Raw genomic sequence first — 144179 nt, 5'->3', positions numbered from 1 at the left:
TTTGTTGAGCGCCATCGCTGGTGGGATTTACAGTGCTCTCTGGCAGTAGAAGCCATCTTGGAAAACACACACACACACACACACACAGAGAGAGATTAAAGAGGACAGTGCTTGTGAACATGCAGAAATATTTAATTGAAAATTCTTGCAAGAATTTGAACCCACAAAGTAATACAATTTTTCAGTTAAAGGGTGGTGGTGGATGAATTGGGGTAATACATGGATTGATAGGAGACAAGTTGTAGAAGTTGTGGTAAGTGTTTGAGGAATGGATTGGTGCAATAAGAAAAGTGGTTATCCTGGCATGCTCCAGCTCAAACCTAGATGGATTTGCAATACCAGACCCATTTTAGTGCCCCACGTAATAATGTCCTTGTCCTCAGTCTCTTCTGCGGTTAGTTGGACAAGGTAACCTCTGTGCAAATTGCCATTATTAAATCTTCAAAAACTTGCCAATTGAGACAGTCTATGTAAGTTGTCCCAGATATTGGCAACTTGAATACAGTCACTTTTTGAGGAGTTGCAGATCCCTCATATATACAAACAAACCAAAGAAAAAATCTAAGTAAGAAGGGAACCAAGAAGTCTCTTTTAGAAAAATTACAGCTGATATAGCAATTATATAATTTGTGTATGTGCATGTTTAGAAATTCTTTATAACCCTGCTGAATGGGTCTTCTGAGCTGTTCTGGTCTTTTACGTAGCTATGTAATTAAGACATACTCTATACATAGGAAAATATTTACAAAATTTCAGAAAAAAAAACACATCCCTATACTGCTTATGCTCAGAACAGTTCCAAGAACTACTCGCTTGTGGTTTTCAGTATCACCCAAACCACACATGAGAACTCAGTAATTCAAGCGACAGACAGGCAGAGGAGCCATTATAATTATAGAAGGAACCTGGCAATGCCTGCTATTCAATAGTCCCTTTTTTTGGTTTCTCATCATTTTCTCAAAAGTTAATGCTTGAGATTAAAATGTTCATGTTTAGCTTCCCAGTCTTAGTGTATTAGGGTGCAATATAAAAAACCGTACAAGAAAGTTTGAATGTCATAATTTCCTTCAATTTGCAAGTTACCGAAGAAGCAGCATTTCACGCTCATTTCTCTCCCATGAGATCCAATATGTATGCTTTACTTTTCCATTTTTCAAAGTATTTAGGAAATATGAAGCATGGGTCACATATGGCCCCTTGCATGAATGTCTTTAGAGTTTCTGGAGCTACAAGGTGTTTAACTTTATGGATTAACTTGCGGCAATAAAGGAAATCTCTGCTTTTTGCTCTGTTGAATGCTTGCCATTCAGAACTAGATTCATATAAGAGTTTAATTGATTCATTTTTCATGTGCTACAATTCCATTGTGCATTTTCATCAATTTTCCTATGCTTTGGGCTTTTGAAAACATCTTTCTACCCAGTATCTACAGTATTAATCAGTTTAGACATTTGCCACCATGATTGATAGAGGGATGCAGACAGAGGGAGAAGGAGAAAGAGCATATCAATCTGGTTTGGATGGAGTTTTAGTATATGCAATTAAGACCATGTCTACATGAGAAAAAATACAGACATACCCTGAAGCCAAAGGTCCTTCCTCACAGGGCAAACTATGACGGGGCTGTGCACTAAGTCAAATCAGGGGATACCCCCAAATTTGCAGGCAACTCCAGAGTACCCCCAGGCTTTGCAGCTCTTAGACCCAGTACAGCTGTATTGGGTCTATTTTTGCCCAATCTGTTGTTCCATGCACCAGTACCATTACCCTTTCCCTGCATTTATAAGTTACCTTCAAACCCACCATCCCCATATTAGCTCTTCATGTCCCAGACATTTACAGAGAGACTGGAGAATAGGATAGAAGGAGGAAAGGGAAATTCTCCCCCAAATTGGCATAAGGCAGTGATTCTCAACCTATGGGTCCCCAGGTATTTTGACCTACAACTCCCAGAAATCCCATCCAGTTTACTAGCTGTTAGGATTTCTGGGAGTTGAAGGCCAAAACATTTGGGGACCCATAGGTTGAGAACCACCAATCTACGGGATCTTCTATGGATGGAAATATTTTGTTGGTGGCAGAAGTCAAATCCTGGATCCAGTAATCTCCCAAACTGTGTCCCGGGGGGGGGGGGGGGGAGGAGGAAAATAGAAATTTGAGACATCATTTTATAAGGTGCTTATGAACAACAACACCCCCTCTTGTTCATGCTCAGCATCTGCTACACATCTGCTAGTGGAATCATATCTTCATGGACAAGTTACCAATTCTTTAGAAGAATCACTCCAGATTTGGCAATCTCTCAAATTGTTCTTAACGTCATTCCATTCTCCTGCTCAAACTCGTTCCCACTTCCTGTGCCATTGAAATGATCTTCTTCCTAAAATATTCTGCAGCTGTATTTGAAGAAGAGGAAAATAAAGAAGATAAACCAATGTTTGTTTCAGTTATTTTGGTGTCACTGTGATCCTTGATGTTAAATCAGCATTCATTTTAATTAGGCTGCCTTAGGCTTGCAACACTTGTCTGGATTACATGGGACAGATGAAACAAGAGTGGAGGGAAGGAGTCATTTTGCTCACCAAGCAGATTTTTTTTCAGATTCTTAACACTTTAATTATTTTTCAGAAGTGTTTACTGGAGGGAAAAAATAAAATAATCACAGATGGTAAATTAGTAGAAGAATGTTTCTAAAAATAGTATGTGGAAGTGGTTACAAATGAACTCTTGATTATTCAGTGCACAGACAAGAGGCTAAATATGAAAATTGGCATTCCCTCCTCACATCTAATTCTGTAACTTCCTTTTCAGTTTATGATCAGGAATCTGTAGGCAACTGACAAAACTGGAAATGGAACCACCTCCCACAGTAGTATGTATTTTTTCCACATTCATTCTGGTGGATTTAAGGCTGTTTTCTATAACATGAAATCTCATTTACAATGTCACTTTGCATTGATGAGAATCGTTCTTTAATGTGTTCTATATCTGCTGTGCTTAGCATTACTGAATTCGTTGTAGTTTGTTCTTATTCAGCATCATCAATCATTTATATGTATTTTGTACTTTATGGCTACACACACACACACACACACACACACACACACAGCCTGTGCGATGAGTGAAAAAGTATTTCAGAACTCATTCCAAAATTGGGGAGAGGGTATTGTTTTTGAGGGTGTTTCCAAAATTATTGACCTAATTTTTTTGTAACTAGAAGTAAGCAATGAAATTTTTGTTACTTTTTCATTAAGTAATTGAGCAAGTGGGGAAACTTCAAGGACTCATTTCTCCCTAATTTTTGAGCGATTATGATGAAACTTGCTGTAATTATATCACACATTTTTCACTGTTTGCCCATCGAGTTTCAGAGCATTACACTTATTCACTAATTTTTGGGGAATTATTGAATTTTTTTAACAAATAACACCAGAAGCTACACACATACACAATCCTCTGTATGTAGAGATTATTCCAAGCTTTCAAAGTCCATTAGTGATAAATACCCATTTTTTCCAGTCTGGATAATAAGGTGCACTCCCTCAGAGTTGTGCACAACAACAAACCTTTAATTTTGAACCCCATCAATCTCAACTATTCTCTCCTCCTCTCCACCTTAGTCTGTCATGTCAGGAGGAAGTCTCAGCTAATGAGAGGACGGACCTTAGGAGACATGTCTCCTGACCAATCAGTGGAGGGAGTGGGAGGTTTGAATAGCTGCCAAACTTTATAAAATGTGCTATACTTTTCTGTTTGAGTTATCAGTTCTTTTGGTGATTGAACTGTTCTGTCATCCAGCAGAGTCTCGCTTATCCAACCTTCACTCATCCAACATTCTGTATTATCCAATGCAGTCTGCCTCCTGCCTGGATCCACAGCTGTTTCAATAAATTGTGATGTTATGATGCTAAATTTGTAAATGCAGTAATTACTACATTACATTACCATGTATTGAACTGCTTTTTCTGTTGATTTCTGGTAAAACTTGATGTTTTGGTGCTTAATTTATAAAATCATAATGTAATTTGATGTTTAATAGGCTTTTCCTCACTCCTAAGCCACCTTCTCCCCTCATCTATCTGTCTGTATGTCTATCTGTCTGTCTATCTTTTGGTCAGGCAAGATATCAGGACAGAATAAATTTTATAATCCAAGGAAAAAGAGTTGAGAACTCCCTCTTACCCCCCATTCCACATACAGAAGCTGTCAGCACTGTCAGTGGAACCTCCTTTAAGCAGTCTACCATGCTCTTGAGGGAGGCTGTGTTTACACAGGTCACTCCGGGGCAATCTGGAAAATTATGCTCTGGATTGGCCCCAGATTAGCCATGATGGTGGCCACATGAAAATATCCAAAAGATCCTTAGACTTTATTCATCTCTGTTCTATTTTCATTCGGACATGTACATAGGCCAGTAGGACTAGATTCATAGACCTCTTCCCATTGCATTGCATAATCTAGTCCTATTTTCCCCACTATTCACACATTGACAAAATACCAGAAAGAGACTTAAATATGTTTCTTTGAAGGGGATTTCCAAATAATATTTTTCTACAGCTTCTAGAGTAGATAAATTGTTCGGTGTTCATTGAACATCTTTCCATTGTTTTGCAGAAGATGAAAATTCTACTCATATCTCCAAGTCAAGCCAAACTGATGTGCTTCTTTTATAATTGACAGAAATAAGCTATTGAACACCTTATGCTAGTTGAGTATAATTTTCCCCGTTTGTTTTCCTCCTTTAGGGATATGGAGTATTAAAGGAAAGGCAGAGCCATCAAAGAAAGGAAATTATTTTAACAATAACAAGCCTTGATTAAATTCTAGTCAAATACACTAATAAAATCATTATGTTCAATTAGAAACTGTCAGACAGTGGTGGTTTTAGTGGGAAACCGATAATTTATTCCTCTATTCAATTGTTCATTAAAAATTCACTGAGATAAGAAGAACAGCATACAGAAACAGCAACATTAATGGATGATTTACAGCAGGCGTAAAATTTCTCTGTGCAGGAAAAGAACAATAGGAAAAAATAAAATACAACATTAATATTACATGGACTTCTTATATATATATATATATATATATATATATATATATATATATATATAATGCTGTAAGCCTGGAATGACATCAGGTTGGAGGAGATTACTGGTCAAAACATTTTCTTTTTATAGTTGATGCCCTGTCTAATCCCAATGAGATCCAAGCCAACATTATAATTTAATGCCCTTATCCATAGGAGTAAATTAGTTTAACCATTTTGGCATTTACAGTTTTGAACTTTTGGTAATATGTGCCCCTTCTCTCATTTCACCCTATTACTTTGAAAAACATCACACATGTGCACCTGCATTTTGTTTGCATTTCTCTTAATGTATGTGTCTTTGTGCATGATCTTTTCTAATTTTATGTATTTTTATTCTACATTGTTTCATATATATTGGAGAACTAAATCACCATACTAACAAGTGTATGACAACGGAAAAGCATTTGTATTCTTCTTCATATATTGCTTGGAGGCAGTGACAGTCTGGATGAGGACAAACAGACTGAAATTGAATCTAGACAAGACAGAGGTACTGCTGGTCAGGTGGAAGGCAAAGCAGGTTATAGAGTTACAGCCTGTGTTGGATGGAGTTGCACTCCCTCTGAAGGCACAGGTTCACAGCTTGTGAGTGATCCTGGATTCATCGTTGAGCCTGGAGTCCCAGGTTTCAGTGGTGGCCAGGGGAGCTTTTGTACAATTAAGACATGGGTGCCAGTTGCACCAGTACCTTGGGAATTCAGACTTGGCCACAGTGGTCCATGCTCTTGTTACATCTCTCATACATTACTGCAACATGCTCTACATGGGGTTGCCTTTGAAGACAGCTTCAACTAAGCCAACGGGTGGCAGCCAAATTTCTAACTGGAGTTGTGTACAGAGAGCACACAACTTCACTGTTGTGTCAGCCCCACCGGTTGCCAATATGCTACCAAGCCCAAGTGCTGGTCTTGGCCTATAAAGACCTAAATGGTTCTTGTCCAACATATCTGTCCAAACGCACCCTCTCCTATGAGCCTATTAGAACTTTATGATAATCTGTGGAGGCCCTGCTCTCGGTCTCACCGTTTTTGCAAGCGTGATTGGTGGGAATGATAGACAGGGTTTTTTCAGTGGTGGCTCCTCAGCTGTGGAACTCCCCAGTGGCATCAAGCAGGTCCCATCCCTTCTGGTTTTCGGGGGGGGGGGGGGAGGAGCTAAAGACCTGGCTTTGCACACAAGCATTCAAAGAATAAGTTACTACGGATTTCAACACATTCTGAATTAAAGAATATGAGCAAGGATTTTGGATGAATTGAACTATGTACTTTATATGTTTTAAATTTGTATACTATATTATGTGTTTTATTGTTTGACAGTTAATTATTTTAATTGTGGGGATACGTTTTACTGTTTATTATTAATTTTTACTGGCATTTAATTGTTGCTGGAGCTGTAAACCATCTTGAGTCCCCTACAAGGTGAAAAAGATAGTTATAAAAATGAAGTAAGTAAATTAATTAATTAATTAATTAATTGTGTAAGGATGTACACATCAGGTCACTATGCACTGAAACACAAATTAATCCCTCTCCCTTTTTTTGCAGGCTTACTTATCAACCAATGCTCATAGACATCTGCAGCAAATGAATGTCATGTACTTTTGGTGACCACAGTCAACAAATATGGCTGTATTGCGTAAGAGAGAGAGCCACCATTTTAAATATGACAAAAAGTCCCATTGCAGCTCTAGTCTATCAAGTGCCAGCATGCAAGTGTGCTGGGGTGGGGTTGGGGATCGCTGAAATTGTCATCCAAGGATTAATTTGTCTTTGCTCTGACACAACTAGAGTCCTGAAATAATGCTCCCCTTACCCTGGGATAATCATTTCTCTCATCTCTTTGTCAATCTGCAGATTCTATTAAGAAAGTATGGCATTCACAGTAAGATGCTATGATGACCACTAGCTTAGATTGCAAGTGATTGGGTGTTAGACAAAGAAGTTAGACTAGTTTTAGAACAAAGTCAAACTGTCTCCTGAATTCTGGGGGAAAATGTTAAGCTCATTTTCAAGTGAAAGCTAAGGCAAGTTATGGGAGGTCCTATATCTTGAATTAAAATGAATGGGAAATATAGCAAAAGGGGCATAAGTCAGTGGTAGAGTGTGCATACTTTGAAAAGATTTCTGAGAAAATGCATGGCTTTACTTACTGAGCCAGGGTCGTTGTGGAGCACGGCATCCGCCGCCGCCATCTTGGCCTCAGGGGGCTTCTTCTTCCCAGAAGCCCCCTCGGTGGTGGGAAAATTTCCTGCCACCTTGGCTGGCCTGCCAATCAGGAGCAGGCCCTGCCCCATCTATGGAGTGGCCGAGGCCAGCCTTTCCTTCCACCTGGGCAGCCTACTTAAGGCTTCCTTGGGCTCAGGCAGTTGTCTGCTTCATCTGATCCATCCAATCCACCCTGCATGTTGGTTATGTTTTTCTGTTCCTGTTAGTTTGTTCTGGTTAGCTGGTTTTGTGTGTAAAGTGGTATCTTTCAGCAGCAGGCTGCCCAATCCCGATCCAGGGCCCATGCATGGCTGCCAACCCTTGTTCCTGTAATAAATAAACAAGTTGTGGCCATTTTTTTATCCCAACTTTGTGTGAGCATCTTCTTTGGTTGGCTGGTGGGAGGTGTATCGCCCATGCACATGCAAAGACTATATTTGAAACTCTGGAGAGCTCTAGCCAATCTGTGTATGTAATACTGATCTAGATTGACCAGTGGTCTGATAGAATATCAAGCAGTTTCTTTTGACATGGCTCCCCATTTCCATAATGGAAGATGCACATATTCTGAGGACACCTTATAAAGATGACAGTTTTTAAGCCATGAGAGAAAACAGGGTGAATCATTTAGCAACATTAAATAAAGTATTTTTGTTTAATGTCTAGGAGCTGTTCTTTTCCTTTCAACAAGCCAAAAAACATAAACTCGTGTTATATAGAACATTAAGTCATTTATCCAAGAGTAGCATGAGAAATTATGATTCCCTGGTGGATTCTTAGTAGTGTTACTAGAGTTCTAATAACTTGAACTGATAAGTAAGTTTACTGAAAGGTTTTCTTATAAAGCTAGGAAATAGCTCCTTTCAATATAAATAATCAGGGCTGGAAGGAGAAAAACTGTTGGAGAAATCTATGAAGCAGCTGACTTTTAAGAGAGAAATGCTGTAGAATTCCCTCTTCATTCTGGTAGCTGCCAGATGTATGTGACAGCAGTAACATTATGGAACTAGTGCAACACATCTGGGGGGCAAGAGGCTGAGGAAGGGTAGAATAGAAACTAGAGTGGTACTCTCCAGATGTGTTATACTACAACTCCAGTCATCCACAGTTATTGTGGCCCAACAGAAACTGAAACTTAACACATCTGGAAGTCATCATAGGACATCAGCTAATGCAGTGGTTCTCAGCCTGTGGGTCCCCAGATGTTTTGGCCTTCAACTCTCAGAAATCCTAACAGCTAGTAAACTGGCTGGGGTTTCTGGGAGTTGTAGGCCAAAACACCTAGGGACCCACAGGTTGAGAACCACTGGGCTAAAGGCGGTGTTAGTAACTCTGCTAATCAACAAAGGAGTCTATTGCTTGAATTCCCCTTGATGGATTGTCACCTTGTCATGGTGAAGGGGCTTGCGTGTTCCAATGAACTTGTGGGTGCAACCACTGGAGTCATACATTACCAGGAGGGGCCGCAGGGGAGGTTCCAGACCAAGCATAATCCAAAGACCCAAAGACATCAATGATGGAGCAGGCAGAAGATAACATAGTACATGTTACAATGGCTGTGAAGGCGGAAGAAGGCTGCAACAGATTGAGAAGCCACCGTCGTCATGTTAACCATACCACTGGATGGGACCTCACTCTGTGAAGACTGTGTGTTGATCAGTTGTGCTCTGACCTCCACACATTAAAAAAACTCACGCACAGGCGTCTACTAATTGAATATTAATGATGGGATGCCTTCCTAAAGCTATGTTGTTATATGTTTTGGAAACACCTTGGAGTACTATCATTATGAATGGAGAAAGAGGCATATAGTATACTTTCTTATAAAAAGCCAAATAAAAAGCACTTGTGAATAATGGCTGCACTCAAAAAGATTTGTTCAATAAAAATATCAAGGCACAAGGCCTTTTATTTCAAAATATTTAAATCAGAACGTATTTTACATCAAGTGCATAGTGCCCTTTCTCTAAATATTGAATCACAGAAATTCATGTACCGGGAGATGAACAGGAGTTAGCTGTCTCTTCAGATTCTTTAGATTCATCCACAAAGACTAATAAGGGCTCTTGAAATGTACTTCAATAGAATAGAATCTCTTTCTTTCCCTCTCTCTACCTCTCCCCTGAAATGTATAAAATACTCTATATTTTATGACAACTACAAAATATCAATATTTGTGTGTCAAAAAAATACTTCAGTACAACAGGAATCCTTTCATGGCACATTTTCAGGTGCAAATATCTACCCTTTTGATTCAGTTCCACCAGATTCTGGCCAAGAGGAGATCCTCACACTACCCTGAACAGTTTCACTAGAAGTGCCACTTGATTCTCTTTCCCCTCAGAGATGGATTTGTTGGCACTTTCGGGAACTGCACACTTCACGGAGCACTTTGAATTGACAAAGCTCTGTGGTTGTAATTGAACTTTGTGAAGCATGTTTTATTGGCTGGGCTTTATCTCTCCGGCTGGAAGGAAAGTTTATTTTTATTCCGTTTAAAGTGTGTTGTGTACTGTTATGTGTTTGAAAATGTCTATCAGTTCATTTGAGTGGATGCCAACAGTTGTCAGAATCATGCGTAGTTGGCAGTGTGAGTACCAACTGAGGGACTGGTGGGCAGAATATATGGAGCCACCTAGCAGCAACCTAGAATGATTAGAGTTTTAATGGACTAGCCAGCTAATTGGCCTGATTGATTGGGAACCACATCCATTGACTGGTATGGTGTGTTATTATTATTGTTTTATTTCATTATTGTCTTGTGATAAAAACAGCATATTGGATTATACTGGTCACTCTGGAACTGTTACCCCAGTGGTTGTGAAAGAGCCAGCTGAAGAACTGGGTAGCAGTGAGAGGGCTATCCAGAACCATCTAGTTGTCTATAAGGTATTTATTTATTTATTTATTTAAAAGTTTTATATACCGACCTTCTCACCTCTCTTGAGGGACTCAGACCGGTTTCCAACCATAATATCACATACAGTCAATAAAACATCATAATTCATATTACAATAAAACATTAAAACAGCAATTAGTACCCTGGTTGGAGTAGGGTGCTGCTGGACTAGCTAACTAATCATCCTGGTCTATTGGGAATACACCTATTGACTGTGTGTTAAGTGTTGTTGTATTAACGTCTTATAATCTCTTTTTTTTTTTTTTGTCGAAGGCTTTCATGGTCAGAATCACTGAGTTGCGGTGAGTTTTTTTGGGCTGTATGGCTATGTTCCAGTAGCATTCTCTCCTGATGTTTCACCTGCATTTGTGGCAAGGTTTGTTCAGAGGTCTGTTGGAAATGAGGCAAGTGGACTGTATATATATGTATATCTGTGGAATGTCCAGCGTGGGAGAAAGAACCCTTGTCTGTTTGAAGCAAGTCTGAATGTTGTAATTAGCAGGCTTGATTAGCATTGAAAAGTCAATCAGTGAACATATTTGCAGTGAACATAGAGGTAGCCTGGTTGTTGTGCCTGGAGGCATCCTTTGTTTGGAAGGTGTTAACTGGCATTTGAGTGTTTGCTGTCTGGAATTCCACTGTTTTTGATTGGTACAGGTTCTTAATCTGGGGATGGAGGAATGTCAACCAGTTCTGGATGGGGTTACAGTCCCCCTGAAAGACTGTGTTCACAGCTTGGGAGTGCTCTTGGATCCATTTCTCCAAATGTCAGCCCAGGTAGATGTGTCTGTCAGGAGTGCTTATTATAGGCGTTGGCTGATGTGCCAGCTGCATCCCTTCTTGGATTTGGAGGACCTGAAGATGGTAGTGCATGCATCTCAAGGTTGGACTTCTGCAATGTACTTTACATTGGGCTACCTTTGTATCAAGTTTAGAAACTCCAGTTCACAAACTTTATTTATATCCTGCCCTATCTACCCATAGGGACTCAGGGTGGTTTACAACAAGTTGTGGAAAACATTCAATGCCATATGGTAAAAGAGGGAACACCACTCAATTCTTGATAATGCTTATGAATTTTGTTTGCATGCTTTTAGAAATGCAACTTTGACTGAGGTGCCTCTAAAATGTAGAATCAATGCAGTTTGACACCACTTTAACTGCCATGGCTAAATACTGTGGAACAGGGATTTGTATTGTGGCAGTGATGGTTGCAGACTTTATAAAAACTACATGATTCCATCGCATTGAGCATGGGAGTTAATGTGAGGTCAAACTACATTAATTATGCACCCTTAGTGACAGTGCACCCTTAGTGACAGTGATGCACTCTTAGGGACAGTGTCCAGTAGTGGGGAGCTGAGTTCACAAATGCCCATTGGAAGCCACAGGAGACCTTTGCCTACTATGTATACATGAACAGTGAAGCCTTTGGAATAGTTTTCTTCTGAATGAAAGAGCTCTGCATGAGCAATGAAGCTCTCATGCCATAAGACACATTATATTGTTGTGTTAATATTTGTTCTCTTGTAAATGTCTACACTATCCAATCCAGTCACCAATAGCTTAGCCATGGGTAGTGTTTCAAGCCCTGATTGTTGTAGTCCAACCTTTGATCATGCCTGTGCCTGATCTCACTGGGGATCCTGTGCCTGCTAGACAGCTTGATGGCATTAGGGATTCTGGGTCTGCAAGCCAGCAGGAGAGCCAAGGGATTTTTAAGCCCTGAAACTTAGTGGTCTCTGTCTGAGGGAAACATTTCAGAAAGGCAGTTCACTTGGGAAGCAAGGTCAGAAACAAACCTGAACTCAGAAGATGAAAATGAAAGCCAGGTGGACAGACTGATGAGCAGTTAGATAGGAGATTTATGTTATGTCAACACAGGGCTTCTCGGGAGAGTTTACAAAGGTCAAGACACCTATAGGCCAAGAAGTCCTTATCAGTTTCCCAGGGGAGAAGGCATGGTTTTCTGTCTATATTAGCGAGACCAGCAGGTTTTCTTGCCAGTCTAGGCAATGTTGGTGTTTGAGTATAGAACTTCTGTCAAGTCAAAGGATTTCTCATTCATGGTCCAGGTTTCCTTTTGTTCATCTTTCATGCTTCCAAGTTTTTGAAGACTGTTTCTGAATCTCATGTTTTGGATTTATTCTGCTTTTGTATTTCTGTTTTTTTTTTTTGATGCTACTCATGTATTTTGAATTCTGTGGATTATCCTTGATATTTGGACTTTGTTTTTTATATACTATTTTGCTGAATTCCTTTTCATATATATTCTTCAATAAACTGCTTTGCTATTTTTACATTAGACAGAAGTGTGTGTTAAGTACTTAGGTTATTCCCAGCCCTGAAGTGCAACACTGACCTTATACCCCTCAGCTTTTTCATGTGAAGAAGAATTCTGCTGTCATCTGTATAACTCATTGCTGCCAGATAAAGTCATATTTGATTCAAGATTGAGATATCAAACAAGTAGCAGCTTTAAAACACCCGGATGATAAACAGCACATTCTGTTAGAACCGCATGATCACACACCATATAAAGCTTTTGTTTTCTGCCTCATGTCAGGTTTTATGCACCTAACATAGCTCAGCTAGTGTTCCTATCCCAAGTACAGTAGCAATATTAGATTATGGAAATGCTATTTATCACCATGAACTGAAACCACAGGTGCAAGAGACTGGAAATTCTCTTATGATAGATCATGCTGGCTTATACTGCACTGACATTCTCCTCGATGTATCTCTCCTGGATGTGTGATAGTTTGGATGATTAAACACTGAGAATATACATAAATTGCATCTGCATCAAGATCTATTTAAATGCATGAAGAGGAATTCACTCATTTATTGCTGCACAACTTGGCTGTTGGAAGAACAAGGATAATTATTCATGGAGGTCAAACACACACACATTTCTCAAGGACTATAAAAGAGTTTGGAAGACAACATCAATTTTCACATGGACCAGAAACCAGAAAAGATCATTTGAGTCCTAGCTAATACAAATGAAGATAGCCCAATTAACTTCATTGCTTTGCCCATTTCCTTCTAATCCCCATATATTCTTTAAATACTGTGTATTGTGCTTAATTTATGCTGTCAGAACCTCAACTGTCATGCTGGAAAAACTGTAGATTATGGTAACAGGGTGGCATTTGATGAATGGGTGAGATAGGGCACATGTGTCAAAGTCAAGACCCGGGACCTGAATCCAGTCCGGCACATCATTGTACATGGCCCACAAGGTCTGGACTCCCTGGGCTAGCATTGCCCCTCTTCCAAGACCTGTGGTGTCTCAGTTATTATGCCATATGGTAAGGAGTAGTTACATTTATACACTTACAATAACAAATGTGGTCCTCAGTGAACATTAGTATGACACCTCTGAGAAAGGGTAAAGTAACGTGCTTCAGACAATGTCAAAAGCAAAAAGGGTTGGGCAAAGTGTGGCCCTATGATAACATATGGCCCTTAACACCACTTAGTCAACCTTTTACTGAAAAAAAGGAAGGATGAATGGGTGTTCTTGGAAACTTCCAGGTCTCAGGATGGCCATACAGTTCCTACTCCTCTGTAGACTATTACGTGAAAATAGGGAGGGGGGCATGTTAATTAAAATGTGTGTTTTATCCTAGACGAACAAGATGTGGAAGACACAAATATAATTTCAACAGTTCAGGATTCAATAGAGTACATATACTTTCTTGGTGCTGTGCACATTTGAGTCATTTCTGACTTATGGTGCCTGTAAGGTAAACCTGTCTCAGGGTTTTCTTGGTAAGATTTGTTTTGAGAAGATTTGTTTTTTGCTTTCCTCTGAGGTTTAGAAGGGGTTTGCTTCTGTTTTCCTCTGAGAGTGTGATTTGCCTAAGGTCTCCCAGTGGATTTCCATGCCTGAATGAGGATCCGAACAGTGGCCTCCAGAACCTTGACCTCTTGATACACTTTTTATCCATTCTGATTTTAGTCAGAATGTATTTGTTCTATTAGTTAGGAACTATGTAACTTTCTTTAAAAATCTTGTTAAAAATGGTTCACTTTTCATAGGCTGGTTGAACACTGCTATATAATCCAGATTATCTGATTATATGGCAGCGTAGATTCATATAATCCAATTCCAATCTGTTAATGTGGATTATCTGCTTTGATAATATGGATTTTATGGCTGTTTAGGGCCCCTTCCACACAGCTGTATAAAATCCACATTGAACTGGAAATACAGCAGTTTGGACTCACATAATCCAGTTCAAAGCAGATATTGTGGATTATCTGCTTTGATCTTCTAGGTTATATGGCTGTGTGGAAGGCCCCTAGAAAGGACCTTAGTCCACATTAGCTAAGGTGAGGCCTCTTCCACACTGCCCTATATCTCAGGATCCGATCCCAGATTATCTGCTTATTCCAGATTATCTGGCAGTGGAGACTCATATAATCCAGTTTAAAGCAGATAACCTGGGATCAGATCCTGGTATGTAGGGCAGTGTAGGGGGCAGAAGCTGAGTTCAATGAACAATTTAGCTGCCTTCCAGTTCATATAGGCATTATTTTAAATAAAAATGCTATACACACACAAACAGGTTCTAGGATGGTTTGTAGACTGCTTCTAGGAAATTTTAATGAATCTTTCAATGTGTTTTCATCTCTGTATTGTTTTAATTATTTTTATTAGTCCATTGTTTCAGCAGCTCTTTGTGGACTGGGAAATGATATGGAAATACTACAAACAGGTTAATAAATGAATAAATAGATAAATAGATAAAGATTGTTTCCGTTAAGAGATAGTAACTGACCCAAGATCACATGCTGAGCTTCATAACTGGTGGGGATATTTTTCCCCAGGATATTTCTGCCTCAAAGAGTTGGAAGGGCCTCAAAAACAAAATCATCCACTCCTCTGCTGAATTATAAAAGAAAAGCAATTGTTACAGTATTCCTTAGCTTTCCCTATCAACAACTGCTTTTAAAGAAAGACTCCAATGAACCACCTTTTGAGGCAGTCTGTTCCACAGTTGAACAGCTCGTACTATTAGGAAGTTCTCTGCCAGTGTTCAAACCTTGTCTGTTCCTGACAGCTTCTGTACATGGTGTGCTTAACATCCACTGACCCTTACATCCAGTACAATTAATAGCACATAGTGCTGATTTTTCCCTCTTGTCTAACTTCTTTGGTACATATGTCTAGAAGAATCCAAACATATTTACAAAACCCACGGAAATCTAGTTTGAAAGAAATAACTTGTTTTAGTTCATGCAAAAAGAAAATAAATGGTGACTCATTAATGACCGTAAGATTTTTTTTATTTTTCAAGAAAAGTGTTTTGGAATGCTAAAACATTGGTCTCTTGGGATATTTTCTTGCATTGGAAACTGTGAGTTACATAGCAGAGGTGGCTGGCATATTTTTTAACCATTTTAAGGAAAAGATCATGCTGTTCTTTGCTCTCATAACTGAAGTCTATTCTCCTCCAGGGACTGGGGATCTCCTTGCAATTTTCATGTGACAGTTAAAGGCCTTGTTCCTGGAAAACAGGAGGCTAGAGCCAGCATGTGTCTCATAATATTACAAGGGAAAAAAAAACCTAAACTAAAACCATGACATAGATCACCAAGATGTGAAAATTTTGTGTGTTCTATAGCAAGATCTGTTCTGTTCTATAGCAAGAACTGTCTGATTCTGAGCCAACAGAGATTAAATGAACTCAATAGCATGGTATACTTTAAGAAAGAGTATGTTTTTGCACACATGAATAGTGTCATTTTTAAGCTACAACAAATTTATATTGGGATGATATCTGTAAAAGGATTCAAGTCAGGTTGCCCTGTCCAGCCTACATATCATCCTCCTTCCCTTCCCTTCCCTTCCCTTCCCTTCCCTTCCCTTCCCTTCCCTTCCCTTCCCTTCCCTTCCCTTCCCTTCCCTTCCTCGTCCTTCTCCAATACTAGTGGCTTACAAAAACTAAAATGAAAACAGATTAGGACAGCAATACCTGGTGTTTCCCATGCCAAAAGGCAGTAAATCCACTCCAGGTTTTAATCAGGGTTTTGAAAGAGCTGTCCAAGGTGATGAATCTTAAGGGCAGAAGATAAAAAGCAGTCAAACAATCTTCTGTCTGTACAGTACTACCTGCCATCTGCTCCATAACCCCTATCTTTTTAGCAGCCCCAGACAGCTGCCTCTTGGTGGTCTTTGGTGTTTTCTTTTTGATGCAGTGAATTGATGTGGCAGCCCTGACAAAACCAGGACTACATTAAGAAAGAAAGGTATTGTATCCTCCCACCATATTTCCACTGTCTTTTTTTTTAGCAAAAACCCATCTACTGTAAAAAAAATATTAAAAACCTATTTACACTAAACACATTTTTTTTTGTTAATACTATGAATATGGATATGGAGATATGTCAGTATCATTTTTGGCAGGATTTCTTGCCATCACACCAGCATCCTGTTCTGTTCAATGGAGAGGCTGAAAAACTTAATCTCAATCAGATCTCTATCTGCCTCTCTCTGTAATATCATCTATCTGTCTCTTTGCAACCCTACCTAGGGCCTTACTGTTATTAACACCACAGTCTAAAAGGCTGCAGATGCCAAGGACAACCAGTTGCAAAATGATGCCGAAAGGCTAGAGCATGTTACAAAACAGAAGTACATGGAGGCAGGATTTGCCATTAGTTTCTGGCAGCTACTGGTACATTTTTATATTGATATCTAATTTTTCTTTATTTTCTAGCTTATTTCCCAGAGTGTTACATATTGCATAGATATGCACTGATTTCAAGGAGTGCCTCAAAGAGAAGTCATGACACTAAGATATTAAAACCACCATATTCAAAGACGGTATGATTCTAAACCATTTGGCTGCATGATAGTCTTTAGATCGGTGGTTCTCAACTTTCCTAATGCTGCAACCCCTTAATATAGTTCCTCATGTTGTGATGACCCCAACCAAAAATTATTTTCTTTGCTACTCCATAACTATAATTGTTCTACTGTTATGAATCATAATGTCAATATCTGATATGCAGGATGTATTTTAATTCACTGGACCCCATTTGGCACAAATACCCGATACACCCAAATTTGAATACTGGTGGGGTTAAAGAGGGGATTGATTTTGACATTTGGGAGTTGTAGTTGCTGGGATTTATAGTTCACCTACGATCAAAGAGCATTCTGAACTCCACCAGGGATAGTATTGAACCAGACTTGGCACACAGAATTCCCATGACCAACAGAAAATACTGGAAGGGTTTGGTGGGCATTGACCTTCACTTTTGGAGTTGTAGTTCACTTACATCCAATCAACAAGCATTCTGCACTCCACCAATGATGGAATTGAAGCTAACTTGGCACACAGAACTCCCATGACCAAGAGAAAATACTGGAAGGGTTTGGGGGGCATTGACTTTGAGTTTTGAGGTTGTAGTTCACCTATATCCAGAGAGCACCGTGGACTCAAATAATGTTGGATCTGGACCAAACTTGGCATGAATACTCAATATGCCCAAATGTGTATGCTGGTGGAGTTTGGGGAAAATAGATCTTGACATTTGGAAGTTGTAGTTGCTGGGATTTATAGTTCACCTGCAATCAAAGAGCATTCTGAACCCCACCAATGATAGAATTGGGACAAACTTCCAACACAGAACCCCTATGAACAACAGTAAATACTATGTTTTCTGATGGTCTTTGGAGACCCCTCTGACAATCCCTCGTGACCCCCCCCCCCCCCCCCGGGCCCCAACCCACAGGTTGAGAAAGGCTGGTTTAGATAAATGTTGTGCTTCTTTTTTCTTTCTTCTCTTCTTGGCTTCTCAGAGTATAGATATCTTCATTTTGTCCTGAATAGCATGTATGGTGAGACATCTGGAGTGGCAAATGCATTGACCATCCAAATGTTTTGGAATGCAACTCTCATTATATTCTATAATTGACTGTCTTGACTACAGGTATTTGATGTCCAAAGGTTCCCAATTCTGTTTTAACATGAATCAAATTCTTCTTGGGAATTGACTGTGAAATTGCAAAGGAAAGCTTAAAATATTGACATGGGAAAATGATCAGACCTTGTTAATTATTACATGAAGAGGAGTTTGGCTTCATATCCTTTCTTTTTTTCTCCTTTAAGGCTAATGTCACCCAGATGGTCGTGTGGGCATCTGGTACTGAAAGAGATTGAAGGAGGCGTCTTGTAATGAGAACAGCTTGGGAAGGGCTGAATCCTGGCTTATGGTAACTGCAGTACAAATGCTTCGTTTGTGCAAGTCTCTCACATTTCACTTTTGGCCTCCCCTTCTGCTTTTTTTTTCACACCACAGCAAAAAAAAAAATTGGCTGTGTAAAAATGGCATCCTCCTCCTTCTCTGCAATGTGTCTTTCCTCCCTCCTACACTTAGTGCTGTGAAGAGGCAGAGTCCAGGAGGGATTATGATGATTCAGAAAGAGTGGAGGCTCCTCAGGGTAGACATCAACTAGATTGCTTTGAATCAGAAGCAGCGCCTTGTTTTCCTGTCTCCCATGGCTTGTAAATTGGCTGTGAGGAGGCCCCTGTGTGTCAGCTTTGCCTACTCACACTCCAAAATGCTGCCAGCATGCTGTGAACGCAAAGGAGAAAACAGTCGTGCAGCAAACTGCCTTGACCAGAGGGCTTCGTCTATTGTCAGTATCCGCTGTGGTGTGGTTATACACAACAGCTAGATCTGTTGTTACTTTTGTCCTTAAGGTCTCCCAGAGCCAGATTCAGATTCATACATGTGAATGCTCAAAATTATGGCTCGTTAAAGAGACCCTGTAGCATGCCTTTAGGAAGAGTCGTGCATGTCTGGACAAGTACTATTGTAACAGAATGAGACTTTTAGTTATTTTTATTACAATTGTTTAGAGGCCCCTCATAGATTGTGGCCTTAAACCTTAGCACTTAAGGGCTCATGTACACTGACTCCTCAATCTACTGCAGCCCCAAAGGCAGCCACACACTTCAACCTCAATATGCACGAGCCAAAGAGAGGAGTCCAGGGGATCTAAAGGGTCCAATACTGCTTTGGTTTTTATGGACTGTCACCTTACCATCCCTCTCACCGGTGCTGCTGCAAGATTGCCACAGATCTTCATTTTTTCCTCATGTCAGGAGCGACTTGAGAAACTGCAAGTCGCTTCTGTTGTGAGAGAATTGGCCATCTGCAAGGACATTGCTCAGGGGATGCCCGGATGTTTTGATGTTTTACCATCCTTGTGGGAGGCCTCTCTCATGTCCCCACATGGGGAGCTGGAGCTGATAGAGGAAGCTCATCCATGCTCTCCCTGGATTCGAACCTTCAACCTGTGGGTCTTCAATCCTGCTGGCACAAGGGTTTGATCCACTGAGCCACCGGGGGCTCCACAGAGCTTCATGAGAGTCCCTGACCGCCATGGGTGCCATATGCTGACATCAGCAAAGACATCCATGTATCCAGGGAGATGTAGGGAGGGTTTATTTTGTGATAAGGACCAGAAGGTTTTGGATATCATGGGAACAGTCAGGAGTTACTATATGGTTGCTATTAAGCCTCCAGTTTGTGTGTAAATCTGTCATGAGGCATCTCCTCATGGAACGTGGAGGAAGTTCATCAAAACCATTCCAAAAGTACACAACTTAGGGAGCTATGGGAAGGAACACCCCATTAACTCTTTTAAAAGATGATCTTTCTTTCCTTGACTGTCATCACGCATCAGCCATTCTGTCCAGTAGAATAAAAGCAGAAAGATGGGGGATTCTTTCATGTCTGCAGAGAGGATATCATTCCAGGAGGCTATTGCAAAAATTATTAAGGAACTGTAGGAATTGGTGCCCAAAATGAGTAGTTTTTTTTAATCTTTTGTGCCTGTTTTCTTTATGTTGTGTTTTTTATGTTGTAAAGCATCCAGCTTTCCGTCTCACTCAAGCTCATAAAGTTAATTTTAAAAGATAACTTGTTATATATGCAATGGTCAAAGTTTTTGTTGTTGCTGTGTTACATTTTTGGATATTAAAGCCTGTTTAAGCTAGAATGTCCAGCTCTGCACAATTACAAGTTTCACTTTTACAGATTTGATTATTAGCAGATAATTGATTAATATCTTCTTTCTCGGAATTGCTCATCCTCCAGCATGATTCCATGGTCAACATCCTGCATAGGGTTATACTGTGGGAGCTAGAGATTTCTAGATAATACACTTCTATGGACATTTGTAGGTCCTCCAGTGTGATTCTATAGTCGTTCTCAGCAAAAGTTGACCACAGAATTCTGCTGGAAGACCTAGAGATTCCAAGAAAACTATTATTTTGATTGTTTGGGTCCATAGGTGACTGTAAAGAACTATTTCTTGATCTGCTTGTTCTTTCGTAGTGAGGACATTGATTTCCAGATCATCACTTCAATGCTTTCCACTCAATGCTGGTGGTCTTTGCTTCTTTGGTTCTACACTGACAGGAAAAGTGGGCTCTATCCAGCATCCCAGATGCCAGATTGAGCTCACTTGGTGGTTCAAAAGAAGACTCCCTGAGGGTCCATCCAGACAGGGTCCAAAATGTAAGAGTACTCATGCTTTTACCTGAGGCATCCAAACAAGTAAAAGAGGTATAATTCGTGACAAAGCAGAAATCCTGCTTTGTCATGAGTTATTTAGATACTTAATTAGACCCGGGTCTTCCTGAAAGACCCGGGTCTAATGGAGTATGGGCTCTATGGGGCCAGTCTGCACAGTCCAATTCATTTATTTCGGCCCTGTGGGCCCGGAGAGGTGAAGAGGTAAACCACCTCTTCCCCAAATCCCCCCTAAAACCTTTAAAATAAAATAAAAACTTACCAGACCATCATAATGCCTCTCTGGAAGCTCTTGGAACATACCATTGTTGTGATAGGAGATAGGGAGAAATTAGTCAACTCCCCCCCCCCCCCCACCTGCTTCCTGGTGCAACATTGGTATGTGCCAGGAGCCTCCAGAGAGGCATAATTGTGGCCTGGTAAGTTTTTATTTTATTTTAAAGGCTTTTGTGCTGCAATGGGGACAACACTTGGGAAAGCCATTTGTTTTCCCAAGGTGTGGAAACTTAAGCCCACTCCAAAGCAGGTGTAATATATGTCTGGAAGTGCCCTAAGACACTTTAATACTATAACTTTATTCTTGTATACTACCATCATCTCCCCAAAGGGACTTGGGGCAGCTCACACACGGCACAAAAGTGCCTAAAAATAGGGCATAAAATAAATACAATATAAAATTCCATTAGATAAAACAAATAGGCAAATAAAACAACAAGTAAGACTTAATTAAAATAGCACTCATCTGGAGGTAAGCTTCTCAAAGCATGGCCAGGCTGCAAACAATGGGCAAAGAAATGTTGTAAGTGCAAACAGTAAGGAGTATTCATTGCCTAGTACTACCAAAGTGGCTCTGTCTGACCACCAAACAAGCTCAATCAAAGGTCTGGGGTTCAACCCAGCCTGCTTTTCAAATCAGTGTAGAACCTTCCTAAAACTAATAGTCGGCCTTTTACATTTGCTGGGGCTAAGGGTGTCTGAGGTTGATCGTAAACTCAAGCTGAAAGACCTAGAGATTCCTGGAGAAGTGTTCTGTCAGGTTTAAAATAAAAAGCAGTATTTTCTTTACACCTTTTCCTATTTGGTGGTGGCTCTGCACTCCTCACCCCTGTGAATATGGAGGACTGACTGTCATTCCTTTTAAAATTCAATAATTTCAGCACCAATAAGTCTACTCTTTGGAGGCAGTTGCCAATTTCTTGTCATGTAGACAGAGCACTTTCTGTGAACTGTTTCATCAATATACTCCATTTGACTTTTCTGATAATCCAGTGGATCATTGGTTGGACCTATCTGCCTTGATTCTTGACTTGGAAGAGTGTGCAAGACCACGTAGGCATAATATCACTACACTGATTGATATATACACAATGAGGCTTTTAATGCATTTGGACATTAAACAGCTGTATATGCCATAAATGTTACTCTTTTGCAGGCAGAAACTGAGGATATTGTTGTTGACTGTAGGGGTTGGTTTTTAAAGTGCATTTAAAGGTACTCATTTTTTTTACTTTAATCCACACTGTATTATTTAATTGTAATAATAATAATAATAATAATAATAATAATAATAATCTTTATTTGTACCCCACTCCATCTCCCCGATGGAGACTCGGTGCGGCTTACATGAGGCCAAGCCCAAAACAAAAATTACATGAAATAAAACAAAACCAAAAATGCAAATAATAAACAATAATAACGCAATTACATAAAACAAAGGACAACAGAGCAATATAAAATTACAATACACACAATAAACACAATCACAGTAACATGGGCGGGCTACATGTAATGGATAAAAGAAAACTGGGTAGAAACAGATTAAAAAGTTTTACTTTTTGTATTGTACTTATTAAACTATAATCTGTGTGTGAGATTGTTAGCCACCTTGAATCCCCATGAGGAGAAAGGTGGGGTAAAAATAAACTAAAGAATAAATAATAATGGTCTGTTTTTAATCACTTTTTGCTTTTACAAATGATTGATTTTGATTTTATCCTGTTTGTTAATATTTTTAAAATGAAGTGGTAACTTATCTTTCCTTCATAGAGTTGTGGACATTTCCAAACAACACGTATCAGAAAGGTTCAAGCACAATGACTTTTTTCCTGATTAGTTCATTTACTTGGCACTTTACTCAAAGCTGCTTACTCTGATTTTTAAAAAAGGTAAAACCCATTTCATCTTAATGGCACAGTTTAAAACATTTGGAATGCTCATTGATCACTTTTGCACCAAGCTGAGCAGATATTTATGCCTCTGTGCTTTAGTTTTGCCTCAATTTCCCTGTAATAAATCATGGTATCACTTTCTAATTCCATGCATCCTTTGTTTCCATTACACAGTCAGCTTCCTTTTCTGAGCTTCCTCTGTTATTTCACTAACAGCCAACATTTAGAAAAGACCATTCTATAGTGTGTGTGGGGTTTATGTGCATGTGTGAATGGCTAATTTCTATAGCCCTTTTCAGTTGTTTCGTGTCAACTCTGTCCCTTGTCCCTATGTAGACTCGACCTCATTTCCCCTCCGCAGCTGCTGATAGCATTGGAGCACAAACACAACGGATTAGTTGTGATATGGGCAGCCAGATGCAAATTCTTTCACATGTGAGGTTGAGCTGTGCATATGCTCCTCTGCTATTTCAGGCTGCCTCTGAATCAGCACTGGTATATTATGATCCACCCACACAAGTTTTTTGGTAAGTTTCTTCAAGTTGGCTGGTTTAAGACAAGACACACATTTCCAATTTTCATAGATAGAATACTGGTTTTTCACTGCTTAGGGCTCAGTAATAGCAAATGGCAGGACAAGTTCTTTTGTTGCTTTAGCTAAAACAGTGGTTCCCAACCTTTTTTCAAAACCAGGGACCACTTGACCAGGGACCACTTTGAGCAGGGACCACTCAACAACATGAGCACCAAAAGGGTTACGAATCAGTTTTTGGTCAACTTTAGATTCAGTTTGGTTATTCCGAAAATTGCATAAGATAAACCACATCAGCTCTAGTTACTGATACACAACAGATGCCATCCAGTAGTCACCATCTGTTCACCCATAGAAAACCATATTTAATAAGCTTTGGCACTACAAGAGGGTTTCGTGAGACCAGTTGCTCTTGTTGCAATAGTGTAATAATGGTGAGGCCATGGACCATATTTTAGTTCTTACAGACCACTTGTGGTCCATGGACCACAGGTTGGGAATCACTGAGCTAAAGCAATAGATGTATCTTGCTTCAAAATCCCATCAGTGGCAGCATGAAGGGAATTATAACAACTTAGCCATTACTTCACTTAGAAATATACTGTCTGGTGTAGTTCCTTCAGTTTGTTAAATAATATGGCTGAGTCTAACAAGTGATATTGCAAGTGGAAAGATCAGACAATAGGTGAAGGAGTGCCTCTCTTCATTTATTTCTCCATAAATAGGTTCCTTCATATATCCTGCATGTCAAAGGTGCTTCTCCATAAGCTGGTTCCTTCACATATTCTGCATGTCAAAGGGAAGAGAAAGCAAGATAATTTCAGAAACAAGGGTCCATTTTGTTCAGCCACACCTAGATTGTGGAATGACCTGCTGGAAGAGTCAACGGAATTCACTGTCTGAATTTAAGACAGGAATAAAGACCTGTGTCTTCTAGTGAACCTATCCAGATGAATTTTAAATTTTGAATAATGGATAGATAGTTTTACCATGCATTGATATTTTGGCTGGTTTATGTGTTTTTAATTGATGATTAATGTTGTGCTTTAATGTGTGTTCCCTGCCTTGATCAATGGAGAGAAACTGGTAAGAAGAGAGGATGATGATGAGGAAGAGGAGGATGAGGAGGATGAGGATGATTTCTCCAGGACAGACTGTCTACAGTAGGCATAGGGAAACTTTGGAAGTTGCTGGGATGTATAGTTCCCCTGCCATCAAAGAACACCCTGAAATCCAACAAAAATGCAATTGAACCAGACATGGCCTACATGACCAACAGAAAATACTGGAGAGGTTTGGGGAAAATAGACCTTGGCATTTGGGAGTTGCTGGGATGTTAAATTAACTCATATGATGAGGCAAATTAACTCGTATGATGAGGTTGTAAGTTTTCAGAGATGCTAGAGTAGTCTATCAGAGTCTCTTGGTTTTATTTTATTTCTATCCTGCTTCTGAAAATTTCAGATAACAGTAATGGAGGAATGTTAATTTATTCCAGAGTTTAAACAATTAAATGTTTAAAGTGTAAATAATAATAATAGACTTTATTTGTATCCCGACTCCTCTCCAAAAGGTCTTGGGGCAGCTTACAACAAAATTAAATCACAACACATACATAAGCAAAAGTGAAAAGGGTTATCATTATAGACAAATAGAGAGAGATTACATTCCACCAGAACTATGTAGGAACTCAGTCTGACTCTTAAAGGAATCGCTTTTTCTGTTGCCCACTCATTGTTCTTACAATCTGGGCAAAATGTAGCTTAAGTCATCCTTATTCCAGGAAAGGTCCCCAACCAAATACCAGCTAGAATGTAAAAAGTGAAAAAAGACTGAGATATTAAGAATTCAGATCTGAATTGTTTGTGAGAGAATCTGTTTACCTGTATGAATTACTTCAAAAGACTCCTTTGTTAAAAGAGAGCAAACACTTAGAATAGCCTGTTCTGTCACTGAATGATGTTGTTTTGAATGCAGAGAAAAATGTCAACATGTAACAGTACATTTGCATCCTTTAATAGTACAGTTTAGAATTAGACCATTTCATTCTGAGCAAGTTTTGAAACCATCCATGCTCAGATGAATAGCTGCTTCAGCCCACTTCCACTTTCAAAACTATGGCTGTTTTGTTTCTGTATTGGTAGTGGAGACATGCATTTAACACCATTTTACTGAAGTGCTAAATGAAGCACAACTTGTAAGGAGGAGCCAGCACAATAAGTTTATTTTTCATGCTGCTGTGAGTGCTTTATGAAAATTTAAACAGGCAGTGTCAGAGGGTTGTAATTTTTTTACTTTCTTTATTTACAGCTCCCAAGATGATTTTGTTTAAAAGATGTGTAGACACAGCAAATCACTGCCAGCAACTCATAATCTCAGCAAGCTGTAAAACAAGGTTTTAAAATTCATGGAAGCCCATTGACTAGACCTTGTTTCACTTTGTAACAGATGTGCACATAGACTCAAATAACAAACAATCATCACTTCTACATTAAATACAACCAGAACTTATTCAAGAGATTACCAAAAGCTCTGAGATAAAATCAATGTGTATGCCATGATGTCCACAAATTAACAAATAATTTTCAAAAAATGACCCAGTTATGGGCAATATAGTCTCTTAAATAAAAAGACCTCAAGATTTGGGTGAAGTGCTATCTTGAAATACTGACAAAACTTGAGTTACTGGACACTTCTGAAACTCCTCCCAAGGCAAGAAGTTCCATAAGTGAGATCATTCTTGCTTCTCCAGAGCATCTCTCATATGAGGTGGAATCCCTCCGAAGATCTACAAAACAAGGACTCCAACAAGTAACTACAGGGCATGGACAAATGGTTAAAGTGGTGTTGATAAAACATTGCCTCAACATGGGGGAAGAATGTAGGAATTTGGTATAGACCTTGACACCTCCTTTGTGATGAATGTTGGGATTCTGGAATAACCTCTTTAGGTCCTGAAACCTGTGGGGTTGCAAAGGAGGTTGCCCTTGGAGCTAACCTATATAGTTTCTCTCTCTTATGGAAGAACGTGCCCCCAATAAATGACTGTCTGGATTAAGCAACCCATAGCTTTGGTTTGCCCTTGGAGTCAAGCGTTCCACCCAATGGATAGTCTGAAAAAGTGATTGCAAGTAGGGTCAAATATACTTGCATCAGGTTGCTTCTCCTATTGCTCACCCCCAGGAACAACTCATTTAAATAGATTGTGGGTTAAATAAATGTCCCCTTTTAACCCAGTTTTCTATGTCTGGTCTCATTATTCAGGCTTGATCATAAACTAGTCAGAAACAATAAAAGACAATTATTTACTTTTCATACAGTATTCAAACACATTCATTTTTGTGCAAAATTGGTATTGTTTACACAGTATAGATGACTTTTTTGAGGAAAAATACACATTTCTGGACATACATTTTTTGTACAAAAATTGTGAGCCTTGCACAGACACGATGATTTTCATTTACTCTCATGTGGATTCCTGCACAGAATAATTCCCACAAATACTTCAGAATGTGTGACGACTGGGGTGGGGGTGGGTGGTGATTAGTGGTAGGGAGGCACAGAAATAATTGTGTTCTCCTCAAATGAGGAGAGTACTATGTAAATTCCTATAAATGGTGTATTTTAATATTGAGATAAATGTTTTTAATGTTTATATATGCGTACATGAATTCTTGTCCTGGCATTGAATATTTGCTGTATATATGCTGTTCTCCACCCTGAGTCCCCTTTGGGGTGAGAAGGGCGGGATATAAATGTTTTAAATAAAATAAATAAATAATAATAAATTATTCGGCTCTCATGTGAGGACCTAATAGTCAAAGCTTATATTCATACAAGAGATTCCAAGTTCAATTCATGCTATCTCCAAATAGGACTGGGAAAGATTGATGCCCCAAAAATGGGAGAACAGCTGCCAGTTAGTACAACTAATAATGTCTTAAACATAACAATGTTTGCTAATCTGACTATAATGCCGACTCATGTGTTGTTATGATGGACAAATGAGTATATAAAAGATCTCCATGTGTATAGGGTAGCACTACTTGATGTTATATTTAGTAGCTGTTTGCGGAGCTTGTGAGCTAGATTTCTGTCATGGTTAAAAAAGTAAGAAAAAGACAGTTGCCAGACTGCTGATATATTTCAGAATTTTTAAAACTTCATTCCTTAATCTTTCAAGTCAAACACACTGGCATCAAAATAACATAGAGGCCTAGTCCACCATGTGCTTAAAGTATGAAAAATTGTGTTGTCGAAAGCTTTCATTGCTGGAATCACTGGGTTGCTGTGAGTTTTTCAGGATGTATGGTCATGTTCCAATCTCATTCTCTCCTGATGTTTAGTCTGTATCTATGGCAAGCATCCAGAGGTTTGTTCAGAGATCTGTTGGAAATGAGGCAAGTGTGGTGTGTGTGCATGTGTATATATATGTATGTGTATATATATATATGTATATGTATATATATATGGAATGTCCAGGGTGTGAGAAAGAACTCCTTATCTGTTTGAAGCATGTGTGAAGTTCTGGATGTTGAACATCCATTTCCTGTTCTTATACAGGTTTCTTGATCCTTTCTATAGTATATTAAATGGCTGGAAAGCTTGGCATGCTGACAGGGAACCACAAAGTCCAGCTCTACCCGCTCTGGTTCCAACCTTACAGGTAAATAAATATAACATTGGTCAGGAAAATGTGTTTCATTTTCCAGTAGTATTTTTTTTCACCCCTGACATTTGTTTTTTTTTTTTCCTATACACAAATGTTCACCTTTCATTGATGGATTCTGTGTAATGTATCACAGGTTTCATGTTCACTCTATCTTCTGTGAGTAAATAGAAGACTGGTCTTTGTGACTGTTTCTATAAATAAACAGCTCCAGTTTCTCTAAGGGTTTGTGATGTCAACATATCCCTTTTCATTGAATTGGGCCTTGTATACTTACAGCTTACCTTTGGAAACATGTTACAAAAACAGTCTTTAAAATATGGCTGTATATAGAAAAGAGTATGAAATGAAATGAAAGTTTTCAAGAAAAGATCTAGATGTTGATGTCAGTATATTCTCACAATAGAGACTTCTGGAAATATTTTCTTCTGTATATAATTTTGATCAGACCTGTGACTAGATAAATTTCCACCATGCCAGTCTAGGTATAGGGCTTGTCATGTATTAAGAGGTTATTGAAGTTTGCCATGCTTGGGTTTCTTTGTTACTTTATATATTTGGATATCCAGATGGCATTTCTATTGTCCCAGACTCTTTTCTGACAATTATCAACATGTTGTTCCAACTCTCAAATAGGTTTATTTTTCATTTTGAAATACTGTATTTTCTGGTCTATAAGGTGACTTTTTAACCCTGGAAAATCCTCACAGAAATCAGGGGTCATCTTATATTCTGGGTATAAAAGTTGGGATATACACAAGTCTTCCAGGTGGCTCCTCCTCCTCTCTGTCACCCAGTGGCTCCCAGCCTTGCGTCGCCTCCTCCTCCTCCGCCGCCGCCGCACTGACAGCTTAGGCAGGCATAGAGTGGAGGAGTCCCTTGGGGAGGCTGAAGCCAGTAGCGGGAGTCTGGGGAGTCAAGCAGTGCCGGAGGGGCACAGCAGGAGCAGCTACATTATATGAATTCTTACTGACCATATAATTCAGTTTTACACTGCATTGTCTAGCAGTGCTGATGGCACCAGGGTTACATCTCTGAAACTTTCCCAAAGGAAGTGACAATATGCCCTCATAATGCACTTTAATATTAGGATGGATTGCGTTCCCTCGTTTCTCTCTGAAAAATCCTATCCCAGTTACATTTTACCTGTTCACATCAGCATATTCTCAATTTTAATCTATTACATTTGACCCGGCCATTTTTAATATGTCATTATTGATTGTTGTTTTTGTTATGTGATTTATATGATTTATATTTTATTGATTGTTTGTTACTGTTGTGTTATTGATGTTTATTTGATGTACTTCGGGCTTGGCCTCATGTAAGCTGCACCGAGTCCCTTGGGGACAAATAAAGTTTATTATTAAGTTTATTATTATCCCCTCTTTGGCAAGCCACTCTTCTCAATGCTGGGTCGCACAAGCCCTCTGCCTTTCCGCACCCAGCCCCTTTAAGGAAAACTCTGGCAGATTTGGAGGCCGATTTCATGTGCCCTCCATCCACCCATCTTTTCTCCGCCAGGCTTTGGAAGATGGGAGTTTTTGGTGAGATGGGGAGACTGTATGTAGGAGAGGAGTGAGGGCTGCTCCCTCAGGCTTCCCTTGGCACCTGCATTGACCAAAGACATGCTGCTGAGGTAACCTTGCCTCCGCATCACCCATGAATAAAGGAAGGAAAGAAGAACCTGCATCCCCCCCCCCTCTCTTTGGGCCCAGAGCAGTGGGCTGTGAGGGGCCTCTTCTACCTGAGAATGATTACAGCTCCCCAGAGGCCTCATCCAGCAAGGCTTCTGGTAGGAGGATTGGTGCAAAACAGAGAAGGAAAATTCTGTAGATTTCATGCCATTTGGCACCACTTTCTGAGTCGTGGTTCAGTGCTATCCAGTCCTGGTAGATGTAGATCTAAAGAAAGTGCAGGGGCTGGCAAGAGGGGTAGCCTTATATGCCAAGTATATCCTAAACCCTATATTTTAATTGAAAAATTGGGAGACGCCTTATACGCCCAGTTGTCTTCCATGCCGGAAAATACGATATATCAAAGTAAAATAGCAGCTGTCTATTCTTTTCTGTCTCACCCCTCCCCTCCCCATCTTTCTGGGGTTTATAGTTTCATAGTGCAAAAGTGCTATTTCACTGATGACATAGTGTGTCAGCAAAATGACACTGCTCTACTATAACACTATCAATCTCTGCTTTCTTTTATAAAAACATTGAGAATAAATTTGTCCTTCACAACACAGGAAAAGATCAGCAACCCAACTTTTAAAAATAGCTTTTGAAAAACCCTACTGCAGATCCAAGAAACAGCTATAACCAGCCACCAAAAATAATGAAAAATGTGGACACAGAGGTGATGATAGCCAGAAAAGTCCAGGAAGCTACATTTCAAGTATTCACACTTCTCTAGACCATTCTGGAAGAGCCTTTGACTTTGTCTATTGGATCGTTTTGCTGAATTCTTACTGAAATAATTATCTTAGGATAATTCTTCTTGGGTTCAGCTTCAGCCCTCTGGAACTCGCTCTCTGAAGAACTAAGAGCAGTTCCATCTTTGCTCAGATTTAAGAAGGGGGTCAAGATTTCCTTATTTAACAAGGTCTTTAACTGAGCCATGGGAGGAGTTGGGTATTTTATGATCAGGATGGAGGAGGTTATACAGAAGAGTTCTCTTCTGTTTATGGTTTAACTGAAATGTGGGATTTTATTGATTGTTGTTTTACCATGTTTTTATCCATTTTGTTCCTCTGATTGAAGGATTTTAATATTTGTATTCTGTTTGTAAGCTGCCTTGGGTCCATGTTGTGGGGAAAGGCAGCATAGAACTATCCTAGATAGATAGATAGATAGATAGATAGATAGATAGATAGATAGATAGATAGACAGACAGTAGCGGTAAATTTAAACATTAAAAAAAACCTCAACCATTTAAAGCTATTTTTTCTCTAGTGTGATGAGGCCCTGGATCCATATCCAGGCAGAAATGTATAGCCCAACTAAAACAATGTTTCTTGGTGTCTTGGTTTTTATACCTGTTCCTAGGGTTATTTGAGGCATTGAGTCAGAAAATTCCATTGGGCAGACTGCACCGGCTCTAGTTTCGTAGATATGGTTATCATGATTTTATATGTGTAAGCAAATGAAGACTGGTATAGGGCATATAATCTGTATTTCAAAAACAAGGTACCATTTCTGGAATCAAGAGGACAAATATACATGGAAACATGTCTAACAGTTGAGGGACCAAAATGTGTGTTGGCCAGTGTTATGTAACTTGCTGGTTGGGCCTTGTCTCCTTCAACAAGCTCTTCTCCCTGTTTCAATGTAAAGTCAAATACTGGGGACGACCATACAAAAAAAAATCCTTTGCCCAGATTGTGAGGCAAAAGTCAATTCTTTTTAAAGACCTTCAAGGGCCAAAGAACTGGCTGGGATGTGACTCATCACATATGCTGTATGTCAGAATAGCAGCCAATATAAAATCTGTCCAATGAACATAACTTAGCTTTGATTCAATTGCTCCATGGTACATAATTACTTTTCCTCCCTCCCTCTCTGTACATACGATACATTGCTAATTTTCCTCTGGCAAATGAAATATGAGCTGTGGAGAACATTCAGTTTTTGTTGTAAGGAAATCTGTTGTAGAAATGGCAAGTGCCTGCATCTCTGTACATTATCTAACTTAACAGAATTTTGGTTTTCTTTTTCAGAATTTAATTTTGGTAGGGTATATTTTTTCTTCACAAAGACAGATACTAAGAAGGCAGTTCCTAATGAGAATAAACACTGCCAAGAAGAGAAAGAGAGAGGGAGTATAATTAAGGTTGCATATTGAATGTACATATCAAAATAAATGAACAATAACACAAACATTAAAAAAATATGCTGTCTGTTTCTCCCTGAGGAAATATTGTCTCCTTGCCTTTCTTTGGATGGTGCCTCACACAATAATTACATTAGTGAGTATCTGGTGGGCCCAGAAGGCTCTTATTTTAAAGACAATCTGTATTACTTCCTGTGGTGAATGCCGATAACAAGACTTCATTCCTGCTTGCATTGTTTAGCCTAATTAAATAAGTCTAGACTCAGAGAAAAGTCAGCTGAAGAATGCAAGTGACACAAGCTTGAATCGGAACAGCCTGACTTCTTATAATATGGTGCTCTGATGTCTCAGTTTTCCTAGGCTCCCATTAATTCCTGCTTTCTTTTCAAGTCACACTGCCATAGGGAGAAAATGTCATTTATAACTGTCAGACCACTGTTCTTTCATCAATTTAGAGCTGCTAAAACAGCTGGGACTGTTCACATTGAAGAACAAAAATGTATTGTCTGAACTGGCCCCATTGTTTTTTTTGGGGGGGGGGGGGGTTAGTTACCAATGTGATGTAGAAGCTGTGGTAGGAAACTATGAAAAAGCACTTGAATATGTAGATGATCCAGTGGATGTGATATAAAACGTAAAAAAGTTATTTTTATAAATCAACCCATAGGCATGGCAGAGGTATGTTGCCTAAACATGGATCACATCGGTATGTAGATGCTTCTGAAAGATGGGTTATCTGTCAACAATAATAACATATCTAACCAGAGTTGATTTTCCAGATAGATATAACAGTGTCTCAGAGAACTCAAAACTGTATGTTTTCTGGTCATATTATTTCTATTATATTATATTATAGTATAATGGGCCGGTAACTTACAAACAAACTGTAGGTCCATCAACCTTCATTGCTGACTTCCTGTATAGGATTTTGGGACACTGTTTTACAGTGATTCCAGTTCAGCCTGAAAGAACAAACTGAAAAGGTCACTGAGGGATATCTACTGTGTTGCCTGGCCACTGGTCTGTACACTCTGGGCTTAGTTTCAAAGTTTCAAAGCACAATTCAAAGTGATGGCTTTAGCCTATAAATGGTTCCGGCCCAGCTTATCTGTCCAAACGTATCTCTCCTTATGAGCCATCTAGGAATTTAAGATTTAAGAATTTAAGATCGTCTGGGGAGGCCCTGCTCTCGGTCCCACCTCCTTCGCAGGTGCATCTGGCAGGGATGAGAGACAGGGCCTTCTCAGTGGTGCCCCCTCAACTGTGGAATGCCCTCCCTATTAGATTGGCCCCTCCCTCTCTCGTCGAGCAAGGTTTTGCAAATGCAGCGTAATAGGTAAATATAGAACTACAGAATGGCTTAGATGATGCAACTGGAAAATGAGTTTAGTAAGAAGACACTGATTATTTATGTTTTTAATTGTTGTTTTTTTGTATGAATTTATATTATATGCTAAATGTTTTTAAACTGTATTTTATGTCTGCAGGGATATCAAATTGCTGCCAACTGTAAGCCGCCTTGAGTCGCCTTTGGGCTGAGAAAGGCAGGATATAAATACCGCAAATAAATAAATAAATAAATAAATAAATAAATAGTTTTGTCCACCTTGCTGTTTAACAAATACATGAAATTGGTGGGAGAGGTTGCTTGCAGTTTGGGGTTTGGGAGAGAGCAGTATGTTGATCACACACACCTCTTTCTCATTCCTTTCCATATAATTCCAAGAAAGCCATTTTGGTGCTAACTTTGTCATATCCTACGCAGAGATGACCTAATCAGATGAAGAAAAGGAAGTCAGTGGAGGCAGGCAGTTCTGTCATGGTCCATTCCAGGTAGGACCTGAAGATCATACCATTCTCATAAGTAGAGATTGCCAAGAATTTGCAGAGGTGCTTCATTCTGTGATTATAAATTAAAATATCAGTTGCAAATGGTCAGGAAACACCTTATACTACTAAGGAGGGTTTAGCTATGTTGACTTACTGCTGCCTAATGCCTATAACTTAGATCAGCCTAGGTCATTCCCTTGCTGAGGACAAGCAACCCCAAACACTTTCTTGCAATCCTGTCTGATGTCTGTGGCTTTGCGAATCTCAGTATATTGCAGAGTAATCTGTTTGGCAGCTCCTCAGCTTTGGACTCTGCTTTTCCCCTTAAGACCTCAAACTGCTGAAATACTCCTTTTGCTACGAAATCTCCATGTGTGTTCTAGGACTGGTCTAATTTCTTCCCTGGTCTAATTCACTTCTGTGGACTATAGGTGCATTCACTGCGCATTTGCAAACTTAAAAAAAAACACAAAACTGTTGTCTGCTGTCAATAATAGATTGAATGAGTGTGAACAAATTGAAGCTTAATTGAGACAAGGAAGAGGTGCTCCTAGTTAGTCAAGAGGCTGATCAGGGAAGAGGGATGCATTCTGTTTTAGATCAGGTCACATTCTGTGGAAATCGTATGTTTGTAGCTAGAGGGGGTCCAAGTTTCAGTTATGACCATGAATGTATTTGTGAGGAAAAGCTAGCATAGCGGCTGTGGTTATTCCTAGAGACATTACATCTGGTTACAGTGACATGAAGCTTGATTGCATTCCGTTTAAGTTATAAGAATACTCTCTGGCTGTGGCCAGACAGTCAAGTGAATAGCAATGCAGGGAAGCTCCTTCTATGGACGCTTTTAAAGAGAGGCTGGATGGCCATCTATTGGGGGTGCTTTGAATGCAATTGTCCTGCTTCTTGGCAGGGGGTTGGACTGGATGGCCCATGAGGTCTCTTCCAACTCTATGATTCTATGTTTCTAAGTGGGACAGGTTATAGAGAAAACATAACTTTCGTGTTGCAACAGCTCATAGTGGGCTTTCTTTTAGTCCTATCAACATCACAAACATATTTGGTTATTTCATGACACTCAGGATATAGATCAGGAGTATTGTGGTTACCATGGCAGTATTAAAACAGATCAAGGCTTATCCTTCCATTAGAGATTATGACAGATTTAAAGCACTACTCTGCAGTGCTTCCCCCTTAGATAACTTCCTTTCTTTTTCAAATATTCCTGCATTTTTCATCTGCTTTATGGGTATGATCAAACTTCTCTTTCCTCCCTCCGGCTCTTGTTTTGTGTCTCACATTATGTACAAGTCTCCTGAGAGCTTTAAGAGCTGGTCAAACTTCCTCGACAAAATGCAGTAGTAACCTTGAAAATAGGTTTGTGAGACCTGGCAAATGGCTTATTCTAGTTTTATCTAATACTCCAATCCACTTCCTCTCTCCAGTGACTTGAGGGGGGGGGGGTTGATGGGAAGAGGGAGGTTATTATTACAAAAGCATAAATTGGCATGGATTCTTTCAGGCTTAGATGAGAGAATCGTCTCAAGTTTCTTGAGCACCGGACTGATATTTTGTCTACTTTGATCACCATTCTAGACAGACGGCATGTGCTTTTAATGTTTCAAGGACTTGGCTAGAATCCAGAAGACCTGAGGTAAAATCTTCCAGTTCCTTTCAGTTGTGTATCTAAGTAAAAGCTTTACCTTAGATCACCTGATATGTGTGTGTGCAAAAGATGATAGATAGATGACATCTTTCCCCACTCTGGAAACAAAAACCTTAAAAATAAAAAGCAGAGTATTTTAAGATCCTGCATTCCAGTCTGGCTCAAAAACATGTTGATAGGAAAATGCCATAGTGGAAATGAACCCTGTGAACTCCCAAAGAAAAACAATAGCATTGGACAATGTTGACTAGTTTCCTGCTCATGCCTTTAAATCCCACTAGAGCCAGTGAGGGCAAACAACTTTTTTATAAAACAAACACAGAAGTCTGGGCTTTTCCTGTTTTTTCCATAATGAGGTCACTTTGCGAATGAGCGGGATATAGCTCAGGTGTTTGTTTTTTGTCATCTGCTGCAGCTGTTATGCGGAAAAAGGAAGAAAATTCTTTCCTGTTATTTGAGTTTTATAACATGTCAGAAGGAAAGGGAGGGGGGAAAAATACATGAAACGTCCACATTAGTGAAAACAATTTCCTTTCGTTATAGGCACGAGTCTCAAAACAACAAAATAGAATGCAGGATGTTGAGCAAATGTTAAAAGTAGGCAGCCATGAATTAGAAATGGTTTGGTTACACACCTGACAATGGGTAGGATAGGAAAAGCTCAAAACCATTCAATAATGGCCAGTTTATGGATTATATGGTGAGAGCGGTTTTTTTGTTTTGTGCATCAGGAGTGACATGAAAAACTCAAGTCACTTCTGTTGTAAGAGAATTGGCCATCTGCAAGGACATTGCCCTTGTTGTTTTGATGTTCTGATGTTCTGATGTTTTGCCATCCTTGTGGAGGCTTTTCTCATGTCCCTGCATGGGGAGCTGGAGTTGACAGAGTGAGCTCATCTGCGCTCTCCCCAGATTCGATCGTCCGATCTGTCAGTCTTCAGTCCTGCTGGCACCCATTGTACTACCAGAGGCCCCGATGGGAGTGGTAAATTTTATTCAAAGGAAAAAGATTGATATTGGGTGAAGACTGATACCAATCTTCCCAACACTTTTCTTGGGAGGTGAAGAAGAATCAATAAACAGAAGTATGACTTTGTGTGGTTGTGCTTTCTCACCTCCTCTGGAGTTCATAAACTGTTAACTCAGACATAACAGGTCTGTATTCAATATGCATCTCCATACCAAACAGTGTTAAACATTTGCATTTGACTTCTAAATTAACTAAGAATAGCATTAACACCTCCAATTAGGCTCCATTCTAAAACTTTCTCAGCAGTTCTCCTTTGACATGCAAAATTCCCATTCATATCCTTGCATATATTTATGCACACTAAGCTCTCAGATGCATAACCTACTTTTTATTCTCCTAGCGGTCTGCTCATGATGCAAAGTCAGTCTTTTCATTCACAATCCTCCATTTCCTATGCTTCTTGAGCCAGGTCAGCTTTTCTCTCTACCCCCCCCCCTCCCCACACCGTTTTTTGGATTTTGTGACTACTGGTAGCTTTATTCCTTCTTCATATGCTGTCATGTCCGAATCTCTCTCTATTTGAAAACTCCAGGATTCCTTGAACCAACTGAACAGTGCCATCTTTTTGAGTGTGTGTTATTCAGTTTAGGGATCCAGGTTACAAAAAAATGACAATTTAAAAATGTATAATCTATATATTTAAAAGAATGCATTATTGGAAGTGCTACTGGTTGAAGGGGCACTTAAATTGTTTCTATAAATGATATTTTTAGTTTAGAATTTTAAACAAACACCATGACAAAAATCAAACTCCAACGTAACAGATATAGCAGGTGAGCATGCACAGCAAGAAAATGGAGCAGAGATAACAACAGTGCCTCATGGCATTAAATCAATTTTCAGGAAAAAAAGAAGTATCTCTATCTATGTGCATATCTTCACTGAGTCTTTATCCCAAAGGAGTGGGGGGTCAAATCAACTCCATGCTGGCTGCATGATTCATGGAACTGATTTGGGTTAATATGGGCCAAGTCCACTTATTGTGCTCTTGTTGTAGTGATGGCCACTGGACATGACATGGTGAGTGTCCATCACTTGTCACCTGTAATGACATTGGCTGGGATGCAAAAGTGATCAGAGAAGAGAAGAGAGAAAGGAGGTGGTGATTCCTCATCGCCCCCCTCACCCATCACCCCAGCATCCTGGCTAATGTTATTCCAGGTGATGACTGACGGACACTAGCCATGTCACACATGGTGGCTGCCTCTACAATAAGAACAAAGGGGAACTGTGAGAGTGGCCGTCTGTCAGTGCTTAAGCAGGTTCAGCACCACTGGATGATCAGGATTCCTTCCCACCTCTGCAACAGCTCAAGAACTGGCAGTCAAAATTGTTCTGTGGCTGATCTAGGGTTTAAACTTGGGATCTACCCCAGGATAAAGCATCAGTGTAGAACTGCCCTGGGAGATGTACACATTATATAGGCAGAAAAAAAACAACTGACTTGTATTCATTGTCCCAATGTCACAATTTATACCAGATATCACTCCTGAACATCCAGGATTGACTTCCTCAAAGGGCGCTTTACTAAACAGAAGGAGTTTTCCTAGGAAAGTTTACTCTGACTTTCCTAGGAGGCTAAACCTGAATTAAAAACAATTGGGTCCTGACACACTTTAGGTTTGCCTGCACTTAAGTAGCTTCAATCATATTAAGGAAGATTAGAAAAGCTTTCCACTTGAAGTGTGGTTTCCATTCACCATAAACAATGCACACAGGATACAAAAACAACACACTGTTAAATCTTGGTAGATACAGTTGTGTTTTACACAATTTCTTTGATAGTGGCCCCATCGAGACTATTTATTTCTTTAAAAAAATCAATCCATTTCATCTAAGTTATTTCCAGAGTTTATAAGAAATATTATTTGTGACTATAAATAGGCAGTATGTCTGTTTACAGTATAGCTGCAATAAAAGAGAAGTATAGATTTCCCGCTATTTCAAAACAGTATGTTGGCATCAACCTACTTCTCATTCTCAGCTGGGAATTTTTATGTACTGATAATTTGCTAGCTTCTTTAAAGTGAAGAAACTACCAAAAAGGTAAATATTTAATATAAAGGACAAAATTTTCCCAGCTAATGCTGAAGTTCGCACGGGGATTCTGGGAGATGTAGGCTAAATCTATTATTCTTCCAAGTTTTGTTATGACACATGAAAAATAACCAAACCATGCTAAAGAATGTGTTATAGTTATACATTCCCCAATTTGAATGCCAAGGTAAGCAATCCTTTTCTTTTTTTAGAGATTATTCGATAACATACAACATATTGATGAATCAATCATCTGCTTGTTACCCTAATGATTCACTGTAATGCAAGGCCAGCTTTAAAGTGTTAATTTTTCTGGTGTCAGCGAGCTAGTGTACCACCTGCCCTGCTCCGCTTTGCCTCCTTGGGAGGTTGCCAACACCGTATTAAGCTTTAATGCTGTAGCCTACTTTTGTCAAGAAAGACTTGGCATCCCAATTTCATCCTCAAATGACAGCTTGTCAACAATACTTAATTACTGCTGTCATTAGGAAAGAAGATTAAAGATACACATTCTATTCAGAATGTCTATTGTTCCTTTTAGGGCCCCAAGGAGCATACTGAAGTATGTGATGAATAAAATGTTATAATACATAACTGTAAGGGGGGGAATCAAAGACAGTTACTTTTTCTGAAATTTAAAACACAACTGTGGGGGGGGGGGGGGGACTGTGCAGGGTTTCCTGTGAGTTTCTTTTTAGATTTGGCTCCACAAAAAAACTTGAAATGTCTATATTGTCTGCAATTTAAATTGCAGATATTTTCTTAATAATGACTGCTACAAAAAGAATAAGATTTTTTTCCAAATGGAACAAGCTATCATTTTGCCTCCCTTTTCAGACATTCCAAGAGTTGTGGTGCAGTTCTCTCAGCTCAAGAGTACATATATTTGGGAAATGTGTACAAAAATAAATATGACTTTTCATTTTTTGAAGAATATCATGCAATGATGGTGAAGCAAGATAATTAAATGGGCATATGTCTAAATACATGTGAACTGACATGCAGCCTGAAAACAGACCAATCCATCCATCCCTGACTGTGCTATAAAACCTTATGATCCCAGTTAGTGTTTGAATTAAATTAAATTCTACCCTGTTGAAAAGATGGGGCTAATCAAAATAACTGGAGGTTTTAGATCAATATATTGTTACCCATGCCAAGATCTCAAGACATACTTTCTATCAAACAAAATATGTACATAAAAGAAGCTGGAATAATAAATACATTTATTATTCATTGCGCTGGAAGGGATGGATTATGTGATTTAAATTACATTTCTCATTTAGTCACATTTTGCCCATCAAATTATTTTTGGAGTGGATCTTCCGCATCTTTATGTGATGAATTGTACTTCAACTGCTATATTCACTGATGCATCTTATGCCTCTGACATATGAATAAGATGAGGAGTATGGACATAGAGTAGTATGAAAACAGGTCACTTCCTTTTCTCTGAGAATGCTACGAACTCTAAATTATCCATGAGAATTCAAAATTGTAACTATATTTCATGCCATGCCAAATTTTGAGATAGTTATATATTGTTTCAAAATTTTCAGCCAAATGTCACCCCACCCCCACCCCACCCCCGTATAGCAAGGTTAGGAATCTTATAGTCTCCTTTTTCTGGACTGCACCTTGCAAGCATTCCTCACTATTAAATATGCTGATGGCATCTGCTGAGAAATGTTAAGACTGTATGATTTGCACATCAGCTGTGGAATAACTCTCCCCGTATGTTCTGTTTTGCCTTTCAAAGGTTGTCAGTACAGTTCTTTTGAAATTTTTCCTCAAAGTGGGCCTTCCAGATATTGTTTGACTTACTACCTGCTATCAGCACCTGTCCAACCAAATGAGGGCAGCAATATCTGGAAGCCACAGATTAGCAAACTTTCCAAGGATGATCTTTGCATTTAGTTTTAGAGCAAGAATGGATAGATAGATTATTACAAATCACACATCTTTTGTTCCAGGAGGCTTTACCTTGACACTGGGGATGTTATTATTTGCTAATTTTGTCCTAAAAAGAATTAATAAATAGTTATTGCAATTTTCTTCCCACTATAAGAAAGTCTCTGAATATTGCATAGTTTTTGAAATGAATTTGTAATTTAAGATTTATTTTATGCAAAATTCACATGGGGCATTATTGCCCAGAAACTAGTATTTATGGTATAGAAAACAGATTTTTATGTGGAGAACATGATATTTCTGTGCAACAAATACTATTTTCTGTGCCAAAAAAGGTTATTAGAAACTTATACAAAAGTTGTATATTGCTTCTCACATCAAACCCAGCACTTTCTGCATGGCAAATAATATTTCTCACATATATTTTGACTGTCATTCTGTTAGGAAATTACAATGCTGTAAGCTAGGCTTTAGGACAGTGATTTTTCTCTGTGTCGTATTTACTGATCTGGATTTGGATATTTGAAATATTTCTGTTTTAAGTTGAATGTATTTTCAATGTCTTTTATATTTTAAAGGGTAATTGTGATACTGTTTTAAAGCATATCTTTGATTACATGACAAGTTTCTTGGTAGAAGCACTTTCTCTGGAAAAGTAGAATATCACTACATAAATGAAGGATGAGTTTCTGCTGGATTGAAAAGCACTACAGTTTTGTGGTTATCTCAAAGGCACATAGTTTTATTGTGGCACAATTTTTCTTGATCCCACTTTGTCTGATGTCAGCTTCAGTAGGAATGCTTGCGGAGCTTGGTAAAGTTAATTTGTTTGTATACTAGCATCCAGAATATCTTAGCCAGCATTGGCCATGCCGGCTGGGGAATTCTTGGATTGATCAGCCAAAAAGTATCATAAAAGCACAGAAGAAGAAAAGGAGGGCAATATTAAAACAGCAGACCCAGAAGTCTATAAAATTCAATGGATGGTACTGATATATTTTGGTGCATTTTCTCATTCTATGCTTAAAGGTGGAGAGAGGTTAGCTACTAACATACTTGATGGTGTTCTGTGCCTTTAAACATGTGAAGTTATCATCTTGTTAGATTGTCTGGCCCGAAAAACCAGCTGGCTAGCACATACTGTTGTCACAGCTGGGATGCATGCTGATCTCTTGGAGAAGCACCTGGCATCCTTTTCCCCATCTTTTTCCTCAAGCTGAGACTGCTCTTCCAAGGCCATCAGCTCCTAAGGAAGACCATATGCTTGGTTGCAAACACTCTATTAGTAACACCAGGCAATTTCAACCATTTGCCCTGACTGGGAGCTCCGCTAGGAAAGAAATCCTTTGCATCCTGTATATAAATGGAACACAGAGAACTTACTTGAGCTCAAGCAAAGGGGTTTGTAACAAAGAACTGCAGAATATTGTCGTCTGTGTCATCATCGTCATCACCAACAACATCATCAATGTAAATTGGTGCTGATGCTGTTGTTATTTGTTTAAATGCACTGAATGATAATGGAAATCACCCACCACTTTTGAAGAATACTGTATACTCTTGTATGGCATGATTGGTCATTGTAACCTCTTCCCACTATAAAAGACTATGACTGCATCTACACTGTAGAATTAATGCAGTCACATCAATGCTATGGTATCATGGGATTTGGTAATTTCCTGAGGCATCCTCACTATTTATCAGAGAAAGCTAAAGGCATTGTAAAATGACAACACCCATGATGCATAACAGAACCATGTTATGCATCATGGGTGTTGTCATTTTACAATGCATTTAGTTATGATTAGGATATCAGAAAATCAGAAAGGTAACAATGGTGCTACAGAAATCCAACTCTCTTTGTATTTACAGAAAAGTGAAGAAATCAGGGAAGGAGGAATAGCTCTCCAGAAAAGAACATTACAGGATAGATAGCAATTGACACCCTCTCACAGTTTGGAAACAGTGCCTGGGTAGGTGCACTCCATGGGATCTCACCTAACATTATACACAGAGGTCTTGGAGGGGAGGGTACTTTCATCAGCCAGAACCTGACTGGCAACAGTCACCCAGAGGACCTATTCTTCAGCCACCCAAAGAGTGTGGAATGACCTGCCAGAAGAGCTCTGCCAGCTAAGTGAGCTGTCAGAATTTAAAACACAACTGAAGTTGTATCTCTTCCAGCAGGCCTAACCAGCAATTTTTAACTAGGTATTTTAAAATCACATTTTATATTTATTGTGTTTTAACTTTTGTTCCTTTTATGGAAGTATTTTAACAATGTTGTGCATCACTTCAGTAGAGGCACAAAAGAAGAAGTGGGTAACAAATTAAAAATATCACAATTATATTCTTTTTGGACAGCAGACCAATTTGATCCAGCACACTTGTTCCTTCAAATATGACGTACAATGGGAGGTGCATATCAGCAAACCAGGCCACAGCATTCACATTTCTTGGCTTGGGTATCCAATAACCAAGAGTTCTACATGCAAACTCCGAAGATCAAAAAGAAACAGCTGAGTCCATGAGATTTCATAAGGAAGAAGACTGTTATTAGCTATCTTAAGACAAAAAGAAAGGCCAAAGATTAAACCATTCTCTTTTACTAACCTATTCTTATATTTCAGGGTAGAAGACTTTGGCATATTGATGCCTCCTTTTTCAAGGAATGGAAGACTATGGTGACCTAATAGCTCATATTCCTGCATGTTTGTTTGGAGGTAAGCCCCACTGAATTCAAAGAAACGTATTTCCAAGTAGCCATGTAGAAGGCAGGAACATAAGCAGCTTAACACCACCATGGGGGGTTGGTCTGTTGCACTTTATGTCTTTTACTTTGTCTCAGCTAGTAGGTTTTGTTAATATGCTTTGTTTTATGATCCTTTATCTGATGCTAAAGAGATTCTGAACAATTGTACCTGGTTAATGCAGACCCTTAAAAAACAATAAATATTTACTACTGAATACACAGACTGCCTGGGTAAAATAAACATTAATGAGCTGTAAGCCCATTACTCTCTCAGTAGTATGGCAAGAGAATGTTATGCATTTTCTGCGACTAAACAAATCATGTAATGAATTGTTCATAAGGCAACAGATGTTCATACACATATAATATTAAAGGTAGACTTATGTTGGGACAAACGTACAGCAAAAAAACAAAACAAAGTTTTTAAAAAACTCAATAAGGATTGATTAAAATATATTTTATTGAATTAAAACACAACATGAACGAATCAACTACAAAATATAAAAACCAAACACAAAAAATATATTGCTTATGTCAGAGTATTAGTGGGAAAGGCACTTTATAAATAAGAGAAGCATTTCTGATAACTGTAGTAAGACTCTGAGGGTATATCTGCACTTAACAGATATGTCCGTGTTCTACCATTTAACCCTCTTGGCTCTATTCTACAGTGTCTTGGAATTTATATTTTGATAAATTACATTGCTGTATAGTTGCTGTAGTGCCTTCTTTTGAAGAGTTTACGAGCACAGAATTCTGAACTTCACCTAACCTGAAATTCCAGAATTTTATAAGTCTGGAGTCATGAGAGCAGACAGATTGAATGAAATATTACTGATTTTTTCCTGCTTTCCCCCATTTTATATTGGGGAAGCAACTGGAAAAAGTTCCTGATCATACCGGGAACAGTCAGAAAATATTTTAGGAGAAACTAAATGTGGGTTGATTTCCAAATTCAAATAGAAAAGAAGAGTAATAAAAGTCTGGGTCTTTCAGTGATAGAAAAGAGAAAGAACAGGGAAGCCAGGAAAGGGCAGTTTACAGAGCTTGGAAAAGTTACTTTTGGATTATAGCTCCCACAATTTCCTAGCAAGACAGGTGAAGTAGTTGTGGATTCTGGAAACTACACTCCAAAAACAGCCTTGGATAGGATATCTTTGCCCAGTCCCAGTACAATACTGATCCTATATCCAATTTACCGGAGACTGAATATAGGATTGCAGCAGTACTATATGAGTTGAACACTCTTTAAGTTAGAACACACAGCATTTCAAAATAAAGCATTTACAAATGGTGAAAATTACTCTCCATCACACCAGAGCGCAACTCCCCAGGCTTAGAAAACTATGTGCATTTGTGATGGAATGTTGTAACACTGCTGGAAATAACTTTCAGTTTCCTGTTGCAGTTGCTTGCATGGATGGAAAGGAAAACTGCTTTTCCATTTAAAATGCTGCATGCCTCATCAGCTGTAGGAGTGGCTGGTGCTAAAATTCAAGAGCTCTAAGACATTTCTTACTGTGTCTTCCATCTAAAGCAAAAGTAAGAGTAACTATAAGGATCTCTCTATTCAGAAATCCTGCAATACATAACAATAAGAATGGACAGAACAATATTAGTACAGGTATACTATCTTCCTTTCAGATATCGTATTTTGTAGTCACATAATATGTATTCAGAGATAGAAAAAGATGTGCTTAATCAAGGGAATATCATACTGGATTGAGATCAAAGTATAAACCTGTTAGAAAATGTATATACACTGAAGAATTAATGTTGACACCACTTTAACTGACATGGCTCAATGCTATAAAATCTTAAAAGTTGTAGTTTGATGAATGACCAGCATTCTTTGGCAGAGAAGACTAATAGCCTTGTTAAACAAAAACTCCCATGGTTCCATAGCACTGGGTCACGTCAGCTAAAGTGGTATCAAATTATTTCCATGGTGTAGATGCCCCCTAGGTGAGCATCTGTTGAGAAATGAATGCAGTGACAAACAATGGAAAAGGTAAGGGTGACTGTCTGGCAGGGCAGTTAGGTGAACCCCTGGGCTCCGCTCGTGTCACTACTGTGTTTTGGGAGCAGAGCAGAATCTGGGACCATTTCAAAGCAGCCACGCTTCCCACTAGTCCTGAATTTAGGTCTCCCTGTAGACGGTAGGCTTGTGCAATCTCGGAAACTGCTATCCGCTTTGATGTTCCAAATTTCACGGGGTCCCAATCCATTTTTCAGGAGCCTCCCAATTTTGGGAGGACAGAAATCTGTTTTCAATCTGGGAAGTCAAAATATTTGTCTTCTATCTGGTCCATTGGTGGCAATGGGGGGGGGGGGGGACTTCCCAGGCTTCCCTTCCTGTCATTTTAGGCATCATTTGTCATATCCTTCATCAAAGCCTGGATTTAAAGCATAAGAATTAAGATACCACTCTTTCTATGTTCTTTTCCCTTCTGTCTGTAGAAAAAACCTGGGTTTAAAGAAAGGCCTTAAGAAACCTCACTTCCTGGCATCCTTTTCCTTCTGTCTGCAGAAGAGACCTGGGTTTAATATAGAGCGTAAGAACCTCGCTTCCTGGGATCCTTTCCCTTCTGTCTTTAGAGGAGACCTGGGTTTAAAGAAGGTCTTAAGAAACCTTTTTTTTCCTGGAATCCTTTTCCTTCTAGTGGCTGACTCCCTCCCAGCACTCAACGTGCAACCAAAAGAAACCGAGAACAGCTGGTGTTCAACAACTACTGTTCTGTTGCATGCGGTAAAAAAATGGTGACGGAGTCCATGCCATTACCGGCTTCTGAATCAGCCAAACAAGCCAAAGGCAAACATCCAAAACAAATCTGTGCACAAGCCTTAGGCTCCTCCCACACAGCTGTATAAAACCAGATTAAACCGGATTATATGGCAGTGTAGACTTAGATAATCCAGTTCAAAGCGGATATTGTGGATTATCTGCCTTAGTATTTTGGATTATATGGCTGTGTATAAGGGCCTTTAGTTTTATTCAGTAAAAACACACAAAGTGAACGTATTTACAGCTACAGAAGATTCCATGGTCACTTGGCATCTCTTAGTTTGCCCGTCTCACTTCACATATTCTGCATATTCTCTTACTATACAAGAGGGAAGTAGATATGATGTTGCCCTATATCCAGTAGTAGCATGCAAAAAATTGTAAAAAGATGTCCAGAGCTTTTATGGTGGGGCCTTGGTATCTGCTGTGATTTGGTTCCAGAGCACTCATGTATACCAAAATTCATGGGTGCTCAAGCATATCATATACATTGGCATACAAAATAGTGTCCCTTACATAAAATGGCAAACATTCTAGAATGTTTATTTCTAAATACAGTGTGTTCAAGCCATGGAAGGTCGAATACATGGATGCGTAATCCATGGATGTAGAGGACTGACAATATTTTGAGAACACAAGACTAGGGGTTCAGATAATGCACAGTTATTTTTCCACTATAGACAGCATTGTGTTAAACAAATCAAAGCAGAAGACTGATTTATAGCTTTAACACCATAATTTCCTGAGAGGAAAGCTAAGTTTATATTACCAATGTAACCTCATTTTAATGGGATATGTTTCCCTTTTGTCTCATAGCAGTGTTGTGCTGTGTAAAACTCTTTCCATAATCCCGTTGGTAGATGACTACAATGGCTAAAACAACATTCTCACTGCAATTGTTTCTAGTTCAAGGAACCTAAAATCTGCAAAATGTTGACAATTTCTATTGTGAATCACTGAATCAAGATGTAATACTTTAGGAATTATCAGAGCCAATACCATGCCAGGTCAGAGTGTATGAGACTTTCTTTTGTTAACATTAGAAACTGTTTGGAAACTTTCTGTACTTTGCAGCAAATGATGCTTTTATAGTGAAATTGTTTTTGTCACTCATAATTTTAAACAGATCAACTAAATGTTTCTTATTTGAACAATGCAGCTGAAGGCTAACAGATATTGAGACAAAACATTGATAGGTGTATATTGTTTTAATCCTTCAGATAGAAAAGGGGAAAATCCAAACTTTTAGCAGAGTTATTGCTTAAATCCCACTTACATTGATGGAAATTAATGATACACCCCCATAGTGCTTGGCAGAAGTATTCATTTTTTGATATTTGGTTGTCTTGAAATTTATTTATTTGTTTGTTTCATTTGTACCCCTGCCGGGGGACTCAAGATGGCTTACAACTCCAGCAACATTTAATGCCATTTAACATAATTATTTGAACAATTTGAACCTAAAATTGATTTAATAGACATTGCTACTGCATAATATACACAATGCACTCAAAATATGTGCATTGTGACATATAAGTTAAGTAAATAAAAATAAATCAGAATTTGGTGGTGACACAAGCATTCAACTTCTTGCATAAGTATTTGTTAGAAGTACCTTTGATGGCAATTGCTGTCTTCTTAGATAAATTAGTAATAGCTTACCATATCTATGTTCGAGTTTTATCCATTCTTCTTGATAAAATTGTCTTAGCTCTGTCGGGTAGGATACAAACAGCAATTTTAAGTCTTGGCGCAGATTGTCTCAAATGGATTGAAGCTGGGTCTTGAATAAGCTATCCTAAGACATTAAAGTTCTTATTTGTTAACCACCCCAATGTCATTTTGGTTGTGTTTTTAGGCTAATTGTCCTACTAGAAGGTAAACCTCCACCTGAGTCCTAGGTCCTTTACAACACAAACCAAGTTTTCCTCTAGATGTAGCATGCATTAGCCTCAATCCATCTTGCCTCAGTTCCAATCAGTTTATGAGCCCCTGAGGAGGAAAATCATCTCCATAACATGATGTTGTCATAATTATGTTTTGTTTATTTATTTATTTATTCTCAACCCCAAGAGTGGCTCATCATAAGGGTGATGAACTCAAACTTATGAACACTCTTACCTTTGTACCACATAGACTGAACTTTTTGTCTCATCAAGCCAGTGAATTTTTAAACATGTTCCCTAGGTTTCATATATGCCTTTTTGGAAACTCCAAAAGGTCTGTGGTATGGGTTTGATTCAACAAGGGCTTTTTCTACATTCTTCCATAGATACCAGAAATCTGGAGTATTGTAGGTGTTCCATAAGTGGTTTTGGCCATCTCAGTTTAGAGCTCTCCACTTTCTACAAAACTACTACGGAACTCTCAAACATTTCAGTGATATAACAACATGTGTAAAAATCAAAGGGGACATGCAAATATGTGTGCACAGCAAATTACAAGAGTCAGGATAACAATCAAATCTTGCAATCAAATTACTTGCATCAGAAAGGCAAGTTACCTTCGACCTCACCAAAAGAGTGAAATTACTAGTCCTATGACACTTGCACTTCACTTGAGGCACAGAGCCTACCAGTTCCCATTACATTGAGTCAATCTACTACTAACAGAGCTCCATGCCTCAACTGAAATCCAAGTGTGGTGAGAGGATGCTTTGGCAGCATGGGAGGCTCCTCGTGTTGCATAGGAAACAATGGGGGAAGCCAGGCAGCGACGGTCTCTCCCCCCCCCCCCCATGGAATGGGGTTGGGGAAAGGCAGATGATGTGGGCATGCGGCCATAAGTTCCTCCCACCAAGCCCCACCAGATTTGCCACAATCCATGGCAGATCCCCGCCTCAATGTGATGAGGTCTCTTATGTGAAACTTTTATCCCAGAATCTTATGTCAAGTTCTATTTTGCAGTACAAGTAGGTTCATAGAATCAAGAGTGCATAAATGTGCTCAGCTTTGTACCATAAATGTTTGCATAAGTTAATATAATACTACTAAACTGATGAATGTTCTGCATGCATGCATCCTTTTTAATGTCTTTGGTTTCTTCAGTGCAAAATTGGCACTGTGTTCAAATGATCTTGAGGGTTTGATATAGAGAAATTCCTGTCTGTGAAAAATAAAAAAAACTTACACAGAAAAAATCTTTTTGCACAAAGGAAACAGTATTCTTAAGTTCAAAGTTAAGTTTAAAAACTGTTAGGTTGGTCTCAGGAAAAACCTTCACCATGTTTGCCAAGTTCTAAAGCCAATCATATTTCATGTCAATGCAAAAGCACTTTAATACGTATATGTCGGTTCCATTCAGGTATTTCCTAAACTCTTGAGGAATAGCCGTAATGATTTAAATATCTGAAGGCACAATTAAGCCTACTCCAACATTGTTCAGCCATAATCAAGAGCCCCATATCTGATGTGGTGCATTTGATCTATATAATTATGTGATTCTGATTTATGGTTCAGGAACTTGAGGAAATTATGGCAGGAACTTATCTCAAATTCTGGGGCATTTTTCTTTCCCTGGGCTTACCGCATTCAAGATTTTTTTTTTGTCAGTATACATAAAGGAAATGTAATATATATATATATATTAAAAATACAAACAGACTGGAAAGGATAATGTAGAACCCACATCTTCCACCTCTGATCTTTAAAAACATTTCTGTATCTACTGACAGATGCTATCTATGCATGTTTAGTAGGCTTGGGTAACCACGGAAAAAATTGGTTCTAAACTCGTTTCGTTTTTAGGGGGGCCCTTGCGTTTTGTTTTTTTTAAAGAATTCCGAAATTTTACTTTAAAAAAGTTTGAAATATACGAAATTTCGTAAAATTACGAATCAATTTTTAATGGCGGATGCGATTGTGCAATATGCTAAAAAACCCTCCAAATGGGACAGGGGGAACTTCTGAAGCTTCCCTCTCCCTCTGTTGTTGACTGTTGGTGTGATAATTTATTTTTTATCACTGATAAATCAAACAACAACTATAAAACTTACACCAGACATATGGAAATAATTACGAAACAATTACGAAACAATTTTGAAACAATTTTGAACCAATTACGAAACAATTACGAAACAATACAAAATAAATTGGAAACATTGTTTCGATTTTTAATTATTCCTCACAGTAGTCCTGCATGGCTCAATATTGGATCATAAGCTAATTTAAATAGGAATTAATAATGAATTACGAAATTAACGAACGAAACCGCCCAAGCCTAATGTTTAGTCCAAAGTAAGCCCTGCTATGTTTTAATTCACATTGTTCATGAAATCTAGGGCTATCTGGGAAATTTTATTGCATTCATTAAAAAATTGTCAACATTGGATTTTTTTTCATAAATATGATTATTATGAAAATTAAAATATAGGAGAATTCAAAATTGAACTAGATGTGCATTTTTATCCCAGATTAAATCTTTGGTTTTTCTAGTTTGAGTTGAGCTCAAGGAAGTAGCCATGTTAGTCTATGGCAGCATAAAGAAGGGGGTTTAGGGGATAACACAAGAAGGGATGGATTGGCAATAAGACTATTTCTTTTTGTTTTTAGCATGACCTTTCAGGGATATACACCCACTTCTTCAGATGCAGTACTGAATGATATTCAGGACACAGTTTATAAAGCATTTTTACACAGCAATAGGAGTGGATTGCAATGTCATGAGATCCAGAAAGAGGAAAATCATGACCCTTACCTAAAATTTTAAAATGCTATGCAAGATTGGTTGAGTCTTTGAACATACAGCTCTTAAAATATGGTTTCAAACACCTGGGCATTTATCAGTCTGTATGATGCTGATTTGGGAATTCAACACACTAACTTCCATACTGCAGTGTCCATTTTACACCTCTCAAAGCTTTTAATTAAATGGATCAATTTTTGCCTTGGACATGCTTGCATTTGTAAGGCATTTGTGTGATTCAGAAGTGGGGAAAGAACAGAGAATATGGACAAATTGCAAAAATGTGCAGACTAAATGTCAAATTTTGAATATTTTGATATGAATATTTGAAAATAAGCAAGATAAACACAGTTCAATTCCCCTTACATCTTCCAATTAGGGGAAATTCACTTCTGAAATGCCTGCAGGCCGTTTGAATCCATGGTTGAATTCATGGGCACTTCCTTTCATTCAAATGTATATTGCTTAACAACACTAGAAGGCAGTCCTGTTCAAAAACCTTTAGAAATTGATATTACATTCTCCCAATTCAGATATAGTCTTAGGTATCTGTTTACCAGGTTTCTTTTTTTTTGGGGGGGGGGGGTATTGTTTTTCACTCTTTTAATGGAACATGCATCTACACTGTAGAATTAATGCAGTTTGACACCACTTTATGGAATCATGGGAGTTATAGTTTGGTGAGGCAGAGAAGGCTAAAGATCTTATATAACTACAATTCCCAAGGTTCCATAGCACTGAGCAATGGTGTCGGATTGGTGTCAGATTGCATTAATTCTGCAGTATAGATGCACCACAGGTGAACATCTGTAAAGAAATAAAGAAAAGCATGTACAGAAACAAATAGTTATAAAGAAACACTCAGGACATGTGTGTCTGGAATTCACAATCACATTTAAACTAGTGATAGATATTCATAACTGATTCTTATTTACAGTCTCTACATACTGAATAGTGTAGAAAGTACATAGAGATAATAAACATCCCTCAATTCTGAAGAATTCCTGGGAGCAACAGAAGTCGCTTATCTTATCAATCAAGGCATAGCATATGGAAGTTTTCACTCCCCTCCTATGAGTGATCTTTGAATTGTAACAGGGAACCCATCTACACTTCACCTAACATAGTCATTGGGCATACTGCCTGTGGATGATGGAGATTGTAATCCAGGGATGAGCTGCTGGCCTAAATCAATAGAGTTAACCAAGTTCCTCTGACAGTAGCTTCACACTATTAGGAAATGTGCCGATCTCTGACTTGGAAATAATGTTTCCCAAATGAGCTGGTCAGCGGGGCATGTATGTAAATGAACAGGAATTGTTCACACTTCAGGAATGTGAGTCTCTTTTCCTGTTTTTCAGAGCTTGTCAAGGGTGAAATCCTGGAGCCTCATGGTTTCCTAAGTGGGAGACAGACCATCCCGGAAGGCGCTAAATGTCTTGTTATTGTTTATTAACATAGGCTAGAAAAGAAAAAAATGTTTCTATTTCAAAAGATTTAAAAATAGTTCCTAGAAGTTTCTAGTACATCCTTTGTAGCTTCACATCACTTACTGGCATACAGATAATTTTTAGTAGGGCAACGTTCAAATGACAGAAAGCTTTATTTAGAACCAGAAGAATTAATGCTCTTTCTCACACAGGATTAAATCTTTATTTCATTCTTGAATATAAGACTGAATAATTTGAAAAGCTTTCTCTCCCACTGAGTGAGATGATGAGAATGTGTGCCCATTTTTCAATGATTTTTCTTTGCATCTGAAAATTTATTTAATTTGTGCAAATAGACCTTGTTTATTGTACAATACTATTTTTGATCAGAAAGCAATGAGTTTTGTGGAAAATATCTCATTTTCTACATAAGTGTATTCAATTTAAATATGGATTTAGTGAATTGGTTACAGAAAAAAGAGTTTGCATACATTATTTATTTCCCCAAAGAAATCCTAAAATGTATGCCTGTATGAAAGCGTGGTGAGGAAGAACCACCATTTCCTCAGAATGGTACCTTGGAGAAGAAATTGTCTATTTTTATTTTTATTTTTTTGCATCCAGGACAATTGATTAAATTGCAAAATTGGAGATGAAATTGAGGTGGGGAAAAGTAGAGAACTAGAAAACTGAAATTCTAATTATTTGGAAATTGTAGAAGTTGTTCTGTTTTGTTTTTTATGTCAGGCTTTGAGAGGTTAAATTAGAATTTTTACATTTATCATGATATGTGTATGCGTGCGTGTGAATCAGATTCATGATGGTAGCACAAACCATGGACTGATTCAGATTTAGACAGGCCAAGGACAACTAATGCAGTCTTGAACCATTTTAATAGAAGTTGTGGGATACCCTGGAACTTCCCCAAAAATCCAGAGTAAACCACAACTTTGGTGTAAGTAGTTGTGCTGTTTGGACAGCCTAGGAACAGGACAATGGCACCTATCTTGCCACATCATTTTAGCATTTGTGATGTTCATTGGGCATGAAAATGACTATGCACTGCTTGGCACCAGTAATAACCATACACATAGCAAAGGGGCAGTTGGAAAAGGAAAGGGGGAAAGGAAGGAATGATTGCTCCTTTCCTCTCTCATCTCTCACATCACATCATTGCTCTGGATATTATCATTGCAGGTGCAAAGTGATAAATCCAGAATGATGGGTCATGGTAAAGTCACTACTGAGTGTTGGTGAACCGGTTCTGACAACCCTTGACCATCCAGCTCTGAGTGAGCTTGGGGGTGGGCATGCAACATAGTCTCCAGTGATGTACCACTTTGGATCAGCCGCACAGTTTCTGGCTAATGAAGCTGCACCCCACAGACTACAGAGCTCAGAATATGATTATTACCTGGGAATGATGGATATCAAACCCTTCCGGAAACTACCAGGTTGGGAAAAGTGCCCCAAAGTATAAGATCTCACCTTACAATTTCTTCAATTCAATTTCACATTGAACTAAATGTCTCTTTTCTTTGCTGTATTACCAACAAGGATCTTTCACTCATTCTTGAAATGCCTTAATCGTTAAAGGTTGATATGTTGCAGTTTTACTTTTATACTGTGAGGTTGCGGAAATATCTATCTATCTGTCTATATCTATATCTAATCAATATTCTCTTTTTGCTCGGGACAGAAAAATATGTAAATGTTAGTTCATTGTAACGGAGATAATTAAAATACTATGTGTACTTTTGTATTGAAAATGTTGAGATTTTGAGTGTTTAAATTTATTTAAAATGATGAACATCTATTTTTTTTTAAAAAAAAGAAAGGGTTTCAGCACAACAGATTAACCTTGCATGACATAACATTGACTGTGAGTTGGTGGTCACATTATTGCTCATCCTGACATTGTGTTCAGATGGCTTGGGTTATACTGGGTGGGTGGTGTGCAGCCCTCACACCAGTGTAATGTGTTGTTCTTGGATGTTTTTGAGAAGGGGATTGAATCTATGAGTAACTCGGTGGCAAAAAGTGACTGTCACTTTTGTGGCATGTTAAGAAACCTTAAAGTAGATTTGGCAAGTACTGTGGCACCACTTTGGTGGATGAAGGGTGGGCTTCCGGAATGGTCGCTTTGGGTTACATTGCTGGTAAGGGAGCTCCCTTTAGAGCAAGAATTGGGGTTTTTCACCCTTGAAAACCATTGTGGTTTGGGAGGGGATGCCCCCAGGACTCCCTTCTGTTAAATGACTGTTGCAAATAACCATGGGAATTTGGATTACCCTCGGGATGTGGTGCTGGTCCAAGCATGGTCTATGCAGATAGTTTCAGAGTTGACACCTTGCACTGAAAATACCCATCAGGTCTATATTGCCTTCTTTTTTTCAGGTTGCAGTATTTAATTAATTAATTAATTAATGAAAAACACTGTCCCTTTATACCAAACTTTGTTGTCTGGTGTGGGAGTTCAATCAATTCTTATTCATTCATACACACACACACAAACACACACACACACACACACGAGAGAAGCTGAATCATTTCAACCTCCCTTTTTTTTATCAAAAATGTGATTTGGAAATATCAGTGTTTCAACACAGAGTATGTGTTTTCTACACAGGAGCCGGGAGATAATTTGTGGCATTTCCAGTTTAAAAGATCGTGTATCTCCAGAGGCAGCAGGCTTTCCTGTTTTCCTGAATGTGACAGAGGGAGTGGCAACCACCCCAAGAAATTCCAGCAACCTAATTTGTTAAAGCCTATTTCAGTTTCAGCATTATTTCAGCATCAGTAAAATCATTAGAAAAAATCAACATATAATAGAAGAAATTATATTTCTAAGTTATAGGTCATATTGCACATTTGTCTGAGAATTTTGGGATTTATATTCTTCTCAGGAACAAATATACTTGAGATCTTTAAGAATGAAATTTCAGAACGTTTGCATGGAGGTCCAGCAACTAAAGCCCCATCTACACTGACCATTCAATGCAATTTCAAACCATTATGGGAGAAGGTGGTTTAGCTGTGCAGATAATTAGGAAATCCTGGAACCAGTTCGAGGTGCACACAACAATGATGCACATTAAATGGCTCTGGCCCACTTTACCTCTCCGAATGTGTCTCTCCCTATGAACCATCAAGGATTTTAAGATCATCTGGGGAGGCCCTGCTCTCAGTCCCACCACCATCGCAGTCGCGTTTGGTGGGGATGGGAGACAGAACGTTCTCAGTGGTGGCCCCTCAGCTGTGAAACTCCCCCATAAAGAGGTTAGATCTGTCCCTTCCCTCCTGACTTTTCACGAGACACTTAAGACTTGGCCGTGGGAGCAAGAATTCACAGAATATATGGTTTTATTGGCTTAGATGAGATTGTATGGACCACATTTTTGGGACTGATTAGGAGCATGTTTTAAACTTAGCGAACTGTTTTTAAATGTATATTTATTATCATTTTATGTAATTGTGTATTTTATTGGTGTTTTTATGTTGTTGGAAGCCTTCCTGAATCCCTCTTTGGAGGTTGAGAATAGGACAGGATACACATGTTCTAAATAAGTAAATAAATAATAAATAATAAATAAATAAATGCTTTCGTTTGTGCATTTTTGTGAGAGTTAGCTGTCTGGCTGCCACAGTTTGAAGCTAGCTCTGAGCTGCATTAAATGGTTGATGTAGATGAGGCCAAAATTGGACTTCCCTGAGTTTCTCTATGTGTCCCATATACCGCACAATTTCCAACTTTGTATCTCTCCATATTTATTCATTCATAAGCTTGTTTCTTTTTTAAAATAACAAACACACTTTGAGAAAGACTTCCCCCCTCAATAATCCCTTTGAAATTATCCTGAATATTGGTTAAGTTTTCTTTTCTCTTCACCCACACTTCTTGCTTTCTATGTTTGATGCAATTTCTGAACATGAACTTTCACATGTTCCTCTGAAAAGATTAGAAAAGAACCTTATTCTATGTGTTACGAATGTGTGAGGAACAGATGAAAAAATAAGTGCACTAGCTCTGCCTACTTTGTAGTTATCAATGTAGTGTCACAACCCAAGGAGAAGGCCCTCCTTTATACTAACAGATTTCTACACTGCCTAGAAATGTTCCTCTCTTCATCACACTGCCATTCTCTAGATATGGAAATAAGCATGGAAGAAAACAGGGCTCCCCAAACTCCACCTTATTGGCAGCCTGCAACTTAAATGTGATGGGTAATATGAAAGTTTCACTGTGGCTATTGCAGAGAAATAGAGAGCAGGAAACCTAGTTAATTCACATTGTACTTTTTCTAAACAATATCTGTAATCATCATTAATCATGCCTTGATTAATATGATCAAAGATAAATCCTTAGATAACTTCAACATATTTAGAATTCTTCATGAAAAACATGAACATGCTTTTGGGATCTGAGGACCTCTGGGAGCTCAGAGGACCGGAGCCGACACAAAACTATACCAGTTCACTGAAAAAGTGTGGGAGACCAAGAAAATCCCAGCAGTCATCAAGGATGCCACCATCACCACCCTCTTCAAAAAAGGGGAAAGAAAAGACTGCGGAAACTATCACGGTATCTCCCTTCTAACCTCCGCTGGGAAAATCCTTGCAAGAATCCTTGCAAACCGCCTTCTATTTGTCTCAGAAGACACACTCCCTGAATCCCAGAATGGTTTCCTCCCCATCAGAGGAACAGTAGATGTGATCTTCATTGCACCACAGCTCCAAGAAAAATGCAGGGAACAAAATCAACCTTTGTACATGGCATTAATTGACCTTGCAAAGGCATTTGACACAGTGAATTGCAGTGCTCTCTGGACCATCCTCCAAAAAACGGGGGCCCTGAAAAAAATTGTGAACATCCTGCGACTCCTCCATGATGACATGATGGCAACAGTCTTGGACAGTAATGGCTCCCAAAGTGACCCATTCAAGGTGGAATCAGGTGTCAAACAGGGATGTGTTATTGCCCCATCTATATCTTCATTGCTATGATACTTCACCTTGTTGATGGGAAACTTCCCACTGGAGTGGAAATAATCTGTCAGACAGATGGCAAGCTACTTAAGCTCAGCAGACTGAAAGCCAAAACCAAGGTCACATCTGTTATAGAACTCCAATATGCCAATGGCAACGTAGTCTATGCACATTCAGAAGAAGACCTACAAGCCACTCTAAACACCTTCACAGAAGAATTTGAGAAGCTTGATCTGTCATTGCACATTGAGAAAACCAAAGTGCTCTATCAGCAGTCACCAGCCAACTCCTTTGCATAGCCAGAAATACAGCTTAATGGCATAACATTAGAAAATGTTGACCATTTGCGCTACCTTGGCAGCTACCTCTCCACAAAAGTGAACATTGACACCGAAATACAACACTGCCTGAGCTCTGCAAGTGTAGCATTTTTCTGAATGAAGCAGAGAATGTTTGAGGACCATTATATCCATAGGCATACCAACGTGCTTGCTTATAAAGCTATTGTCCTCCCAACCCTGCTATATGCCTGTGAAAGGTGGACTGTATACTGACATCACACTCAACTCCTGGAACAATTCCATCAGTGTTGCCTCCAAAACATCATGCAAATCTCTTGGGAAGACAGGCGGACAAATGTCAATGTGCTGGAAGAAGCAAAGACCACTGCATTGAAGCAATGCTCCTATGCCATCAACTCCCTGGACTGGCCATGTTGTCCGAATGCCCGATTATCATCTCCCAAAGCAATTACAATACTCCCAACTAAAAATGGAAAACATAACATTGGTGGACAGGAAAAGAGATTTAAAGATGGGCTTAAAGCCAACCTTAAAAACTGTGACATAGGTACCAAGAACTGGGAAGCCCTGGCCCTTGAGCGCTCTAACTAGAGGTCAGCTGTGACCAGCAGTTCTGTGGAATTTGAAGAGGCATGAATGGAGGGTGAAAGGGAGAAACATGCCAAGAGGAAGGTGCATCAAGCCAACCCTGACCGGGACTGCCTTCCACTTGGAAACAGATGTCCTCACTGCAGAACATGCGGATCAAGAATAGGGCTCCACAGCCAACTAAGAACCCATCATCAAGGCACTAGATTTGGCGGACCATCATCCTTGGGTGATGAGGGATTGCTTAAGTAAGTAAGTAAGTAAGTAAGCTTTTGGGATGTGAAGGTAATAATAATAATGTAGTTATATGGTAGAAATAAAGATTCTATATATTATCTAACTGTGAGAAGTTGACAACCATTTAATTGAGATGTTTGATAGGGAAATGAGAAGTCAATTTTAACTGTTTTCTCTCCCCTTCTTTTTATGTGTTGGGGGAGGAGATTGGGGGATTTCACATCAGTAATATAAGATATATATGACACATGAAGTCTGCCTATACATAGGCATAATGCTATACTTATATTACAATAAAAAGATTTTTTAAAATGGGCTGCTACTTACTTTACTGCTAGAGATTATGGAAAATTCATTTCAGATCATTTGATTGTACTATGAAAACTTTGCAAATTTCTTCATATTTTAAAAGAAAGAGAGTGAGATTTAAAAACAAAATAGTGTGAGAGAAACAAAACAACTTTATTCGCCCATTTCTATTTTCCATTTCTCCAATAAGCCTATGCCATACTACTTTCTCAAAAATGCTTGGTATCCTTTATCCAAAATTTCAAAATCGGAAATCCTTCAAAATCCCAAATTATACATATTGGTGGCTGAGACAGATTTGCTTTCTGATAATCCAATGTACAGAAACTTTGCTTCATGCAGAAAAATTATACAAAATTATCTTTGGGCTATGTGAATAAGGTATATATGGAGCATAATTAATTTCATATTTAGATTTGAGACTGATCTCCAAAATATTTCCAAATGTATGCATATTCAAATACGAGTATTTTAAAATCTGAAAAAAAATGTAAAATACAGAACAAACATTTTGAATGCAGAATAATTAATCTGTACTTCCACATACAGGCAGCCCTGGAGTTACAAATATCCAATTTACAAGTGACTCATAGTTAAGAACAGGGATAAGACAACAGGAAGTGAGAGAAGGGCAATTCACTACTGAGAGAATTATCATGGGGAAAAGATGTCTCACTGAAGCTTTCTCACCAATCCTTGTTTCCACAAAAGGCTGGAGTTACACTTAAAATGTCCTGGTTCCAACTTACACACAAATTCAGCTTAAGAAGAAATTGACAGAACCTATCTTGTTTGTAATTTGGGGACTGCTCATATTTGTAAATAAGCCATTTTGAAGACTTAAGGAAACCCTTTGGAACTGTGTAGGCTGTTTTGTTTCTTGTCTTTCAGAGTAATTACTGCATACATATTCTCACTACAGAACCACGTGTTTATTTTATTAATTCCAAGTCTTCAGTTGGACTCCCAGTGCTATACATTTGAGGCCTCTTTGCCAGAGTGCTTCACATGAACAAAGACACTTGTATTCCAACAAGCCATCACATATAAATGGTTATGAAAACCTAATCAGGCTGATTTCTTTCCACATCTGTAAGCCTGAAAAGTGTTGTCCCTTTAGCCAGTTGTTTGGGTGAGAAGGTTTGGCTTCCTTAAATTCCCACAGCAGTTAACAATAAAATGGAAATAGCAGCTTCAGTAGGTCATATGGAAATCAATGTATTATTGCATGACAGAGAAATATGTCACATGAATCCAAGATTCTGTTACTGTTTCAGAATTTTTCTTCTCTCTGTCTCATCTTCTCTGCTATCTATGCTTTGATTTTTCAAAGACTTAAAATGGGTTCATTTTTCATTGTCATAAGTAAAAGAGAATGGAAGCTTTGACACAATTCCTCCAGTAACACAGGGCACAGGATTGCAGATAATGTACTTATTCTAAGTTAATATTGTCATTCTCCTTATTTTTGTATAATATGATCAAATATGGAAGATGCTGGCTGATAGGTAGTAGAGACCATACACTGTGGTGTTGTTTTGAGTGGCATTTCATTGGGAAGGAACATTTATTGCCGTGGGGTCCATTCGCACCACAGAATTGTACCTACAATTACCATGATTCCATAGTCTTGAACTATAGCAGTTAAAGTGGTATCAAACTCCATTCATTCTCCTGTGTAGATGCAATATCAGTCTCTTTGTGTGCCCCCTGTGCTTCCCAGGATTCCATATGAGGGACATGGAGCTATCCATGGTGCTGAGCCCTATCCTTAGATCCACTGTATTGGGTAACTGATTAATTCTGGTTTAAATCACAGATTTAATCCACTGCATCATTAACATGAAAGCATCTGAGAGCTCTTAGTTTTTCTTAGGAATACACAGCAATGTGATTTAAGATGGCTCTGAATCCAGTGAGAAAACTGGAAGAGTAATGGCTTGACCCATAATATATGGCCAGAACTGGTTTCATCCACATTATTTATATGTATGCATTGGTAGATGAACATGTTTATCGGTATATTTATCTGTCTATATATGCCTGTAGTGTACATGTGCATGTAAGGAGGCATCCACATTAGTGGTGGCTATGCATACTATTGTCCTGTGTATTGTGGCCAAATAATCCATGATGTGCTTCACCAAAACTAATTTGGTCCTTGATACTTTTCTACACACTATTTTTAAAAAATTCAATGAGGTTTTTGGCAACTCATTTTTCTTCCTGGAGAAGGAAATTTCAACAGGATGGTATGCTCTTTTGCGAATGCATTTTGAATTTGTATCTTATTTCAGTGCTCTTAACCTGTGTTTCAACTCTCATGCTTCTACTTTATAGTAAAGTAGTTTCCATGAGAGAACTGTGTGATATAAAAAACAGATATAATATAGGGAGAAAATTAATTAGTTAACTAATTGTTATTTCTCTCATGTTTCCAAAGCATGTTATACAAATAGGAGCAGTATTCTGACTCAGTTTCCTGACTGTGTGCAGCTCGGATTATGGCTCTGGAAAAGATAACATAATGTTTTTATTCTACATACTATATAAAGTTGCTGCTCAATACTAAAGAATTACTCTGGCATTATGTGGTTGCAATGCCTGTATAAACTCTCCCCATTTTTTGTGTTGTATTATAGCTCAAGATCTTGTGACGTCAGTGTACCCTGTCTGAAATATCTGTTTGGCAGAGCAGCAAGTCTCAAGATTGGATTCATAAATAAACACATTTTTCATGATAAAAGAGAACCTGCTCAAGTCACTAAACAAGCCAGTGAGGGGAAAGAAAAAGAGCACAATCATTCCATATACTATGGCCCTAAACAATGTTGAATGCAAGGATATGATCTCACTGGAGTTTTATTGTTGGTTTACTGATGGCAATGTTGGAACTAATGGAGTGATTTCTAGAAGAAATGATAGTAGTGTACAATTCCTGTATCTGGGGAGGTTTCATGACCTCCTGTGGGTACTGTTTTTAAAGATGGATCCAAGGGGTGCTGTGCTTTATGTAGTTTAATATATTTTAATGGCTTTATTGGTTCTCACTATGTATAATAGTCCTATATTTCATTTTTTTTAATGTTTATATGCTTTAGCTTTTAATTTACACATTGCTATGATTTTAGTGTTAGTCGTTTTGAGTTCACTTTGGGAAAGAAAAGGTAAGATATAGATACATATAAGATAATAAACAAATAAATACTTGAAACTATGGATAATAGTGAAATCTATATTTTGACTATACTTGGACTAGAAGTATACCATAGAATCACATTGGAGGGTCTAGAAAAGCCCAGAAACATTTCACACAGACTTTCTCAAGTTTATAATCAGACAGGAATCCATGAGTAGGAACTGAAGGAAATTAAGACATTCATTCCATGGAAGCTGTTTGTAAACTCTTAACATGACAAAAATATTAGAAAATAAATTATAAAGTCATTACATATGGGTTATGGATTCTGACTTTGCATATTTGTTCTTAACAAATGGGGACTTGAATACTTACTCTTCACTAAAATAAAATTATTGCATCACATGGATTTACCTATGCGTTGACTTACAAGTGAACATCAGATACAATGGGTCAACTCTAGTTGAGCATTATAATTGTGGCTGATCAATAGAGTATTGCATTTTGAAAAGAGTGTTGTCCTAATTCAGACAGATATTAGACTGGTGCTTCAGTTACCTATGGAGTTTCATGCCATATTACCTGTCAGGTTGAGTGATAAATCTGAATCACTTGAAATGGAGTATTGGCTTCCTTCGACAGAATATGTAACATATCCTCATCATTGTGGTCATGGGTTTTGTAGTGCATTGCTATCAGTATGCACTACATACTTTCTTTTCAGTTGAAGCAGGTGTGATGATGGATGTTCTCAGTGGGTGTCTATCCTCTCACTAGATGACAGCTAGGAAACGAACTATGTTATCACATTGGGGATTTAAAATGGGCAGCATAATTCTTCTACCGCCTGAAGAATTCTGGGAAATGTAGTTTAGTGTGGGGCCTTTTGAATACTTAGTTACAGAGGTCCTTGCCTTCCCAAACAACATTTCCCATAATTTTGTAGGCGGCACAAGAATGAGACTGCCCGCATTAAAGCTCAAGTGGGATAATGATATAACCACATTATCAGAATCTGCCCCCCCCCCCCCCCCGTAGGACACTTAAGACTCTTTTTTAGCATGGAGAGGCATAGAGCTCTTCACATGTTCCAGGGTTGAAAAGAAACAGAAATGTCCTGAAAGGAGGGAACACTGAACATGGGCCAGCAATCGTGTTCAAAGGTACTACCTCTTATCACATTTTACTCACATCTTTATAACTGAAAAACAGGTGGTATGGGAACCATCAAAGGTTCCCATCCTATTTCATTGCCCCTCCATCAGCAGTCTCTTGTATCCTCTGGGTTTTGATGCAGATCAATAGGATATCATGGAAAGCAATGGTTTTAACTTGTATCCTTTGGAGTTCTATGCAGATCAGTAGGATCCCATGAAAACCAATGGTTTTAACCTGGATCAGTATTTCTTGTATCCTCTGGGGTTCCATTCAGATCAATAGGAAAGCAATGGTTTTAACCTGGATCATTATCTCTTGTATACACTGGGGTTCCATGGAGAACCAAAGGATCCCAAGGTAAGCAATAGTTTTGAACCTGGATCATTGTCTCTTGTATCCTATGGACTTTGCTGCAGAACCATAGGATCCTGTGGATCCTGATCTCTGCAATTTTTCCCCAATGTCCAGAACAAATTTATGTGCTGGTTTTAATCAAGAAAGAATTTGCATATTTTAAAAACTCAGTAGTTCAAGTAATGCCTTTTCTCTAGTTAACCAACCTAGGTCCTAAGAATGGCCGAGGAACAGCTCTGGAAATTTATTTCTGTATTGTTGCTCCGCAACTATGGAACTTTCTCCATAGTTTGACCTGGTACAATTACTGACCAGAATCCTTTTCAGTTTCTTTTGCATGTGTTAGTACCCCTGCAGAAGCAATTAGACATTTTTGTCTAATGTGCACTAGTCATTTTCATTTTAAGGTTGCAGAAGCAGGCTTGTACATGCTGTGCCTTTGCATTTGCAGATATGCATTCTTTGTTGCTGTTCTATGTCTTCAAGTCATTTCTGACTTATTATGGAGTTTTCTTAGTAAGATTTGTCCTGATGAGGTTTTTGTTTACCTTCCTTTGAGGTTGAGTGTGTGACTTATCTAAGGTCACCCAGTGGGTTTCCATGGCTGAGGGGGGAATTCAAGCCCTGCTCTTCAAAATTATAGTCCAGTGCTGAAACCATTACACCACAATGGCTCTCTATGCAATGCTCTCTGCCCCTGTTGAAATTGGCAATGTTACTTCCTCATTGTTCATTTAGATGAATTATACAATTGTTATGCATTTGGTTGCTAAATGTTGCCAACCAACACAGAGCTTGCACAGCCAATCAGTGCATAATTCTGGATGTGGAGATCTATGCTATACAACACCAATGATCTCAGCCACTGTGAACCCTTTAGTGCCAGGGAAATATGTAATTTGTCCCCAATCACTGGGAAATTATAAGCCTCCCTATGGGCCAGTGGTTTTGTGGTTTTCATGAAGAGATGGGTAGAGGGAGGAGACTGATATCAATATTGTTGGTAAGACTTCTAGTTTGATATTTTGGCAGTGTATTTATTGGTGTCTTACTTTCCTGCATTGATTGTTGATGGATTACATTGTTTTGGACTATCCTTTTGGGGGGGGGGGGGTGCGTTAAAATGTTTTTTGGGGGTGTCTGGATAGCCAACTGCCGGCAATGCTTCAGCTAGGTTTTCCTGCATAGCAGGGGGTTGGACTGGATGGCCCTTGGGGTCTCTTCCAATTTGATGATTCTAAGATACTAGTGATATATGTCTGTGTTATATTAACTTAAAAGATGTAAATGCTTTCTTCTTCAAGGCTGCTCTGGCATTAGGAAGCAACTCATACATTTAATAAATGTATGATAAATGAATTTTCCTGAGCACTGAGAAAACCAGAAGGAAAATATCATCGTTAATTTTTAGTGCTTGAGTGTCAATTTATTGTATTAATCTTTCCACTTCAGTAAAACGGTTTGCATTGACACTGATGTCTTTACAAAAGAAATGCAGCTCAAGTGCCTGTCTATAACACATGGAAAAATCATGCAGCGTTAAGTCTTTCAGCAGAATGAACTATCTTTGAATACTGGTATAGCATTTTCCTTTTGCTTTCACAGCTCCTTTGGTTGCAAGAATTCAGTGATGTCTGCCAACCGCGAAATGCCTCAGAGAATTAAGCAGCACAACTGTTAATATATCCATTTAGCAGGAGGGTAAACAGAGAGGCTACGAGAGGCTAAGTGACCAGGCCAGGGTCAGTCAAGTTGAGAGATGAAAATCCAGGCTCCAAGTCTTTACCTTTTATCCCCACCTGCCACCTCTAGTTCAATTTCCTGGCACAGCCCCAGGGTCAGTAAGCAATCTTTCCCTTAACATAAAATGAAAACCCTCTCTGGACAGTTAAATAATTTATGCCCAAGCATCCAACCTCCTGACCTTTTCTTGCAGACCTTTTTGGACTTTCACTTCATGCACCACAGACATCATTATAGGACTTACTGATGCGATGCCATATACTTACTGGCACAACTAATTCCTGACATGCCACAGCTCAGTGGTCTCTTCCAAATAGGGTTGGACTAGTCAAAGAGAGTCAAAGCAGGGCACCTCTTTCCTAGTTTTGCAGTAATTTGAGGGACAAAAGCAGCTCAGTGTAGATGAGCCTAGTAAATGGATAAAAAAACTTTAGATATTGCTGGAATTAAAAAAAGAAAAGACAAAAAAAATCAGTGTTCCCCCTCTCCGCACTCTTAACATCACAGTGTAAACACTAAACTAGGTACACAGTACGTAACTTTAAAAATACTCACAGTATGTGCTTATTAGGTTCTGGCTGCTGCTACTGTGTGCACTGGAAAGCATCTTGAAGGGGCCTCCGAATTTGACCAAAGACCCTAAGTGAATGCAATTTGTGGACTTGCCTGGGTGTGGACTTTCCATGTCAGCTTGAAACACCTCAGTAGTATTTGGCAGGCAGGACCATTTTAAATAAGCAAAGGGCCAACTGGAGTGACCCAGCATGCAGCCAAAAATATTTGAAGGAGGGGATGAGTTTGTCCGCATCTGGATTCGACTGTGGGGAGGGGGGAAGCAGTTGCGGGGAATGTCTCTTTCAGCTGCTTGTACCATAAGCGGTCTCCAGTACATGGCTGAATAAAGAACTACAGTTCCACAGTGGCTCTGAAGCTAAATGATTCCTAAGAGAAAATTGTTTATATAAAAAGCTAAAGATTGCATTTAATTCATGATGCACTGTTCTTGATCTCTGGCTCTCATCAAAAGAACTGAATACAGCTATTTATTTTCTGATTCATTGTAACAAAATCTATTTATGTATACACCATTCAGAAAGTATAAAGACAGCAATATAAGCTCAAGGTAAGTCTCCCTGTTAAAGAAAAAAAGTGTGTGTGTGTAATTATTTACATTATATTTAGAGAATCTGCAACAACAACATTAGCGGTTAAAAACACTTGCTGTATTTTAAGGAGGATCATTGATAAGTTTTATTTCTTATTCAAACAGAATAGATCCATTGGAACCTCTGTTGAAAGTTAAGGCAATACTCCTGTAAATCCTATTATCAAAGCAGATAAATCACATTATCTGGTTTGAACTGGATTATATGAGTCTGCACTGCCATATAATTAATCTCAAAGCAAATAATCTGGATTTTATATGGCAGTGCAGAAGGGGCCTAAGTTCTTGCCTTTTGCACTCTACTCAAAGATGGGGAGTTTCTTTATTTTGGTAAGAGTTAAAATAGAGTATTCATATTGACCTTTGGAAAAGTCAACCCAAAATCTATGTGTCAGTTTTTGACTATATTTTTCAACCTATGCATTAGTATATATAGTAATTTAGCAAAACAAATTACGTTATGTACACAGGTTGATGAGGAGGGTGGAGTCTGGTTATAATGGAAAGCCACTGGTTCTTCCTTAGGTGATGAAGCAAAGCAATCATTCCAAAGGAAAGTGATAAGAGACACTGTTGAGGCTTCATGAGAAACAGAAGGAACACACTAGAAAAGATTTTCATTCTGAATCTTTTTTTCTCATGGGGTTTGAGGAAAACCACTGCCTTGACAATTGCAATTGTTATGTATTCTCATAAAATATGTACTTTATATACTCTATAAGCTGACCTGAATAAAAGCCGAGGCACCTAATTTTGCCACAAAAACTGGGAAAACTTATTGACTTGAGTATAAGACAAGGGTGGGAAATGCAGCCACTACGGGTAAATTTCAAAAATAAAAATAGATACCGATAAAATTACATTCAATCAGCCTGGAGGACTTAAGAGGTTTTCCATTTTCATGGGGGGATTTCTTCCACTCTCAAACTGCTCTTATTATCAGGAAGTTTTTTTCTCCTTTATTTATTTATCGTGTCAGGAGCAGATCAAACAGTTGCATTGCATTTTTTAACAAACAAACAAACAAACAGAACACAAAGTTTGCAAGCTTGGTAGTTGATTAGTAGTTTAATCAATTACTTTTCTCCTTTTAAAGAAATCGACTTCTTAGAGGAATTACATGTTCTTAAGAAGAATGTATTTGTTATAAGAACTTTTTGACAAGTGAATAGAATGACTCTGAAAGTGGTTGACTCTCTTCTGTGGAAGTTTTAAATAAAATCTGGTTTGCCACCTCCATATCTGTGATATGAATTCTATCCATGGATAAGTTTACACAGGCAAGGAAACTTTGTTTTATGGGAGAGTACTGAAAAACACTTCTGAAGCACTGCTGTTTTTTTATTCACTGGCAAATCTCTGATTTCCTAACAGATCAGAGATAACATGTTATTCAGTCTAACAACAACTGAGACTATTGCCTTGCATAATAACATATATCTGGTTGTATACCACAAGAGAAGATTATACTCTAAAGGAGTTTTGTCTCTTCCTGAAAGGGCATGCTTTTCTAAAAATGTTATGATCTCCAAAAAGTTATGATTAGATTAGAAAGACCGGAGTTTAACATAATAGGAGTAGGAAATGAATGGAAGGCAGGACTATGGTATTCTTGAATTATAACATACCATATAGTCTACAATGAATTACGGGCAGATATTTTGGCTACTGAATGCGTCATGGAGGAGGGAGAGGGTTCCGTTAACCGGGGAGCCCCCATAGAAGTCGTGGTGGGGAGGGGGAGATACGGGAAAAGGAGACCTTTAATTCGGCCTAGGGAATGTGGAACAACATTAGTAATCCCAAATCGGTCTCCTGATATGGTAAGTCGGTGTAACCAGGATGGCGGTCCCTCCGGATTGAAAGTGGTGCTGTTGAACGCCAGATCTGTCAACGGTAAAACAACTTTCATCCAGGATTTAATCCTGGATGAACGGGCAGATCTGGCGTGCATCACAGAGACCTGGTTGGACGAAGCGGGAGGTGTAAATTTAACCCAGCTTTGCCCACCAGGTTTCTCTGTGCAGCACCAACCGAGATCCGGAGGGCGGGGAGGCGGAGTTGCAGTGGTCTATAGAGATTCCATTCTTCTGACCAGGGCCCCCATCCCGCAGTCAACAAATTTTGAATGCATCCACCTGAGGGTGGGTGACCGGGACAGATTAGGGATTCTGTTAGTGTACCGTCCACCTCGCTGCACTTCAGACTCCCTGACTGAGTTAGCGGGGGTGATCTCGGACCTGGCGCTGGAGTCCCAACGGCTGCTTGTGCTGGGGGACTTCAATGTCCATGCCGAGACCGCCTTATCGGGAGCGGCTCAGGACTTCATGTCTACCATGGCAACCATGGGGCTGTCCCAACAGGTATCTGGCCCCACCCACAGTGCTGGACATACATTGGACTTGGTTTTCTGTCAGGGATGGAAGGAAGGTGGCGGTGTTGAGGAGTTATCCATCTCTCCGTTGCCATGGACCGACCACCACCTGGTCAGCTTTAGACTCACTGCACCTCCCAACCTCCGCAGAGGTGGAGGACCCATTAAATTGGTCCGCCCCAGGAGGCTTATGGATCCGGGTGGATTCCTGACGGCTCTTGGGGAATTTCCCGCCACCTCGGTTGGTGATCCTGTTGATGCTCTGGTCGCTCTCTGGAATGGGGAGATGACTAGGGCAATAGACACGATCGCTCCAGAACATCCCCTCTCAAGTAGCCGAGCTAAACCAGCTCCTTGGTTCACCGAGGAGCTGGCAGCGTTGAAGCGAAAGAAGAGGGAACTAGAGAGCGTGTGGCGTTCGGATCCGAGCGAGCCAAATCGAACACAGTTTGTGTCCTTTTTAAGGGCATATGCCACGGCAATAAAAGCCGCAAAGAAAACTTACTTTGCGGCCACTATTGCGTCTGCAAAGAACCGTCCGGCTGAACTGTTCCGAGTTGTCAGAGGCCTATTAAAACCCGCCACTCAGGATGGGTGCCCTGATGACTCGGCAGCTCGCTGCGAAGCCTTTGCTCAGTTCTTCGCAGACAAAGTCGCTTTGATCCGCTCTGGACTGGATACCATATTAACGGCAGTATCTGAGGATGTAACACGAGCATCTGCTTGTCCGGTTTTGATGGATTCATTTCAATTGGTTCAATCCAAGGATGTGGACAAGGTGCTTGGAGGAATGAGAGCTACCACATGCATCCTAGACCCCTGCCCATCCTGGCTTCTGAAGGAGGCCAGAGGGGGATTGGCCGAGTGGGTGAAGGTGGTGGTTAATGCCTCCCTTCGGGAGGGCAAAATTCCAGCCAGCTTAAAGCAAGCTGTGATAAAACCGCTGTTGAAGAAACCATCACTGGACCCCACTCAATTCGTCAACTATCGGCCTGTTTCCAATCTCCCCTTTTTGGGCAAAGTCATGGAACGTGTGGTGGCCTCACAACTCCAGGCATTCTTGGTAGACACGGATTATCTGGATCCGGCACAGTCTGGCTTTAGGCCGGGGCATGGTACCGAGACAGCTTTGGTCGCCTTAGTGGATGATCTGCGTCGGGAGCTCGACAGGGGGAGTGTGTCCCTGTTGGTGCTGCTCGACCTCTCAGCGGCTTTCGATACCGTCGACCACGGTATCCTTCTGGGACGCCTCGCGGGGATGGGTCTTGGAGGTACTGTTCTGCAGTGGCTCCACTCATTCCTCGAGGGTCGGTCTCAGAAGGTGTTACTGGGAGACTCCTGTTCAACCCCACAACCTTTGTCTTGTGGGGTTCCTCAGGGCTCAATACTGTCTCCCATGTTGTTTAACATCTACATGAAGCCGCTGGGCGAGATCATCCGGAGTTTCGGAGTGCGATGTCATCTGTACGCAGATGATGTTCAACTCTGTCACTCCTTTCCACCTGCTACTAAGGAGGCTGTCGAGGTCCTGAACCGGTGCTTGGCTGCTGTGACGGTCTGGATGGGGGCGAACAAATTGAAATTGAATCCAGACAAGACAGAGGTACTCCTGGTTAGTCGCAAGGCCGAACAGGGTATAGGATTACAGCCTGTGTTAGACGGGGTCGCACTCCCCCTGAAGACGCAGGTTCGCAGTTTGGGTGTGATCCTGGACTCATCGCTGAGCCTGGAACCCCAGGTTTCGGCGGTGACCAGGGGAGCATTCGCACAGTTAAAACTTGTGCGCCAACTGCGACCGTACCTTGGGAAGTCTGACTTAGCCACGGTAGTCCACGCCCTGGTTACATCCCGCCTTGACTACTGCAATGCTCTCTACGTGGGGTTGCCTTTGAAGACAGCCCGGAAGCTCCAATTAGTCCAACGGGCGGCAGCCATGATACTAACAGGAGCGGGGCGCAGGGAGCACACAACTCCTCTGCTGCACCAGCTCCACTGGCTACCGATATGCTACCGGCCGATATGCTATTCAAAGTGCTGGCGTTGGCCTTTAAAGCCCTAAACGGTTCTGGCCCAACTTATCTATCCGAACGTATCTCAGCCTATCAGCCCACCAGGACCCTAAGATCTTCTGGAGAGTCCCTGCTCTCTATCCTGCCGGCTTCACAAGTGCGGCTGGCGGGAACGAGAGACAGGGCCTTTTCTGTGGTGGCCCCTCGGCTTTGGAACACCCTCCCTATAGAGGTACGATCAGCCTCCTCGCTGATGGTGTTTCGGAAGAGATTGAAGACATGGATGTTTACACAAGCATTCGGTTAATCCGTTGCAACGAATTTTGATGACTAAAGGACTGGTAATCATAGACGACGAATTTTGGACTGCGATTTCAATTACGAGATACATGGATTATTATTGGTGGCCCAATAATTTGTATTGTATATGTGTTTTAGGTTTTAAACTGAATACTGTTTTTTAAGTGTTGTAAACCGCAATGAGTCGCCGACTTAGGCTGAGATATTAGCGGTATACAAGCGTATAAATAAATAAATAAATAATAAATGAATGCAATTTTTCAATATGGTCCAACAAGGCACAATACACATGTCTGTCTGTCTCTGTGTGTCTTCCCTAGAGTTGGAATGCATAGACAGATAAATGCAGAGATAGATAGATGCAGTAATAGATAAATAGATGCAGAGATAGATAGATGCATAGACAGACAGACAGACAGACAGATAGAAAGAAAGAAGCAGAGATGATAGATAGATAGATAGATAGATAGATAGAAGCAGAGATAGGTAGATAGATGCACAGATAGATAGGGAGATAGGTATAGAGATAGATACACAGATAAATAAATGCACAGACTGGGGGGGGGGGGCTTGCGTGGCGAAAAGACGTAGGGACAAATCTTTTCTCACCACAGACATGCCTGCCTCCCTCTTCTTGCTGCCCACATGGTGAGAGCAAGAGGGATTTTGGTGGCAAGACAAAGTGCATGCGTGGCACAAGAAAAGGGAGGGGGCTTGCGTGGTTAGAAGATAGAGGAAGGCAAACAAGTGGCAATAAAAGGTGCACGAGCGGCCGATGAAAAGAAGGAGGAGGCTTGCATGACGGGGAGCGTGACGAAACCCCCACAAAGGTTCATCTACAAGAGCTTGTTCACCTTAAAGAGGCTCTTGTAGAATTAAAACGGAGAGGTGAGGGTCCTGGTGGGAAGGCGTTGCTATGTATCATATTCTGCAGTTGAAGGTGGTTGGTGGTGGTAGGCCTAGCAGTTGATGATGTAAGGGTTAATGCAAGTCTTAGTTCTAAAGGGTTGGGTAATCTGTAAGTAAGAATTCATGGGTGAAAGCAATTAAGGGTGGAGGTATGCAAGAGATAGGTTGAGGTTGGGTGTTTCTGGATATAATGAGCTAGCCTTGGGACTGATCTTTGGGAGAAAAGTATTTATCTTATTTTGGTGGTAGATGTTGCTGGTTTCCCCCCAGGTTTGTGAATTTTCAGTATCCTGACCTGTCTCCTGTACTCTTGGAACCTTGAATCTCTGGACTGGCTTCTGACTACGCTATAGACTCTTGATCCCTGGACTTGCTCGTTGAACTCTGGGCATTTAACCACTGTACTGGACCTTTTGACTATGGTGTTATCTTGAACCTGCAACAGTGTTTGCTGTCAGTTTTTTTTATATTCTGTGGCTGAGTGCTATCTTTATGTTTTATATTTTGGACTATTAAAACAGCCAGAAAGTAAGTGCTGTTTTAATTTAATTGTTTAACACAAACTGGGAGTTTGTTTGGTTCACCTCTACCGGAATAATAGCAGAGCCCTGGCATCATGACAAGTGTGGAGCTTAAAGAAGGGCTTCTTTCAGCCCCATACCTTCCTGCTATGGCCATCTCTCGAGTATAAAAGGAGGCTTATACTCAAGTATATATGGTAATTTCATTTATACTGTATTGCAAGAAATAACTATTGGGATAATTTTATATTGAAAATATCATGCTTTCCTGGATAGAAGAAAGTCCAAGGGCAACATTGGGTTGAGTGGGGAGGTTATTGTCTTCAGATGGAAAAGCCTGGGAGACCCATGATGTCTTTGTAAAATTTGCTTTATTTTCACAGAGAGCATAATAGAAGCAAGCAGGCATTCTTACTTCAGGCTGTAAATCTGGTGACCCTGGTTCACATTCCCAGAGAGCAGCTGTTTTAGCCTCAAGGCTGCATCCCAGTTTTAAGTTAATCTCAGCAAATAAACTCCCAGCTGTCTGCTGAACTCTCCAAAATAATATTGCCAATTGCATCTCAGTTTTGCTTTCCTATCAAACGGTGATGGGTTTGAAGCATGAACAGTCTGGAAGCTGTGAGTGCTAATGAACATATCAAGTTTTTGTTAAGATCACATTAGGGATGTAAAATTTCCAGTTTTTCTCATCAACAGGAATGATTGTCTGGACATGCTGAGACACCAATTGCAAGAATGAAAATGGTAATGTCTGTTTTATCACCCTAAAAATATAATTCTATAATTCCAAGATTTTACTAAAGAGAGTGGCCATCTGTGGAGAGCACTTTGATTGTCCTTTTCCTGCATGATAGGGGGTTAGACTAGATGGACCATGCAATCCAACTCTATGATTCCATTCTATGATTCTATAAAAAGAAGGATTTTTCATTAAATATTAAAGAAAAATAGTACAGAATGTCTTCCCCCACTGAAAAAGTCTGAATGCAATGTATACTTAAAGGTCATCAGAATCAACCAATCATTCAATCATCCAAAAATAACCTTGATAATATTGTCTAGTGGGAACAAAACTTTTAAAATGTATTATGCTTATACAAGCAAATGAAATAAATGATTTATATCCCTAGTGGTCATTCACTCATCTAGTGATACTTTAGTAGACAGAAGTATAATGATAGGCAGGCACATTTCCAATAATTAAGAGACCGTCAAATTCATAATAAATTTTTTGGATACAGCTTTCTATCTGTACAGTGGGGAAAAATATTTAGTCAGATACCAATTGTACAAGTTCTCCCACTGAAAAAGATGCGAGAGGCCTGTAATTGACACCACAGGTAGAACTCATCGGAGAGAAAACATGAGAAAACACATCCAGAAAATCACATTGTCTGATTTTTAACAAATTTATTTGCAAATTATGGTGGAAAATAAGTATTTGGTCCATAACAAAAGTTCATCTCAATACTTTATTATATATCCTTTATTGGCAGTGACAGAGGTCAAACATTTTCTGTAAGTCCTCACAAGGTTGGCACACACTGTTGCTGGCATGTTGGCCCATTCCTCCATGCAGATCTCCTCAAAAGCAGTGATGTTTTGGGGCTGTCGCTGGGCAACATGGACTTTCAACTCCCTTCAGAGGTTTTTTATAGGGTTGAGATCTGGAGACTGGCTAGGCCACTCCAGGACCTTGAAATGTTTCTTACGAAGCCACTCCGTTGCCCTGGTGGTGTGCTTGGGATCATTGTCATGTTGAAAGACCCAGCCATGTTTCATCTTCAGTGCCCTTGCTGATGGAAGGAGGTTTGCACTCAAAATCTCATGATACATGGCCCCATTCATTATTTCATGTATACAGATCAGTTGCCCTGGTCCCTTTGCAGAGAAACAGCCCCAAAGCATAATGTTGCCACCCCCATGCTTCCCAGTAGGGATGGCGTTCTTTGGATACAACTCAGCATTCTTTCTCCTCCAAACACGATGAGTTGTGTTTCTGCCAAACAGTTCTATTTTGGTTTCATCTGATCATATGACATTCTCAAATACTCTTCTGGATCATCCAAATGCTCTCTAACAAACTTCAGTCAGCCCCAGATATGTATTGGCTTAAGCAGGGGGACACGTCTGGCACTGCAGGATCTGAGTCCCTGGTGGCATAGTGTGTTACTGATGGTAGCCTTTGTTGGTCCCAGCTCTCTGCAGGTCATTCACTAGGTTCCCCTGTGTGGTTCTGGGATTTTTGCTCACAGTTCTTGTGATCATTTTGACCCCATGGGGTGAGATCATGCATGGAGCCCCAGATCGAGGGAGACTATCAGTGGTCTTGTATCTCTTCCATTTTCTAATTATTACTCCCACACCAAGCTGCTTGCCTATTGCAGATTCAGTCTTCCCAGTCTGGTGCAGGGCGACAATTTTATTTCTGGTGTCCTTTGACAGCTCTTTGGCCTTCACCATAGTGGAGTTTGGAGTGTGGCTGCTTGAGGTTGTGGACAGGTGTATTTTATACTGATAACAAGTTCAAATAGATGCCATTACTACAGGTAATGAGTGGAGGATAGAGGAGCCTGTCTGTGAAACCCAGCAAGTAGCTTGTTTGTAGTTGACCAAATACTTATTTTCCACCATAATTTGCAAATAAATTCGATAAAAATCAGACAATGTAATTTTCTGGATGTGTTTTCTCATGTTGTCTCTCATAGTTGAGCTCTAGCTATGATGTCAATTACAGGCCTCTCTCATGTTTTTAAGTGGGAGAATTTGTACAATTGGTACCCCCCCCCCCCCACACACACACACTGTAAATGTTTTGGTCCTTTTTTGAAAAGTTGGTGATTCAGAAGACTGACCCAAACACAAATAAATGAAATACAAAAAGAGGTAAAGATTGTGAAATATTGAGGCTTACAAACTGAGATACAGAACTTTTGGGAAAATAAAATGTTTTTGTATAATTTATTTTTTTTATTTATTTGCTACATTTATATACCGCCCCTCTCAGCCCACAGGCGACTCGAGTTGGTTCACAAGGCAACAATTCAATGCTAACAACATCATAAAAACATTAAAACATTAAAAAGCATTAACACATCAATTAAGACCATAACAGTAGTAAAAATCAAATCATTTCATCTCCTAGATAAAAACATAATCCGATCTCATAGTCCAATTGTATTTGTTATTCAAAATATCTGAATGAAATGATAGTAGTATAATTAGGAAAAAAATAAATGTTGCCTTGAATATGTCACACTATCAGATGGTAATCCATTGCTTTCTAAATTCATAGTATTTGAATAATGGATGGTCCAAACCCCCAAGTCAGTAACACCTGGTAGACTGTAACACTGACTGACACTAATAAAAATACACAGATGTTATCTGTGCTGAAACTTGTGTGGGAAGTTCATATGACATTTTCTCTGAAAAAACAATCAGAGCTACATTGAGTCTTGGAATTACATATTCTTTATGACTTTTTGGCTAAGAAGGAATACAAGGAAAACAGCATTTTTTCACCTGTAAAGTAGAATATCTACTGACTAGGTGTGGGTATCAAGCACCTTTCCAAATGCACACTTGTACACTTGTACTATCTATTTCTAAATTGGTGTTGATTCCAGTTTTGTCAAAACCAATCCATGTTCAGTTAGCCAAGGAGACATTGTCTATTATGTTTCAACACATTCAGTTCTAAAAGTTTGGCCTGCAAAATGAATAGGGTTGCTGCCAAATTCAATTCAAAATGCACAGTTCACATTCACCGCAGAACCATTTCCCAAAACTGCAAACAAGATTACTAAAATCCACATAACTTTCCCTGAGCTTACCAAGCATTCATCTACAAAATGTAGAAGCTTTAGATATATTGTAGTAAATGTTCTCTTTTTTGCACCATTTTCCATTTTAAATGATGTGTAATATCATCAAGCTCTCCACTAGCCTTTCTAGGTATTTGATATAAAATTACTAGAGGTGTGTGCAATACCCATTTCTCCCTCTCCATCCATTCTTTTGTTCCTTTCATTTAGTTTCTGAGCATAAAATGGGAACTCCTCCCCCAGAATGAAAATAAACTTGAAATGAAAGAAAGTGGGAACAGGTATTGGCTCCTTGCCTGCTTTTCGTGTCACGTGGCCCCACAGGGATTTGCCACATGCTCTTTCCCTCTGAGCCCTGCCTGTTGGACCAACCAGCTTCTTGCCTGCTTCCTGCCTCGCCTTGCCCACTGCTGCTCGACTCCTCTGCAGACAGAGAGAAAAGCATCACAGGAGGAGTAGTATCTCAAGCCCTGTCTTTAAACTCAGGTCTTCTCTACAGACTGAGGGGAAAGCACCACAGGAGGAGTGGGACCTTAGGTAACTCTGATGCTTTTAATCCAGGTTGCAATGAAGAATATAAGGACAAGCCATGCCACTGGCAAAAATGATAGGATGGGGGGGGGGGGGGGGAATCGCTTCCGCCGCATTGCCACCAGTTAAAGTAGAAGTGGGGCTGGGCACTGGGCTGTGTATATGTATGTGGTATGTGGAGCATATTTGACATTTGGCAGGACGGAATGGTGCCCTGGCCTGCCTCCTTCCTCTTGCTACTCCTGGAGAAGTTAGAGGGCGGGACCTGCAAGGGGGAAGGGAGTCAATGTTTTAAAGGAGATTTTATTTATAGTAAGAAAAAAACCCTCTAAAAATCAGGAGATGACCCAAATGTTATAAAACTCAAAGGGGTAGATGCACCCCCCATATGTTGCAAATTTCACCCTTCTAGCCCTAAAACTGAGGAGAATGGGAGCCTGGGGAAGCCCATCTATAGTGAGTCCACACTGCCATATAAACCAGTTCAATGTGGATTTTATACAGCCGTGTAGAAAAGGCCCTAGGCTCCATCTCCAAGATATATTTCATTATGCATATGTATTCCAAAATAATAACAAAAAAATCTAAAATAAGAAACACTTTTGGTCCCAAGCATTTCAGACAAGGATGCTCAAGCTGTGTATGCTAGTTCCTGTTCCACCACTTCAATACATTTTCCATATTCTTATTTACTTTTTGCATCTTTGTATCTCTACATTACCTATAATAAGAAACTGTTACATGAATCACACAAACGAAGCCTCACATTTTCAAGAGATGTTTTGTATGATTCAGTGATTCCATTGGATTGGATTTTGTGCACACTCCTTCCAACGATTTCTGCTAGGAACAAGTTAAGCATCACTTAGTACGCAGAGAGTGCTTGTCAGTCTGCCAAGGAAAGCGAGCATCTCAGCCCTTAGCTAAAGGACATAAAAAGAACATTATTCTGTAGATATAAAACACACACACAAACAATAGACATAATGTTGTGCCTTGTGCAAGCAGGGCTTTTCTGCAAGGAAAGAATGACTCCTTCAAGCAAGGCTGAGACATCTGTATTGTGTATTCATTTTTTGTTTTCCTGGGAGCTATTAATAGGTACATTATCAAAACATCTTCCTATAAATAACATTTAAGTTACCCCATGCATTTGATGATATGTCTCCACTGCTTTATTTCTATACATGGCTCTAAAAAACAAAGAATAGATTTTCAAAAAAGAACGTGACTGTCATAGTGATTAGAATATGAATTTATGGAGTATTGTAGTGGACCCTTTTAAACAGTGACATTATATCTAGGCAAAATTGCAAAAGAGAGGATTTCTTGCACTAGGGATGAATTTCTTCTCCAGCTGTTTGTGCAGTGATCAAATACTCTCCGGGTCTGAGACATTTATTAGACATTCAGTGATTTCAATATTTGTTCTAAACATTTTGTGTATAACAAGAGATGCCTCCCAATATTTGACAGTTGGTGAACAACGATATTTGGATACTGGAGCTATAGAAAGTTAGTATGTTGACTATCAGAGTGATTTCTAGACATATGTATCCATAAAACAATCCCACATTTTTCTCTGGGAACCAATGCACCTATGCATTAGAAATGATCCTGGGGTAGGTTTCAGGACAGGTTCGATCATCCTACAGAGCAGGCCCATAGCCAGGATTTCGATTTGGGGGTGTGTGTGTGAATTTTTTCAGTGGGGGCTGGGGGGGCTGAGTCTGAGTGAAAGAGGGTCTACCCTAGCAAATCTTTTGTATCATTACCCCAATACTCCCATGCATATGGGATATATTGAGTATGGTGATCAGATCATGATATGAATAAACATAACAGTTTAAATAATGCATCAGTAAGGCCTTTTCGCGAACCACCATGAAAATTTCGGGGGGGGGGCTGAAGCCCCTCAAGCCCCCCCCCCCGGCTACATGCCTGCTACAGAGAACACATAGCCTCTGGAACCCACTTGTGTGGACCTTGACACCCCCCCCCCCCCATTTTCTCAAAATTTTCTAAACTTACTAAAAACAAATTTAGAAAAAAAATGACAGGTGATTGTGTCAACTTCTGACCCCGGTTTATGTAGAAAGCTCTCCCTAATACATGGAAATACTCCCATCTCCACAATCTACTTAGAAACATATACTACCACCTCAATTATCTCCAATTTTTAATTTGTAACTCCTTTCAAAATGTAAAGAACAAGAGACACAATTTCACTTTCCATTGTCATTTTCAATTAGACTACAGAGGAAGAGAAACGTATTTGGGATTTCTGGGTGTATGGAAAAGTTAGGAATGGGATTCTGGGGGAAATTGGTCCCCAATGTTCCCAAACTGTCTGCCTTCATTTTAGTGAATATATGTAGTTCATAGTGTTGCATTAACTGTAGCCTGATAATATGTGGCCGAGATAGACAATGAGATTTCTGTTGACTGTGTTGGACCCCAACGGCCATCAGTCATGGTCAGCAAGGCCAATGGTAAAGGAACCAGAGGGATGAGGTTCACAATATCAAAATGTTGTCAAGATGCCCATGCAAGGTTTTGAAGAAAGGGAATACATAGTCTTTTTAAATAGAGATCAAGAGACACCTATGCACATGTAGGTATATGTACATGCATGATCCTATGCATAGTCCTCACATAAACCTATGCATACATATGTATGAATGAGTGTCCACACAATTACATCTCTCAATGTACAGAGAATGCAGGATGATGGTGGGAGTGTTTTCTTTCTTAAAATCAATGATTTTCACTGAGATGTCTATTTCTCCTTATTTGTACTGTTGGGAAAACAAAGATCTTGGAAGTGAAATCTCTGGAGTTGTGAGGATGATGGACAATTGAGAATGAGAAAAAGCTGGGGGCTACAAATAGAAGACATGTAGTCTATGAGTTCTCTCTTAGAGTCATGGATTGCTAAGGAATACTGATAGTAGAAAGCAAGCTATTTTTCTATTCTTCTCATTGATGCAGAAACATCTCAAAACTCAAAATTCACCAGAAAATATTTTGAAAATAATTGGTCTAGACTTTTTGACAGCATGGGTGGGTTGCTATGCAACAACTGGTATATTCAACATTGGAAAATATCCAATTGTACCAACATGTTGATATCATTTTTAGAAAAGGTTGTGTACCATTTGGTAATAATTTCACAACTGTTGTCAACATTTGACAGTTTATAAGATTTCTGATTTGAAACTTGGTAAATATTAATACACTCAAGAGATTTCAAAGTGTTTCCAAACATCTGAAGGCTGAATTTTAAGTTACAAATGTTCCCGTGGAAACATGGTATGACATTTTGCAACAAAATCTCCCATTGAGAAATTTTAAAGGATGAAACAGGACAGTCTTTGGGAGCTGAAAACTGAAGAGGAAGGCAAATTCTGCAAATACTGGGGAGGGGCTTGTCAAAGGTTTCAGGAGCACATAGAGAGATCTGCTTCCCATTTTCTTTCCATTCTATTGAATGCTCTGGTTCATCCAAGGTTTTCTGTCAGTGAAAGAACAGATAAACAATGCTGAAGAAATTGTGTGTTTATTTAGGATATTATTGGATTCCAATTCCCATCAGCTCACCAAACCTGGCTAGTTGTGAGGTTTGATGGAGCTAGCAGTGAAGAAAGATTGACAGGCCAGAGGCTCCCTAACCTTGTATTAAAGCAATGAGATTAGACCACTAGAGATTTAACTGTGCCCTATGACTTTCCCTTTCTACATTTCTCAACTGGTAAAGACTTGTTGTACAGTACAGAAAATGCATAGCTCCAATCTAAATCTCTCTTGAAGATGTGTTAGTGTAGTTGTTGTTGTTGTTGTTGTTGTTGTTGTGTACATTCAAGTTATTTCCAACTTATGGTGACCCTAAGGTAACTCTTAATCTATCAGAGAATTTCATGTGGATGAGAGTTTATCTCAGGCAAGATCAACTGGTGGATTTCCATGACAGAGTGAGGAATTGAACCGAGTCTCCAGAATCATGATCCAATGCTCAAACCATTACAGCACACACTCTGAAGATTCTATGATATGTGATTAATTTCATGCACACAGCTCTCTCGAGATGGCATCAATGAAACACATAGGGATTGTACAATAGGACAACTACATTCCTTATTTATTCTGGACTGAGATAAAAAAATATGTATTCAATACTTTATTGCAGGAACTACCAGAATATGCTTCAAATAATTCATCAGCATTCTTTGAAAGAAAACACACCTTAAATTGTACATGCTAGAAATTTCTTGAAAATCTAAAAATGGGTAGTAAAATATAGTTCCACTTACAAATAAAATTTAATATTTACAAATGTTTTCTCATTAACATTAATAAAATAAAGTCCATTCGATATTAGATATTTCATAACATTCCGATATCCTTTCAAGCATCAAGATGAATGCAATGGGATTTTATTTGGCTAAAAATCCAGTATAGAATGAATAACGCAATTATCCCAGTTTGATGGAAACTAGTCAGGTTTTCCAAATGCAATTTCAAACTCATTCAGGTGTGTTCAGTCCATCACTAATCCCAATTCAAATCCCTAATCATATTGTGATATTCATCCAAGCCTCATTAAATCAGCTACATGTACATGCTGGACACACATGCAGATATAAACCAACATCAAAGGCCATGAGTTACTTGAACTGCCTGAAGCAATAAATAGATTGAGGTCTTCTATTTTCACTTGAAGAGGGTCTAGAGATACTCTGGAGAGAAACTTTGAAAATAGTCAGAGAAGGAAGACAGTATATGATGTTGTGCAAAAGAGAAATCATATGTGATAAAGGTAAAATCATCAAGACAAAGAATGTCATTTCAACTAAAAATAAACACAAAAGAATAAGAATAAGAATTTTATGTCTTATCCACCTCTCCTCATGGCTTGAGGTGAGTCACAGCACAGAACAAACACACACAAATACTATAAAAATACTACAAACACACATATTAAAATGCAGTTCCATAACAGATACATATCAAAGCATTTCTATAAAATACACATTAATCACACAGGACCGAGGCCAAAACACAGGACATGAGTTTAAAATTCATGCTTTCAACTGCCTGGCAGTTTATATTTATTAAATATAGTTTCCGATCAAGGAATTTGAAGTTGCTATCTTTCCCTTTGTGTGTAGCATATAGAATGATTTTATATGTTTGTAAAAAGTTTGTGAGCATTAATATGTTCTTAAAAGAATAATTATATTACTTCCTTCACTGACATCATATCTGGCAAACACATTATATCCTTGAAAAACTTTCTGACATCTTTTAGCCAAGTTAGTCTTATTCAAATTAAAAATGAAGAAATGAGGAAAAGAGAAACAAATATGTAGCAATGTTGAAACTGGGTAGATTGCCGCTATTTAAATCTGCTTTGAGGCCACTGTCCTGATGACCCCAGGTCACATCTAGTCAGTATACCTCACCTCCTCCATGTTTTTGCCATTGCTTCTACTCAGCCATGGATATTCACCAGAGCTCCAGGTCATGGTGGGAATCTCTGCTCATATCAGAATGGGGCATCAGTGTGACCAGTAAGAAGTAGCAGAATTGCCCTCTTCTTCTTGCTGGTCATATGGGTGCCTAATACTGGCATCAGCATATATTGTATCTACACAACCATATAATGCAGTTCCAAACTGTATTTTACGGCAATGTTGAGCCAGCCAGAAGTGCCTACAATGGCAAAGGGTTTGAATGGAGCTTCATGCTTGGCTAGGAGAAATGACATCTTTGCCACAATCCATCATTTTCCTTTCACTGATGAGCAAGGGAAAAGGAACCGATCCCACTGTCCAGACTCTCCTGAAGCCCTAGAATGCACCAGAGTTTCCAGCAAGCTCAGGACATCTTTGCTAAAAGTGGAGCATATTTGGTTTAAGCTGAAAAGACTCCACAAAACTAATCAAAAGCTGTCATGAGTCTTGAAGCCAGTCATCAGTCCATTTGGAGCAAGTCCTAAGATTTACTTGTTTTTAATATAGCATGAACTTCTATGGATATACATCCATTTCATCAGGTGCATTTTAGAGTGACTTTTTAACTGTGCCTCCTTAAAAGAGCTTTGACCTGAACAGCAGGTGGCACCTGGATACCTATTATAAATAGATTGTCTTAAAGACATTTTCTTTAGTGTCAAACACACAGAGAAGCTAGCTGTGTATCCTTGGTTATAAAGAAGCTCAGACAAGTCTAATGGAATAATGGTAGGAGTTAATTTGTTTGTGGAGTTTCCTAGAATAATTTGTTCAGAGGAGATTTGCCCTTGTCTTCCTCCAAGATTTGAGGCCCCTTCTGTAATGTCCTTATATCCCAGGATCTAATCTCAGATTATCTGCTTATCCCAGATTATATGGCAGTGGAGGGGACTGGATCCTGGAATATAAGGACTGTGTAGAAGGGGGCTGAGAAAATGTGACTTGGCCAAGGTTGTCTAGTATATTTCAATGTCTGAGGGCCCTTCCACAGTGTTTCAGTCTTCACCCCAAACCCCAGGCCTTCTTTTGAGGGGTGGCTAGATGTCAGCCTATATCAACCAGAGGATGACATCCATCCCTCCTCAAGCCCTCCATTTCCCCCAAATAAACTTACTGGAGGGGCCTGCCAGCAGTGCAAGACCCTCTGCATAGTTTTCCTGACACTTTTCGCATGCCAGAAGTACTCTGCAGAGGTGCTGCCGGCAGGCCCCTCCGGTGAGTTTTTTTGGGGGGAAATTGGGGCTCGATTGAACAAAATTGGCACAATCCCATTCCTTCAAGATGACTGTAGGGATTGAACTCAAGACTGTGGAAGCGGTTACAGGAGTCAATCACCACAGGCCCAGCACATGGAAATATTTGGACCTTAGCTTAAGGTCCAGATCCTTTCAGGTGTTTAATTAATGCAGAGCAAACTGGAAAAACCCACTTTGTAGTCTGATATGGCTCAAAATTTGCTGCAGTTGGAATTTATTTTGTGCAAAATTCACACATGTATTTTTGGCTCTGAATGCAGCATTTCTTGCATAGAAAATAATATTTTCTATGCAAAAATGCCCTGAAGAATGGTCAAAATTATCATACAGAAACATAATCCTTCCAAGCACTGAAATAATCATGAGATTTCCCGAATAGACAGCTTGGATGGTTTACGCAGACAAAATCTGTGTGCAGTGCCTCGTAGAAGTTGTGCCTAGTGCCCTATATTCAATAAAGTGTCAATGCCAGAGTATTTCCTGAATCATCTCAAATGGCTTCTCTACCCTGACCTCACATACAGTCAGATGGTGGTCTTCTTTGTAACCCTTCCATGACTCTCTACATGGCAGCTAAGATAATCTTTCTAATTATTGGGAGAAACCTTTCCCCGAGTCACACCTGGGTTTGATGTTCTGTTTTGTCAGAAAATCCATTTTATGTGCTCTGTGAAACACAAGGTCAACTGAACATTTGGTCTTCATTTTACAGTTGAAAGAAATCTTCACACCTCTTGCTGGTTTTCTTTTTTATGAGCTCTTTGAAACCTACATTTTGACAACCAACCTTTACAAGCAAATGGTAAAAATAGTACCAGTAGCTGTAGACTACACAAGGCCTTGGGGGCTTCAGGGAGCAGACAGCAGCATGTCTCTTCATCAACACATTGCTAATTACCCTTGGTTCATTCATTTCAGGCAGAATATATCAGAGCAAACTGAACTGTTCTACTTGCTTTCTTATGTGGCATCTTAGCTTATATAAACTGAGCAGTTCACTCCTTGAAGGGAGAAAAAAACCCCCACTAAGGCACATTTTAAAACGGCCACACATAAATTTTTAAAAATAAAATGTAGCTTCATATTCACCATGTATTTGAAATGTTGTGTATATATGTACCCATACTCTATTTCCTGCCTACTTCCTTGAAATAGGATTCATTTTTTAAAAAAATAATTTAAAATAATTTAAAAATGTTTAGGTTAAAAATATTAAAAGCTGGTGCTTGAATGCAATTAAAGTGCATGTGGAATTAAAACCATATCAATGTATATCCATTGAAATGCCAAAAATACAACCTACCCTATTAAAACACTGTTGAAAGCTTTTTATTTATAAGCCATCAATTCCTAATAGTCATTGGACTGGAAAGGTCAATGGTTGGAATGGGAAGTTTCATATCAGCTTATGGAAAGACAACTAAGGGGGAAATGACCTTAGAAATGGAGATCCAGATATTGAGGGCCCTTCCAGACAGTCTCTTAATCCAGAACAAAGAAGTGAGGTAAAAATCACGGTTCCTTAAGGAAAGTCCAGACACAGGGTTCTTAGTCACGGCAAATAGTCTCGACATCCTGAAAGGTTTGTTTATAGCAGGTTTTTCAAAATGGATGTTTATTTATAGCAGGTTTTTCAAAATGGATGCAGAATATCAGCCAGAATTTTTATTTTTATTTTTATTAACTCTCATAAGTGCTGATGAGAATATTAGAAAGTGCACACAAGCATATCTAAACCTTACCACATAGTGATTTGTCCATGTTAATGGAATTCTACAAAGTTCCCTCACTCCAGGACCACCAGTATTCCATGGAGCAGATTTCTGAATAAATAGTTTATTTACAAAAATATCTCCATAGGATTTGTGAAAATGACTTAACAAAAGCTGCTGTATTTTTAATTATCAGCTGACGCTTCTTCACTGAATGTATTCTGAAGATGAAAAGTCACATGACAGGTATCCTATTTGTAGTGTAGTTTATCTCTTCTTTCCATGCCATTAAACAATTCAACATCATCAACACTCATGTGTATTTTATTGAATTCTTAAAATTAGACTATTTACCAAAAATTACCAAAAGAATGGAGGTGGGGGGAGGGGCTAAATAAAAAGAACTATTTACTTTACAAATGTCCTTGTTTTTGATACTTATTCATTATTCAATCCTGGAAAGGCTTGTGTTACATATGTAAGGTTATTTTACTTCTTGATCCAATAAAAGTTCTCACCACATTTTGTACTACCTTATTTTTTCATACTGAGTATTTCATTCATGCATAAATTCATGCTAGCATTTCTCACTGTATACCACCTCTTTGTGTGTTTTATGGATCACCCTGATGAATATAATTTACCACACAATATATATAACTAAACTGTAGGATTTTTTTTTGTCGTGTCAGGAGCGACCTGAGAAACTGCAAGTCGCTTCTGGTGTGAGAGAATTGGTCATCTGCAAGGACGTTGCCCAGGGGATGCCCAGATGATTTGATGTTTTATCATCATGTAGGATTGAAACAGCTATTTGGAATAATAGCCATTGCATTTCTACTAGCTGCAAAAATGTTGAGTACTGAAGTAAGACACATCAAATTAAACTTCCTTTAAGCGTTATTCTCAGGATTATTCTTCCATTTCTTTTGACAGCAAGAGCAAAGGAGATTCATCATAAAGCATATCATAGAGTCACAATCATAGAATTTGAAGGGGTCTCATGGGCCATCAAAGCCTATCCCCTATTCAAGTTAGGATCTCCAACTAAAGCATCCCCAACAGGTAGCTATCCAATCTGTTTAAAAAGATATCCAGAGAAGAAGCAACCACCACCTCTCTAGGCAATTGATTCCATTGCCTCGCTGCCCTTACTGCCAAGAAGTTCCTCTTAATGTTCAATCAAAATCTACCCTCTTGTAATTTAAAACCATAAGACTATGTCCTACCCTCTGGGGCTGTAGATAACAGTCCTGTCACCTACTCTCTGTGACAGTCTTTGAAGTGAAGAGTGAAAGCATGTCACCCTTCAGTCTTCTCTTCAACAAGCTGAACATGGTTATTCAACCTCTCCTTATATGCCTTGCTCTCCATCATCCTAACTGCCCCTTGCAGAATCTACTTCAAGTTGTCTATGGGTGCTTCCAGACAGCATCACAATCTGGGTCAAAGAAGTGGGGCAAAAAATTGCAGGACCAGACAACGAGTTCAAACACTCCCCAAGCATCCTGGCACCTTTGTTTGTAGCTGATTTTAGAAATCCACAAGATGGACAGGGGACATCTGGTAGAAGTTTATTCTTATTTTTTTAATTGATGCTCTGAAATGTGCTGGGTCTCATATGCACTGCTTCAGATATCTAAATGTACACAAAAGCAGATCTCTTATTATCTCTCCTCACCCTCCTGAAAATTCATGCTGTGCTTAATCTCCTAAACATCAGAACAAAGGAATGGTTGCAGAGTCCTCATCGTAATTGCTTTCCAATTGTGCTTCCATTTAACCACCTGTGTGTCCATGGCTCCATTTGTTTGCAGCCATCAACAGCTGTGGGGATTTTAATATATGCACATACATGGGAGCAGTCCACACCAGGTCATGTATTTTCCTTGACTGCAGGGATATACAGTCATGCAAATATGCACATTTTTGAGTGAAATAGGGTTTTAAGCACATCTTTTAACATGTGTTTTTCAGCTGTTAATGTGAATCAGCCACATGTTCCTTAAATGCACTTAGCCACCCCAACCTCCCTTTTATACTGGTTTCTTCCACATTTTTGGGCTTGTGCAGAAGGGCCTATTATTCTTCTTAAAATGAGATAGCCAGAACTAAATGTAGTACTTCATTCACAGAAGACGGTAAAGGCAAACCCTCCTCCTGAGGAAATTTTACTGAGAAAATCCTATGGTTGGTTCACCTTAAGACAAAAATGATTTGAAGGCACACAGCAACAAAATGCATGGAAATATACTCTGAGTAAATCACGCTAAAAGCTTAATTCTTTGCATTCAATTTAATGTCAATTTTTTTAAACCCAAGCATACCAAATTCTACTCTGTTGGATAAGCAATTTCTTTTTCTAACAGACCACTGAGATGTCATTAATTTTTCATTCTCTTCAATCTCCATGGCGAAAGCTGTCTGTGGAGAGGTTTTTTTATTGTGCCTTGTCTGGTAATTTGTCATGACAATTTTTCAAATCTCTCCCCTCACCCCCAGTGGCCCTCTCTTAGCAGACTGAAAATGTCTTATTTACTTCAATTAGTATTGCTACTGAGATGCTGCATTTTTGGTACATAATGAATTGTTAATTGCCCCCTAATGTCTAGACAGACACCTGTTGTTGATATTAATAAAGTCCAGACCATGTTGCAGATGTGATCTCTGGTATTAAATCAAATAAAAGCAATGCCTTTGGATTTTTAATATACCCCTGCTCTGCTCCATCAAACATTATTTCTGATTTTCAGTTTAATTTCAGTCTAATTTTATTCATGCATTAGTGAAGAGATTAATATATAGCTTGTTATGGAGATTTCTTATCTTTTGCGGCATTAGACTTATATTTATGTATATATCTCATGGTTACTGCTGAGTGTCCAGAAATCCTTCATAAAGCCGGTGAATTAAACCACCTTCACTGACAACCTTTTAAGCTTAACTACTGAACTCTTTATAACCTATTTTATAAAGATAGATTATAGGAAAAGGAATAAAGAAGATTTAAATGTGTGTATTAGGCATCTATCTTGTCTAGTCTCTTATCATTTGGGGGTATTTGTTTTCTGCATGTCTTATGCCTTTCAAATAATGCCTTTAATATCTCTGCATAGCCAGGTCAGAAGCCCACGGCAGAAAAGCAAGGCATTCTCCATAGCTGATTTCACTAGGTCACCAATACACATTCTGTGGCTGAGATCAGGCAATAATTAGTAAAATTAATTAACCTTAGGAAACCAAGCCACGTGACCTTTTGCTTTAATACACAGACAGGTTGCCATGGTAGCCTAAATAAGAGCATCATTCAGGCTGTTAAGACTCCTATTTTCCTTTCATAATGAACAGCAACAGGGTGTAAAGCTATAGATAAATCAAATCTAGAGAGATCTTTGGACAGGACAAGGTAGTCAACTAGCAACCCATAAATGAAACAACACAGGAAGCCACAAAGATCAATGCATTATTTGACATAATTGTATAATCTTTTTTATGTTTTGCAAATGTAAGATTATTCTAGACTCAAGTGTTATTTTTATTACACAATGATCTATGTGGATTTCCATACAACCCTACCCCAAGTGGGAAATGGAGGATAATGAGATTTTAAAATATGATTCAGATAAAAAATTTAGGAACAGATTAAGCTGAATTCTACCAACAGGCATGATTCTAGTCTTTTAATAGAAAATAAAGAATAAAGGACAGGATGTGATTGAAGAAACTGTGGTTTAATCTGGAAAATATGAAAATATTATTGGTCAATAGGAAAACTAACCTAGAATTAGGATTGCAGTGTGTTCTGGATGGCATTTATTCATTCATTATATTTATTTCAATCACGCTTTGTGGACAGTTGGGAGGAATACCACCACCATGGGATTATGCATCCCTTCCCCATGCCATTCAGCTGTCCAGATTTCTATGAAATCCTGAGATATTCCATAGTTTACAGAACTATCTGGATTAACTTCTAGATTTGTCCAAAGTAGGGCACTCAAAGCAAGAAAATTTGATCCTCACCAGAAATCAGGAAAGATCATGGGGAGTGGTGGACTCGACATCAGCCGGCTTTTTCATGTCTTTGTAGACTTGTCCATAGTTACTTCTTGGTCAGATAACTGCAATTTGCTCTATTGGGGCTGCCGTTGAAAAGTGCAAAATGCAACAGTCAGAGGCCATATAATACCAGTCTTGAAAGAACTTTACTGGTTCTCAATTTGCTTCCAAGATAATTTAAAGGTACTGGCACTGTATGTCCCAATGCCTCATGAAGTTGCTGGATACATGTAACAGTGACTCTGTAGCAGCTCCTTGACTTCAGTACTCCCTGCCCAAGGAGATTAGGCTGGCCTATCTTTTTAAGCTTCTGTCAAGCACATGGCATTCCTCATGGTATTCAGTGTTTGAAATTGCTGTTTTAATGACTTCAAAACTGGATTCTTATATTGTTTTGGATTACTTTTAGAAGTATTTCTTAATGTGTTATAAAAAGGGTTTTATTTGTGGGCTGGGGGTGATATAGAAATACTATAAGTAAGTAGATACAAACAAAATGCACCTGGTTCTCTACCACACTATTGCTCTATCAAACCCATAGCTGTTCTTTGACCTGTTCTCAAAGGCATGTACATCACTCTGAAGTTAGACCTGAACCCCAAATGTTGTTTATATGGTGAACACATTAATCAGTAGTGCAGCTACTGCTTTTCTGCTGCTGAAATGTAGTATGCACAATTGACTAAGATGATCAAATTATTCTAAATATTTAAAAATAGTACATTGGTACACCTCTCCCTTGAAATAGTGATCAGAACATTTAAACCACCATAATATTTTCACAATTATTCAGTAGAGGCTTTAGCCTTATAATAGTTTGTGAATTGGTACCTTAAATAAGGTACAATAAGGTCTTTAAATGTTACTCGAACAGCTGAAATCTCTGAGTAGTTTACTTCACATATTTATCTCCTAATGGATGCCAGCTGTGCAGCACAGAATGAGCTTATTTCCAGTAGAAATAGTATGACCATCTGGTGACTTAGGACAAAACTACAAGTTTTGGGGAGGGCAAACACCTTTTTGAATAGAAGAAGGATGCGCCTCATAGCAATGTGTTTTAACATTTTTAGTGAAGTACATTTTAGCAATGTTGAAAGCTTCAGGCATATGATATGGAATGTCTTTGAATCATTCTTTAGAGGTTAACCTCAAATTCCCAGAGCTTCCAGACATATCCAAAGAAAAATCCTTCCTCCAGATTTTCAGTCCACTCCAAAAAACATATCCTGTCTGTTTCTATTGATTTCTTAAACTATATTTGCCCACCCCATTGACCTCAGCCCTAGGCTACAGTTGGGATATAAATGCAAGGCAGCAGTAAAGCAAAGTAGTAATCGTAGCAATAGTAGCAGTCATTTAATGAGGAACAAATGAGTCTATTAAGTTGGTGATGGGAGCCAGCTATTTCATAAAATGGCCTCTTTCCTTCTCAGCTGAATAATCTCAAAGAAGGGTGCCATATCTTGAAACTATAGATTTTAGTCAGGCTAAACACACTTTACCATGTCCCTTCTTGTAAGAGGCATTTTGTGTGTGAAAAAAAGTTTGCTGTAGGTTTTTAATAAAAATAGGACCCAGACAGTAGATAAAAGAGTTCTGCCAACATGTTGATAACATCACTGTCAGAAACAGCTTATTCCTCAGAGTCCAATTTTGGAGCAACCTTCTCTTGTGCTGGTTGTTTTACTTTAATGCATCACCTACTTTTTGAAATGACAATCTTGCTGCATTCATTCCAGCTCTTGCTGCCTCTCTTTACAGCTTGCATAGCAAAATGAAGAAAAAAAATGAAGCTGCTGAAAGCAAACTCCATGCTTTGCGGAATCGGTTAGCTAGGGAGGTGATACTGCAGTCAAAACATTTATGTGAACAACAGGAGAAATGTACTAATGACTGTAACATAGCTGAATGGTTAATAACATAATATTAAATTTGTATTAAACCACCCATTGCAAAATTGTTTTTTTAAAATCCTCAGCAGAATACATATGTGCTGGGGCCATATTTTCTTTCAGATCCCTCATTAAAGCCGACCTTTTTGATGTATCCGGTGGCTTAACTCCTTCCTCCTCACTCCTATATGAAACAAAACCTCTGTGCATGTAACTGTGTTTCCTCATATCAATTACTTAATATTCTACAATTTCCCCTTTCTTCATTGTGTCTCACATAGGAAAAATTCTAGGCCAAATTACACATGACCTTAAATGTGTGGTTCAACATCAAAGGAAACAGAAAAGAAATTCAGAGTTGACTGGAAGAGAAAAGTTGCTATTTGCAATATAAGATAAATGTCCACATTATCTGAAATACCTTTTCTCCACAGAGGAGGGTTTCTCTCAGTCCCATCGCGATCATGAGAAAAAACCTTCTCAGCAGTGACTCCCACATTTCGGCTGGTCCCTTCTGCTCTCCTTAGGCTAGCAGGAAAATACCTTTTTGTTGAAACAGGCTTTTAATAGGTAATTACTTCCATGGAACCTTCTTATGGAGAGGGGATATGCTTTATGTTCAACTTTTGTATGCTTTTTAATTATCTACAATGTTAATAATGTATCGCTTTAATATGATGTTTTTAATTGTGTTTAAAGTTGTCTTGTTCTTAACTGATTTGTTTTTGAGCCACTTTGTTTCTTCCACTCCAGGAGAAAGGCACAATATCAATTAAGTGAATGAAATAAATAATTATAATTTCATAATTTAATTCAAATTAAGGCCCAGAGCATTTCATTCCTAGGACATTGGGCCCAAACATTCTCTATGAACCCTTCTACATGGGCCAAATTAGTTGGTGTGGGAATGAATGGATTCCATAGCATTCACACAATGCATGGAGTCATGTGCCTCAATGTGGGAGAAAGCTCCTTGATGCGGCCTTTTCTCATATTTTAAAAAAATTACAGGATGTTCCAGAGCTACCCATAAGTTATGAAGCTCACCCACATTTTGTGGTGATGTGAATAGTTGGGCTGCTTCCTATATGGAAGTAACATGGTTGTTTAAACATATATCCCACTTTCCCCAAGCTTGAGTAACCTTGGGGTAGGGAGGTGGCATTAGCTTTTCCCTGTTCTGGGCTTAGCAGCAACTAACAGGTTTAAAAACAGGCAGTAGATGTTGCTTGCCACATATAATGACAGTAGCCAGGGCAATTAAGCAATTGGAGAAGTGAAGGGGAAAGGAGGGAGTGATTCCTCCTTTCCTCCCATCCTATGGGGGAAGCACCCACCTTGGTCTCCCTCATCTCTACATGCAATGAACGATGACCACCATTTTCATATACCATTTTCATACCCAGTGGTTACAGCTAAGCCCAGAATGACAAGGGAAAGATAAGGATGGCAGTATGGCAGTGCCAAACTGGGTGTACCACTGAGTCATGCAGATGCCATCCAGACACTGGGCACTGACTAGTCATCGAACCAGCTTGGTGGCTGGCAATATGGGCTTCAGTGGCACTGATCTGCAGTACCCTTCTCCAGATCAGCACCAGTGTTTGTGTCATATGTGGAGGGGTCCCATGTTATAGACCTTTCATATGGCTACTACCCACATTATCAGTCATTTTTTTTAGAATTGTTGTATATTCTTTTCAGTATAAATTAATTTTCTCCAACTCTTGAAACAGTTCTAAAGAGACTCTTTAATCCAGTTTGAAAGTGAATTAAAACAAACTAGTTTTGCTGTGCAGCTCCTACACAAATACCCTGTAACCAATCTGATGCTGGGATAGTGGCCACAGTATTTATTGTTTGTGGATTAGAACCGAACTCAGGAACCACAGTATCCATGGCTATACAGCTGCCAGAAAATTCAGGGCTTTTCTTACTTTGCTGATATATGCTGATGCACATATCCCTGTTCATTCAGGATCAACCTAGTTTTGAGCCATACACAGGATATACTCTGATCAGCTGTGGTGGATTTTCTCACTTATTCTAGACTTTCTGGTAAGTTTTTTTAACACACTCTTTCTGGCATGATGCATTCTGCAGCACTCATTGAAAGTATACATTTTGTGGGCACCCCATTCTAAAGTTGGTTGCCAACTGAATTATTCTGTCTGTATAGAATTACCCCTAGACTCTCCAGAAATGGTACTCGAGTTATCTCTATGTGTTTATGGTATAGGCCTTCCTCAAGCATGGTATGTTCCATCCCATAATGGAGAAAGACGGGAATTTTCCAACATATACTTGCTAAGAGCCATCATCACATGTGTATTATTAAATATTGGTTGATCCAGAGGTAATCTGTGGTCTCAGGGGCAGAGATTCCTATTATCTCCAATAGCATGGCAAATAGCTGTGATCAGAGATGTAGCCGGAAGGGGGATTTCAGAGGGGAGGGTTAAGCGTTCAACCCCCTGAAAGGGTTCAACCCCCCCCCCCCCCAAGAAACCTGGTTTACTCATGAATTTTAACTGGTTAACCAATTTATGAGTAAACCAGGTTTCTGACACATTTCAGGGCAGGGTTGAACTTTTAACCCCCCACCCCGCTATGGCCCTGGCAATGATTGATGGAAGTTATAGTCACTTCCAGGCTGGGAGATGCTGGTCTGTTAGTTCAGTTTTATAACTGGCTTTCCATCAAATATTTTTGTACATTCCAAATTCTACTGCATACTTTTACGTCCTCAACACCACTGGTATGCAATGAATTTATGCAATGAGTTTTATTGCCGTCTCTAGGGACTCCTTGCCTACTGCTTTCCAATTCTGCTTTTTTTGTAATTATGAGAAATACTGTCTATTCATACTGTAAGTGGTGACTATTTTCCCTTATTGTATTTTCTACCATAGTTTGCAGAAAGACCCATTTTCCATATAATATAATATAATATAATATAATATAATATAATATAATATAATACTTTATTTGGAACCCAAAGGCTTCACAAGGGGACACAGGATGGCTTCCAAAATTGGTTACAGATAAACATCCAATGCCTGTATGAACAAAGGATAAAGATTTGTACAGAAAACAATACAAGACATTGTGCAATTAGTTAAAACAAACAAGTGCACCAAGTAATTATCATTAAATAACTATTATTAGGTAAAATGCCATATCTGTTTCCTTTCCTTTTGGTTTAATCAGTGCTATAAACTTTATTCCTCCCTCTCGCTGTATGTTGGAGAGCATTAAAGGAGAGTAAGGAGGGGGCCATTTTGATCTCTTTGGGGAGGGCATTCCAAAAGTAGGAGGTGACCACCAAGAAGGCCTCCTTTTTCATTCTCACCAGCTGTGCTTGAGATGGATAGGACTGAGAGTAGGGCCTCCTCAGCTGATTGAAGGTCCCGGACAGGCTTCTACAAGGAGATGCGGTTTGCTAGATAGGTTACATTGTCCATGAAAAATAAGTCCTACCAGACCTTTCAAAAGAGCATTAAAAAGGAGGAATTTCCCATCTTTATTTTCCTGACATCAAAGAGGTATGATTTCTTTTCAAAAACACTACTAACTTTGAGAATCTTGCAAGCGATCAAATTCCCACTGCAAACTGGTGTTATGTTGGCCATGGAGACTCAGCAGTTTTTGCTGCTTGGGATCTTGTCCATATTAAGGATGGGCAAGAATTTTACTCAGTTTATTATGACTGAATAAGATGGCAAAATTGAATGTATTATTATTCATTTATTGTATTGATGTCAGCCAACTGGCAAATGCTCTTTCCAGCATAATACAATCAATAAAGCAATAACTAAAGCAATGATACAGCTGATTAAAACATTATGTTTGCAATAACATCCAACATCTATACTTCCAAAATCCATACACATAACAAGGTAGAAAAGATGAAAGATTTAAAAAGTATGAACAAGGGATGAAGAAAACGAAGTGAGAGCAGCACATTTTCCAATATCTCATATTTGCAAAGGAGGTTACATATGACCAAGCAAAAGCAATGTGTGGCCAAGATGGCAAATATTAGTGACACAAAATTCACACAACAGGAGAGCCTACTGGAAAGGGCCTAATTCCACTTCTCCTCTCCTTTCTGCCAAATTGGGTGCAAATGACTTTCGCATTTCGAACTCTGGTTTTCAGCAATGTAAGTTTTTGCAGAACAAAGTGGTGGAATAGAAGGAAGAGAAACTGGGACATTTTAAAAGCAATTGGAAAATTGGGACAACAGAAAATAATCAGGACCAAACCTGGCAAACTGTAACAGTTTGAGGTTATAGAACAAAATCAATCACTTTAGCAAAAGTCCCAGTTACTAACAAATCTGTTTTGAATTCCTGATTGTTCAACTTGTAGGGTCGTACTGATAAGGAATACAATCTTAGTTTTCTTAAGAGATACATCATAAGCAAGTGCAAAATAATCCTCTACATTGGAGTTCCCGGTGGTGCAATGGGTTAAACCTTTGTGCCAGCAGTGCTGATGACTGATAGGTCAGAGGTTCAAATCCAGGAAGAGTGAGTTTAGCTCCCTCTGTCAGCTCCAGCTCTCCATGTGGGGACATGAGAGAAACTTCCTACAAGGAGGGTACATCAAAACATCCAGACATCCCCTGGGCAATGTCCTCACAGACTACCAGTTCTCTCACACCAGAAGTGACTTGCAGTTTCTCAGGTAGCTCCTGATACACACACACACAAAAATACTCTACATTGGAACAGGCAAAGTGAGATGATGGGCACAGCGTGAAAACCCCAAGGCTTTTGTTGTGGGCCTCAAAGGATTCATAAGTGACCCAGAGACCTGCCCACTACTGTTCTCCATATCGGAGGTAGCACTATTCACTGAATACGAACAGAGCAGATAATTGAGAGCCCATCTACGCTGCCATATAATGGAGTTTCAGAATGCAGTTGAACTGCATTCCGAAATTGCATTATATGGCAGTGTAAAGAGGTAAAGGTAGTCCCCTGACATTAAGTCCAGTCATGTCTGACTCTGGGGTGTGGTGCTCATCTCCATTTCTAAGCCGAAGAGCCAGCGTTGTCTGTAGACACCTCTAAGGTCATGTGGCCGGCATGACTGCATGGAGCGCCCTTACCTTCCCGCCGGAGCGGTACCTATTGATCTACTCACATTTGCATGTTTTCGAACTGCTAGGCAGTGTAGATTGGGCCTAAGACTTGTGCTCTGTACATTTTTAAGAACTTGCCTAAGTTTTATACTTTTCATGTAAAGGGCTAGAATGGAAGACAATTCTTTTAAACAATTAAATGTGGAAAAGATCAAGATGGCTAGATTTGTCCATGTATAGTCTCTAGTCCATGCCATCTGGACTGTGTTCAATTCCTATATTTGTGACTTTCTTAAAAAGTGTTTTTAGACATACGCACTGTCTTTTGAGATTTTTTTAACTTTTGCTTTTTTCAGGCATTTAAAAGCTATCTTCTTTTTTTAGTGTATGTGCCTGTGTGTTTAAATCTTTGCATTATTTTTTTCTCTGCTGCAGGTTTTATTTTTGGATCTATTATCTTCTGCTGATGGTTCTATCTTGCTTTATCTGACCTGTTTTATTGCTATTGTTTTATGGGTCACTTATATTTTATGTTTTAATCTCTGCATTGCCCAGAGAGCTTTGGTTATTGGATGGTTTAAAATTGTAATAAATCAGACAATAAAATTTGGGGCATAAGCAGTGCACTAAAAATAAACCATCACCTTAGCTGCTGTTCTGGGAAGATGTTCTTGGATAAAAAAGACTATGAACTTTGTGAAAAGCCATGGAAATTATAATGTATTATTTCCAGTCAGTAATTTCATTTTGCCTTTTGCTTTTTAAAAAAATTCAGTATCACTTGTAAAACTTTATTTAAGAGGCTGAATCAGCACACCTAATCGATGAAATGACAAAAATACATTTTTTTTTGTTGAGGAGGAAGAAAACCTTGTCAAAAAGAGGAGTTTTATAATGGAATGCAGGCTTAGGTAAGGTTTGTAACTGCTTAGTCATACTGAGCTGCCCCTGGGAATTGTGCAAGTCTTTTGTTGTGATCACATGCTCACATTAACCATGGTAGGCTACTTTTATCAGTGTCATTGGGGAAATAAAAGCACTGAACTCTTAATGCTGAGCTCATGGTTATCAAATGAAGCCATTCCAACTCTTGCACTCAAGTGAACTTGCTCAAGATACTCTCACAGCTTGTTCAAAAATCTTTGACATCTGTCCCAAAATGTTTCTGCATCATATGTAGCAGTTTCCTGATAGAATACACTTATTTTTATGGACCATGAGCAAACAAAATAACCCTTCATAGCAATGTAAGTTCTGATAATCAAACACAGTGACTTAGAGACTTATGTAAAATTTGTTTTCACTCTTCTATGTACCAAACTTTCTCTGCAGATTTTTCACATTAATACATGAGACTGATCACATTTAGGAAAAATGTATACATTTTAAATGTACATGGAGAAAAAAAATCATATCTGAAAGGTGCAAAAACTGTAATAAAATGTATATTGGCCTTCAAATAAATATTCCTGCTACAGTTGATGGAAGCTGCAAAACAAAATCTGGTAAACCACAGGTAAAGCAAGTTGGAGAGAAAAATATTTACGTGAATATATTTCCAAACCTGTGTGCAAACATGAAAAGATGGAAGGAGAGAAAAGTCCGCTAGGGAATCTGGACACCCCTCCCCCCCCCCCCCCACACACACACACACAGGAAAGCACAGAGGTTTTTCCAAGTCTGGGGACATAAGTCCAGCCTAACCCGGTTTTTTAACCTGGGTTGAACCGGACTTTTTCCCCTGTCTGGAACTGTGAAAAGAACCAGCATATCTCCTATGCTTTGTTTATTATTTTACTTTGCATTTCTTTTACACAACATTGCAAGATGGGGATTGTTGTGTTGTGTAAAAGGAATTCAAAGTAAAATAATAAATAAAACATAGGGGACATGCTGGTTTGGTTCCAGACAGGTAAAAAAGTCTAGTCCAACCCAGGTTTGAAAAACCTGGTCAGGCTGGACTTTTGTCCCTACACCAAGAAAAAAACCCCACACTTTCCCGGGGGGGGGGTGCAGATGCCCTGCCGGACCTTCTGGCAGGGGGCACCCAGATACCAACAAAAAACCCTCAGAAAAGCCATAAAAAATAAAAATTTCTTACCTGACTGACATTACCCTGCTGTCTACCCCTCTCCTGATGTGTAGAAATGACATGCTAGGGAAAGGGGAGCCAGGAGTGATTTCCTTCCCCTCTTCTCTTGGCATGGCATTTTGATGTAGCGGGAGAACTCCAGAAAATGAGGAATGGCAGCCAGGTAAGTTATTTCTCAGTTTTAAGGCTTTATAAGGGTTTTTGGAGAGGGGGTTATAGCCCAAAAACATGAGAGGGCTGTGTGGACATGCCCCCCTCAGAAGTCCCAGAACTTCTGAGGGGACAGTCCAGACAGGGCCCATACTGTGTTAGACCTGGGCCTTCCAGTACTGGGGTTTTCCAGTATCCAATTACTTTGAGACAAAGCAGGGTTTTCCTACTTTGATCAGAATGAATTCATTTTTACCTGAGGCATCATTTGGACACCTCAAGTAAATATATGGGAGGGGGAGTGTGTGCATGCACCCACACTTGTTCAAGAATGGAACAGCTCGGGGTGGTTTAACTTTTTTGGGGGTGGAGTATCTTGCCATATTGAGACATACTTTGGTCTTGAAAATATGAAGATTACTTAATATTCTTTATATCTCTGTTGCCTGCAATTGTATTCTGGCTGGAAAAAAAAGGTCTATTTAAGAAAAAATCCATTCTCATTCCTTGTCAATACCCAGTATTTGTTATATGTGTGCTACCAGACAGTTCTTCTCAAGTAAAAGGCCTTGAGAAGTGAAGGTTGTAGAATGGAGCAGTATCCAAGAAGGAACCATGCCAACAAAGATCGGCAAGGTCATGATCTCATAGGTGCTATAACGGGTCGTCTACACAATAAAATAAGTTACCATTACCTTCAAGAAAGAGCATTACATTATTGGCAATGTTCTAAATACCCTAAAGGCATGAGATCCCATCTGATCTTGGAAGGTAAGCAGGGTCAACCCTTGGTTAATATTTGTATGGAAGATTGCCAATGAATACCAGGTACTGCGGGTTGTATTTCAGTGGAAGGGACTAAGAAAACCACATCTGAGTATTCCTTACCTGAGAAATTCTTTTCAAGTTTATAGTCACCATAACTTGGCAGACAATTTGAAGGTGCACATGCACACACACACACACACACACACACAAAATATCCATTTTTCATCTAAGAATTCATCAGCATTTTCTAAATGAATATAAGAGTTATTCGGAAAACCATAACTTCAATTACTCACTACCGGGGCTAAATTTCCAAGTTCTCCAAAATGACTGTGGAACCGAACTTTATTAATAGTCTCAAAATGTTGTGTGGTGGTTATGAGAATAATAGGTAGTTATTTAGTAATATTTTATTTTGGTATTTCACTTATAAAGAAACATATTTGACAGATTAAACATTTAGTGGCATGTGACAAATGGCATGAGGAGAAGGCATTGTTTCTATATTCCAGTAGTCTTTAAAATCTGTTTTATAGTGAGAAGAAATGAATCTTATTAAGTCTGTCTAAACTCTCCTACACTCAAATCATAGGATTTTCAGACATACAGGATTACCACACCATTTTCATGACCCCTCCCCCCTCTTTGTCTTGCTATATTTAACAACAAGCACAAAAATGGTTTTGGAGCAAAATTACTTTTTTTGGACTACAACTGCCAGAACTTTCTGCCATAATAGCCACTGGCTACTGAAAACCGTGCTAAAAATGTATTATATTTTCATTGTTCCAAATTCAGGTATTACCAACTGTGGCTTTTTGATTTTACAAGTTTTTGATGGTATCTGACAGCTGACATGCAGTAGCAGCCAGCATTTAACAGCATGTGACAGATGACAAGCATAAAATACTGGCTGTTGTACTAATTGCACTAATTAATTTAATCAATCAGAAACATCACATTAAATGAGTGCCAAAATAATCCAGTTCCAAACTCTTAAGATTTTATTTTTTTCAAAAGTCCATTTTATCTAGAACCAGCAGCATTAGTCGAATAGTTAACTCTCTCAGTAGTTAACTCTCTCACTACTCTAAAAGTTCTTTTTGTAAGTCTGCAACCTTTAGGGGTCTACAAAATTTGCTGAAACTTCCCTTTTCTGCATAGGTTTTGTTATAGTATGGTGAGGAACTAGGGGTTTTCCATCCTTCTACTAGGGATTGGTTGAAATTTTCATAGTTGGTTCCAAGAAATAAATGTGTTACAACCTCATCAGATGGGCTGATTTGTCTGTTGTACGCCGCTTGCTCGCCACTTTTGATACAGAGCTTATTATATGATGCACAGGGACTTCCGGCTGGGCTCTGCCAAAAGGGGAGATCAAGTAGCGTAAGTCGGCAGTGTGGCAACACAGGAGGCTTCCTGTGTTGCCTTTGGAGCTATGGGGGACGAGGGAAGCTGGGCAGCAACGATTCTCCCGAGGGATGGGGGTCCAGGCAAGTCAGGCAATGTGGGATGTGGGGCAACAAATTCTCTATGCCTCCCACCGGGACCCCTATGGTGAATCCATAGCCCTTTGTGATGAGGTCTATAGTCTGAATTCTCCATCTCCTTCTTTCTGTGTGTATGACATCCATTTCAGTAGAGCAGACCAAACTTCCAAGATTTTAGTCCAAACTCCAAAGGAGTGATCCAATGTGTTGAATGTATTTTGGAAATAGAGTTGAGCAACTTGAATAACTGCAAATCTCAGATAAAAATCCAGAGTATGTTTTCTGCTGATGGTACATAGAAACCACTAGGCACCTCCTTTTTCTCTCGAGCAGGCCTGCACAACTTGTGGCCCTCCAGATGTTTGAGACTCCCAATTCCCAGAAGCCCCAGCCAATTCTGGGAACTGAAGAGCAAGCCACACGATGGAGCAGAACTATGTAGGACATTGTAGCAAAACCTAACAAAGTATGTAATATAAGTAAAAGACTATAGCATAACGTTTGCTGCCAGCATTTCCCAGCTTGTGGCTTCAGTAACCAAATTCAGGTGAATGACAGACCACTGCAAAACAATACAGTGCTTTCTCACATTCTCCCTCCCTCTCTAACTCCCTCCTTCCTTTCTCTCTGCCACACACATCCTACACACATTTTATCCTCATGTCCCATTTTTGTTTGACTGGTAATATGACAGTGTGGATTTATCAGAGGCACTGTGTGCTGAACAGCTTGGAGTAGGACATGTCACTGTGTCTCAGAACTTTCAAAAGGAAATGTCTGTAATACAGTAGAACACATTTTTTCCCCAGGGCACCATGACCATAATATGAGTAGATCAGACTGTGAGAGTCTTTTCTTACAGACTCAAGTTTAATAACAGGAACCATTCTTCTTAATTATTTAGGAGGAAAATGACAGACTGTACTTGTGTTATAAACACAGCATGAAAACAGAATATGTTAGTGTTACTTGAACACAGTACTTGAATTAGATGTACTGGAACATGGAGTAATTGCTTCCTTTGGCCAAGAGAGAAAACAAGAATGAGAGACAGAAAAGGACTAGAAATCTGGGACAGGGTGGCAAACCACACACACATGACAAGAATGTAGTCAAATCAAATCTCTTTCCAATGAACTTGACCTGACTAACTGTATTATTATTAAAAATTAAACTGAACAGGTCTGAACCTTAGCTCCCTCCTTTTCATAGCAACAAATATATTACTTTCTTAAGAACATAACTACGCTTGCTCTGAGTATACGTGAGAGAGTTTTCTACACATACGCAGTGACTCAACTATTGACTCACCCAAGCAATGGAGTAGTAAATAGATTTGGATAGAAACCAAATATGCTCTACAACAAAGGTGTGCACACTGTGACAGGTGCAAAGACCAATTTTTCCGAACCTTAGTCCCATTGGAAGTTGCACAGAGAGTGGGAAGGACGGAAGGAAAGAAATGAAATAGAAAAGCCGGAAGTGGCTCTGAGCCCATTTTTTGCTTGAAACAGCTAATCTTTATTCATGTTAAAATAGGGATGGAAATAATATTCAGGGAAAATGTGCATCATTTAGCCTCAAAGAGCAGATGTGCCCTTAGATGCACATAAGCTGCCCTTACATACACCTAAGTCCAGGGGCGGCTCAACCCATTATGCAAAGTAAGCATTTGCAGTATAGTTGATTTTGCCCAGGGGCGCTCTTGAGGCGCTCTTGGGGGAAAATAGACCTTGTCATATGCGAGTTGTAGTTACTGGAATGTATAGTTCACCTACAATCAAAGAGCATTCTGAACTCCACCAATGATGGAATTGAACCAAACATGGCACACACAACTCCCACAATGAATAGAAAATATATATCAGTGATTAGTTGGGGGGCGGGGGAATACTGTTTGCTTACTGTTGAAAATTACCTAGGGCCACCTCTGCCTAAGTCAATAACAGGATGCTGTCCTCTGTATTCCTAAACTTCCTGTTAGTTATTTACTTTCAGAGAAAGTGATTCATTTCTTTCACTCTACAGTAAGATGTGTTCTTCTACACTATCCCAAACATATATTGCTCTTCTGTCATCAGTTTGACTAGATCCATTTGGCCAATCAATACTGACTCACTTTGTGCAATGCTCTAAATGTTGTGTAAGTTCCAAAGCAACCTTAGACAGGCAGGTACATGAGCTTGATCTCAATAAGAGGAGCATTCTTAAGAAAATTTAGAGCATGTAGAGGGAGCACATATGCTTAAAATGGGGTTAGTTCTAAGTAAAATGGTACTTGCAAATTTTCCCCTTTAAAACAATAATAATTAATAGTACTCCTTGGCATATGGATACATGACTCACAAGAAACATAACAGTGGCACACAAAACACAGGTTTGTTACCATACTGGATCAGGATATAATATTGCACTTCAAATCCCTTTAAATATTGTAGTTCAAGTCAAGTCACACTGTGATCTTTCGACAGTCGCCATATTTCAGACTAATGTACCTCACAGGGTTGTTGTGAGTATAAAAGGTTGTTGCGAATGTAGTACTCCTGGATAGTGGTTTAGGATGTTTTGTGAACTGTGCTGACTTATCTATATAAATAAAAATATAATGTTTGTTTGTGGCATTAACATAACTCAAAAACCACTAGACGAATTGACACGAAATTTGGACACAATACACCTATCAGGCCAATGAGTGACCATCACTCATAAAGACACTGAAAAACACAGTGGAATGGACTTAAAAACTCAAAAAAGCAAAAAGACACTACAACACATGCGCAAAAATGACTCCCCCGGCAAACAAAACACATCATAGCATATCCACACTCTCTTCCAGACTACAGCTCCCAGCATCCCCTAGACCAGGCCCTTTAGGAGAGGAGGATGATCCAAATGCACTGCTTCCAAGTTGCAAGTTTTCTTCTCCTTGGATTTCTTTGAGAGCATCCCAATCCCTACATATTTCCAATTTCTAATTCCTGGACTGCAGATCCCAGCAATCCTCCAGATAGATACATTAGTTAGAGATAGGTAGACAGGTAGGTAGGTGGGTAGATACATCGATCAGGAGGACTGCTGGGAGTTGCAGTCCAAGAATAGGTCGAAAAGGAAGAACAGGGAGAAAAAGGAAGGGAAAAAAGGGGGGGAGGAAGAGAAGAAAAAGAGAGGGAAGGAAGGATAGAAGGAAAGAAAAAAAAAGAAGGAATGAGAGAGAGAAAGAAAGAGAGAAAGAGGGAGGGAAGCTTGGCCACAGCAATGCATGGTGGGTACAGTTAGTATCTCATACTGGAAAAGAAGTGGGATATTATATAAATAAGAACTGAAAAAGCTTTTCTTGATTAGGTGGAAAAAAGAATAAGAGATATGGGTGTCGTCTTTACTGATAGCACAAGGCCTCAAAATTACAGACACATCAACCAGAATGTTCATGCATATATTAAATATAATTGAGAAGAGGACTAAGCTCTGAGGTATTCCATAGACTAATGTCAAATTGATTTAACAGGTATATTCCAGATTCTTCTTCTGAGTTCCCTCCAAGAAGAAATGGAGCTGCTATTAGACAGTGCCTCCAAATCCCATCCTAGTCACACATCCAGCAGAGCCAACAGGGACTGTTTAGTTCATGGAACAGGTCATTTATCAAAGTGACCAGAGCTGTCTCCATCCTACAATCTGTCTGAAATAAAAAAAACCAGATTGGAATAAGCTAGATAATCCATCTCATCCAGAAACCCCAGGAACTGGGTGGCCACAACACAGTCCAGTATTTCACCCAAAATGGAATGTTGGAATGTGGCAAATAATTGTCCAATATAATGGGATACAGAAGGAGCTTTTTCAGCAATGGCTTTGTAATTGTCCAGTCCAACCCCCTGCCAAGAAGCAGGAATATTACATTCAAATCACCCCTGACAGATGGCCATCCAGCCTCTGTTTAAAAGCTTCCAAATAAGGAGCCTCCACCACACTCCGGGGCAGAGAGTTCCACTGCTGAACGGCTCTCACAGTCAGGAAGTTCTTCCTCATGTTCAGATGGAATCTCCTCTCTTGTAGTTTGAAGCCACTGTTCCGCGTCCTAATCTCCCGGGAAGCAGAAAACAAGCTTGCTCCCTCCTTCCTGTGGCTTCCTCTCACGTATTTATACATGGCTATCATATCTCCTCTCAGCCTTCTCTTCTTCAGGTTAAACATGCCAGGCTCCTTAAGCTGCTCCTCATAGGGCCTGTTCTCCAGGCCCTTGATCATTTTAGTCGCCCTCCTCTGGACACATTCCAGCTTGTCAATATCTCTCTTGAATTGTGATGCCCAGAATTGGACACAATATTCCAGATGTGGTCTAACCAAAGCGGAATAGAGGGGTAGCATTACTTCCCTAGATCTAGACACTATGCTCCTATTGATGCAGGCCAAAATCCCATTGGCTTTTTTTGCCGCCACCACCATCTCCCAAGAAGTCCCTTCTTGGGAGATGGTGGTGGGTTGTTGTTGTTATCATCATCATCATCATCATGGGAGCCCCCTGTGGCACAGTGGGTTAAACCCTTGTGCTGGTAGGACTGAAGACCAACAGGTCGCAGGTTCGAATCCGGTGAGAGTGCGGATGAGCTCCCTCTATCAGCTCCAGCTCCTCTTGCGGGTACATGAGAGAAACTTGCCACAAGGATGATAAAACACCAAAACATCTGGGCGTCCCCTGGGCAATGTTCTTGCAGACGATCAATTCTCTCACACCAGAAGCAACTTGCAGTTTCTCAAGTCATTTCTGACACGACAAAAAAAATAATCATCATTATTGCTGTTGTTATTATTATTAAAAGCTATCCATTGTTACTGGGCAAACAAGGGACATAGAACAATTACAGTTGTAATTGCAGTCATAAAGTTTCAAGTCATAATAGGGCAGGCTTAACATGGATGCTGAATTCCCTCAGATCTACAAGTAGAGGGGGTGCCAACTTCAATGTTGAGACCACAGCTAGCTCAGGAAGGAAGCCTACTGAGCAGTGGAGTTGTTGTTGTTCATTCATTCAGTCGTTTCTGACTCTTCGCGACCAGCCCAGGCCAAAGCTCCCTGTTGGCTGTCACCAGACCCAGTCACTTCAAGAATGCCATCCATCCATCTTGCCCTTGGTTGGCTCCTCTTCCTTTTTCCTGCCATTTTCCCCAGCATAATTGTCTTCTCTAAACTTTCCTTTCTTCTCATGATGTGGCCAAAGTACTTAATCTTGGCCTCTACTATCCTTCTCTCCAATGAGCAGTTGGGCTTTATTTCCTGAAGTATGGACTGGTTGGATCTTCTGGCAGTCCAAGGCACTCTCAGAACTTTCCTCCAACACCACAGTTCAAAAGCATCTATCATGGTCCCAATGCAAACCCCAATCTGTCTCAATCATCCAGCTTGAGATCCAGAAAACTGTGGGATGAGATTCCTGGCCAGGGGAGTGGAATCCCAGTAGACCACAGCACCTTCATTTCAGTATTCATCAGACCTCACCTGCTGATCCACAGAAATCACCAATGGCCAAAGCTAAGTGAGATCCCCCCCCCCCCCCATCACCACAGCCTCACCCGTTTGGGTCTCTGTGATACACACCAGCTAAGAATCTTAATCCAGAATCAAGTTCTAGTTTTAGACCAGCATTTTCTAAAGTTGCCTGTTCTGTTCTCAAAGAGCTCTTCATAACATTTCTCTTTTTCTGATCTCTAAGACCTTTTCAGGTTATGGGCTATATATTATGCAAGATGCTGATAGTGCTTTCTCTATATAATTCAGTCTAGCTATCCTCTAAATACTGTTCTATAAATTTCAATAAAGAAGAACCTTAAAAAATGTCATTAAACCAATACCACTTTTGTGATAGTCTATACAGCAGAGTTCAAGGGTCTAGAGAGTTTCCCTGCCTTTAATTCTGGAAACTTGGATTTTCATCAGCTATTGGAAGCCATTTATAGCCTTGTAAACTTAGAGGAAGTTATATTAGAGCTATTATATCATTTGCCACATAAAAAAAATCATCCCCTTTTCACAGGCTTTTGCTCAGAGTGTTCTCAATCGGAGCTTCTCGGGCAAAAAGAAAAAGAAAAGAAAGAATGTATAATTGTTGGGTGGAGAAGAGATCTACTTATTCTTAAATACATAGGAAGAAATGGTGTATCTCTTGGTCATGGAATAACAGCATTGGTATCAGTTTGCAAGGAGCCAGCATTGTATAGTTGTCTGAGCACTGCACTATGTCTCTCAAGGACAGGGCTTAAATCCCCACTAAACCATAGAAAGTAACTGGGTGACCTTAAGTAATCTGCATTTTCTCATTCTAAGATAAGCAAATGTAAGCTGCCTCTGAACAAATTTTGCTAAGTAACCCCATGATAAGTTCACCTTAGGGTTCACATATGGCACACAATAACAGAAACAAATTTCTTCATTTGTTTTATTAATCAATTTTACATCTCAGGCCTCTTTTACATTGCCATGTAATCCAATTTCTGATCCCAGATTATCTACTTGAACTGGATTATATGACAGTGTAGACTGATATAATCCAATTCAAAGTAGATGATCTGGGATCAGACACTGGATTATGTGGAGGTGTCAATCCAGCCTGAGTTACATCGCTTCTAGTGAGCTGAGTTCTTCTTCCTGTGAGATAGATTAATCTGAAGGTTGACTGGTCCCAGGTCAGGAGGATGACACTTGCAGGAGATTTTAGCCCCTTTAGGTGACCAAATCTCACCAAAAAATACCTCATGAGATGTTATAGGTTCACTTAAGATCATTGTATCAATTCATCATTGTATTTTCAACACAGTAGGCACAGGTTGACATCTGTATACACGATAGTGTTTCACAGCAGATGTGAAGGCAGATGAAGGCTGCAACAGATAAGAGGCCATCAATCACAATGGTATCCATGCCGTTCACAATCTGAGAAGATTGTGTGTTGCCTGCCATGCATCGATCTCCATACATAAAATGAATTCATGCACAGGTGTCTTACAAGCAAACCAAAACAAATAAAGTTTCCATGGCAATTAGAAAATGATGACAGGGGTAGAACTGTGAAATCTGGAAGCCCCTAGTGATGGACAAGCCCATGGGCAGTGAATACAGATATGTAAAAGACTGTGTGAATCCATCACATTGAATTACAGAATCTGGGGGAAAGCAGGGGCATATGTGGGGCAGCGGGGCAAATCTGGTAGGCAGTGGGGGAATCCGTTGCCTTATTCCCCACATCGGACCCCCCTCCATCCCACAGGGGGAAGAATCATTGCCCTGCTTCCCCTCACTGTTTACCCGTCCTACCTATGAGAAAACGGGAAGCACAGTTCATGTGGATAGTAATTCCGGAGCCCTGCCAGTAGTAGCTGTGCATCATCTGATGGGATCTGATGGACTCCATCCATGAAATGCAATTGAAGCATTCTATGATTGATAAGGAAGCTTGCATGATGAAGTTGTAGGTCTTTGCAATCACTTATGGACCAACTGTATTTGGAAGATAATCATAATCGACCATAAGTGATCACCTATGATGGTGATGATGATGGTTATTTTATGGGATGCAACATAGGTCAGGTCTGGTACAAGGGCTATGTGCCAGTCTTAATGTCTTACAGAAGCATAATGAGCACAGGTTAGTTGTTCAAGTTTAGAGTGGCCAATGCTGAATCTCAGCAAACCCAGAACAGGGAGAAGTCAGGGGAGGAGACAAAGCCAGCCCAGGGTCTGGCATGCAAATCATGAGGCATCAGTGATTAAAAGATATAGATATTTGTTCAGGAGCAGTCTGAAGACAAACAAAAAAGACAACATTTCCAGTATCAAGAGGCTAAAAGGAATCCAAAGAGTCAGGAGAAAAGTAACATTGATTGGAAGAAAGACTTTGGAACCAACAATGCCCTGACTCCAGCAGGATGATTTATATTCAGCCACCTAAGAGAATGCAACTAGAATCACATACCTAGAAAGGGACTGCTGTGATCATCATCCTCCCATGTAGATAAAGTAAAGTAATTCTGTGCAGTTACTATCCAATATCTATTTTTTTAAAAGATACTCCAAAACTCTGATGATATTTAGGTTGACTTTAGCTCTGTCAGGCTCCCCCGCATCCTGAACCCTTTTAAACTGTTACTTGTATTGCCATGTTTCATAACAGAGTGCTGGAATAATACTGTATCTGGATTCTCTTCTTGTGTATAGTGGGGAGATATGGGAAATGGGGGGCCCTGGTGGCGCAGTGGGTTAAATCACTGAACTGCTGCACTTGCTGACTGATAAGTTGGCAGTTAGAATCCAGGGAGTGGGGTGAGCTCCCTCTGTTGGGCCCAGCTTCTGCCAACCTAGCAGTTTGAAAACATGCAAGTGAGAGTTGATCAATAGGTACCACTTCTGCGGGAAGGTAACTGTGCTACATGGAGTTATGCTGGCCACATGACCATGGGTGTCTATGGACAATGCCTGCTCTACAGCTTAGAAATGGAGATGAGCACCACCCCCTGGAGTTGTACATGACTAGACTTAATGTCAGGGGAAACCTTTACCTTTACCTTATGGGAAATGGATCCCTCTTAAAATCCTAGTTCTGCTTCCAATGGTCTGTCTTACCCTAAGATTATTGCTTCTGGGGCCAGTCCTCTTGGCTCTCCTAGGAATGAAGTTATCTATGCCCATCATTATTTTATTCCAGCACAGTAGTTGTTATAGGTCACATAAGGTCTATAGCCCTGGTTCTGTATCAACATGACTGTATTTACAAATCTGACTTCATGGGAATTGAATTGTTTTCCAGCACTAAATGTGCCAAGGTTTGCTTTGATCAAGGTGCTTTATTAATCATCAGAACAGACAAATTTTAAACATATATTTATCTTTGAAGGTAGTTGTGTGCATATCTATTCATTAAAGCAGGCATGATGTTCCAAGCCTCAACTACATTTTTCACATTGTACCTAGGAGTGTATTCCTCGTGGGTCCAGCAAAGAATAAAGTAATGACAAATGGGTACTCTTGTCACTTGCTTGGTAAATTGAGTTCTGTTCACCATTGTGAAAACAGAAAGAACACAGTGAAAATGGGAACATCAAGACCTGAAAATCTGACTTTGATCTCCCTCTTAAGAACTAACTAAGAACACCCTGACATTTTGTAAGAAAGCTGAAAGTTAAAAAGGAAAGAGAAGAAAGAAAAAGAAAAGACCCCCTCCCCCCCACACACATATATGCCCATAAATATTCCATAGTTCTACAGAATGTGAGGCACTTGTAAAGTTTGCAACCTTTTATTTCTGTCCTATAATAGATTTGTGTCTGCCACATAATGTAATGGTGTGAGAATTGAGCTCTGCAGATCAGGGTTCGATCCCCCATTGGGCCACGCAACCCTGCTAGATTATCTTGGGTGATTCACACACTTTCAGCTCCAGAAAACCCACAATAAGTTTGCCTTAAGATCACCGAAGTTGGAAATCATTTGAAGACACATAACAATTGCCACCTGCAATCTGCTACTTTCAAATCCCTTCCCCTAGAGTAGCCCCACTTTATACCTGTTAGAAGCTAGCCTCCTGCAACATGTTCTCCACTTCAATAATATATAACACCTGTAAGAGAATAGTATTGTGTGCACTGTTAACCTTACTAATTTGATGGGCATAGGAAGCTGCCTTAACCAAACTGCATAGCTGACTTATCTGGCTATGAGGTGGAGAGTCAAAAATCCCAGCCAGTAGGATAATCATAAGAGATTGTGTGACCTTTTATAGCACAAGGCACCTGTTAAAAATTCACCACTGCTAATTTGGCCAAACAGTCAGCCTGCCACTTTCATAGGGTTAGGGGTACAGCTCACATGCAAAAATAGAAAAGCAGAAATATTTCAGATGGAAAAGGAGAGTTGCTGTTTCATTCCCTGGGGATGGGGTTCTATCTACCATGTGCCCAGAGGAACAAGGACAGGGAATAGGCTCTATGTGCACTTACAATGCCATTTCCTTTGTGGATTCGACTATTTTTTCTGTGTGCCACATGTTTTTTTCATCTGCCCCTCATACATATCTTCCATTAATTGAGCGAAGCAGAGGTTCATGGCACACAAGATGAGAAAAAGAAGCTGGATCCATAGAGCAAATGAAGTAGAATGTGAGGTCTGTGTCTCCTTCTCTTCATGCCTCGAGTGTCTATTTCAGCTGGGTAAAGAAAGGGAAATACTGGACTAAACAGAAACACGTGGCATGCCCCACTCCCAAACATCTCCCTCCCTCTTAAGGATGGGGCTGCCATGTGAATGTTCACATGGCAGCCCCATCTTCAGGATCTAAGTGTGGTGCAGAGAGTGATGACTCATCACGACCTTGCTAACCTTTTAAACATCAAAACCTATGAATATGAAGGGCCAACTGTATATACTTTGTTATGCCAGTGAAATAGTGTGGGCAACAGCTTACAAGGGAGCCAGACCAAAATTTGGCCCCATACTGAGGATGAAACATGGCACCATTCTCATGCAAAGCAATGTGTTTTGATGCTTAGCTAAGATGACTAAATTAACACCAAAATATGTGTCCTGGTGTGTATTGGCTTACTATACATTTTAATATCCTGCCAATTCTGAAGAATAGAACAGAAGCAGGAAAAAAGGAGCCAGCCCAACAGAAATGTGCTTGATGGAGCTGGGAAACAATGGCTAAAGGCCTAAAATTAGAAACAGCATTGTCCTTTTAGCTGCCTAGTGTCCAAGAAAAAAAAGGAGGGGGAGGAGAGAATGAGTCAGTCACAAGAAACAGAATCCTGATTTTCACCTGATAAACCCTTATTTCTCCTGTCTGAAAAAAATTATTGAAACCATTTTTGTGTGTGTCCTTCTCAAGTTCATATCCAAGAGCAAATATTATTATGATCTTTTAAAGTTGCCTTAATTTAAAAGCCAGCTGTACTGTATTGGAAAGTAAGGGATTATTTCAGATAGAGCTGTTATAATGCAAGAATTGTTGGAACAATCCAGAAACATTGTCTCAGTAAACACATTGCATAGATTGCCAGATGCATATTATTGGCTCTGGCTACTGGAATGGTAGCAGTAGCCAAACTAGTCTCAGAGCCAAATAAGGAAGAAACTTTTTTAAAAGAAAATCAATGGTTAACTTTTGTAACCAGTCTATTTTATTGTGGAAACAAGGTAGGATCAAGACGGTTTTTTGTATTGTTCTAGTAGTAGTAGGTGGAAAATGTTGCCTGTTGATGTCTTTTTGCACTTTTTCCTCATAATTCCTAAGTTGCCATCTCTGAATTGACCATGAGAACCAGAGAAACTTTCCCCATATCTTCCAGTGCCACAACAATATTAGTACGGGTTAACACAACCATTTACATTTTGGGATGCAGTGACAGTAATAAAGAGTGATTTCTTGGTTCATTGAAAGAATGAAAAAAATAACTAATTTCTTTTTTTTAAAAAAGTAACATCTGAATCCAAAAGGACTGCTACTTTACATTTGTTGGGTTTTAAGAGAAAATGGTGTCAAAGAAGGTACTGTACTCTGTTTGAATGTCATCTTCTCTCTGCAGTAGTCCAACCATTTTCTTGGTCTTTCAGTAGTCCAAAGATAGCCAATTCCTCTATTTAATTATTTTTCATTTATCTAGCAATCTTGAGCTCATTTTGAGTTTTAGCTTTTCTGACTGTTTGTGTCTCTCTTTTGATAGTTTCTCCTTTCTTCCTATATATGCCTCTTTTACTGTGGTTGTTCCAATTCTGGCCAATTCCTTTTCCCCACTCCATATTCTGTAAATTGTCAGGCTTTCCAAGGAGCCATGTCCCTAAGGCAAAAGAGCTGACAGGCATAAGGAGATGGAAGGGGCAAGAGTGAGAGAAGTGGTAGCCAAAGAAAGAAGGAAAGAAACATCCAAAGATGCAATTAGTGGATTGCAAGAAACAAGGGAGGGGAACAAGATGAACCAAGAGACAAGAGTGAGCCCATGAAGGCGAAGGAAATGTAAAGACACAAAGTGAGAAAAGAGAGAAGGTAGGTGCAGTAGGAAGGTGCAAACGAAAAAAAGAAGTAGGTGCAAAGTGAAGTAAAGTGTAAGGGAAGGAAGTACAGATTGTAGATTTCTCATTAAGTTCCTCCTTGTGGAAATCAGGTGGCAGCCACTTTTAGGAGCCCCCTTTGATATTTTCATGGAAGTATGCCATTTTGCTATAAATACAAAAGCTGGTAGCAAAGAGCAAAATGAAACAAAAATCTAGTAATCTGATGACATTACAGTGCCATCCGAAATGCTATGCATGACAAAATAAGTTGTTATTGTTATCACTATTGTTATTTTGCACTACAGGAATATTGTTCCTGCTCTCCTGTTATCCTTACAGCAACCCTGGTTTTCTGTGAGTGTTAACATATGGTCACATGGTAACTTCCATAATCAAACAAGGATTTGAGTTTGTAGCTCTGATCCAAGTCCAGAACTATAAACATTTGTCATAAGTACATTTCCAACATGGTATAGTAGTTTAAATGTGTGCCAGGACAAGCTGAGAACCCAGGGCCGTGACAGATGGTCTCAAGGGCTATAAATCCACCACTTCACTACAACTCTGGAGACCAGGATTCAAATCCATAGAAACCCACTGGGCGACCTTGCTGAAGTCATGCTCATTCAGTCTTGGCAACCTCCCCCTCTAAACCAATCTAGCCAAGAAAAGCCCATAATAGGTTCGTTTTAAGGTCATCATACACTGGAAATGACTTGAAAGCATAAAATAACAGCAATAGTCATGATTTTTAACCAAAGTTCTAATAGTTGTAGAAATAAGTGCAATGATTAATATGTTAAGTTTGCATAAAAAGTCTATTTTAGATGAACATTACTTATCTCCTTTTTAGAAAATGAAAATGAGAATCTACAAAATAAATATCTCATATTATTTCTGGCATGTGCTACAAGGATGGAGATAGCCAAAGTATGGGGAAAAACAGAGAATCTATTTATATAGAATTAGTTAAATAGAATATGGGCCATAGCTTTATCTGAAAAATTAACATACAAAGTAAGATTAGAGAGAAGAGAGATAAAATAGAATTTATTCAAAGCTATATTGGAAACTATTTATTAGTTATATATGTCAGAGCAATATCAGATTTAAACCACCATTAAATAAAATGAGATATTGAATAAATGACTAGGAGAAGATATGACTATTATTAATAAAAATAGATAATTACGTAGAGGAAAATGTATAAGTAAGATGATTGGCAGGGAGGTGTTTTGTATAACTATGACTGGGGAAGGAGGAAAGGTGAATGTGATAAAAGCAAGATTTTAGATTACAATTTATTTAAATATTGTAAAGATTTAATAAAAATTAAAAAATGCTGATTGATACACATAATTTGCACATTTTGTAGAATTAGCATAATTGGCAAATTAGATGCTCTTATTTAAGTGGCTAGAATATGACAAGTCTATCTTTATCCTCTCTAACCAGAACAATCTGAGCAAGAATATTGGTTATTTTGTCAGATCCAACAGTGTAGACAGATATTCCCTCAAGGTAAGCCACAGTATTAATCTTTTCAAAGACCTGGGGGACATCTACACTGACCCTTAAATCAGTCCTGATCAGGCCTGACCCTTAAATCAGTTATAGATCAGACTTGATCAGTGTCCTCACAGGGATTTCCTCAGCTACTGCGGATGTGGGAGGAAGTCCACACCACCACAAGAACATGGTTTGGCACTGCTGGGTGGCTGCCCTGACTATCTCCCTCCCTCGTACCCCATATAATGATGCTCTCTGAGCCAAAATTTAGACTTTCCTCCAACTTTCTGTAATGTGGGACAACACCATGACACAGCACATACCTCTTCCTAGTTGCATGCTTTGTCCTCAGCCAAAGTGACAAGTGCAAAGAGAGAGGAAGAGGAGGAAATTCTCCTTTCTTTTCCCACTTCCTTTCCAGTGCTCCACATCCCTCTGACTGAAGTCAGGGCAAATATCGGGTAAAAGATACATGTCATGCCACATCCATGAAAGAGCCATGACATTGGAGGAGGACAGAGTTGAGGGGAAAAGTGAACTGCCATTCTGTGTCCCCAGGCTACCTGAGTCCAGGACACATGGGAGTGTTGTAGCTGTCCTCCCTGGCCCTAAATTGGGGGAAAGTCTGAATTCTATACCAGAATTCAAGCTTTCCCCCCAACTTTCTGCAATGTGGGATAAGGCAGTGTTAAAGCAGCCTTGCCCTATGTTAGCACAGATCAGTCGTGTGCAATGTCTAGCCAGCTACCATGGCGTTGATGCTAAGGTATACCAGCACTAAAGTGGTGGGTTTGAAATGAGGATTTCTCAACATTTTAATATGTTTTCTGATCGAATAAATATACAGAAACATTTGTGAAGCATATGGGAATGGCAAAGGCAACCCACTTCTAAACAAATTTTGTAAATAAAACCCCATTAAGAAAACCATAAGGCCATAATGACTTGAGGGCACACAACAATGAACATCAGATAGATAACTACATTCTGATCCACACATTAATGCTGGAAGTTCAGACACCAACCATTTATGAGGGAATCGACAAATATCAGATATATCATCATCCTTGCCATTTCTGTCATTGTCATCATTATCATCCATATCGTCATCATCACCTGCCTGGTTGGAATGTGGTCCATTGGAATGCTACTTGTTTAAAATACAGCACCTGGAATCCCATTCAAGTTCATGCTACCTTTCAGCCTATGGGCCAAAGTAGATTTTCCCATGCATTTAATGTGTTTTGCTTTTACGTTAAATACCTTGTATAACTGGTGCTGGGGAGCTATTTCATCAAGATTAGGATTATGGTGTTCAGGATGTGCGGTTAACTGTCTCTTCACACCCTTGTTTCTTTCCCCACCCCATCAAACTCTATGAATCATCATGGGAGGAATGCAGTTGTTGGCTCACATTCCAAACCATATTTATGTGTAATACTATGTGCAGCTCATAAATGGTGGGAAATAATGAAAGTTGAGTACAAAGTACCACAACCCATTAGTCCAGGTATTTTAAATCTTCCACTCAAGAATATGCAAGATCCCTAAATACGTTCATTTGGTTTTGCCAGTTTCACCCTCAATACAATTACTCAAGGTGCTTCTATAATTACTAATTTAAGCATAATGCTGCTGATTAAGAAGGTTCTTAATGTAAGTGTAAGGCTGCTGACTCAGGAAGCACCTCATTCAGAAGGTGCATTTGGCTTTACAATTCCCTTTTTATGCTAATAATTAGGTATGATCTTTCATACAACATTGTTGGCTGAGATTAATTTCTAAGAGAGTTTTTCAGCTTGCTGCTAACTCAGTCTACCCGGGTCACTTGGCCTACTGTAATTATGATGAACTAGTTTCTATACCTGTGGAGCATAAAGACAGTATTGTGACCTGTTGTGCCACGTCCAACTGCCAATTATGCATCAACTAATGAGATGTTTGCCATTATGATGGGACAATGTATTTATGGAGGAAAGTCTGTATGCTACAGGGACCCCACCCCCAATGTGGGGGAAGAGGTGCTTGCTGTGTGTGTGTTCTGTGTTCACAGAGCATCTCACACAGATTTTTTTCTAACACAACAGGATCTGAACTATAATAATATAACATCAATAATTTTAATATACCACCGAGTAGTTTTTGCAAATTGGCCTAGTAGTGGAATATTCTGAAGTGCTCCAAGACTTTATTCTAGAGAGAGGAAAATGTGAGGTTTTTTTTTTTTTTACAGAAAAGTGTTGTTTTGCATAGAAAAATGGGATTTGTGTACGAAAAACACTGTTTTCTGCGCAGGATCATAGATTTTTGGAGATGTATATCTTTTTGCAGACATACAAACAAAACCCATGTGCTTTTCTCCAGAACACTTGGGATATTCCAATATAGAGGAGAATACTGTGGAGTAGCATTTGTTTTCTGTTGCAATTATCTGTCCTCACACGAAGGAACAAAATGTTTAAGACTTTACATTTCTAGCTGAAAGATCATAAGAAACATCAAGGGGCTGGTGTCAAGAAACCTCAAGGGCCCTTCCGGACAGGCCAAGATAAATTGGGATTTTAAGTCCCACTTCCTCTCAGGATAGAGGCCACACAACTGGCCTAAATCTGGCACTTTTGCAGGGGTGGTGTCAATACTCACCCCTGCTGATCTGAGATTAGCAGTGGTGGGCAGTGCCACTGCCAGCCTCTTCCTCCCTTTCCCATTTCTCTCTTAGATTACCAGAGGAAGCCTCCGTTTGAGGCCTGCAGCCTTCTTCCCTCCCTTCTTCTGTCCCCTCCCTTGAATAAGCCAAAAGAGGAATTGGGGTAGGCGAGGAGGATTTCTCCTCCAAAGCCCCCCTGTTGCCTCTTCCAGGGTGGAAAGAGAGAGAAAAAGGCTCCACATCTGCATCAGAGCCTTTTTTCAATAAGTTGAGAGGGAAATGGTGTCCATGAAGAGAGTCTACATTGGGGAGAGATGGAAAGCATGTGTTTTCCATGCCTGTAGGGATACAGAGGCATTGAAAAGTTTGCTTTTTTCAGGAGGAATTGGGTTTAAAGGGCACTTTTTAAATACGTATTTTCCATCCTTTAATATGATTCATCCTGATTCCCCCAAAATTTTGGCTAAAAATAATTTAGCCACCCCATCCTCACCCCTTGACTCAATTTAACCTGGGCTATAATGCATGTGTAGAAGGGCCCCAAGTGGTATTGAGAATTTAAGCAGAAAGATATATTTAGCAGTCAACAATGAGAAACACTTGCTCAAACATTTGGTCTTATATGATGGCATATATATTGGATACAAATGCTATATATTAAAAGTGCCAGTTTTACTCCAATGCTGAGTTAATTCCAACCAGCCATTAGCAATTATTATATCTGTGCTAAGAAGTAAATATGGCAATTGGCACAAAAATTACACTGCTATAGCTACTGCAGAAAGCTATACTGCTTTTTTAATGTTTCATCAGACTATAACAGGAAGGGTTACAGCCTCACAAACCCATGATTTTATGGATACAACCTACAGAATAGTTTGGCTGTGGATTTTGTACTTATAAGTGGGTTATTCACCAAACCTTTAGTGTTCCTATTGAAACAGGTATATGTGCTCTGGCATATTGTTTGATATAGACTTTTTCAGTGCCATTACAAAAAAAAACCCTACCCCCATTAAAGCTTCAGAGAAGTGGGAAGTAAGATGAACAAGGCACGCACACACACACACACACACATTTTCTATCATACTGGTGAGCCCCTTTGGTGTCGACCCTTTGGTGGCAACCCGTCCTACCAGCATCCTCTCTTTATACCCTCTTGGATGGTGCTGTGTTATTGTGATATTTCACAATGAGATACAAATATCCCAGAAAATATTGAAGCTCTCCCAATCCCATGTTATCATGGTTATCTTTCCCTGTACTCACAATTAATCTTTCTGTTCTGCCAGGCATGTAAAATACTTCCATTAAATTGGCACCTCTATCTTTAATTTTCTCAAAAAGCAATTTGTTTTCCCATCACAAACTCCAAAAATGTATGATTCTTCTTACTCATAAGCTAAAATAATCAAGATTTTTTGCTCTGAGTGGACTGAAAAGTTAAAACACTGCTTTGTTTCTTAGAAGAAACCATGTAGCAGTGGAACAAAACACTGCACAGAGCATAGCCAAACGTGAAGTGGCCAAAGTACATAACTTAGGAAAGGTGTGAATTAGCCATTGTAAACTGCTCTTTCCTACATCAACATAAGTCGACAGATCTTGGCAGGAATTTACCCATTGGCCCTTGTTGCTTTTTTTAAAAAACACATGTAGCACATTGGTTTTCAAAATTTCTTAATAAAGAGGTTACAAGAGGACAAGTGTATATTCTATTTTGAAAAAAAAATCCTCCTTTTGTCCCCAGTTGTTTTCAGTTGTTCTTACTGGTCTATCATTTTGTTGACTATTGTCCAGAGCAGAATTTGGAAAGGTTGCTAGAAGCCCAACATATTCCAATTGTCTTGGAATCTCTAGACATATCTTTTCAGCCTTTGGTTCACACAAAATGGTATGCATTTGGGAAATGTCTTCCCCCATTCCATTCATCACTTTATGACTGCAAAGTCAAACCGCAGATTCTAGAGGCAGGCTTCTGTCCATGGTCAAATTCCTCCTGACTTTCAGCTCTCATAAGAATAGCGTGCACAGGGCTCATGCAATGATATTATAAGAATGTGTGAACACACTTTTAGGTAACTAATATCCTATTCAGTCCTTTTGATATTAGTTTGGTTTATCTCCCAGAACACCCTGGCTTGCATAGCCAAGGACAGATATCTCTGCCACAATTCCCCCAATGGCCAAATAAAATGGAGTGGTTTCAATTATCCATTGACTTTTTCTACCATTCTATGGAAAAGAGTCCCTGTATGTCTAAAGAGAAGGAAATACAATGGTTTACCCAAGGAAAGGTGTCACACAATGTGAGTCTACACTGGCCAATAAGTCCAGAATAGAAATGTTCTGGCCTGGCCCTGGAAGCGCATTGTCCCAAACTTGTGCTGTCAGTGGGTCAGAGTCCATATGGCCCAGTTGGGCAAAGACTACATCAGTTCCTCTGGATTTTAACCTTACCATCTGTTTCACCATCACTGTTCAGACAGTTGCAGATCTCCATGTAAGCTCCTGCCCATTGTGAGCACCCTATGCTGACATCAGCAGAGGTAGCCATACAATCTGGAAGGAAGGAGCCTGTGACACCTTGGAGCTCACAACAAGTTTTGTAGCCATCACTGTCATAATACAATATACACTGAAGTAAAAACAGAAACACACACACACAAACTACATCAACCAGTCCACCTAATGGGGATATAATGGGGAAAATATGTATCCATGCATTTTAAAGTAGTGCTCTTGCCCTGAAATTTCTCCTTCTTTCCTTGAGGACTGGAGAATAGGGACTAGCAATTCTATACGAGGTTGAATCACACTTTCCCTGGAAATGCAGTTTTAGGATGAGGAGGGGCCCCCAAGGGTCTTTGTAAGCTAAATCAGAAAGTTCTATGAACTGGAGGTTCCTTTCTTCTGCATCTCCTGCATCTCCTCTTTTTTTAAAATAGTTTTTATTAAATATTTTCTAAATAACACAATTAAAAGGTATGAGAAGAAGGAAATAGGAGGGAAAACTGGGGGAAGAGTCTGGGGAAGAAGTAAAAGTATGATAAAAGAGGGGAGGGGAGATAGCAAGCGGGAATTTGGTTAACTTCCAATCCTCTACATTGTGGTATTAAATTCTGTAATGTCCATTTGCTTCTTATATCCTACTTCCTCCTCCTTTCTGTGATCCAAAGGGAGTTTTCCCTCCACTTTATAAGTTCATAACAACATCTTCATTTTTTCTTGTTCCATGTAATTAATCAATACTGATCACTCCATGACTTTTTTAGGAATTGTTTTTTTATATGTTAATTGTTGTGTTAGTTTTATATGTTAATTGTTGTGTTAGTTAGTTGTATTAGTTTTTTTATATGTTAATTGCTTATAATTTCCACCATCTTTATTAACCATTCCTTTATTGTTGGGATTTTTGTATTTCTCCAGTGTCAAGCATAAACTGTTTTGGCTGCTATTGTTAAGTAATTGAAGACAATATATTTATTTTTATCTAGTTTTATGTTTATCATTCCTGATAAAAAATATTCTGGTTTAAATTGTATTTTTATCTGCAAAATCTTTTGAGTTGCTTCATATTTTTCTCTCCAGAAGTTTTTTACCTTCCGGCTACTCCACCACATGTGGAAGAAGGTACCTCTCTCCATTTCCCATTTCCAGCAATCCACTTTCAAATTTTTGTAGCATTTCGATAATTTGTCCAGGATGATATACCATTGGTACATTATTTTGTGGTTCCACAAATTCAATAACCTAAAGGTGCATCTGCATCATGAACCTAAAGCAGTTTGACGCAACTGCTACAGCTTAACTTCTTTAGAACTGCAAGTCACTTCTGGTGTGACAGAATAGGCCATCTGCAAGGACATTGCTCAGGGGACAGCTGGATGTTTTCATGCTTTACCATCCTTGTGGGAGGCTTCTCTCATGTCCTCACATGGGGAGCTGGAGCTGACAGAGGGAGCTCATCTGCTCTCTCTTCAGATTTGAACCTGTGACTTGTTGGTCTTCAGTCCTGCCAGCACAAGGGTTTAACCCATTGTGTCACCAGAGGCTCCTGGGATGCTGAAAAAGGATAATGTAATGAGGCTCTTAAAGTCAGTTTCTCAAGTCGCTCCTGACACACACATAAAAAAAGTTCGAGTGCTGGTACCTTATCTAACTACAGTTCCTAGGATTCCATTGCTATGGCACTTAGAACTTCATTACATTGAGGTCAAAAGAGCAGGTGATAGTGGGGAGATTTGCCAGTCAGCATGGTGAATCTGGCTGACAGTGTGGGAACCCGTTGGTTTATGCCCTGCATCAATCCCTTACCCATCTTATGGGGGAACCATCACTGTCTGACTTTCCCCTGTTATCACTCCATTCTTTCCTCTGAGAACATGTGGAGCCTTCCCTATTCTCTGACAAGCGACCTAGGATGCTTGAAGGACGCTGGAAGCACAGTGCTCTGCCAGATGTAGCCCTATGTTGTCTGATGGACTCTGGCAAACTCTGTGCTTCCAGCATCCTCCAAGTATCCTAGAATGCTGAAAAAGGATAATGTAATGAGGCCCTTAAAGTCATGTCAACCTACAGTGTAGATACAGATGCAAAGGTCAATTATACTGTTGTCTGTGGCTAAAATGTACTTTTTAATATATGTATTATGTTCAGAAAAATACTATCAATGCTTTTATAGAACAATGTGAACTCTGCATGTATGCAGAAAAAACTCTATGCTCAATGAATATTGATAATATATAGCAACAGAAAGCACAGGTGTGATTATTTACTAACCAGGGTGGTACCTACCTATTACTTAGCACATATAACACTTAATAAACTTTGAGCTTATCTATGCTGGTCAGAATGTTTTGGCGGGGGTGTGTGTCTTGAATACTTCTCAAGGTTGTCTATATGTGGTTCAGTGGAGCTGGGCCAAAACTGATTTTTGGCCCAGCTGCATTGTCAGCCTCTCTTTTCCATTGCTGTTGCCACTGTCAGGTGGCTGCAGAGTTTTAGGAGAGCTCTTGATTGTCACAGGTACCCTATGCTGACAGCAGCATAGACTACCACCACATGATCAAAAAAAAGTGGGGACACCCACAAGAGCAGCTGTGAGTTTTGTAGCCAGTGTACATGATCCCTTACAATATTTTTTCATGTCTTTCAATGATGACTAATATAGTAATGAATGCTCAAATAAAATTCATATTGATGGCATTTGAAAATGGACCACAAATGCTCAAACACTCATTTAAAAAGACATTCTGGAGTGCCATTTTACATAAGTAGGCAAATACTGTGTTCCTTTCAAAATGAGGAGAAGGAACTGCTAGTTGAATACTGTCTATGCAAAAAAAGCAACATAAAGAGAAAGTGCCTAGCCTTGCTTTTCCATAGAAATGTCGAGATGGCACTCCAATTATTCAGAAACATGTCTCAAAACCTATACATTTCAAGTGGAGGAACATTCATTTGACATTTTAATCCTAACAGATATACATTATGCAGAAAGAAAGAAAAGCTCAAAACCCAAAACACATACACACTCTACTTTTTTGCTCCTAGTCCTTGAGCAAAGAGAAGGCAATGAATATGATAAATATTTTATTTGCTCCTTCATGTGTAGGTGGAATGTCATCATAAACAGGACTCCACAATCTGTGTTCTACAGTTGTCAAAAATGGGAAAGAGAATAATGGAAGACAGGAAGAAAATATATTATTTTAGCTTTGCTATACTCTACGACAATTTGAAAGGAACATTCCTGCTTCTAAAGTAAAGCAAATCTGTTTAGCATGTAATTTCCTCTATTATCTGAACACACAAGGTTCCCTTAAAACATTTCATTCTTGTCTTAGTAGTAGTTTCAACAAGAAGCATTTATTCATATGGAAAATCAGGGTTCAGGTTGCTTGGACAACCTTCCTAAATTCTTCCAGTTAAGTGTTGTCATTAATATCTAGAAGAAAATTATGTTGTTTTTTATTTGTTCAGTCACTTCTGACTCTTTGTGACCTCATGGACCAGCCCACGCCAAAGCTCCCTGTTGGCCGTGGCCACCCCAAGTTCCTTCAAAGTCAAGCCAGTCATTTCAAGACTTTAGAACATTGGATTCATCGTTCACCTCCAGCACCATCAGCCACTAGCCTTCCTTTCAGCTTTGAGCTAGTTGCGTCATCACATCTGGGGCTAGTTGAACCTATCCTCTGCTCTTTTCCAGTAGCATTTTGACCATCTTCTGGCCTGGATGTTGCATCTTCTGATGGCATATCGACATATCACTGGTCACATTGATCCATTTCGTTTTCATGACAGGAATACTGGCGTGGTTTGCCATTACCTTCCCCAGGGATCATGTATGGTCTGACCTCTCTGCCAAGACCTTCCTATCTTGGGTGTCCCTTCACGGTTTCGCTTGTGGCATCATCGATGTTGTAGTAAAGCCTGTGAGTAATGTTACAAACAGTAGTATGAGTGCCAGAAGGGGAAAAAGGGTTACTCTGGAGCAGGAATCTGATGATGAGCAGCAGAGAAAGAGGATCCAGGACATATTTACAGCACCTACAGATGAGGAGTCCTTTGAGGCATTCTCTGGGGATGATGATAAATGAGTACGGGTGTCAGAAGGGGAAAAAGGGTTACTCGGGAGCAGGAATCTGATGATGAGCAGCAGAGAAAGAGGATCCGGGACATATTTACAGAGCCTACAAATGAGGAGTTATTTGAGGGATGATGGGTCAATGAATGCAGGAGAAGAAGGAGACACCTTGGATTGGACTAAGATAAGAGAAGTGCAAGCTATTTGTGAGGAGCCAACAACTAGTGATACCTTTATGGGGTTCTCTGGGGGTGAAGACTGGCAATCAGGGGATCCAACTGAGTCTTGGGAGACCTAAGTCTTGACAGAAGATGGAGGATTTGGAGGGAAAGGCAAGGGGAATCACATGAAGAGCTGGAAGCAGCTGCGGGGGATAATGGTGGGGTGGTGGCCAGTTCATCTTAAATAAAAGTGGGCTCAGGAGTGAGGGGTCCTTGCAGAAGGCAAGGTGTTGGAGTACGTTCGTGTTTTGGGTGCTGTGTGACTTGCTGCTGCCAGTTTCGTGTTCGGTGTTGGTTTGGGATCTGCAGTTTGAATCTCTTGATCATTTGCTTGTTATTGACCCGGATTGGCTTCTCGTGAGTGTGGACTTCTCCCTTCCTGGACCTGGATCGGCTTGGCTAAGACGCTGCTTCTACGGACTTTGGACCTGCGCTGTTTTGGATTTATCCCGCTTCGACCCTGGATTTCGGCCGACGACGCTTCGCTTCCTGCAGCTCTTTCTTTTGTTAACCAGTTGTGTACTGTGCCTTTTTTTTTGACCTCAGAACGCTTTGTTTGATTCATTTCTTTTATCCAACTAATCCGGATTATATTCCTGTAAACCTTTTTGAACCAGGACTGGTTGTTTCTTGAGTTTTGACCAGTAGCACTGCATTTAAGTGCCCCTGTGCCCTTTTTCCTTTGTTTTAATAAACTCTGTATTGAAGTCACTTTGAGTCTGGCTCTTTAAGGTGTCTGTGATTCTAACAATCGAGGTGTTCAAGCTCCAGCACTATGGCAAGGCAACAATCCTTTGCTGGACAGAAGAAATTTATAATAAATATAAATATTCATCCACTGCTTTATGATAATCCTTTTAGATGGATAATAAGGAGGAATCATGGAGTTTTCCCTAACTCAACATGTTTTTATTTAAAGTTCTGTTTCAAGCATTTCCCCCCATTTTTAAAGCCAAAAATGCTCACAATCAGTGTGCAGCAATTGATCGGTGATGCAATGGGTTAAACCTTTTGCCGGCAGGACTGCTGGCCAAAAGGTTGGCAGTTTGAATCTAGGGAGCTCGGTAGACCATTGAGTCTTCCTCTATGGAGTGGAGATGGCATAATATTAAATTTAGCCAGCATGTAGGCTTTGTCCCTGTAGCACAGAACAGTTAGATTCTATCCCGCATATTCTTCTGCACTGCCCACTTTACCAGGAACGAAGATCTAGCTTACTCCCACACGTTATAGATTCCTTGAAAAACTACAATGACCCAGACAAAGTAATTATGCTTTTAAATTGCGGCCTTTCAGTGGCAAGATTCCTGAACAAAGTCTGTAAACGGAATGTGTAGCAAATGTGAAGTTCCCTTTTTTATAGTTTGTACTGTATTTTATACCTTTTTGCTATGTATATGCCCATAAAGACTTATTAGATTGGATTGCATTGGATTGGAATCTAGGGAACAGAGTGAGCTCTCGTCTGTCAGCTCCAGCTTGTTGCACTGTGACATGAGAGAAGCCACCTACAGGATGGTAAAACATCTGGGCATCTCCTGGGCAACGTCCTTGCAGACAGCCACTTCTCTCATACCAGGAGCAACTTTCTGTTTCTCAAGTTGCTCCTGACATGAAAAAAGTTTGCAACAAACAAGTGAATCCCACAGGTTCATATAGTTTAGTAAACTGTCAACAAGTTTATTATGTAGTAAATCAAGAACAAAAGATAAAAGTTGAGGAAGGAAAAGAAGAACAAGAAAACACAGGGACTTTTTTTGTAAAGTTGAATTACACATGAATGCTCATAAATCCAACTGGCATGGAGGTAATTCAGGGACAGGAGAAGCTATTGTGGCTCAGCAAAATCAATGCAGTGACTGTGCTTCTCATCTCTCCCTATCCTGCAGCATGATGGGACTAACACATATGACACTTAAGTCCTGCATCTGAGCCAGTGGGAGGGTTCTATTCCAGGGCTGATCTGGAATGGTTCTTACCTCCACCTCATGGGCTGCTGCAATTGATGGGAAGCAGTCAAAACCCAGTTCAGTACTACTGGACAGCTACCGTTCCCTTCCTTTTTTGTCCTAGTAGCGGCCATCAAGCACAAGATGGTTAGTGGCCATCACTCATCACCTGGAGTAACATCAACCAGGGTGCCAGAGCAATGTGGGAGAGAGGGGGGGGGGGCAGCAAAAAAGTTCCCTCCTTTCCCTCCTCCCTTCTCCAGTCAGTGTTCAGCGTACCATTACTCTGACATTGTTAAATGCCATCAGCATTCAAAAACAGTTTACAATGAGCAATAATGCAGACTGGCTGTATGCAGGTGAATAAAACCTTCACATTTATCTCCTGACATTTTATACTGCTTGGTTTTATCATTTCTCATTATGGAATACCACATTTTTCTTTACAACAGCATCCTCATATGTGTGTGTATATAAGTACAGGTTGACTATTCCTTATCCAAAATACATATACATAATTAGATAGCTTGGAGACAGGGTCCTAGTTGAAACACTATATATATATATATATATATATATATATATATATATATATATATGTGTGTGTATGTGTATGTATATATATATATATATATATATATATATATATATATCACATCGGAAAGCAAAGGTATCATTATCTCAGTCACTTTCTCTTTCTATTGGGAGCCTTTTGGAGACTTTTAAAAAAAACACTGCAAAAACTGAAGTAAGTTAAAAGGAATTATTTTGTTCTCTATCAACAGATGTGTTTTTATGGCATCCTGGCTGCCATTATCCATTCATGATAATTTAGACCTGTGTAAAAGAATTGTGGAGAAAGTTGGAAGCAAACCCTTCATGGTGGCTTCCATTCTTCTAGGAGGTTGAGAAAAAGAAAAATCTCAGAAACTTTCTTAGAAATAAAGGAAACTTCTGAGAAATATTGATAGCACTTTATTTTAAATTTCTGATGCTCTTAAGCAAATGCTTGAGTCTCTTTCTCTCTTGCAATCCATGGGATGTAAAATATGCTTTAGTCGGATCATTCCCTATCTTGCTTGCTAATCACCACATTTCTTATTTATTGATACAGGCATCAAAAACACAGAGGGATCGCTCTTATCTTAATTAATGTGCTAGAACTTTGTTCTCTGCAAACAATGCTATTTGCTACACTTTCTATGGTAAGTAGTACTGGATTGAAAGCAGGTGTTGGAATTGTCAGCTACCAAGCAATCCAAATGACTACTCTGGTGAAACAGCTGAAACCTATTCTCCAGGGTTTTTAATAAACATTGTTAACAACCTTATCTTTACTGGTGGCAATGAGTTAGTTCATTATGGCGCATTCCAATTGTTCTCATCTAGGATCTCCTACTCAATTGGGACATTAAAGAAAGAGGGAGGGTGCCGAGTTAAATAAACAGATTTGTTTTATTATGTTATCATGATTAAAATGAGCAATTAATTTAATTTCAAAATCCATCATAGAAATTAAATCAGGGGAGGTTTTTTTGAAGAAAGAAATAAGAGACAATACTATGCATTTATTGATCTCTCCCCCCCCCCCAAAAAAATACATTGCATTTATCTACAACAGGGATGGTGAAAAGCATAGTCTGACGTGTGGTCCTTAGACCCTACATTTGCAGCCCAGACCAGTTATCCAAGGACCCTCAATTTCCCATTTTTTTAAAAAAAATGATTAAACATTATTTGGGACAATATTCACCCCCCATTTGCACACCCCCCCCCCCTCCAAAATGCACAGGAAGATATTTAGGGTGTTGATATGACCTTTGATTACATTTTTGTGTATGGCAATGTTGTGCCCCATTAAGACCATCACTGTCTACCTCTAGTCAAGCCCTTTTTAGTTAGAGGGGTTAATATTTTATGTACAGTTTGTGAGGGGTCAATCTTGAAGCCTCTGTCGCCCTGCCCCTTTAAGTATCCTTTAAGTAAATGAGAAGTGGGAATCATGGAGTCCATTGGCTTCCTGCAGCATTTTTGTGGAGCCATTGTGTCCCATAGGACTGTAAATTACCTTCTCAAAGTTCTTTGGTGCAATAAGTTATATTAGTATCCCTTCGCCCACCCCCCCACTCCCACAATAAAAGAGCATCAGAGATGAATGGAAGTGACAGTCATAAGTTCCCTTTTTCAAAATGGCAGCCACATCCTCATGATGGTGTCCTACTAGATCTCCAGAGGAGCGAAAAATATAAAAACACTAGGCATATAAACATATATTTCTCATACCTATATTTTGTATTTTCCATTCTGGCCATATGTAGTAGTCAAAAGTCAAAGGGTGCCACTATTAAACTTGTAAAACTTTTGTATAAATAATGTTTAGTTTTATCCTGTTTTTAATTGCTTATAAACTGCCTTGGATCCCATATGAGAAAAATGCAGAAAATAGAGATTACATTTTGCATGTCACAGAGGGATGCAAGGAGACAGGAAATAAAGTCCTTATTGTACTAGTGGTAAGGCTCTAGAGCAGGGGTCCTCAAATTTTTAAGCAGAGGGCCAGTACATGGTCCCTCAGGGATGTGTGTTGAGGTGTGTGTGTGTGCAGTGGGCTAGAGTTTGACAAAAAATGAATTTCTATACACACTGAACACCTCTTCTTTGTAGTGCAAAAATCATGAAAGAACAATACAATATTCAAAATGATGTATAATTTTAACCAATATAAACATACCAGTATTTCAGTGAGAAGTTTGAATCTGTTTGTGGCTGATGAGATAGTCAAGTTAATTAGCATTGTTGTAGTTGGGTTTCTTGAAGTTGTTTCAGACATAAGGCAACCCTAAGTCTAAAGTGCAGTGCGGAGGTGAGGTAAATAACCTTGGAGGGTCACATATTGCATGTAGACCCTGATTTGGGGACACCTTCTCTAGATAAATATTGGCTTTCATCCAATATATTTTTCTGGGTTTCGCAAACCCATCTTAGTGCAAACTGTACCCAGGTCTGCATTAATGTATATCCAAGAGGAAAAGAAATGTGTGTGTATGTGTGTATATATGTGCGCATTTGTCAGAAGTTTTGTGCAAAATCTGAATACTCACTTATAGAGAGGGATCTCCTTCATTGGTACAAGTTTGGACTACATGACTGTTGATGTCACAACTCTATAACCTGATTCCAATTGAATTGTTTCATGTTGTGGTTAAGCTCTGACAACATAGGATCACACAATTTAGTATTAAGGTTTGATTTAGTTGTTAATTCGCTTACTATTGTACTGGGAATGGGAATCATGCAATTCTCATGATGCTGGATTGCAGACACTAGAATTCTTCACAACTGGCTATACTGTGGATAGTGGTAATGCAAGCTGAAGTCCATATCTGATTCCCACCTCTGATATATACATATAAAATGTTTTACTAGAAATTGCATTCAGAATTTTCAATAATATATCTGTGTGGCCTGAAAAAAACCTCAAAATATTTAGTACACTGTAAGAGGTATAAAACATTGTATGTGAAATGATTCTTCTATTGCTTTATAGAAGTTGCTATATGTTAGAGATGTAACATTATTCCATCCTCAAGAACAAGAATGAATAATTACATTACTTGTATTTGGCTGCAGGAGAAAATAAGTTGTATCCACAGTATTCTCCTTTTATGACAACATCTCAATGTTGTGGAGGAATTATTCTATGAAAAAATCATATTTTATGATGAAAACATGTTTCCTGGGAAAGAAACAGTATTTTCTATGTATTTTTTTTTTTGCCACAAAATATTACATTTTTCTCCACAGTGATTCGAATACCAGGAGAAAATTGTACAAAATCCTCACTGGTCTGTTCTTATTTCTCAATCTGGGAATGAATCATTGCAACTATTTTCTCGCCCCTAATTTGTATAAGTTTAGGGTTGTAAAAGTTTCCAAGAGTTCCTTTTCTGAACTCTACTTTCAAACTTAATATTGAAGTCTTTTTACTCATATGCTTTCTTGAGTTTTCTCTCTGTGGATATGGATGTGTATGTGTGTGACTGTGAACATTAAGTCCTGGGGTGCTACTGTTATCCTTGAAATGTGTGGGTGAAGCACAACACCAGTACTTTTTCTGACCAATGAATAAAACCTCAGGGTGTTTCCTGTGTGCTATTTTTCTTATTATCAGCCCAAACAATATGACACATGCATCACTGGAGTTCTGGCTTCTGGCTAAACGCTAAGAGAAACTAAGAGAGAATGAAAGGCCAAGCATTAAGACCACATTTGTCAAACAAGGTTCTGATTATTTGGAAGTGAATGTCATTCTCTACAGAGATTTAGTATTCTGGGATACTGGAAAAGTGAAATATTTTTATCTACACAGGGGAATTTTTACAGTAAACTAGCTTGGTACCTGGCAATGCCCAGATTATTTGAAAAAGTCATTTTTTAAATAATTTTATGTAATTTTACATATGATCACATTAAAAAAGTGCATAAGGTTCCAAGTTAGGTCCAGGTCCATCACTGGTGGAGTTCAGAGTGCTTTTTGCAGGTGAACTATAAATCTCAACAAAGACAACTACTAATGTCAAGGTCAATTCCCCCCAAACCCCACCAATATTCAAATTTGGGCATATAATTATGTGTGCCAAGTTTTGGTTCACAGTGCTCTCTGGATGTAGTTGTACTACAACTCCTATAAATCAAACTCAATTCCCCCCAAAGCTCTCCAGTATTTTTCATTGGTCATGGTAATTCTGTGTGCCAAATTGGAGAGCTTCTTTTTCTCCTCCCTTCCTCTGGGTGCAACTAGCAATGTTGTACTCAGTAGCCATTGCTATGAGAACAGGAAAGGCATGCTGCGTTCCATCCCGTGTCCTTGGCTGTCTGAGCCCATGGAATTTAGGATGCCTATGTAAACAGGTACAGCTAGTTTTATCTCAGTATCAGCAAAACTGCTTACATGGTCCCAGAATCACAGTTTGCTTCAGATTCTCGGGGAAAATTTGGAGCAATTCATTATTTTCTTAACATGGTCCATGGCCATATAAAGCAGCCTTGACCTACATTAACCTAAATTAGTTTTAAGTACCGCACAGTGCCATGAAGCTGATTCTGCCCCCCTTTGGAGTAGCTTACTCCAATTTTCATTAATGCAAGACTGAACTAGGTTAACTCCAGTAATAACCACCAGAAGTGTCAAAACATAATAGGGATATCCAAAATGGACTGATTATAAGTTATTTGGCTTGTGTAGATGATCCCCAGATTGGTAGGTGAATGTACACTAGTGACATATAATGCACATTCTTTATTTCATTGCTGTAGCTAGCAGGACATGTGGAATAATAATAATAATAATAATAATAATAATAATAATAATAGGTATCCATTATTCTGGCTAACAAATTGCCTCTTCTGTCTACCACCCTTTAGCATCTTATGTTTGCGATGGCTGCATCACTTTGCCTAATGATAGGAGCAGCACAGATGGAAAATATTCCAGTAGGACCTCATTTGCATGGATTCGATATTCACAGTTTCACTTACCCACATTTCAAAAAATACCTGCCTGAAATCATTTGTGGGCCTCTTTAAGTCCTCTAGCACTATTCTACAGCTGTTCTATAGTATGCCTCTGCCCACATATGGTCAAAATACAGAATTCAGTTTTATCTACACCAGTGGTCCTGTGGGTCCCCAAGTGTTTTGGCCTACAACTCCCAGAAATCCCAGCCAGTTTACCATTTTCTTTCTGGGAGTTGAAGGCAAAAAACATTTGGGGACCCACAGGTTGAGAACCACTGATCTACACATTCAAGTATCCACAGAGGCTCCTGGAACGTATCACTCACAAATACCTGAGATGTACTGCATAGATGTACTATACTTCCTCTTTTTTGTTTGCACATTTCTTGCTAACTATTATGGCTCAGGACTCATACCTTGCTATTTCCATTGATGGATAAATGACAGACAGAAAACAATAATACATTTTGATGTTTTGATTTCAAAGACATCTCAGTGCGAAAAGTTCTGAATAGTAATCACCTTGAGTTAGCAATTGCCAGGAGAAACATATAAGAAAGAAAATGTATTTAATCAAAATACAGATAATATCTTAAGTATATGTAAAAAAAATCCTTGGGTGGGGCTATGCAGTTGAAAGTTACAAAATTTACATATCTCATATGTTTCACACAATTTTAGTACAAATATTTAATTTCCCCATTTTATTATTGTGCTTTACACTTCCATTTTATGCCCATCGCTATCATCCTTTCAATTCCAGAGAGTTCAGCCATATGAGCAGAGAATGGAAACAATAGCATTTGCCTGGCTGACCAGCCACATATCATGAATAATGTATATCTAATAACATTGTAAAAAGGACAGCCGACAGACAAAAGGTAGCATGAAAATAGATTGCCACATTACTTAACGCTTGTAAAGAGCTTTACAGAAATGTTTGAAACACTAAGCTGACAAATAGATTGTTTGTTTCCCAACAGCTATGAAAAACAAAATCTGAGTCAACTAGCAAATATATTATATGATTCCTTTATTACAGACCAAGAAAGAAAACTCAGCCATCGGCTAAGAATTAGAATGTCATTGACCTTCTCTAACAGTTTCTGACATTTTCCTTTTAATATTGCTGTCTCACCTCTTGTTAATTTCTCCCAATGATTACATGTCATTTAAAATGCATTTGCTTGCACTTTGGATTGATTATGTGCATGCAGTTTTGACTTTGGTAAGCACAATAACAAGAAGTGAATGGTAAGTTTCTCAACTTCCACTGTGTTGCACTTAGTCAAATCCCACCTGCATACTGGGTTTCTTCCTGTTCCTGTTGTATGTTGAGTTGTAGAGTTTTCCCTTGGAGATTTATGAACATTTAATGCATTTTTCCATATGTGTACATAGATATGCATTTTCTCTGAGCTGTTTATTCTTCATATTAAATAAGGTATATTTTGCATTTTTTATTTGTGCGTTTTATCTATTTATGTTATACAATTGATGCCTTATCTTGCATGTACATTATTTCCCTGAAAAGCCTGAAAATCTACAATTTTCAAGGCTTGCTTTCTTTTTCCTGCAGTGAATGTCAACAGATACAAAAAGTCTACATTGAGGAAGACTGTCAAATAAAAAATAATCTTTCTATTCCCAATTGGTTCGAAGTCTCATGGAACAGGAATTACAACCTTACAGGGCTTTTCTGGAGAATGTGGTAATGTCTGAATGGCATTTTGCATCTTGACACTGTTTTTTTCCAGTAATACATCATTACATACATGTATAACTTCTGATATATATATATATATATATATATATATATATATATATATATATTGGTGCAGTAGTGAAAAAATATTATTATTATTGTTATTATTATTATTTTACAAAAAAAATGTATATTCACCCCCCTTCCTCACCAATTTCATGTAATAGTGCAACACCTAATTTACAAAAGCTAACATATGGAAAACTGCCTTTTGTATAACACATCTTTCCAAGACTCCAGAGAATTAAGGCCTCAAAGTCAGCCGCAGAAATTTTCTAATTAGAAAAACACAAAGCCATAGCCTCCTAGCAAGTAGGGGGAGGAGGGATGTGAATAAGGATTTCTCTCTGTCTCCCGTATGATCCTGATAGGGCTAATTTCATTGTGACACGGTTTTATGTGGTTATGTAAATGGCACTGCCCTTCTTTTGTCAGCAAGAGAGTAATTTTCCCAAGAGGTTTCTCATTGTGAAACACCAGCTGGTAGGTATTTTTTACATTGTTAACCCCTATTACTATGAGGAAGGGAGGGGGAGGAGAACCCCAATCAGAATAAAAGAAGCATAGATTTTTATCTCTATATTTTATCATAATTCTTCTCCTAGGAGACTAGTAGAGAAAGGGAGCTTAGTGGCTGCTGGCAACTTCAATTTATGTTCTATTAGTATACGTTGTCAAGATAAGATCTGAGTTAAGGCACTTTCTATAATCAGTGCCAGCCTCTATGTAGCATGGCTGTCAGTTTTAGAAATTAATTCCCACACAACCTTAAGCACAATGTAATCCCTCCCAAAACTATCCATTAAAAACTAGAACATTTGATGTAGATTTGCATCATACCATTAACTGGAGAAATGACCAAATAATGAGAAATTTAAAAATGAGACCAAATATAAGGTTGACCAGGGGTTTTTTTATTTCGACTTACAAGGTCCTGGGATTTTGATGGATACACTCTGAATTTATCTTCCAGTAAGTGGGTAGCCAGGGAGCAACCCAACTATTGGATTCCCCTCAAGGCTTAAGTGTTTGATTCAAAGGAAGATCGAGGTCCCATATACATTGTTATATAATGCAGTTTGAAACTGCATTATATAGTAAATGTAGACTCATGTAATGTAGGTAAATGCATTTAACTGCATTATATGAGTCCACTTTGACTATATTGGATTCTTTTCAACTTGTTCAGCCTGATTATGTGGACAATATTTTGGGTTATAAATAAAGACTACCACCTGTCCTTTGGACCTTTGCCCATCCTGGCTAATTAAATCAGCTGGGGGGGGGGGGGGGGATTGGCAGAGAGGGTTTCTTGGCTGAAACCAATTATTTGTATCCATTTCAATCTGGTTTCAGACCCTGCTACGGAACAGAGACAACATTGGTTGCCTTGATGGATGACCTACGAAGAGAACTAGACAGGGGGAATGTGTCCCTGTTGATTCTCCTGGATCTCTCAGCAATGTTCGATACCATCACCCATTATATACTTCTGGGTTGTCTCTCTGGGATGGGAGTATGAGGCACTGTTTTACAGTGCTCCAATCTTTCCTGGAGGGTTAGAGCCAGAAGGTGATGCTAGTGGACACCTGTTTGACCCCCTGGCTGGTGACCTCAAAGTTCTACTTTGTCCCCCATGCTGTTTAACATCTACATGAAACCACTGGGAGAGATCAACTGTAGTTTTGGAGTTCAGTGTCAAATATATGCAGATGAACAACTCTACTGCTCCTTTCCACCTAAAGCCAAGGACACTGTCCTGGTCCTAAACTAGTGTCTGTCAACAGTAATGGACTGGATGAGGGCTAACAAGTTGAAACTAAATCCAGACAAGACATAGGTGCTCCTGGTCAGGTGAAAGGCAGATCAGGGTATAGGCCCGTGTCGAACGTAGTTACACTCCCCCTGAAGACAAAGGTCCAAAGTTTGGGGATAATCCTGGATTAATTGCTGACCCTGAAACCTCAAGTATTGGTGGTGGCCAGGAGCGCATTTGCACAACTAAAACTTGTGTGCCAACTGCACCCATACCTTAAGATATCAGATCTGGTCATGATAGTCCATGCCTTGGTCACATCCCATCTGGACTACTGCAATGCTCTCTACATGGTAGTTTGGAAGATTCAACTGGTTCAGTGTTCGGCAGCCAGATTACTAACTGGAGTGCCATACAAGCAGAGAACCACTCACATGTTGCAGCAGCTCCACTGGCTTCCAGTCTGCTTCCAGGCTAAATACAAAGTGCTGGTTATTACCTTTAAAGTCCTAAATGGTTCTAGCCCAGACTATTTGGCAAACCACGTCTCCATATACAAACCTGCTCAGGCACAACGGTCAGTGGGGGAGGCCCTGCTCTTGGTTCCACCCCCGTCTCAAGTGCAGTTGATGGGAATGAGGGACGGGGCCTTCTTTGTGATCGTCCCCTCATCTCTGGAACTTTATCCATTAAGAAATAAAAATGGCTCCCTCCTTACTCTTAAAAAACCCAGCTAAAACACATTTATGTACTTTAGCATACAGAGAGGTGGGGGTTCAGAATATTATGTATAATTACCACCAACCAGAAATGGTGCTTCACCATGGCTTTGTTGGCTGCTTAAAATGTTAATAATTTTAAATATATTTTTAGATTTGCCTAGATTTGTGTTGTGGTTTAATGTTCTATGTGAAGTAATTGATCAGTTATGTTTATTTAATATTTGATTATGTGTTATAATTTTGTATTATATATGGATTTCTTTCTGGGATTTGCTTGGGTTGTTTATTGTTTTTGTTGGTTTATTATGGCATTGAATGTTTGCCATTCTTTTGTTGGAAACCATCCTGAGTCCCCCTCAGAGAGATAGGTGGAGGATATAAATAAAGTTTCATTATTATTATTATTATTATTATTATTATTATTATTATAAAATTCAGTTAGAAACTGCATTATATAGTGGTGTAGAGAGGGCCCAAGTTAGTGGTCTAGGGAAGACACCTGACATCAGCTGAACCTTCCTCTCCCCGCTCTTACTCCTTTCAGATTGAATCAACTAAATAGGATATAGGCCAAATAGAATGGACTTTAGTGAACTCAACTTTCTATGTCTGGTCTCATTATTCTATGGTTGGTAATTAATTTGACTTACATTTCTCTTTTAGGATCTCCTATTCAGTCTTATCCTGAAACATTTTAATGACCTCTTAAGATGTGCTCTCCAATAGTTTCATACTTTCAATATTTTTTAAAATATTTTCAGTTCTTCACACAGTCAGATCCATTTTATGGCACACCACCCTGAGATCTCTGGATAGCAAACAGGATATAAATATTTTAATGAACAAAAAAATATATATCTGGGGATGGGTACTACATTTTCCAGTATCTTATCATTAGATTGGCCAGTGACCACAGGTATCGTAGCTGTTGTAATTTAGAAAGTAACTATTAAGACTATGCATCTTTTTCATTAATAATAGGTCCCTCCAAATCACTTACTATATTGATTCCAAAGTATTTCACAGTAGAAGAGCACTCTCATTCAGTTGGGGAATAATGATATTTTAAACTGGTGTATTGATTCTAATTTCTTTTTATTTCTTGGAAGCATAATATTACAATATTGATTGTAACTTTAAATGTTTATCACTATTATTACTACTGATTACTTAATATTATATTTCAGATGTTTCACATTGAAAGGAGTTTGCTGTTACTGATTTCTGAACCAATAAGTTCCAAAACCATCACCACTCCTAAAACCCAAAAAGTAATTGATCGGTGGTCCTAGAAGGCTCCATTTAGGAATGAAAAACAGTATTTTTTTCAATTTGTTTTTATAAGAATTTATTATTCTGAGGTGGAAAGAACTTGGCATTTTAAACATTTGAGCAGGACAAAACTTGAACTGACAGTTTGGGATGTATTCTGCACAAAAACTGTATGTGTTTGATTTGCTTAGAAAATATTTCCATGTAGAAATCATTCCTTCACAGAAAATGCTGTTTTCTGTGCAAAAACAACCAAGTGCAAAATTTGCACAAAAGATGTCCTTTAGGCTTCGAAATTTAATAGGCTTCGAAAACTGTAACTTTTGAAGACTTTCTTTCAGTGGGAAGGAAATTGTTAAAATTATTCATTATTTCAACTGAGAAATATATTCTTAATCCATCTGATTAGTCTCCTTGGTTTTTTGTTTTACTTCTAGGATGTCACTTTGAAGACTTATATGACAGACCGCATAACATGGCCCCCTCAACACAAATAGATATTGAATTTGACTGGTGCAAATGGGAAAATAAAACACTTCGCTGCATTTTTGAGAAAAAACAACAACCCCACCTTTGCAAAAAATAGGTAAAAAGAACTCTTAAGGTTTTTTTAAAAAAAGTTTAGGGAAATTGTGAAAATGACAATTTTTAATCTGTAAATGTTGTTGGCATCTCCTTTATCTGTTGGAAGTGCTTGGCAATCATCTGAAAAAGAAATTTGCAGGGGGATGTTACAATATATGGTAACTGCTGCATGAGATTTTAGTCTGCTATCCTTGCAGTTTTATATATCTACATTTTGTGTGATTTATTTGGAGTTTTTCCTGAATAAAATGTATTCTAAAAATAGAACTGTGTTTGAGAATAAACAAGAAAACCCATGTCTTTTGAAAAATAAACAAATGCTACCTTCATCTAGAAATACTGTGATCTGAAGGATGGTCAGTGGAAACAAGGCTGATCTACTAACTTTTGCATAAGTAAACTTTCCTTGTTAGGGTACAATTGGTAGAGTACATTTACTTATTCATTACCCTTTTATATTCAAAGAGCTCCCCAATGTATTAAAGGGAATTGTTAATAGGCTGAAATGCTCCACTGGCATATTTTAAACTCCATCAGATGGAATTTAGAATTGAGATGTAAAATCTTAATGGAGCCATGGTACTAGACAATACTAACATATACTTTTGTGATTGTCTGTCCATTGTATTTAAGATTCAGCTTTGCCTTCTTTTTAGCTTACAGTGGGGATCTGCAACCCCTCTGAGAAAGAGAAGGTTAATTCTTTCCATTTGCTAGTATTCATCTCAGGAACTAGAGGATTACATGTGACACTGACATCATACTCAGTTTGAAAGGATTTGTCTTTTCAATTCAGTTGTGTTCTTTATTATGTCCCAGCACCTCTTCTTCTTTTAATATTTCAATTTAAGGGCTTTGATACAGATGGAATTCAGAAATGTACTGAACTGGTAGAATCCAAGTTTTGGAATATTTGACTTATTGTGGTGACTCAAGCGCTTTGGAAGATACTCAGCTGATGGAAATGATCTGAAATAAAATTCAAAGTGGGATAAAACTGCTGTATTTTCACTGACTTAATTTAGGATTGATGAGGAGACATTGTTTCCTGTGCAGAAATAAAATGTATTTCCTTTGTACAAAATAGGTGAAAATTGTACATATTTGAAGACTTCCTTAGAAAATTGCTAAAAATTACTTATTACTTCCTTCAAGAATGAAATTAACAAATACATTCCTCTCTCTTAGAAAGTAAAACTACTATATATATTTGTGTCTGTGTTGACTTCATGTACAAGTCAAGGGCTGATTTTTGGGGCCAAAATTATGAATTTTGATATGACCTGTGTGTAAGTTACAAAAAGTGCTAGTGGTTGTACCAGAGGCCAGCCACTTCTAGCTAATAGTGCTGCCATTTTCCTGCCCAGGCATTCAAAAAGATCAGAAGTGGTGCTACAGGAGACAAAGCAGAAGGATAAGTGCTTCTCTCAAGTTCTCCCAGAACAGACTAAGCTCCTGCCTTTTGCCACTGAGCTCAGAAAAGGAAGTGGTTCCCTTTTTGATAAGAATTAAAGTACAGTACTTATTTTTTTATTCATAGATGAGTTGACCTAGTAGTTTTGGGTCAATTTTTGACTAAAATCATAAACACCATTTCTGGCAGTGCTGGATAAATCATTTATACATTGCAAGAAATGATCCTGGTGATTTGAAATAATGTTTTCTTGTTTTCAATGTGAGCATGCACATTTTCCATTCCTATTTACTTTTGAAGCCTTCCAAGTTAGGCAACTTAGCACCCTCCTGGGCCTTTCCAGAACAATGCTGATGGTGGCAGTAAGGGCGGAGCTAGTAATGCCCCCAATAAAAGCTCAAATCCCTGTAGACTTCCCCACTTAAATCTAGAGAATCAAGTTCAGCGTGACCAGAAGTCATCGTGGATGGTGGGTCTGAATAATGAGTTGGCTGGAATCAATCTGCCTTTGCAATTTCTGGGTGATCTGGGTCCTGGGGCAGGGCAAATGCTTATGCGGCGCACACGGGATGTCTATGCTCAGCTGGACCTAGAGAGCATAGGTAGGTCTTCTGCCACAATGTTTTTAGCTTCCCACAAAAGGAATACTCATTTAGAACACTATCTAACTATCCCACTTCCACTACCCTTAAGAAGAATATATACTAGGGCTAGGTTTGAACAACTCGGTATTTTGATGCAAACTGGGCGCTACTGTAACATCCCAAGAAGTGAGAAATTCTGCGTATGGGGAGAACAAACTGTGGAAGATATTGAACACTTCTTAACTGACTGTCCAGCACATAATGAATTGCGAGACAGATATTTACATCCAGTACTATCCAACTGCAGGTCCCCAAACAGAAATGATCTTCTGACATCACTCTTGCAAGGACAGGAAAGATCCATCATAATCAGAGTAAGACTTTTTATTCTGAAAGCTATCAAGAAATGAACATTTCCTGAAAGAAGAACCAGGAAAATAAGACTGACTGTAAATAGAAGGTCAGCTGCTGTCCTCACCTTTTTGCCTTGTTTATTTTTTACTCATGTTCTATTTTGAAATGGTCATATGACTGGTCAAATAAATAAACAATTATTATCTTACCTATTTACTTTACCAATCTCCACATTAAGGAGAACTTTTTCTTTTTTCTTTTCATATTTCACCACACTTTACCCACAGACATTATATTCACTAAGCATATCAGCAATATTCAAAACAGTTTTTACTGAATATTCAAAATAACATTTCAAATACATTTTTAAAAGACACGCATTTGTTTTTATTTAATTTTAAAGAACAGCATTATAAACACTGAAGTTCCAAACAGCATAGTATTTTCAGCTGAGGTCATTTCATTACCCAAACAAAGGCAGATGATCTTTTCATATTGAAAAGCCCTCCTGATCATGTCAATAGATTCTGGTTTGACTATTATTTTTTCTCCCCGATGATTCTGTTACTAAAAATGCATTAGCCTACTGAATTGGAACTGATTTATAGCATGCTGGGAAGTCATTGCTACATGCAATTGCAAGCATTTATTCCTATGTACATTGATATTTATGGCATCATTGTCTTTTAATAAAAAGGAAAAAAGACGAAAGAAGAAGGGAATAAGAAAATCATACATCCTTTTTAAACATGGGCTTCACATGGATGAGCGATAGTTAGGTTAGGCTAAAATGATCAAGAGAATCACCAAAGAGATCCTTCCCTTTGAAAATTAGGCCTCTGAAATCTCTGGTTTGTAAATTAGTCACATGTAAATATTAGGCATGGCTAGGTTTGATCAAAATCTTTGTAATTTGGAATAAACTCGGAAAGATTTGCTTTTTGAAGTGATTTCAAAGTTTTTAAGGAAACTGGAAGACTCTTTGCCCTTCCAAAGCTTTTTCTGCCATTTACGTTATGAAGCAGTAAGTGAGTTGGAAATGATTCTGCATTTCCCCACTTCTGGTCCCTGGCCTTGGCTCAAGCCTGGGAAGTGTTTTAAAACCCAGTGGATGACTTCCCTCCCTCCCCTCTTCCCTCGTTAGCCTGGAACGTGGTTTAAAACCCAGTGGATGGCTTCCCTCCCTTTCTTCTTCCATATCATGCAAGAATGGAGTACAGTAGATCATTGTCTTAAAGCTGTTACAATGCTAAGCAATATTGACTAGTGCGATGAAATGTTCTTCCCCTTTCTTCTTCCTTTTAACCTTCTGCATTAACTACAAAGCTGCAAAGGCGATTTTTCTAGGAGTTTCGCTATATATAATAATAGAATGGTGTCCTCAAATGGTTTTTAAGCAAATGTTTTTAAAGTGGATATAAGTGACTTTAATGTTTGTGTATATTTTTAGTTCTATGTCCCATCACTGAATGTTTGCTGTATATATGTTGTGCTCCACCCCGAGTCCCCTGCAGGGTGTGAAGGGCAGAATGTAAATGTTTTAAATAAATAAATAAATAAATATTGTGGTTGAAATAATCTCACCCTTGTTCTTAGACTAAAAAAAAACATCGAAGAGTGGAATGACATTGTTGGGTCCCTCCCACCCTCCAGAACATCTTTTGTCGCTGGCTCCACACAATCTGTCTGTGCTTAATTTCAAATTGATAATATCAAAGCTGTACCTTCAGTGCTGTATTTTATTGCCAAATAGCATAAGAGGCCTTGTTTATCTACACTTACAGGGGGCAACACACAGACTGTGAGTTTCATGTGAGGTCTCCTGCTTGATTTTGTAACCACCAGAACCCCTTAAAGCCAAAAAATATTTTAAATGCTTCTGAAAGTCCTTACTAAATACAACTTTTTAGCATTCTCTGCAAAATAGTGTTGGTGCCTCACCAAACTTCAAATCCCATAATCCCATAGCATTGAGTCAGGGCAATTAGTGTTGTGTCAAATTGCAGTAATTCTACAGCATATGAACCCTACATGTGGTTTAGGACACTGTTCAGTCCACACTGCTGTAGTAAACTGTTTGATTTAGTTAGTTTGTACACAGGACTAGCGAGGATGCTAGTTTATCCTCCGCAGGCAGCAGAATATTTTGGGATGACCTCATATAGTACTTTAGCAAATCAGAGTTTCTGAGTGAAAGTCATTAGTGAAATGTTAGTACTTATATACCAAATATTCTAAATAGTTTTCTGCTCTAGTGTTCTCAACCATCCTTTCATTTCATGTATAGAATATATGCTGGAAATAAGTGGAGGTGAAGAAAGGCTAGTTTAAAACTGTTCCTTTAGCTATGTGTGACAACAAAGCCTTGGCCAGTCCATTCTTGAAAGACCTTTGGGTGAAACTTGCTAACTATGATCAGTTTGGCACTTCACTGGAACCTAGTTAGCCAAGAATGTTATAGGGACTGATTATCTCTGCACTACAGTTCTTCTTAAATGGCAATGGGTCAGCAATGTGATGCTAATAATAAAAGCTTTCATTATGGGACAAAAAGGAGAGAAAAGAGGTGGGTGGTGGAAAGCAGCTTGATTCCTTTGTACATTCCTGGAATCCAAAGAACTCAGCCCGAGTGAGGAAATGTATAGCTTTTTAATTCTCCTGCATAAATGTAGCTGCAATTCTTTTCTGTTCAATAGCCACTTGTATTCATTGCAGCAGTAAAACTAAAAGCTCCCTAAAGCCTTCTTTTAAGGAGTTCATTAGGAAGCTGTTAGTGAAGTTTCATGAATCTTTATTACCACTGCAATCTAACAGAGACAGGCCATATGCAGCAGCTTGAATCCAGGGAACAAATCTTAAATGTAATACATGGAAACATCTGCACACCTTCTCTTCCCCTCTATCCTCCCCTCTAGCCCAATTTCCTTTGTAATTGTGTGACATATCACTTTGACACAGGTTCCCTAATTCATATTCCAAGTAAACATGATATAGTTTAAAGAGACAAAACTGGGTTACATGAACAAATACACTAACTGGTTATTTGGCATCTTCTTTTGCCCTCTCGGTATTCTGGGACTGGGCAGTTCTTGGCCCACGTGTCACACAAAAGCTTTCAGCTGCTTTTGCACCTTGAGCCCTCAACACTTAATGTTGGAATTATTGTGCAAAAAAGAAACTTTCCATATTTGGAAATCTGCAAAGAAAGTGCATCTTATAAAGCAGGTCTTCTTAAACCTTTTCCACCTGCAGCTCTTTATCATAGGCTGCTTTTTTCTTATTGTGAAGTATGGCTGAAGCATTTTCTGCAGAGTCCACTGTAAACACTGCACATTGTTGCTAACAGATTTGTATAAATGGGTGGTGTTCAGAAAACATGTACTGTTTTCCATTTTTTACAAATTTTTCATGGCCTTGACATTGAGCTAAGGGGTTGGGACACACAGTTTAAGAAGTAATATTGTAAAGAACAGACTTCCAGAAACCTTTGAGAAACACAATTTTCCAAAACAACCTAGATGTCATTTCCTTTCTGCTTTCATATGCATCCATACTGTCTTTCTCACTTTTCTCACTACTTTCTACCTAATTACAAAATGCATTCCTTCCCAGATATTTGTGGAGGGCATCCAGATGATGCCTCACAAAATTGCGAGTGCTTTTAGCACAAAGCAGGAAAACTCTGCTTTGCACCGAGATTATTTGTTAGTGGGTTTGTTCTGAACCTTTGTGAAAGGTTCAGGGCAAACCCACTATGGCTGCTCTTTGGACTTACCTCTCAGAAGTTGTAGGACTACTGAGGGGGCCATTCGCATAGCTATCTCGCATTTCCTGGGCTGAATCAGGCGGAAAAATGTGAGAGGGCTCAAACCCCCTTTCCACACACACACACCCAACCCTTTTAAAATAAAATAAGTTATCTGGCCACCATTTGCGTGGTGCTGGAGCTCTCCTGGCACATAGGAATGATGCGCCAGGAGAAAGGAGAGGAAGAGGAAATAGCTCCTGCCCCCCCTCTCCTGGCATGTTATTTTTACATGCCAGGAGAGCTCTGGCACTATGCTAATGGTACCGGGCAAGTTCTTTTATTTTTATAAGGTTTTGGTGGGATTGAGGAGGGGATGGGAGCTGTTTCTCTGTTCTCCCGGTAGGTACCAAGAGGACATGTAGACAACACCTGCGGAAAGCACAGGCTTTTTGGGGCAGAGTACGGTCTGCCCTGACCTGGGTTTTTTTTAACCTGGGCCGGTGAGGATCTTACTGCTGTCTGGAACTGCCTTAAGTGGCAAGCTATGCATCTTCATATCAACCTGGTACTCCATAGGTGCCCTGGAATAAGCAGTCACCACTGACTTCTAGATTCTATCTGATTTTCTATAAGACTCAGTTTCTTGTTACATATGAATTTCAGAAGTTGGATTTAGTTTCATTCTTGTTAGTTCAAAGAAACCAGAATCAAACCAAGTGAAAAATGTGTATGTGGCGGAGGTGTCCACTTGCACAGACAGCCTCCCACCTCCACAATCAGCTATAGTTTCAAGGGCCGAGAAGCCTCCAAAGGCACTCCCTCAATTGACATTACAGGTTATGGTGAGCTCCATGCACATGTAGCCCAAACACTGTCAATGTCCTTCCCAAGCATTATGGCCCACCACCCAAGAATGGTTTCATTTCGGAACAATTTCATATTTGATATGATGTGTTTC

The sequence above is a fragment of the Anolis sagrei genome, chromosome 5 (genome assembly GCF_037176765.1).
Source record: "Anolis sagrei isolate rAnoSag1 chromosome 5, rAnoSag1.mat, whole genome shotgun sequence".
NCBI classification, from domain to species: domain Eukaryota; kingdom Metazoa; phylum Chordata; class Lepidosauria; order Squamata; family Dactyloidae; genus Anolis; species Anolis sagrei.
The sequence above is the reverse complement of the archived record's forward strand: the minus strand, read 5'-3'. Positions refer to the sequence as shown.